This window comes from Acipenser ruthenus, chromosome 1 (genome assembly GCF_902713425.1).
Source record: "Acipenser ruthenus chromosome 1, fAciRut3.2 maternal haplotype, whole genome shotgun sequence".
Lineage (NCBI taxonomy): Eukaryota > Metazoa > Chordata > Actinopteri > Acipenseriformes > Acipenseridae > Acipenser > Acipenser ruthenus.
Genome location: NC_081189.1, coordinates 94478026 through 94622204, shown reverse-complemented (window position 1 = coordinate 94622204; position 144179 = coordinate 94478026). Strand labels below are relative to the sequence as shown.

The 144179-nt window shown below is 37.3% G+C and overlaps 5 protein-coding genes, 1 long non-coding RNA gene, 2 other non-coding genes and 1 pseudogene across 8 annotated transcripts in view; 3 read left to right on the top strand and 6 right to left on the bottom strand.

The window, feature by feature from the left end:
• LOC117420603 (TNFAIP3-interacting protein 3-like) overlaps positions 1-14547 on the bottom strand; it is a 21996-nt gene extending 7449 nt beyond the window's left edge. Inside the window, exons 1-8 of the mRNA XM_059032383.1 lie at positions 14460-14547; positions 12756-12847; positions 8221-8323; positions 6960-7055; positions 5233-5319; positions 4707-4772; positions 4402-4533; positions 3435-3563 (exon numbers count right to left, since the gene is read on the bottom strand). Of these exons, the coding sequence (XP_058888366.1) occupies positions 3435-3563; positions 4402-4533; positions 4707-4772; positions 5233-5319; positions 6960-7055; positions 8221-8323; positions 12756-12835 (693 nt within the window). The 5' untranslated portion in view covers positions 12836-12847; positions 14460-14547. The remainder of the gene's footprint in view (positions 1-3434; positions 3564-4401; positions 4534-4706; positions 4773-5232; positions 5320-6959; positions 7056-8220; positions 8324-12755; positions 12848-14459) is intronic.
• A 31058-nt stretch (positions 14548-45605) lies between these two features.
• On the bottom strand, positions 45606-59338 carry LOC117420427 (annexin A5-like; annotated as a pseudogene).
• Positions 59339-61098: 1760 nt separating this feature from the next.
• On the bottom strand, positions 61099-62657 carry LOC131697226 (small integral membrane protein 43-like). Its single transcript, XM_058985621.1, has one exon. The coding sequence runs from the start codon at positions 62178-62180 to the stop codon at positions 61965-61967; it is 216 nt and encodes a 71-aa protein (XP_058841604.1). The 5' UTR covers positions 62181-62657; the 3' UTR covers positions 61099-61964.
• A 4739-nt stretch (positions 62658-67396) lies between these two features.
• Positions 67397-83415, top strand: exosc9 (exosome component 9). Its single transcript, XM_034034549.3, has 12 exons — positions 67397-67639; positions 68235-68329; positions 68891-69010; positions 69900-70002; positions 72246-72383; positions 75615-75697; positions 75986-76118; positions 79857-79945; positions 80208-80354; positions 80862-81025; positions 81242-81320; positions 82843-83415. Exons 1-12 carry the CDS (start codon positions 67574-67576, stop codon positions 82901-82903), a joined length of 1278 nt encoding a protein of 425 aa, XP_033890440.3. The 5' UTR covers positions 67397-67573; the 3' UTR covers positions 82904-83415.
• Positions 83416-86514: 3099 nt separating this feature from the next.
• On the bottom strand, positions 86515-94045 carry LOC117420984 (cyclin-A2-like). Its single transcript, XM_034034809.3, has 8 exons — positions 93495-94045; positions 92241-92490; positions 91697-91809; positions 91164-91387; positions 90849-91053; positions 90037-90150; positions 89216-89349; positions 86515-87699 (listed from the first exon to the last, which is right to left on the bottom strand). Exons 1-8 carry the CDS (start codon positions 93696-93698, stop codon positions 87624-87626), a joined length of 1320 nt encoding a protein of 439 aa, XP_033890700.1. The 5' UTR covers positions 93699-94045; the 3' UTR covers positions 86515-87623.
• A 7853-nt stretch (positions 94046-101898) lies between these two features.
• LOC117973158 (uncharacterized) lies at positions 101899-105773 on the bottom strand. Its single transcript, XR_009306804.1, has 3 exons — positions 105557-105773; positions 102082-102190; positions 101899-101989 (listed from the first exon to the last, which is right to left on the bottom strand). It is a non-coding gene; the product is annotated as an uncharacterized LOC117973158 (long non-coding RNA).
• On the top strand, positions 103412-103482 carry trnag-gcc (transfer RNA glycine (anticodon GCC)). The gene has a single exon. It is a non-coding gene; the product is annotated as a tRNA-Gly (tRNA).
• On the top strand, positions 104770-104840 carry trnag-gcc (transfer RNA glycine (anticodon GCC)). The gene has a single exon. It is a non-coding gene; the product is annotated as a tRNA-Gly (tRNA).
• A 2071-nt stretch (positions 105774-107844) lies between the features above and the next one.
• On the bottom strand, positions 107845-135483 carry LOC117420887 (short transient receptor potential channel 3-like). The gene is made up of 13 exons (XM_034034613.3): positions 135194-135483; positions 130081-130849; positions 128236-128280; positions 122506-122691; positions 120307-120471; positions 119041-119257; positions 117174-117404; positions 116734-116998; positions 114400-114595; positions 112501-112710; positions 110124-110207; positions 109884-109959; positions 107845-109750 (listed from the first exon to the last, which is right to left on the bottom strand). The coding sequence occupies exons 1-13, from the start codon at positions 135346-135348 to the stop codon at positions 109608-109610; spliced, it is 2742 nt and encodes a 913-aa protein (XP_033890504.1). The 5' UTR covers positions 135349-135483; the 3' UTR covers positions 107845-109607.
• Between the last annotated feature and the right edge of the window lie 8696 nt (positions 135484-144179).

Here is a 144179-nt window from a genome sequence, read left to right as displayed (position 1 = left end):
TATTCCCCGATCATTAGCCCTCTTTTCTTTTGAAGAGATTGCACTGGAATGTGAGGATGTCAACATCTGTTTGCCTGCCAATCTCTCTGAGATCCTGTATCAACCCACATCTTAAAATATCATTTTGGATGGTAAATAGAATGGGAGTAACATTTTTTTTTTTTTGCATCGTTTTACAAGGTTATGGAAGAGAAATAGCAATTGAATAGAACAGTCGACACTATTCTGAGTGACAGTATTTTGCAGGCCCACAATGAACGAATCAGGGATGGGGCACCGCTTAATCCTCCAAATTGCCCAGCATTTATCTTAAAACTCCTTAGAGATCTCAGCAGTGGAGCAAACAGAATCCAGGCCAAGATTTAAAAATAACATCACTGATAAAGGCTTGTTAGTGGTAGACTTTTACAACACCTTTAAAACCTGGCACTGATTTTCTTTGCACCCAACTGCCCTGGACCTGCTTAATCCATCACTATAAATCTCTATCTTATAAAGATAAAGCAGCCTGCCCCTAGTCGCCGACTAACTTCTAGCCTACTTAACAATCACAACTGTGTATGATCTTTCAAAGCCCCTAGATAAGACCAGTTTTCAGTTTCTACAGTTTGAACAGCACATTTAAGTAAAAGAGCGCTTCCTGTTTACGTTTCAGAATTATATGTGGCTCTTTCTAACCCCCTTTATTTTTAGCTCAGCAGCCAATGCCTTTCACTTATTTTAACGTTGATTAAACATTCTCAAAAGAATGGACCATATTCTACATCATGGGAAGGTACATTTTTATGATTGGAAAGTAAATGACGATGGTGCCTGTTTTTTATACAGCGTTCTCATCTGTCCTTTTTTACTTCAGGCTGTTATTTCAGATTCGTTTTTAAAGCTGTTACGAATCTATTCTAACAGCACAGTATTTCCTCAGGAAGCATTTGTGGTTTACTAGCTTAAGTACATTGTTGTTGGGGAAAAAAATGTTTACTGCTTAATGTGGTTCTGCAGACTGGTTGTTTTATCCCCCCCCCTTTTCTTTTTTCATTTTTCAAGGAAAAACCTGAACCTACAGCAACCAACTATAACAGTGCAGCATCGATAACACAGATGGGTCCTTATTAGTGAAATCATGAAAGAGGAAGACAGAATATCTGCTGCAGATTAATGAAGCAGTCTTTCAAACTGCTTAAAGGTCAGAGGAAAATGAACATTCTAATGATGTCTAATGCCTGTATAATAAATGAGCTTTCCTAAAAAGTGTATTATCTTTTCCGTAATGACTAACAGCGGTCATATATACTTTGTAAACTACACTATGGGCCTCGTTTACGAAAGGGCACTACATGTAGCTGTAACGTGAACATTAAGTAGTGAGCCTAACGTGCACCATAAATCTAAATTTACTGTCCCATTTATTAACAGAGAACGCATTAATTTATGTGCACACTATTTGGTTAATTTACATACCATAGCATACACACTACATATATTGTGAGCGATAATTTAATGTGCACGATAATGTTAGAGACTTACCCGTAACCGCTGTGATATCAAAAGCCCCAGCAGTCCAGGCACATATTTTTGTTAGTGGCTTATTGTGAAAGGTGGAGGTGGCTTACATTGACCGAAAATGAGCGATCAACAAACACAGCACTCAGCAGGGGATAGGCAGAGGCAACGCAAACTAAAACTGCACGCAGAGGAGTTAGAAATTCGAGTGGAGGAGGTTGTTTTAAATTATAATACCTTGTTTGGTCCAGTGTTTTATTTAACCGCTCTATTATTTGTACCAATGTAATGAACTATAAAATAAAATCTAAAAATGATAACATTAATTCACGCTTAATATAACCTGTTATTTACAGGTAATTTTCACTGCTCTATATGAAAACTTTAATGCAAGTAATGCCTCCATGATGCCAGATAGATTTCAGCCCAATATAGGGAAATAGCGAGCCTATCAGTGGTTAAAGCCTGGTTTCCAAACAAACTAATTATCGCTCACTTTAAGGGGCACACTATGACTATCACCCTTTAGTAAATACTGTGTGAATAAAGCTCATCTCATTATTCAGAACGGGGTGTCCATTTCAATACATAATCATGCATTACATATTATTATTATTTATTTATTAGCAGACGCCCTTATCCAGGGCGACTTACAATTGTTACAAGATATCACATTATTTTTACATACCATTACCCATTTATACAGTTGGGTTTTTACGGGAGTAATCTAGGTAAAGTACCTTGCTCAAGGGTACAGCAGCAGTGTCCCTAACCACTCCTCCACACTTCTGCCATAATTTGCCCACTATTTTGCACGATAATTAATAAAATTGCAATAGTAAATATGTAAATCATGAACGTGTACACTAATTGCTATTAGGGTGCACCACAATGTTTAGTGCACTTTCATAAATGAGGCCCTATGATCTCTAATTCACAAGAGTAAAGCTTAAGTTGAAGCCAGTATTCTAGATTCATGGGCATTATACCACAAAGCCATTCTGCAACTCCCCACAAATGGATATACATTTAATGTGATATTCTGTAATGTGATACTTTGTACTGTGATATTTTGTAACAACTGTAAGTCACCCTGGATAAGTGCGTCTGCTAAGAAATAAATAATAGTAATAATATACATGTGCAATTCAAAAGGCTGGAGAAAAACACTTTCCGTACAACACTGTAAATTGCTATGGAGGAATATGTGACTGAGCAGGTCAGAGGAAATGAAGAAAATCTGCCTCATGATCTTCAAACCAGTCAGCAACATCTGTGATATTAGAACATTGTCTGGGGCGGTTCATCTCTGGCAAGGATAGTACTGGTGCACGGATGGACCTGGTCAGCCACAATTTCCTGGTACAGTTTTTTCTGTTACCCTGCCCTTCAGAGGAATGCTGGGACACTGCCCACTCCAGCAAAATGAATCCCAGAGAAGTACAGAACTTTCAGCTTCCTTGACAGTGGTACAGTGTAAGCTGTCTTGGGCAGCTGCCACACAAAAATACTTCCACTTGATGGCAAAAAGGGAATATCCTGACCATGGCTGACTGCCTTCCATTTTTTGTAATAATCTATTGTACCGTAATGCTCTGCAAGTATGACCACTTTTGTGCTTAGCTGACATGGATATTTAGCCTTTATGTTACAGACCTTTATGTTATAAGTTACAATTGTGCTCTACATAAAACAGGCATTTCCAAAAATGTTTCCACCCTCTGTACTCTATATATGTACATTTAATACAATACAGAATCCTGGAAGCAGATTATACATGCTGGTGGAACACTCCCAAAATATATGCAAACTCGCGGATAAGGCAATCCACCCAAGTCATATCTGTAGCGTGTATGGACAGATTGTCTCTTAATGGACATATTAAGGTTATGTGGGCCTTTTTATAATTAGTGAGACAAATGTATTTCCACTACCTTATTTAGTCGTCCAATTTCACATTCCTGGTGTTCCTTCTTTCTTGTTAGGGAGGCATTTTGTTCCTTTAGACCTCGGTTCTGTCTTTTAACTTCTTGTAAGGTGTTATAGATTCTTTCCTTTTCTTCCTGTTAATAGCAAGGCAAAACCAATTAACACCTAGCTTCTGTATTGCTGTAGTTTATGTCTCACCTGATATTGCTTATGATATTAAGACATAAAAAGGATACCGGTATATAACTTTGGACCAATAGATTATAGCCAATAATCTACCTTGGAAAGGCAGATGTAACAGCCTGGTGACACTTGATGGATTATTTCCTATAATCTTTTAATCTCTGTTATGTGCAGCTACTCTCTGTGTTATGTGCAGCTATGACCTAAACATCCCATTCACAACAACAAAGAAAAAAAAACAATTAACAATTGGGAATTGTTTTAATTCACATAACCAAACCAAATGCTGTAATTTACTGTAAATCAATCAAGAAGTGCTATGTGTATTTGCACATAGCTTTGTCTAACAATACTTCAGTTTGTTTTTTAATTAGTACATGTGGCGCCACCAATAAAAGACGATCCATAATTTAGAAAAATAGCTGAAATATTTAAAAAATGTAGTTATGGACAACCCATGGTAAAAACATCTGATTTATAGTTGTGTTCTTTAAAATGCTATCAGTATACACTAACTGCAAGTAGAAGGGGCTTTGTTGAGACATTAGTTTTGGTTTTCACAGCTACAGTACAGCAGATGACATTCATAAATGGCTGCTGCTACTGCAGCTGTAACTACAGAAGTAACAGGGGGAGAATATACAGTAGCAAACAATCACAAAGGAATTATATTTTAGTGTCAAAATTTAACATTGCACAGAAAACCCTAATGTGTGTTACAGTCATATTTGCCATTAACAACAATGGACTCTAAACTACACATAAAACATGACAAGAAAGAAACCAAACCTGCTTTTTTTCTATCATTTCTTTGGCGACGATGAGCTTCTTATCAAAATCTCTCTGCTTCTGGTCTCTTTCTGCTTCTAGGTCAGCAATATGTTTTTGACAATCAGTCAGTTTATGTTTTGTCTCTGAAATCTGAATATTAAAAGAAGATTCAAAACGTTATATACTTGTAGTGCACGTATGTCTATACATTTTGGCATTGGGGCAAAGCAATTTAAAGCTTTGCCCTACTGAAAATAGTTCCACTCCTTCTGGGCAAAAAATGTCCAGAACTAAAATATTGAATAAGATCAACAGTCATTTACCTTCTGTTCATATCGCTGCTTCATGATTTTAAAGTACTCATCCCATCTCTTATTTACTTCAAGTAGCTATCAAATGACAAAAAAAGTGACATGTTAATATAAAAACTGCTGGAATCCACCTAACTCATAATTATTATGTCAATGTCAAATTATTAAAGTTATTTCTGCTTTATTTATTTATTTAGTTATTTATTTATTTATTTATTTATATATTTATTTTTAAAGCATTTTAGGGTTTGTAGTCTTTTGCCAAAAATATACAGTTTCTTAAACAAGTCTTTTTTATATTTTGTGGTGAGTTCGGAGGGATATCACTGATGATGAGGATTAATGCCAAGTACTGTGCAATGCATTACACAGTAAATCAAGGGTACTAACTTCTTTATCTGATAACATGACAAAGTGACTTTAAAGGGGATTGACCACTGGCATCCATGCATTCTATAAAGCAAACTGCAGATACTGATTAGTTTATCTCTAATGTTCACAACCTCTGCTTCATACTAATCAAAGTTGCATTATTAACCTCTTGTCTTTGTTTTTTGAGAATCTTGACCCATTGTTTTAAATCCTCTGGGGAAGTCTGCATTTGGTTTCTGTTCAAGATCGTACCCTAGAAAGAAAAAGAGTGTTGAGTCTGTATGTAGTTATCATGCCCTATTTGCTCATTACATCAGCACCAATTAATAGTGAAAGGTGGATGGTGTTCACATAGCAATACATATTGGTAAACCTGCAAATGAAGTACAGTGAAGTACATGATCTATCTTGCTCCATATTCATCTTGGTGGTCTTAGTTGAGCTGTTACAACCAAACACTGCACCAAAAGTAACCACAAGATGGTGCTATTTACACAAACTTCCAGCAATACAAGAGTGTTTAAAGTGGCATAAACAAATCAAAGTGTTGAATCGTTAAGATTCAACACTTATCATTGTTTATCCCTTACATAAATGCTATGTAATGTGTATTATGTTTGTAAAAATAGTTGTGTGAGTTTGCCTAACATTGACTATAAAAATAAAAATTAAAAAAAACAGTTTGTCATTCATGTACAGTTTTAAACTGTTAATTGAGAAACCTACAACTATGACAGGACCCCTCCAAAAGAAGAGAACAAAATCTGGTATACCCCACTGAGAAATTATTCTCGATATTCAACACACGTCATGCTTGATGCAGTTGAGGGTGATTCATACCGTGTATACCAGTAATACAATGTGAGTTTAGTTTCAGTAGTGTCAGCACTGTTCCTCTTAAAGAGTATCACTTCATGATTCTCAGACACACGTTTCAATCAACATTTGAACTAATGCAATATTAAATAACATGATTAATTATTTAGTGTATTTATTTAGTCATTTACAAAGATGAAGCCTTATTTACAGTCCTGGATATGTAATACAAAGCAAGTTTTGTTTTATTGTAAATGCTAAGTTAAAAAAAAAAAAAAATGACCAGAGTACAATTTAAGTGTATTACATAATTCTAAAGATTTAATTCTGTTTATACAGTGTGATGTTTATTTCAGCAGTTCTTTATGTACAATGTACTGCAAACTAAATGTCTAATTGTGCATAGTTTTGCTAAACTGTATGGAGTCTTGTAACAATTGTAAGTCACCCTGGACAAGGGCGTCTGCTAAGAAATAAATAATAATAATAATAATATTCTAGTAAGAACGTGGGCTGATATTTTAAATGTAAATGTATCTAAAATGTATTAAATGAATGTTTTACAAAACACATTAACATACTACTGGGCAACAACCTATTCCTTTGTCAGTGTACAAAATGTCATGTATCATGTAAGTATTATATTGTTTTGTTAAGTAGTAAAGATCAATTAAGGTGACTATACTGTACATATATCAACTAGTTATGAAACTATTTTTTGAGAACTGGATCTTTTTGTACAAGGTTGTTACTAATTAAATAATAATAATGGTTACAAAATAACCTGCTTTATCATTTGCTTTCATATTTTAATGTATATGTTATTGACACTAATAATAATAATAATAATAATAATAATAATAATAATAATAATAATAATGGAGTCTTTTTTAAGTTTCTATTGAGTCTGTAAGAAAGGAGGCCACAGACATAAAAAAAAGGTTTCCAGTATCTAGTGGACAATTTGGTCCATCTACTGTATATCTTTCTCTACTGTATGTATGAACAGCCAATACCTATAAGAGTCCACAGTATAAGTAAGCATAAGTGAAGATTTAAAAAAAAAAAAAAAATTACCTCTCCCGTGTCAGTTTGCATCAAATCTGTCTGCTTTTCAGTCATTCTGCTTAACTCGCCTGTGTGTCCTTCTAAGTCCTTCGTTACATCAATATTCTTCAGGTGAAAAAAGGAGCAAAAGGCAGTCGTACAGTTTAAAGTGTAATGTGTGTTCAAACCTCTATGCTATAGTTCTTATAACATTACAGTATGTTATACAGAAGAGTATGGTAATCACTTGTTGGTATATCATTTCTTTCCATAAGAGGGGGCAGCCCAAAATGTCACAACTGCATTGTCTACAATTGACATGACTAAGCATCTGTTACCAAAATGAACCACAACCTGGAATTCACAAGTCACTTTTATTACTGGAAGACTAAACAAGGAAGTTGATTGTAAAACAAAAAAAAAAAAAAAAAAAAGTAACATGCATTCCCTGGCTGTGTTTACAGCATTGATTCAGGCCATGTACAGTATACTACATTAAACAGTAAACTAAGCAATATGCTTTTTCTGGAGACTTGTGATAACACGAGAAGGTGACTCTGAAGCTGAACTCTTTAAAAAATGTTGATAACATTTTCATTGCCCTTGTGCCTAAAACACATACCTCTACTTGGCTCTGACAAGCTTTATAGACCATCATAGATTTGGGAGATTACTTCTGCAGCTTGATGCAGTGGGTCCTGTTTTATAGCCGAGGTCCTCTCTCACATTTTGCACCAGGGGTTGATACAATTAAAGCTTAGGGTTTATCTGGTCTTTATGTCACATGTTTTAAACCAGCCTTGATTTAGGCATTAGAAAGAAAACTGATGTGCAGTTGGAGCTGTCAGCAACTACCTAATGTATTGGGGAATATTCAAAACTGTGTTTCTTGCCAGTTTACAGTACATCTGCTGCAGCCACAAAATTTGTAATTTTGTAATTTCATTTTCAAATATTGTATAGACATATGATATTTGAGCATGAAATTACAAAATTACAAGCCATATGATAATTAGGCAAATTGAATTACGTGGTAAAGAAACGATGTATTAACACAACATAGATAGAAATTATACTGGAGTATTTTATCATCATGGTTATGGGAAACGTTTTTTTATCCAGCTTTATTTCTGTATTACGGTAGAATTACTGTAATTGAAGTTGACTTGTTTGACTGCATAGTACATTCCCCAATTACAACAGTCAAGGAAGTGTTCTTACTGTAGCAGCTACACAACGATGGTGTTCATGTTTAGATATTTCCAGAAACAAAAAGCTATGCATTTCTTACCTGCAATGTTGGACGATGGCAAGCAGTTTCTGCATTTTGGAGGGAAGGATTTCTTTCAGCAATAAGTAATCTTATACCACTGTCGAGCTCCACGCTTTCACACCTACACCAATCAGATTTTTAAAAATGTATTTATTTATTTTATTAAATGTAAAAAACAAAAACAACACAGTACTTATGAAATAGTTTTCTTCCCTTAACAAGACAAGCAAATGTTTGAAAACTATAAGCAGTTGGTAGCTAATGATCACATCACTTCATCTGTTGCACATTTTAAATAAAAACAAGTCTGCCTAAAGAAATCATTTTAATTGTAAGGCAACAACTGCTGCGAATAAATTAATTTTCTAAGAGCGTAGGGTCCCAGTATCAATATCAAACAAAATGTAATTTGTGCCATGTTTTTATTTAAAAAATCAACCTGCTCATGTTATATAGCTAGTAACAAACACCCAGACACACCAATGAGTCCTTAAATTGATCTACAAGTTGTGAGTTACTTGTTTTAAAAGATCAATATACGTATTTTACTTGTAACATTTTGTTGTAAAGACCTTGGTAAATCTGGCTCAATCTAGGTGTGTAGCAGTTTACTGCTTTGCTTTAAGAAGATCTAAAACATATTTGATTTCTGTGTGCATTGTTGGTAAATTATAGGATATGGCAACACTTTCTTGGTTCTCAAAACTGCAGATTCAGCTTAATTGTTTGATTCATGTTATGATTCTTGCTGTGTTTAAATTACTAAAGTTAATTTATTTAATGTTACATTTTATTGCATGGCTTTTAAATACAGAGCCACATGAGTAATTGCACAAAGTATTTTATTTTATAATTACTGTTGTACTGTAGTCCCAGTCCTCTGCATAATTACTATGTAATGAAGTGTTATTTGTGATACGTAATGTAATGTGTAACCAAGCCTCACTGCTTGAAGCTGTCAAGGAATAATTAATCTATAGGAATCTAATAAAAGGAAACAAGTATGCAGCATATTTCTTTTTTACAACACTAAAGTTGACTGTTCCTAAAAATGATGCACAATTGAAACCGAGATTGCCTGGAAGTGTCTACCTGAATGACTTTTCACACCTACAGCATGCGTGTGAACATTTAGGAACTGCCTTTGAGCTGGAAAAATTGCTGTATCACTCTTTACAATACTGATTGTGTTCTTGGAATACTGTGCTATCTAAAGGATAAGGAGGCTTTGAGGTGTCTGTGGAAACGACTTCCTCTGCACACACCCACACTTACTGTAGATACCATTATCATTCACTTATAACTATACAAGACTAAAACTATAAAATATATGTAGAAATAATATTTCTACATTCTGAAAAGCATTGCATCTGCTAAAGTGAGCACATAGTCACTAATTATCCACACTGTCTTAGAATACACAGTGTTTGTTTCCAAGGTAGCTCAATAAAGAATTGTTTGCAGACTTTATGACTATTGGAATCATATGCTGTTGGTTAAGCATAACCAGATATCTCCTTTCAAGATTTAAAAATAAACTTTAGCCTTACATGTATTAGTTTGCCTTGAAGGAAGTCTTTCTTTTTTTAAGAATAAAAAGTTCTTTATAGTCCTATAAGAACATAAGAAAGTTTACAAACGAGAGGAGGCCATTCGGCCTGGTTGTTTGGTTGTTAGTAGCTTATTGATCCCAGAATCTCATCAAGCAGCTTCTTGAAGGATCCCAGGGTGTCAGCTTCAACAACATTACTGGGGAGTTGGTTCCAGACCCTCACAATTCTCTGTGTAAAAAAGTGCCTCCTATTTTCTGTTCTGAATGTCCCTTTATCTAATCTCCGTGTGTGACCCCTGCTTCTTGTTTCTTTTTTCAGGTCGAAAAAGTTCCCTGGGTCGACATTATCAATACCTTTTAGAATTGTAAATGCTAGAATCAGATCACAGCGTAGTCTTCTTTGTTCAAGACTGAACAGATTCAATTCTTTGAGCCTGTCTGATACGACATGCCTTTTAAATCTGGGATAATTCTGGTCGCTCTTCTTTGCACTCTTTCTAGAGCAGCAATATCCTTTTTGTAACGAGGTGACCAGAACTGAACACAATATTCTAGGTGAGGTCTTACTAATGCATTGTTTTAACATTACTTCCCAATCTAGTATGAGCACATGTATATATCTATCTCTACTTTTTGCATTAGTTTTCAACTGTCATCAAAAATAAAAATAATATTGATTAATATTACTTGAGTTTGGGAATGCTATGGTGTGTGACATATTACAGTGTATCCTGTGCTGTTCTTATTTTGATATAGTACTTCCTAATTAAAATATATTTCAAAGAAAGCACTGTCTCCCACTTACAAGGTAACACGATTTTCTATTTTAAGTTTGCGAACAAATATGCTATATTAACATATGAATGAATACATATGATAATAATCTTTAGTAAAATATTTGAGTGCTAATGTTACTGGGACACACTGTACTCAATGGAGTTGGGTAAACAGGTACTGTATGTATTGAACTGTATACCATGTTAACTTCCTTGTATATGTAAATGTTTGATGGTATTTAAACATACACAGTTATATACCTTAATGCAGACAGGACTGTTGTATCATACATGTTCTGCGTGGGCTGAGTCATTTAAGTGAATATGAGAAATCATGGGATTGCCAGTCTGACTAAATGTTGTCCTATTTAAAAATGATTTTCAGTCAATCGCACCGAAGCAGGAGGAATCTACCACAGGAGACACTCAAAATATAATTGGATTAAAATTACCGAAAAAAACCCTTAAACAATCGTAAATTTATGAATTGAGTAAATTCACACCTGCCGTAATTCATTTTTTGTACTAATTTAGTATCTTCAATAGTTCATAATTTTGTAATGTGTAAATCAGATAGCGAAATAAGGAGGGAACGAAATAAGCACAGATAGGTCTGTAATCCCTGGTAATTCTGTTTGTGTCCTTCATACGATTAGCTTTACTTCAATTGCATAATAACGGTCAAAGCTATGATTCGGATCTACCAATAATACATAAAGGGGGGGGGGGGGGGGGTCACAGTCTCTGTTTGAGAGTATGCAATGTAATCAGTAACTGTAAAATTATCAGACAAAAATTAAAAAGGGGGTCATTATATTACATGTTATATCACAGCTCAAAAACTGTGGCAGCCCCATCTCTTTACCATGTTATTAGTGAAAATAACAATACTTTATGATAATATAAAATAACAAATAGATCAAAACAAAAGCTTGCTTATTATGTAACTTGCTTATTATAATCACTATATATATATATATATATATATATATATATATATATATATAGTGAGAAAGCTAGGGGTAGAGTCGTTAATGGGAGGTATGTTAGGGCAAGTTTGCTGGTAAATTATGTCGTCACATTACCGGAAGTAAAGTGGCCGACCCGGGGGAAACTTCATTTCCCATAGCACCTCACGGCGGGAAATGATGTCACGGAATTAAAGATGAATCATCATAAAAAGGTACAGCCCACAACAGGTTGGTAAAGGAGTAAGGAGACAGCTTTGTGCTGGGGGAGAGTGAGTGGAAAGAAATGTAAGTGCCTGTTAATACCTGTTTGCCTGTGATTACCGACCTTGACTACTCGACTTGTTGCCTGAACCTGAACTTTGCTGAGAACCCGTAACGTGTACCAAACCCTGCCTGTGTTTTGACCGTTCTTTGGATTGTGGAAAATAAATATATCAGGTGCCACCCTGATTTATACCGTATTACTGTGTTGTGTAGAACTTTGTTTATGGATCTCTGCTACTGTTTATGTGAGCATGTTCGTACTTCCCTCAGGACCTGCCACATTATATATATACTATATATATATAACTATATATATAATTATATATATATAGTACATTAAATTAGCTACATCAAGAAATATAGAAAACATAAATGTGACCATTTTAAAAATGACAACAACAAAAAACATTACATCTGCTGCTGTTTTGGTGCTGATAAAAAAACAAAAACAAAAAAACACTATAAAAGTAATTTAGTTTTTCACCCATGTGGCTGCTTCTGAAAAGGCTCCTAAACGTTGTTGAAAGTGGTTACAGAAATGACCACAATGGGTGTGCAACTGTAATTTCCACTCTCTCTGCAACTGAGTTTGTAAATTGAAAATTCCAAGACCATAGAAATCAAGACTGCACCCCACCTAGTGGTCATTTTCCAAACCACTTCACATAAATTCAGCTTTTATATTACAAGAACCAGTGATTAAAATATTACGACGGGTCGTTGAGGCCATCGGAAAAAAATATTTAAAAAAAAAACTTAGTTATATCGAGATCACAAGATCCTTTATCTCGGGCTCTAGAGAAAACGGAATGGTAATATCGAGATCCTAAGATAAATTATGTTGTGATCTCGACATAGCAAATAATTATTTTCTTTTTTTCCGATGTCCTCAACGAGACATGGTAATACATAGCTTTCAGTGAGCATGGCAAATAAATAATGATAGAGAATGCAGATACTGTAATATTAAACAAGGAGCATATACAATACCTCTGATGTTCACAGAGTTCAGAGCTTTCCATTTGAAAATCCAGTCTTTTCTTCAGCTTTTTGTTTTTTGCCCTCAGCATCTTATATTGAAGCTGCTAAAATACATGTCAGTGTAAAAATTTACTGTGTACTGTTGTATAAACTTACAACTTAGACCTGTAATTTAAAATTAAAATAAACTTTGAAAAAAAATACAAATAAAATTTTAGTTTCCTAACTTTTTTCAATTATTTACATATACAGTAGCAGACCCTTGCTAATCCAAACCCAAGTAAATCAAATTGAACCATGTCATCATAATGAAATGTTTGCTGATAGCAGCTGTAGAAACCAAATTTAAAAAAAAACAATGATAAACGTATTAAGCATTTTCAACAGTCTTCAATTTTCTTGTTAGTAGGGTTATTACTGATTTAAAAAAAAAATAATAATACATAGACCCAAGAGCAGCCAGAGCATTTTCAGTATGGTACAGATTATAATCAGTATTCCAGAAAAAAAAAATGTTTGTTTCATTAGAGTCCCGTCCTAACTGTTTTGGATTAACCATAGTCTACTGTAATAAAATAACTCTAACCACAAGCTTACTGAATGGAAGTTTAATGTTAGATGGCAGTTATACAAAAATTCTATTTGAATATAAAATGAACTGAGTGGTAATACATGCACAACATCAAGCATTGCTATGTCATGGTTTTTGAAAAGAAAGGTAAATAAAGATTTATGTGTTGTCTGTGCATATTATTATTATTATTATTATTATTATTATTATTATTATTATTATTATTAGTGTCAATAACATATACATTAAAATATGAAAGCAAATGATAAAGCAGGTTATTTTGTAACCATTATTATTATTTAATTAGTAACAACCTTGTACAAAAAGATCCAGTTCTCAAAAAATAGTTTTATAACTAGTTGATATATGTACAGTATAGTCACCTTAATTGATCTTTACTACTTAACAAAACAATATAATACTTACATGATACTATTTGTACACTGACAAAGAAATAGGTTGTTGCCCAGTAGTATGTTAATGTGTTTTGTAAAACACAAATTTAATACATTTTAGATACATTTACATTTCAAATATCAGCCCACATTCTTACTAGAATATTGCTCCACTTCCCCACATAGAAGTGAACTCTCTGAACCTAAAAATGCTACTTTGTGATTCAAATGCTGTGCTACTGAAACAATAACAATATTCAAAATCTATCAAATGCATAGGCCCTGGGGATTACCATTTGGAGTACCTGCGTATCATCGTTTTGAGGAATACATTACAGAAAGTCTGTGGAAACAATGATTTAAACATTCATCACAAGCAAACCAATTATTATCTGCTGTTGTCGGAAGCCCCCAGAAAAGTGAGAGCTCCTTAGAAATGTCAACTTGTCAAAACACCACACTCCTGGTTACATTCAACTATAAACCAAAAATGCTGCATACAGTGTGTGCAGCTTCCAAGGTTCTCCCACCATTCACTTAAACGGCTGTTACAGTATTCGTTTTTTAATTTTCAAGTTTTATTTAATTACTGTGCATTAAATGATAAATAACCAAAGTGTTACAACTACATTGTCTGGCAGAACTGGATATCTTCCTGCATGACTTTCTTTTCTCATTCAAGCTGATTTTGCTTTTTATCTGTACATTTTCTGTATGAATTATCATAATGTAGGAATATATACTCACGTAGAGGCCATCTTTAAGTGGTACATGATTTAAGAAAGTCTTTCATTTTCTTACAGCAATCAATGATACATTTTAAACGGGACATTCATAAAACAGTCAAAACAGAACTAAAAGTTTGTTTCACTTTTGTTTTAGAGACACAAGGTGCAAGGGTTCACATTGTTTTAGATTATTCATTGACAGTTTACAGTGTGTACACATCTAAAGAGAATTTCTTTGAAATCATACAGAGCAGTGTTTAATTCTTTAATTAAATAATTTTTTTAAAGGAGAAAAAAATCATGTTAACGTTACCAAATGAAAAGCAAAACTGCTTAATAGAACTTGAAATATATAACTTGGTTGCTAGGTTCTAGTTTTCTAACATTAACAGGCATTTTACCTGTTTAAAAAAATGTTGATTAAAAACAGGAGCATTTAGAAAAAAAAAAACGGCCCATTGACTTTATCAAATCTTTAGTTCTCAAAATCAGATTAAAAAAATGTGAGGCCAAATATACATTGAAATCTTGCTTTAAGATCAGGTGCACACAAAAATAAATGTGAGTTACACTGTTCCCCTGCCCTGCAAACATCATTAAAAAGAGCTTAAGCTTATAGCACCTTTTGTATTTTAATTTTTATAACAGCTTGGAAGATATAATGTTGTTAACTGGATGATATGTGTACGATTTATTTGGACACATACTTAATAAATAAAATAAATAAATAAATAAAAGGAAAAAAAAGAAAATATTAGATTAGAACTCACCACTTCATGATCATAAGAAGTGTCCATTCTTCAAAGCTTTGAGAAGTAGGATGGAGCTATGTTATATTATGTACATGTAATACTATGACTAAGTTAAATGGTAATATCCTGCTTTGTGTAGAACTGTTCATTTTAATAAAGGTTAACCCACTCAAAGGGAAACCCCTTTTTTTAAGAAGTCAACTTTCTTTCAAGGGCTTTGGTTGATGTAGAAAGCCTACCCACACAAGGATTCCCTTGCAAATAGTGACTGTCATGGAACAAAATACACACACGCACACTATGAAAAAGCAGTCTACTTACAGTCAGTAAATGTTGTCATTTTTTGTAAGTGCTGTATATTGGCTTGCCTCTAAATGTTATAATCTTCATGGGTTTCATAATTTATTTTATTTTTTAACACATACCACATGGTATTTAATCTCAAAGGCTTTTACAAAAAATATCAATAAAACCAAGCCTTATAAGAATTAAATTTAAAGAAAGAAATACAGTACATTTTATACACTGATAATAAAGCAAAAGTGACATTTTGGAAATATAATATGGAAAAAAGAAAATATGCAAAAACATTACTCTGTTACATTGATGTCACACCTCCAAGGTTATAGTAGTATTAGGCAACTCATTTCACTTCATGTTGAACAGGTATAATTGAATATAGTCCTGGCCAGGCTGTGTGGTCCAGTGGTTAAAGAAAAGGGCTTGTAACCAGGAGGTCCCCGGTTCAAATCCCACCTCAACCACTGACTCATTGTGTGACCCTGAGCAAGTCACTTAACCTCCTTGTGCTCCGTCTTTCGGGTGAGACGCAATTGTAAGTGACTGTGCAGCTGATGCATAGTTCACACACCCTAGTCTCTGTAAGTCGCCTTGGATAAAGGCGTCTGATAAATAAACAAAATACTATAATAGTATAAAATTGCAAGGTTCCAGGATGAATGGAGTCAGACAAGGTAGGTATTTTTAAGGCTTGAGGCCGTATTTATTTAAACAACAAAATAAATATAAGCAAGGGAAAAGGGGAGCAAACACAAAATAAAGTGGTGATTCAAGCTTTCTTATTCTTTCTTTTCTTCTCTTTCACTTCCCACACTCTCACTCTATCCTGTCACTTCCACCTTCTGCGCCGAGAGGCAATGCGCCCCCTATATATGCCCTCGCTCGACCCCTGTCCCCCTCCAATCACTCGCATCCGTTCCTCCATACACCCCGCCTCCCACTTCTAGCATGCACTCACAGTCAGTCACCCCCAACCGCATTTCCTCTACCCCTCAACCAGTCACACACTCACACAAGTTAACCCGTGAGGAGCCCCACCCTCCCGGAGACCGTCACAACATCAACATGACTGGAATGAAGGCCTGGACTGGAAGGCCCAAAGTTGATGGTCCTTGTGTAATAGCATCATTGCTATACATATAATATGAACCTGCAAAGCCTCATTAGAATCAAAGTAATTTCTTTAAAAATACCATAACATATACACTGTGGGGTTACTTACAGTGCCTATAGAAAGTCTACACCCCCCTTGAACCTTTTTCACATTTTGTTGTGTCAGTGCCTGTTGTTGTGTCAGTTGTGTAGAGTTTCATGCATTTAAATGAGGATTTTTTCCACTTATCTGCACACCATAATCCACACTGTTAAGGGGAAAAAAGTTTTTATTGAGAAAAAAATTATATATTAAAAATATAAAACTGAAAGATCATAATTGGATAAGTCTCCACCCCCCTGAGTTAATACTTGGTGGAAGCACCTTTGGCAGCAATTACAGCTGTGAGTCTGTTGGGATAGGTCTCTACCAACTTTGCACACCTAGATTTGGCAATATTTGACCATTCTTCTTTACAAAACTGTTCAAGCTCTGTCAAGTTCCTTGGGGAGCGTTGATGGACAGCAATCTTCAAGTCATGCCACAAATCTTTGATTGGATTTAGGTCAGGGCTCTGACTGGGCCACTCAAGGACATTTACCTTTTTGTTCCTTAGCCACTCCACCATAGCTTTGGCTGTGTGCTTTGGGTCGTTATCATGCTGAAAGGTGAACTTCCGTCCCAGTTTCAGCTTTCTTGTAGAGGGCAGCAGGTTTTCCTCAAGGACTTCTCTGTACTTTGCTCCATTCATTTTCCCTTCTATCCTGACAAGTGCCCCAGTCCGTGCCGATGAGAAATCCCCATAAAATGATGCTGCCACCACCGTGCTTCACAGTAGGGATGGTGTTCTTTGGGTGATGCGCTGTGTTGGGTTTGCGCCAGACATAACTCTTTGCATTTAGGCCAAAAAGTTCCATTTACTTTTGTCAGACCACAAAATGTTTTGCCACATGACTACAGAATCTCAGTGTTTTTTTGCATACTTCAAACAGGTTTCAAGGTGGTCTTTCTTGAGTAATGGCTTCCTTCTTGCCACCCTACCATACAGGCCAGATTTGTGGAGTGCTTGGGAAATTGTTGTCACATGCACACTTTGACCAGTCTTGGCCATAAAAGCCTGTAGCTCTTGCAAAGTTGCCATTGGCCTCTTGGTAGCCTCTCTGATCAGTCTCCTTCTTGCTCAGTCATCCAGTTTGGAAGGACGGCCTGATCTAGGCAGGGTCTTGGTGGTGCCATAAACCTTCCACTTCTTAATAATCGTCTTGACCGTGCTCCAAGGGATATTCAAGGCCTTTGATATTTTTTTATACCCATCCCCTGATCTGTGCCTTTCAACAACTTTGTCCCTGAGTTCTTTTGAAAGCGCCTTGGTGCTCATGGTTGAGTCTTTGCTTTGAAATGCACTACCCAGCAGAGGGAACCTACAGAAACTGCCGAATTTATCCTGAAATCATGTGAATCACTACAATTTAACACAGGTGGATGCCACTTAACTTGGTGTGTGATTATGAAGGCGATTGGTTACACCTGAGCTAATTTAGGATTGCAAGTACAAGGGGGGTGGACACTTATGCAACCAATCTATTTCAGTTTTTATTTTTAATAAATTTTCTACAAATTTCTAGAATATTTTTTTCACTTGGAAGTTGTGGGGTAGGATGTGTAGATAAATGAAAAAAAAAAAATTTTTTAATGCATTTTAATTCCAGGCTATAAGGCAACAAAAGGTGAACATTTTGAAAGGGGGTGTAGACTTTCTATAGGCACTGTATATACATTTCCTTTACTTGCATATTTGAATTCAAATAAATGCTCTGTTTTGTCCTATTTAGTTAGTTCCTTTTTATTACAAGAACTTTATTAACAAAGATTCACCCTTGACAAGTTACCAAGTTTTAAAATTACTGTCACAGACGTTTACATGGCAAGGCTGTATTATTTTCGTATCCAAAAAAACAAGGCTGTATTATTTTTGTAACCAAAAAAATACATATGCCATCTCATTGCACTCACCCTGCCAAAGACTTTTATCTTTGAGTAATACTAAAAGAAACGTAATAAATTAAATCACAAACATTTTGACTAGGGCTTTTTCTTCAAAAGACTTCTAGTCGAAACGTTTGTCAATGAATTTATGAAGTTTCTTTTAGTATTTCTAATTTCAGCACTACTGTTTAATCATTATGGATAATTTATCTTTGAGTAGGACAATCAGTTATCAGGGACACAAATACCTTATCACCCCAATCAGTGTGATAAAACAAACACAAGACTTTATGAATTTTTTCAGTAAAGTTTCTCAAAAGTAATTCCGATTTCAAAAGTCAGGTAAACTGTTGTTAGAAAACATATACTGTTCTTGGATTAACTACCCCAAGTCTTGTAAATGCAATAAAGTTTCATTTTCACTAAATAAATATTCTAACAACAGTACTTAAGAAAATGTGACCACACAATGACTTTTGGGAATTTCTACTTTAAATTTGGACATGTAATAGTTGCCAAATACACAAATGGTGGAGAAATGAAGCAGTTAATTAAATGACAATATTTAGCTCCATATGTCACATGTAATGTAAATGTTAATCTCTTTCAACGTTCAGTGGAAAAGTAAATTGTCCTCATCCATTAACCTTTGGTAACTGAACGCTAACAACATGTCAATGCATTATATGTCTATTAGATTTAGTATGAAAGTGTGATTTCTGTGAATACATTGACATTTAAAAATAATAAACGAAGATAAATGTGCTTTCACTCTAAGTCACTATCAGAATACTTTTTTGACATTTACATTGACTGGAGTTGTGACATTTAGATCATTCTTAAACATTAGTCATTAAACACTGATTCTAGTGTTTGCTTTCATGGAATATTCAGTACAATAATCTGTTTAGACCTGTTTGGCATTTTAATTTGAATCATCTACATATATTAAACAGCAAATAAAGCCAATTTTACAATATCTAACTGAAATCAGTAGCAATCAACTGCACAGATATTAGTCACGTTCATGAATGCTAAACATACTAAAATGAAATAAACAGTACTAGTGCATGTTCGAAAACACTTTTAACACTTATAGGACACACAGAGGTATATCAAAGCTACTGCTCAAGTCTTTATGTAAAATACAGGTTACAAAAACAATTTGCAGGCGCCTAAGAGTATGAGTATGCTTTATACATATAATATATACATATATATATATATATATATATATATATATATATATATATATATATATATATATATATATATATATATCAAAACCCAATAAACAGAGTTGAAAAAAAAAGAGTATGAGTAAACTTTAGGGGCCCAGTAATCTCCACAGATCTAGAATTTAACAGGATGAAAAAATGTGGACATTACTAATTCTAGCCTAATGACAGTTTACTGTTGTAGTCTAGTGAAAAAGTTAATCAAAGCTGAGGATGGCTAATCATAACGTGCAGTATATGATCTCTTACAAACTGTCAGCATTCCTGCAGACAAGAAAAATTACCCAAATCCTCTCAATGGACGTTTGGTAATGCAAAGTTTTCAGTGTAAAGAAGCAATTAAGATCTTGCTTCTGTACATGACACTGGAGCAATACTCCAGATAGTGTGAATGTTCCACCCCAGTCTAACGTAAGCGATAGCACAATTGAAAAATCAGTTTCCATATCTGTTGAGCCTATAACATAGAGATTGGTCTAAACCATAGTGATTGACTCACACATGTATTCCCCAAACTGTCAGTAAATATTAAGGGGCTTTCATATATTCTCTCTTTAGCAAATGATCGTTATGCATCTTCAGAAGTGATAAGCACCCACAGGGGCAACAACCTGTAGATTACAATCTGTGTAGGACGACAAGTTTAAGCGTAGGTGGAAGGCACACCATATTGTCTGGCTTTTGATTTGGCTTTTCTGTAGTGCAGCACTGAGTGGTGTTCAAGCTTGAGTTTATTAAGAAAGCTGGGGAAGTACAAATTAATGCCCACAGTTATTTTTTTTGATTTTTGCTTATACATACTTTCAGTTTTTGTATGGTACAGTAGTTTAATCTATTTAGCAGACACTAGTGATTATTTTCTAAACTTGAGGATGTATTCACTTTTATGCTGCTTTGATTTTGTATTGTAACTTTTTTGTACTATATTTACTACGGGAATAAATGGCTTCATATTTTTTTCCACTGTATTTTACATTGTTTATAAAATTGATAGAATAAATCATACTTTGAATGCAGTGTCATTTACTATGCTTGTCTCAAAATATTGGTTATGAGAGAAACATACACTGTACACCATGGTAAAGGCAAAAAATTATACTTTTTACAAATAAACTATTTAATTATAACATTGAAAGTTGCTTAATGTATGAACATGAAAGACAGTGACTAGGACTTGAACATTTTTTAAAACTTTTACCCAAGCTTCTTAGGTAATGATTCAAACCAAAAATGCAGTTGCCCTCTATAACCTGTAATTTTAATTTACGTAGCTTGTACTGTATTTCAGTCGAATTCATGACCGAGTTCAATTTGTGTGCACATTCTTGTACTGTTTCACTCAATGCAGGGAATTCCTTTCAGCGTGACTCATATATTGTATGACGAACAGAAAGCTGATCCCAGGCTAACAGAGGAAATTACTTTTAGTGTACTAGGTTTCTGTATCCTATTCAAGAGCTTCAACAAACAATTCTCGTAAACGCTTTTCCTGTTATGTATGGACATTCGGAATTGATATGTTTAGTTAATATGTTTACCCACAAGAAGCCAATGATAACATACACAATTCTCAAAGCTTTTTCGCTCCAAATCCACATCATTCAAATATGATACATGATTGTTTATGACCTTTGCCTATTTATAAACACACTGAAGTAGTTATAAAGACCTTGGGAATCTTTTACAAACTGTTAATATGACATTGAGGAATATCATTACAAATATATTTCAGTTCTGTACAAAAAAAGGCACGTTCTTGAGAGTCATTCAGGAGAGAAATGTGAGTGTATGCAGTAACAAGAACTAGGTCTGTTCAATGACAATTTAATGTTGCTGTGTGAAGTCACTGGTGTGTTCAGCTGCATGACAAATACATATCTTTGTTTTATCAACTCATCAATTTTACGATACGTATTTCCAGAAAACCCCTTTTTCCAAAACATTTCAAAACTAATCAGTTTCGATAGGGGTGTCTTTAAATAGTAAGCAGTAAAATAATTAAACTACAAAATAAAACTCAATTACCCTCATACATAACATGGGAGTAACATTTTATCTCACATCTGCCGCCCATGTGAGAGAAAAGCAAAGAAAGTTCTACAAATGTCACAGCCAGTCCTGGTCTTCAGAGGTGAACTGAAGTGCTTCCTTTGTCTAAGGAAAACTAGTCACACCATTTCTTAATCACAGTGTGAAAAACGCAGGAGCATTTCCTAAGAGATGGTAAAATACGCAAGTGTTCTTGGGATTTGAGTAAAATGTGATGTGGTGATCTTCCTACTGATGGACTAAACCCTTAGATAATGCTTCCTGTTGGTTAGTCATCCAACAGCAGGTCTAAAAAAATGTGTTCCTTTTTTAGAGTTGTCCATGCAAGAAGTATTCCGGTAAACAACAGTACAGTAATTACAGACATCAGTGTGTATTAAAATGCAGGAAGCAGTTTTGCTTGTGTTGACTAAATGGCTCCCAACAAGCAAGCAAGTCAGTTCAGCTGATGTGCTGAACCTGAAAGTCTGGAGGACTGGTGGTGACAATAAATTAAGGCAGTTGGCATTTTTCATTAAGTAAATGGAAAACTATAAAGCGACATGTGATTCAATATGTTAACGTAACATTATTCAGCAGGTTTCGTTCGACTTTATGAAGCACAATTAGTTAATGATATAGGGCGATACAAAACATTTGGCCATAGCTGTACAACTGTGTACAATTAAATTAATTTGTTTATTAAGCAGACACCTTTATCCAAGGCAACTTACAGAGACTAGGGTGTGTGAACTATGCATCAGCTGCAGAGTCGCTTACAACAACGTCTCACCCGAAAAGACAGAGCACAAGGAGGTTAAGTGACTTGCTCAGGGTCACACAGTGAGTGAGCTGGGATTTGAACCAGGGACCTCCTGGTTACAAGCCCTTTTCTTTAACCACTGGACCACACAGCCTCCTATCTGTATGAGTCATAACATTTCTGATTTTGTTAGAAGTTCCCCAACCCACATTTTGAACACCAAGACCAATATGTAAACACATGTGTTTGTATTGTAATCCTGTGGAATTTAATACTGAAAATGTATGACATTTTCTTTTGTTTCCCACCCATTAAATAATACTGAAACCTAATCATTGATCAATGTTATGCTGTTAGACAGCTGTGAAAGGGTAGCATCACGGCCCAGGCTAGTTATCCTCAGGAAACAAACTCAGAAACAGGAGTTTGCCAGCAGAAGCGCAAGAGCGCACATTTATTAACAAACAACACGGTTTAAACAAACATGCAACCACTATCTGAGGACTTTCGCTGTGCACACACCCTGCTTCTCCCAGCCTTTTATCAGCCTTTTACCTCCCTACTACCTCCAGCTAACAAAGGCTTTCTCTTGCTTTTTTACCATGTGGCTGAGACTTGATAGATGATCATCATTCATTCAAGACCCAGCCACATTCCTCACATGTATTTGGCAGGGATGGAATTAACCCCTGCCCAACAAAACAACCCAACCCCCCCCCCCCCCACACACACACACACTATTTACCTGTGCAGACTTCCACCCTGCCCCACAGCTTATCCACAAGACAGGTTTTCCTCCAGAGAAATACATTCAAACTACAGGCATATAATATATACCCACATAAATGGTTGTTTATTATGGTTGTTTATTTGTGATCTATTTTGTTTTTCACGTGGAGTTATGAAGCACACAGGCAGTTTCTTTCCTATTTCCACATGCCAGTGAATGTACTGTATGTTCAAAATGAGCAGTGACTCTAGGGGATTCCCAGGCTATATATGATCAGTCTGATCAGTGTTATTGACAAGCTTATGGTGTGGTTTTTTATTCTGTTTGTTCCTGTTCCTGTTACATATAAAACTGACATTTTTTTAAGCCCACAAAACACTGAAATGGCAACACAGATGTTAGGGAGTTGTTAAGCCAGGGTCTATTGGCTATAAAACTTAAAAATCATCCAAGCATTGATGCTAAGTTTATATTTATATTGAAAGTTGGCCCAACCAGCTTCTTGTCAAGAGTGGCCTAGTAATATAGTACTACAGTGGGTGTGTTTGAGAAGTAACCAGGAAGTAACAGTTATCAAGACCAGCTCAACATGGAGACTATCATTATCAGTTTCTTTTGAGCAACTCTACATTTATGTTCAAAGGTTTTTCATCACCCAATAGAACAGTGGTACTCAACTCTGGCCTTCGAGATCCATTCCAGTCCTCGCCTTTATTCCAATGAGGTCCTAAATTAATTAATTGCCTCTTAGCAGCTTCAATTAACTTCATTAGAACCTGATTGGAGTAAAAACCTAGACTGGATTAGATCTTGAGGGCCAGAGTTGAGTAACACTGCTATAGAATGAACTAATTTTGCTTTATAAAGTTGAATGACACCTGCTGAATAATGTTACGTTAACATATTGAATGACATAACGCTTTGTAGTTTTCCATATACTTAACGAAAAACTGACAATATTTGAAAAATGTGACATTTCGAAATCTAACATGAAATACTGTACTACTATAATGGCTTTCAGTAGACTTTTGCGATACCATTTTGTAGTTTCTTTGATTACATGGTGTAAAATAAAAGATCAAAATTATGTTAATATAGTTTTTTTTATTATTATGTCTTAATCCTAAAATTCTAGGTGATGCAAAACTTTTGGCCATAGCTGTATATTAAGATTAAATCAAGTGGATCCAGAAAAAAACAAACATGGCAAAGTTTACAACAAAAAGAGGTAGCTTGTTCTGACTGTAGCTTGGACTTTGAAGTTATTTTCAAGTGGGTGTGATATTACAGTAATAAACTGTGTGCTATATTAAAATAGCTATTCCTCATAAAAATGTACAGCTGCTTGTGTTTGTTTTATTTCCATTTTTTGGTAAAGCCTGTTTGTTTGTTTTGTGTTAATAAAATGCATCTCTAATTCTCTGCAGGTCCATTTCTTTTTTTGAGCAGGCCAGCTTGGTCTTGTTTATAACATACTGTATAAATGTTTTGGGATTATTTGGGAAAATCTGCTGTGAAAAGCTTAAAATGTGTAACTTTCCCTGAGGTGGATACAGGTTTTTTAAGCTACAATAGGCATTTTCTTAAAACAAGATTTGCAACAAGTTTAAGTGATCTCAGGAAGTACATTTTTGTCTCAATAAGGTGAGGAATGATTTGTTCCATGTGCTGGAAATGCAGTACAGCCAGATACCACTAGGTGGAGCAGGATTTCCAAATGCCAGCCTGCTGTTTATGAGTGCATGTATGACTGTAGCTAATGTCCCCTCCTTCCCGTGTGGACTTGATATAATGCACCTGTTTTGTTTGTTTGATTGAAATATTCTCGTGAGAATGCAGGTAGCTTAATTGTTGTCAATATATAAGGGAGGGGACGAGCGAACCTGAGAGCTGGGGCCGAGGGATAACAAAGTGAGAGAACGAGTTGCGGGCGTCGTGGCTAGTTCGCAAAAGCTGTTGCGGGGGAGGGGATTTCGGCACAGACTGTCGTGCTGGTTGTTTCAGGAAAGTGACGACCGGTGACGGAGGCGTGCTTTGGAAACAAATCTCGGAAGTGATTGCACGATACGTACAGAGTTCAGTAAGCCCGTCTCTCAAAACTGTCGCATTTCTCTCTCCCTCCTCTTTGTGTTATTGTCTGGTGACTGACTTGTGAATACTTTTTAGGTAATTTCTTAAACTCACTACTATTAATTTGGTATTGTATACTGCCCCTAGTAAACGATATACAAAAGCAGTTCGGTGTGTTGTGCATGCACTGGTTTAGGGATACTACATTTTATATTATGACACTAACTTCAGCTTTTTCTTAATCCTACTTTTAACCTTGTATTAAATATGGACCCTGGTAGTAACTCGGTCTGTTGTGCATGTATGATTTTTACACATAGTAGTTTTGAAATACTCACTCACTATTTAAATAGTGTTATTTTATAATTTAATGTAGGATGTGTGTTGATATACAGTATGTTAAAGGTGAACTATGTGTAATTTTTTTTTTTTTTTAAATAGTTTTACTATTTCAGTGAGATTAGGCTTCACTGTGTATCTTGGCTGAAAGCCCAGCAATATGGGATACACTGACAACTTTTAACCCTTTTTTCATGGCAGAAAGGGGCTGTTAGAATAAGATAATTTACTAAAATTAGGTACTTTAGCAGTGTTACATTTCTATCTAACCAAGAGCACACTATACACAATTATATGTACTATAAGACTTGAATCATATTGGAGAGAGACTGCAGAGGAATAGAAAAGGCAGATGCAGGAGCTTGTGGAAATGCAGAAGGATGCACTTGAGGTTGCAAAACAAAGAAACTAACTACTAAATTCATTCACAGATGTATTCAAAGAATTGTTGAAGTAAATAGTTACTTTGGAAAGGTTTTTTTCTGTATAAAAATGTTATTGTTTATATGTCCATGTTCAAAAGAATTGTTCTATTTTTGGACTTTTTTATTATTTTTTTGCTGTACAACAATACCTACATCTAATAGAAACCTCAAATGCAAATGTAAACTGCTCTGTAGCCACCTGTAAATAAAACACGCAATCGCAGTACTGAGGAACAATGCTCTCAATGTATCAATACAAGACTCTTGCATGTTTGAATTCACTGCCAGTAAAGCCATGGTGTTTCCTGTCTGCAAGGGCAATAGAGGCATTATTAAACAGCAGATTTTCTGCACAATCTTCCATAAATCCATCCAAAAACAACACTAGTGTTGTGTGTTCTGCCATCTGTAAAGTACTCTCTTCATAATGCACGGTTTAGTAAGAGCTGATTTGTATAGGTAGTGCCACGGCAGAGTGCTCTGCCTATTGAACGCAGCCCTGTTCTTTCATGCCATGTTACTGAAAAACATCACCAACTCGGGCAACTCGTTCAAATTAGGTTGTAAAGCACCATTCACTTATGTATAAAACGGGTGTAAAATCTGACAGAAAAGGCTGTAGGAAATAGTTTTTTTTTTTTTTCTAAATAAGACTCACTCCCCATCTAAGAAAAAATGTAAGCAGTTTCAGAAAACATTTAAAAATAAAAAAAAATAAAAAAAATTTTTTAACACTGACACTAATGAATTGAGGCTAATGCCACATGTTTCGCAATACTCTCTTAGGAAAAACAGTTAAAGGTTTGGGGCAATGTGATTTTACATACTTTTATTAACTAGGTCACGAAATAAGGTCACGCACAGCTATGTGTTCATCATAATGGTCATTTTCTATATGAAGCCTGCATTCCCCAAGATGATAAATGTGAAATTCTTGGAGCAATACGTTAATGTAAGAATGACACCTTTTAATGACTTTTTACACCTTTGGTGACATCATAATACTTTCCCTCCCAGATGCAGAGATATTCTGTCATGCATTCATCTCCTCTTGACTACAGAAACTCTCGCTACGGTGGTCTTCCGTCATGCGCCATAAACCGATTGCAACTGGTTCAAAATGCCGCTGCTAGGATCCTTACCAGATGTAAAAAAAAAAAAACATGATCACATTATCGCCTGTCTTGCCCAGCTGCACTGGCTACTTGTAAAGTTCAGGATTACTTTCAAAATTCTCCTGCTTGCCTACATGCTCTTCATCATACAGGTCCAGAGTATCTCTCCAATCTGCTGACCCGCTATGTCCCTGCACACAAGCTGAGGTCCTCTGACTCAGGCTTGTTTGTTATACCCAAGCAAAAGCGCACCACACAGAGCACTCTCTTAGCTTCCTGGCCCCGACACTCTGGAACTCGCAGCTTTAGTGCATGTGGCTCCCACACTCGCTCACTTCAAATCCACTCTCAAGACCCACTTGTTCTCTCTTGCTTCAATGCTCTTTAAGCCTGATATCTGTTACTAGCGGTCTAAATTGCTATTTCAGGGTTTTCACTCCATCTTATTCGTATGATACACGCCACAATGTTTTGAATTCTCCTTTTATTTAATGTATTTGCATTGTTTTTTACTGTTTGTAATGTACTATTCCCTTTATTTCACTATTTAATATATTCTGTATTGTTCCTCACTATCTTGTAAAGCGCTTTGATGGTGGTCCACTATGAAAGGTGCTATATAAAATAAAGATTGATTTGTCATTTGCATTGCTCCGAACTTCTATATTATTTCAAAGACATTTGTCTATGCAGTATAAATGATCAATGGGGCAAGATGCTCTTTACTTTATTGATTAATTCTTTTTAAAAACTGTATATGCGGTGACAGCTAGAGGAAGAAATTGAGCTGTAAATCTCCCTCCTGACCAGAAAGGGTGCTGTGTAAGGTTGGTATGCTTTCCCATGTGATGCTCACTGGACGGTAGGTGGGACCCGGAAGGCGGCGATTATGGAGGAAGCAAGTGCTCTAAACCAGGGGTAGGCAACCCTGGTCCTGGAGTGCCACAATCCTGCAGGTTTTGTAGGTATCTCTTAATCATCAATTGCTAAATACCTGGAACACATGGTAATTCTGACCACTTAAGCCAATCATTGAATCAATTAGGGCTTGGGTAAAACAAAAACCAGAAGTGTCTGTGCCTACCGCTGCTCTAAACAACTCCATTGTGATCAGCTGAAGAGCCTGCAGTGATTGGATGCGCCGGGCTGGTCACAGGGAGGAGTTTGGTAGTATGAAGGGTACGCAGTTGTGTGAGTTTGGCCCCTTTTGCTGAAACGTGTTCCTGAATCTGGAGCCTCTTTCTGTTTTGGGGCTGCCTCTCTCTTCACGACAGGATGGACCGGAACAGGAGGCTGGCGGTCCGCAGCCGCCCTTGCATAGGCTGCTGAGCAGAGCAATGGGGAAAACCGCCGGGTCACAGCGGCTGTGAAGAGGGCCAACCCTAGCACCACCGCTGGTCCTGGCTCCCCTCCTGCAATCGCCTCCCGAGGGTCCGCTGCCGCCGTCGCCTCCTGAGGGACCACTGCCGCCCTGTCGTGCATCGCCTGGGGATGCCAAGTCCACTCCGCTCAGGGATACTACACCTGCATCGCCCGGGGCTGCCTGCTGCTCCGCATCGCCCGGGCTGCCTGCTGCTCCGCACTGGTTACAGGGTATGAGGGAGAAGTGGAGCTCCCGCTGCCGCCTCCATGGCCAGGGGCTCCCCTCCCGAGTTCGCCTCCTGAGGGTCCACTGCTGCTGCAGTCTCCTCCCGAGGGTCCGCTGCTGCTGCCGTCGCCTGGGGTCGTCGAGGGTCCTGCTTCGCCTGGGGTCGCTACCGGTCTTGCTATGCAGCAGGAAATACTGTGGCTGGAGCCACATGAAGGGGAGCTGCCGGCCATAAAGAAAGGGGGGCGGTCAGGAGACTAGCTCCCCCAGCCGCATTCTCGCGGCAGGAAACACTGTGGCCAGAGCCCCACGAAGAAGGGGGGGGTGGAGGACATTCCACCATGGCCACCCCCAGAAACACCTTGCTTCCCCCTCTTCCGGGACTTTGAGACTGAGGGGGGAGGTGGCCATTGGGGCCAAGTGTTTATTGCACAAGGGGCGGGATATGTAACGGGGCGAGGTGCCCTGTACATTGATTTGTTTATTTTATTTTAGAACGGGGTCCCCCTCCGCCCCTGTATTATTTATTATTATTATTATTATTGTTTATTTATTATATTTATGATGGCGAGGCGCTGTGTGATGTGTATTCGGATTTATTTATTGTAAGTATGATGGCGAAACGCTGTGCGGCTTTGTTTATTTTTAAAATGTGTTCGGGTGAGATTGGTGCACGTCCTCTGCCAGGAATAATTAATAAACTCATGCAGAAGGTGGCCATCTCCCGAATTAAGTGATTAATTTTGTTGCTACTCAGGAGATGGTCACCTGAATATAAAAGCCTGCAGCTCTCGGCACTAGAGGTTGGTGTACGAGAGGAGCGTAGAGAGTGAGAGCAAGAGCTAAAACTTAAAAGAATAGACATAGGAACAGTGAAGGCAATCTGCCCAGCCTGACCTGTGTTGCATTTATTTTGTGTTTTCGTGATCTGTTTTATTTTGCTCTGTGAGCACAGTGTGTTTTGTTTAAACCTTTTATTTTTGTTGCTTAATAAATAAACAGCAAACGCCGCCTTGAACTGCAGTACTTGCCTGGTGTCAGTATTTTTCCCTTCCTGCTTCTGCCTGACTTCACCGCCCAGTCATTCCTGTCATACACCTGGATTACAATTGTCTGTGTTCTTTTAATCACCTGTACACTATTAATCACTTTGCCACAGGGACCACAAAAGTAGTCCCATTTATAACTTAACTACACACTAAGTTAAGCTGAATAAATTGATTTAATTGAAACATGCAGAATTAAATATTTATTTTGTGTTGAATTGAAAAGATCCACCAGGAGGTGGAGAAGACGGTACAGAATTTTTTGGTTTCTGTGAGTGCAAGACGCTGTTTCAGCAGACTGGGAGTAAATAATAATAATGATGTCTCAGATTTCAGTAAGTTTTCAAGGTCTGTCGGAGGGGTGGATAATGTGCAGAAATGTGTTTTTTCTGTAGCGTTTACAAACCACAAATATATTATTTGAAGTGACAGTCTGGGTGAGTATATTGACAGATTCCCCAGTTTTGTTTTCATTTAGACAGCGGTTTATTCCAGCTTGGAGACTAATGTAGCTTGAAATGTTATATTTTTTTCTCCATGGGCATCTTTACATTTCCATAGAAATCCCTTGGTAAATTTCCATTGGGGTATGTAAACTTTTGACTACAACTGTGTGTCAAATGCCCAAAGTAGGGGTGATCTTGTTTTATGATTTCAGGAGACCAGTATGCTCTATAGAGTCCTAAGGCACAGAAAATTGGATGTTTGAGGCAGTGCTGACAGATTGTCTGTCTAGTGTGGCTTTTACACTGTAAGGAGGCGGAGCGGTCCAGTGGTTAAAGAAAAGGGCTTGTAACCAGGAAGTCACAAAGTTACAATGAACAGCATGTTTATGCAGGACATTAAAATGACAATATCTCAAAGGTTCAGGGTGTTTGTAATTTCCGTGTGTCACGCCTACCAAGTATTGTAAAAACTCTTCTGTTGGTGTACTGCCATTTCATCTTCAGAGGGTGCAAGATTCCTTGATGTCTTTCAATGGCTATGCACATCATTGTGAGAATTTCAGTCACTATAGCAGATGAATGGACAAATGGTACAATCTTGCAAGCAAATGCCCCTTTATTATTTATTTCTTAGCAGACGCCCTTATCCAGGGCGACTTGCAATTGTTACAAGATATCACATTATTTTTACATAGAATTACCCATTTATACAGTTGGGTTTTTACAGGAGCAATCTAGGTAAAGTACCGTGCTCAAGGGTACAGCAGCAGTGTCCCCCATCTGGGATTGAACCCACAACCCTCCGGTCAAGAGTCCAGAGCCCTAACCGCTGCTCCACACTGCTGCCCTGGTTTAAAGAAAAACCAGTGTTGGTGCATATCATACTGCAATAAATAACATTGTACATGCACGTGGAACAAACACTATACCTGTAGGCATTCTGGAAGAATTAATCTAACTGCATCCAAACTCTGGAGGAACATATTCACTGGATGGCACACAGAATATAACTAATGCAATATACAATTGTTTTTTGCACATATCAATACTGTTCATGTAATTTATATTCATTTCTCTTATTTATCAAGACTGAATATATAAATCCGTGCAATGAAACAATTTCCTAATTTCCCCAAGTAAATATTGGGGGGCAGAAGTAAATACAGCTCACTTGCTTATATTCTCAGTGCAAACAACTACCTGGGTGAAAAATGTAGGTGAAGTAAACCTGTATCCATACTACAGCATGTCAAACAGACAGCATCAAAAGTTTGGGGGTTCAAAATTTTGTAAATGATAATGATTTCTGAAATTTGTTTATTTTGGAAATCATGTTAATATCTTAAGCTGTGCTTTTTGTGACTTGTTTGCATGGGAATTTTAAAAGAAAATCAGTGAATTAATTTGCACTTGGAAAAGGAGGGTTTTAATATATATAAACTCACCTTGAAACCGTATTTAAGTTATTTTGGTGTGGGGCAGCTGTTGTAGCAGCAAATGTAATTTTAGAGCTTCAGTGCAAGCCTGAGATTTGACAGACCCCGGCGCATCGTTTAAGACCCCGGCTGACAAATTTGTATACAGCCTGAGATCACAGAATGTTGGGAAAATGGCAAACGGATGGACCAAGATAGAGGAGGATGCACTACGCTGCGATATCCAAAACACAGGGCAATGGTTTAAGTGTGTAATTCATAGCTGGTGTTCTTTACTAATGTTATCATACTGAAGTTTCTGTCTACTTGGTATAACTTTTCATTTTAAATTGAAACAGTAAACTTGAAACAGCAAAATGACATTTTGTGCAAATAACTAGATATCAATAAAAACTAAATACATTACCAATAACTTTTTACATAATTATTATACCAAATTAATTAATCGCACTATTTCTGCGTGTTTAAATACATTGCCTTTGCATCTCTAGTTTATCAATGTTACAGAAATCACTCGGTCACTTTTTAAAACTAATAAACTATTACCATAACGAACATTATCGTATTCATCATAGTAAAGTTAAGTTCTTACCTGTAAACAGGAACACGTTTAAAGTCTGCAACTCGTTGGCTGGAGTTTGGTGTTATTTACATTACCGTCGATACACTGCAGTTTGAGGTTCAACTACATCTTGAACCGTTGGAGCCTCCTCAGAATATTCCTCTCGGAGAGGCTGTCAGGCAACAGATCATTGACATGGATTTTGCCTAAACGTATTTGTAATGTTGACTCCCCCCCCCCCCCCCCCCCCCCACACTATGTACACTTTCACCATATAAAATGTTCTTGTAATACTGTAAGTGTTCGTGGCTACTTCTAAACATGTTGAGCTAGTTTATCGTGAAGGCGAGCAAAGAGTACCAGAGAAAATGCATGATTAGAGGAATTCACCTAACAATTAAACAAATTGTGTATTGGGTTAGGGAGTTCTATCAATTTTTAATCTTAATAAATATATAATGAAGTGTTACATACATGGTATACATGTATAATAACTAACAACTGCAAACACAAATGACACTTCAAACTTATTTATTTATAGCATACAATCGTACATAAATACATACAAAAGTAGATGTCAACATAAGAAAATAAATTCCAATCAAGCCGGCTTACCCCTTCCAAAAAAAAAAAAAGTATTTATTTAAGCAAAAAAAAAAAAAATGCAAAATGCACATTTAAGAGTTGTATATAGTAAACTGTTGCAAAATATTCCCCTGAATGAGAGTAAATGACTAGTTTTTTTTTATTTATTTAAATCCAGGCTTTCCGATTTTTTTTTTTTTTTTTTTTTTTTTTTACACACACGCCAGATAATCGTAAATCAGCATTTAATATGTGAAGTGTTCTAAATAAATGTAAATTCACAAAATGTGCAATTTTAAATGAATTTTACAAATTTTACACAAAGTAGATATTCACATAATTTTGTTTCCATTTGGCTGCTGCTTGCTGCAAGAGCAGTAGTTTCTATAACAGTAAATTATGCTTCCATTCATTTCTTCATCTTGTTAGCATGCATTAATTAACGAGTTCCCCTTATCTAGTCATTGACCTAGGAAGTGATGTACTTGACCTGCGACAATTAAGCTTTTTAATGAGAAATTCGTGCATTAACGACCTCATCGTCTCAATTTCAAAGCATTTACTGGACTGATTTTATGAACAAATTCTGCTTGAAAATCACTTGCTTCTAAAGCTGTCGTTACTGTAGTTTTCTTATTTACATGTTTTTGATAACAAGGGTGGGTTTGTACAGCAAGCTTTTAATTTGCCTGCTGTTATGTGATCATCCACACTTTTTCCCCAAATGTGCATTAAGGTGTATCAGTCATATTTAAATCATCCCCTGAGGGACCTAAGTGTTAGCTTTTTTGCATACTTTTTTCAAAACTGCAAAATTGTACGTTGCATAAAAGACAAAACTTGTGTACAGGACCGTCAGGATATTCGTGCCGTGTCAGTAGTTGCATACAGTTGAAAAGTCACTACTGACATCCTTTTCTCTTTCAGCACAAAAAGCAAATACTGTCAGCAACATTATTTAAGTTTCAGTGAAAAGTCTTACGTTCTTATCTCTAACAATGAAACAGCAAATGAATCAGCCTCCTACAGCTACAACATTGACGTCTAGCTTAATGTCATATTTTTCAGCAAAAAACTTCCAGATTCTGGCGTCCCAGCATCACCCCCCTCCGTCCCCCACTCAACTCAGCCCAGCTTACTTACCTGTCCCCAGCCAGAATCTTTCCGTCTCAACCACAGCCAGTTGCTGCTCCTTTCTGCTGCTTCAGATAAGTTCTTCACTGTGCGACGCAACTCTTGGCCACTGAATCCGACGTCTCTGAGAAACCCGGTTGTAGAGTGTGCCACAAATCCTCGACAACCCACTTCCACTGGGTAAACCCGAACTCTCCATCCTCGCTGTTCCGCTTCAGTGGCTAGTTGAGCATACCGCAGTTTCTTCCTCTCATACGCCTCATCTACAGCATCCTCCCATGGCACTGTTAACTCTACCAGGTGAACAAGGCGTGCTGATCCAGACCACAAGACAATATCTGGTCGAAGGTTAGTGGTGGCAATCTCAGGTGGAAAAATAAGCCGTTGACCAACATCTGCCAGCATTTTCCAGTCTCTAGCAGCTTCCAGTTGTCCTGGGCGAGAATTGGGAATTGGCAAACATATACACTGAGCTGTACTGAGGCCTTGTCCAAAGTCAGTTTAAGTCTCGTGCCTATATGATGTATTGGAGGTATACCTTTCTTGTATAAGTGTTTTTGAAACAAAACCATTTGTCGGCTTAATTTTTTCATTACATTTTAGAAAGGGCAAGAAGTTTTATTTTTAGTTTTTGAAGAGCTGTTGAACCTAAGAGAATATTTAACCTAATTAATGTCTTTTTGGCCTCATTCACTAAAGGATCTTATGCTTCAAGGCGCGCCTTCTCCTAGGATAAGGTGCATGCTATTGAACACCTTATTCATCAACCTAGATAAGGTGCACCTTAAAGCATAAGACGCACATTAAGACACACGCCTTACAAATAGTGTTGGGTTAATTAGCATCTGCTGAACATTAAAATTAATATTCAGCAGATAATTAATACTAATGTATTAAAATTAGGGCTGTCAAGCAATTAAAACAATGTACTGCAATTAACGGTTACAAATTTTAATCTTGGTTTTAATCGCATATTTAATTTATACAATTGCTGCATCCATCTTATTTGAATTTGTTTTTATTACTGATGCTGTTATTATTTTAAAGATTTCTTATTACCTAAAAGCAGAGAGTGCGAGCAGAGCAGGGGGTGGAGCGCACCAGTCTTATATGGAGCAGGGGAGTTGCTGGAGCGGAGCGGACATTTTTGGTCAGCTCTTTCACAGCACTGAAGAACTGAGCAAGGTTTGATTTCTTAAATACATTCTTAAATACAAAGCTTTTTTTTCTTTTATATTCAATGGGATTGGCGTTGAACTTTACAATTCATTATGGAGGAAAAAATAGACAGTCTCCTGCTTTTGTGCCATATAAGAATGTGGGAAATGTCATCAGTGTGTCCATCTGTCTGTGGTTATATTACATAGCCTGTATTCTTATACAGTTCTACATTTATGCCCCAATATAGCGCTGTGAACACGGTTTATTTTCTGCACTCTTAAGGATAGTTCATACACTACATGGTGGTCCATTAGCCCTAGGGTCTCCAAAGCTGGGATAAAATTCCAGGCCCGGGTTTTCGGGATTTAAAATTCACCAAACTCGGGGTCCCCAGGGCTTGATGTAAAATAGGCACACAGGGAAAAGTCTGCAGTGCACTGGCTTCATACAGTCTCTCACTCATAAGAACGTTTATAAACGAGAGGAGGCCATTCAGCCCAGCTTTTCCCGACGGCGCTTCTCTCTTCCTCCCACACCAGGCTGCTTGCACACTGAAACAGCTGCCGCTTGTTGCGTGATGTGCTTGCAGCACGGTGCGTGTGTCACCGTCCCTTGCAGGTGCACGCCTTGTCCTGTCACACTTATTTTAAAAACATAAAACCTATTCGATCACTGAACTCCTGTTAGGTGCTTTTCTGTTTGTTTTGTGGTCTCTTTTGCACAAAGTTGGTGGCTCTCGCTAATTTTCTTTACTCACTGACCCAAGGGATGGTGATTTCTATTAGGCGGTACCACACTACCCCCACTAGCCTGGCCTCTGGGAGGGCTCTTTGGAGTCTGTGGAGGGCTTTCAGGCTCTCCATTCTCTCTGTGACACCCCTGGTGGGTCAAACAAAGCCGGAAGGTTCAGATCAGTGTCAAATGGGTCTGGATCAAGTACTGGTGGTGGAATCTCGACTGGGCTCCATGCCTCGGCTTCTCTGAACACCCAGGTGTTGGCTCGCTCTTAAGCTTGGCCAAGGGCCTCTCGAGCTATCCGGTATGCTTGTTCCATTTGCTCCCGTAGCTGTGTAACACCCGGGTTCGGTCATGGAAGGCTCGTCATCTGTTGGGCGGTCTGCCACCAAATCAATGGGTTCTGTGATTTCACGTCCTAGGCACATCATGTTAGGTGTCATGCCCGTAGAGCTGTGCTGTGTGGCACGATAGACCATTAAGGCAAAAGGAATCGTGATAACCCAGTCCGAGTGGCAGCGTTCAGCTGTAGTGGCCAAGATATTCTGCAGGGTGGCGTTAAATCTTGCCACTTGGCCGTCGGATTGCGGTCGATAGGGTGTAGTCCGTGTTTAATATGTATTGTGTTTTGTGTGGACGGACGAAAGCCGTCCGTCATTGTTTACTATTTGAGACCGGTGAAAAAGCCGGTCTCAAATTGAAACTGGTGTGGATGTGGTTGAATCCCCATCCCTGTAAAGGCTCGTGGAAATGTGGCTGGAGCCATAATAGGGTCATTGTTTAATGGGTAATTAAGGCTAGAGCCACAGATATAAAAGACCCACTCCAAGCTCATTATTTGAGGGGTGTTAGAGTGGAGAACGAGTGAGGAGTTGGAGGTAAAATAATTCAAAGTAAACAATTGCTGTACGTGCGGGCTCAAAACTAGCACAATACTTGTTTAGTTCCATTTGTTTGTTTGGCCAATGTGCCCTTTATGTTTTGTGTTTGTTTAAATCTTTGTTTTATTTTTTAATAAGTGCTGAACGCTGTAGCATTTCAGTTTTTGCCCCTCCCTTCCTTGGTTTGACTCTGTTCCGGGGCTGTGACATCACCACACCTGCGCACTGCAACCACTCTGTCACACTGCTGCAAAATTGAACAACATCAACCTTAATGCATTTCAAATTATACTGTACATTTTCTTATCAGTTTACTTTAAAAAGATATCCTTTACTGATTTTTCATTGCCGTTTTAAAAAGAAAGTATTCTCTCTTACAAATAACTTACAATTTTCAAAATAAAACAAAGCATTCATTGAGTAACGGTGTGTTTGACTCTGGGACTCAGAGGGAAAGTGCGCATTCATGCGCTGCAGGAACAGCGTGCTGTAACAGAGAGAACGGAGGCAACAGTCTGGTTTTCTGGACGTGCTTTATTGTGACACACATGAACAACAGTACCCACAGGTGGTGTGGACAGTATGGATATTGTGCTTGAACTCGGAGACACTCCTGTGTTTCCTTGAACGACTGGGACATCAGCTGCAGGGGTCCTTCCCCACAGCCTGGATACAATTCTTTATCAACAGAGCCCGTCTTCTGGGAGGGCCCATTCCATACTTGCTTGTTCTTACCTGTGTTGCAGAGACACTCCAGCAGAGGGTGTCTTCTTTGTTCTTACCTGTGTTGCAGCAAGACTCCAGCAGAGGGAGTCTGCGCTATCCTTACCTGTGTTGCAGAGAGACTCCAGCAGAGGGAGTCTGTTCCACATTTACCAGTGTTGCAGAAATACTCCAGCAGGGGGAATCCACTTCTGACTTGGAATACAAAGCTACCCCGGCAGGGAAAGCCTACATTGAACCTACCAGCGTACATGACCACTCCAGCGGAGGGAGGTTGCCTGTACGTAACTGTGGACTGACCCACCCGGGTCGAAGGATCCTTCCTGACACCAGGCTCCTCAGCTAGAGTTTCCTGCTAAGCTTATCCCAGAGGACTCAATTCCACGGGTAAAGGACTTGCACAGGCCTCGGCCTGCAGAACTCTGTATTCTGAAATAGTTGGAGAGGGGTGAAGAAGTGAGCCAGTTAGTGACCCGTACAGGGCAATAATCTATACAAAGAAAGTGTTGACTTGTGTAAATATTGTAAATAAAAGTTACTTGCCTGAACGTTCTTCGTGTCTGTGCCAGTCGGTGGAAGCAGTAATAGAGTATCACACAGGGGTACTCTACCGGTTTGTTACACTTGGTGTCAGAGTGGGATTCTGACGACCGGAAAAAACACTCCAGACGGGCCCACGAATAGTAACAAAATGGATAACACCGAGGCACTGATGCGAGCACTACTGCATGCTACGGCAGTACAACAGGATAACAATACAAAGATGCAAGGATTACAACAGGCAGCTATCCAAGCCCAGCAGGAAACCAAAAGGCTGCACGCACAACAGCTGGAGGTGATCCGGCAGGAAATAGCCGTGCTAAAAGGGCGCTTGGATCAGTCATCAACAATGCCTTTTTTGTCTTCCATCCGACCCTCCCATGTCTTGCAGAAGATGACGCGGGAGGATGATGTGGAGGCTTTTTTGTTGGCGTTTGAACGCACCGCCACCCGGGAGGGATTGCCATCCGGGAAATGGGCTGGAATTCCCAGAAGGCATACCATGATCTGGGCCCTCAGGAAGCTGAGAGTTACCCACACTTAAAGGCCGAGATCCTGGCGCAGGAAGGGGTGACCTCAGCTGTACGGGCACAGAAGTATCATGCTTGGGGTTATGCACCCGGGGTTCCACCCCGGTCACAGATGTACGATCTGATCCATTTAGCCACTAGGAGGTAAATAATACCGACAAAGTTATAGAGATTCTTGTTATGGATCGGTATCTGCGGTCATTACCGGCCCCACTAAGGAAGTGGGTCGGACAAGGAGACCCCAGTACCATAAATGAATTCGTGGAGCGGCAGTTGGCCGCGGAGGAACTCTCTCGTCAGCCCCAGATCCCGGCGGTGAGGAGCCCGAGACCACCAGCATGGAAACTACGATCGGGTAAGTGACCGGCGATGCCGGAGAGGGGTGAAGAGCAGCCAGAGGTCGTGAAGGGACTGGGGACAAATGAGGGGTTGAGGCCCGAGGCCCTGGGGTATGAAAATTATAAATGTTTTAAGTGTAATCAGTTTGGCCACATTGCTAAGTATTGTAAAAACAAGGAAAGAATGGAGTGCAATGTGGTAAAGCCTAGTATTGCAGAAAGCCAATTTTGTGGAAACATCATTGTTCCACGTCATCCGGCTGGGGCATACCCTTATTTAGTTTGGGTCATGGTTAATGGGGGGAAAAAGGCGGAGGCTCTTGCCGATTTACTTTAGGCGCAATTACTTTAGTCACGCCTGATTTGTTGGCAGACCGCGAATTGGATTATGACTTTAAAACAGGGATTACTTGTATTCATGGGGATATTAAACACTACCCAACTGCCGTAGTCTCCATTGAAGTAGGGTCCCAGGTCATAGACTTACGGGTTGGAGTAGTTCCCCACCTTCCCCACCAAGTAATTCTTGGCAGAAATATACCAGGATTCGACACCCTGGTGAAATTCAATAGGCAATTGGCTAAGCCCAAGGTCACTATTGAGGACGGAAGTACGCCTCCAGAGAGTCCCCATGATATTTTCCCGTTTACAGACCCAGACCTGTTTGTTGAGAATTATTGTGTGAAAGTGAAAAAGTCCCGCCGACAGCGGCGACAAGAACGTGATACGAAAACACAAAGTTTAATGGGGTTCTTGACAAAACGTAATAGCAAGGGTGTGTACACTCAGTGCAGCGAGACAGACATTTTAGCAGAGACAGGAGAAGTGGTGATGGGAAATTCCAGGGAGGGGCCCTGGGAAGAGTGTCTTCAACTTCCCAGTGAAGACTTTGCTAGGGAACAGGAACAGGACCCCACACTGGTGAATATTCGGGAGAAGGTAGTATCTGTAAACAGTACTAGAGTAGAAAACACTGTGATTAACCCACTTGAGCACTTTATCATAAAAAATGATCTACTGTATCGCTGCACCCAACTTAATCAAGAGCCCATAGAGCAGTTGCTGGTCCCACCTGCTTTTCAAACCCAGGTGTTGTATTTGGCGCATTCACATTTGTTTGGGGGACCTTGCAACGGATATTAAGAAGGTTCTATTGGTTGGGTGTTAGAAAGGCAGTGGACCGATGTTGTAGGTCATGTCCAGAGTGTCAGTTGGCCAGCCCTAATCCAGGTTTACGAGCACCTTTGCAGCCTCTGCCTATTATCGAGGTTCCGTTTGAAAGGATAGCGATGGATATTAGTGGGGCCTTTAAATAAGTCAGCTCGGGGGCATGAATACATCTTAGTCATATTAGACTATGCAACTAGATATCCTGAAGCCGTACCTTTACGGAATACGGCATCTAAAACAATTACAAAATAATTAATACACTTGTTCTCTTGAGTAGGTATCCCGAAGGAAGTTTTGACGGACCAAGGCACCCCTTTTATGAGTCAGCTGATGAAGGATTTTTGTACTACCTTGAAGGTTACCCCCATTAGAACGTCTGTGTACCATCCTCAAACGGATGGGCTCGTGGAGAGGTTTAATAAGACGCTGAAATTGATGTTAAAGAAAGTAGCTTCCAAAGACGGGAGGGACTGGGACCTCCTGTTACCCTATTTAATGTTTGCGGTTCGAGAGGTACCGCAGTCCTCGACCGGGTTTTCACCCTTTGAATTACTGTATGGGAGACAGCCGAGGGGAATCCTGGATATAGTGAAGGAAACATGGGAAGCTCAAAGGTTCTCCGGACGTAATGTGGTCGATTTTATATTTTACAGGTTCGTGATCGAATTGCAAAAATAACCCCCATAGTAAAATCCCATATGGAGGAAGCACAGGCACGCCAAGCAGGTCAGTATAACAGAAAGGTGGTGCACCGTAAGTTTAGCCCTGGGGACCGGGTTATGGTGTTGGTGCCAACCCCAGAAAGTAAATTGTTTACTAAATGGCAGGGCCCATATGAGATAATAGCTCCAGTGGGAGAAGTTAAGTATAAAATAAAACAGACGGATAAACGAAAGAAAGAACAAGTATACCATATTAATCTCCTCAAACCGTGGGTAGAACGGGAGGAGCTGGTATCATTAGTGGCCTTGGGGAAAGAAGGGGGAAATAGACTGGAAGGGAGGTCAGTTAACATAGGACCCTTACTTACGCCCCAACAAGTTCAGGAAGTACAGCGATGTGTAAAGGCTAACCAAGATGTGTTCTCCCCCGTACCAGGAAGAACGACGGTTCTCCAACATGAGGTCCACACACCTCCTGGGGTGTGTGTCCGGGGTAGGTCCTATAGGATCCCGGAGGCCCAACGGGACGAAGTTGTTCGCGAGGTCGAAGCGATGAGACGGATGGACATGATCGAGGAGTTAGAGATAAAGTAATACAAATGCATAGATTAGGGAAAGGGTACAAAATAATATCCAAGTGTTTGGATATCCCAGTGAGCACAGTTGGATCAATAATCAGGAAGTGGAAGCTGCATCACACCACCCAGGCACTGCCAAGAAAAGGCCGTCCCTCAAAACTCAGCGCTCAAACAAGGAGACTTGTGAGAAGCCACAGAGAGGCCAACAATCACTTTGAAGGAGCTACAGAGTTCAGTGGCTGGGAGTGGAGTAATGAAGCTTGGGAGGAAATTCACCTTTCAGCAGGACAATGATCCCAAGCACAAGGTCAAAGCAACATTGGAGTGGCTCAAGAACAAAAAGGTGAATGTCTTACAGTGGCCCAGTCAAAGTCCTGATCTCAATCCCATTGAGTATCTGTGGCACTATTTGAAAATTGAGGTCCACAAGCGTCGTCCAACCAACCTGAACAACCTGGAGCAAATCTGCCAAGAAGAATGGGCCAAAATCACTCCGACACGGTGTGCAAAGCTGGTACATACTTACCCCAAAAGACTTAAAGCTGTTATTGCAGTGAAAGGTGGCTCTACCAAATATTAATGTGTGGGGGTTGAATACTTTTTTTCTTAAAAATATTTCCCAACATAAAACCAATGTCACCTTATAATAATTGATTTAGAGTTTCAGTGTTTTAAAATAAAATATCAAACAGAACGAAATTTCAATGTACCATTTGTAATTCAGTAATATGAGAGAATTGGTCAGGGGTCTGAATACTTTTGCAAGGCACTGTGTGTGTGTGTGTGTGTGTGTGTGTGTATATATATATATATATGTATGTATATATATATAATATATATATATATATAAATATAAATTATTATTGGTCATACTTAGCGTGATTCATGGGCTTGCAGCGATCCTGAATTTCTAAGTGAAGAGTGTACTCTGTCAAAACTGACTGGTCACATGTAGCCTACGTTTGTGATGCCGATACTCAATTTGACAGGAGATATGTCATGTTTAATAAACTTCCTATTCAGAAGTTCTTCACTTTTAGTACTTTAATCCATATTGTAGTTGTATGGACTAACTTTCTATGCAAACACAGACTGCAGGGAATGAATTACGGTATGATAAGAGGATCAAGACACAAGTGCGATTAACAAGCATTAAAAATCTCCAAAGAAATTAACGTATTAATCACAGAAGTTAACTGTGATTAATTGACAGTTCTAATTTTATAAAATGTATTAATTATGTGGAAAGATAGCACTAATGAGGGAAATGGTATGCACATGGTATTCACCTTAAATCGCGTGCTTAATAGCACTGATGGACAGCAGGTGTTATAAGCTGAGATCCTTAAAGCTTTTTTTTCTCATCATGAAGACACTCCTTGCTAACAGAGGAATGCTGCATTTTCAAAAGGAGAGGGGGGAAAAGAAAGTAGCATAGCCCTAAGCAATGGGATGGAGGCTATCTTCTCCTCTGTATGCCATCATTACAAGGCACGCCTTATCAGACCAGGCACGCGCGTTGGTGTGCTAATTAATTCTATAGTCCATGCCTGAAGGGTAGGGTTCATACACTTTTTCAACATCAAAATTCCATACTTTTTCCAGACTTCCATTTGTTTTTCCCAGACTTGTGTTTTAATTAGTTTCTACTAGTTTTTCGGTTGTTGTTGTTATTATTATTTATTTATTTCTTAGCAGATGCCCTTATCCAGGGCGACTTACAATTGTTACAAGATATCACATTATTTTTACATAGAATTACCCATTTATACAGTTGGGTTTTTACTGGAGCAATCTAGGTAAAGTACCGTGCTCAAGGTTACAGCAACAGTGTCCAGTTATCCACATAGGCGGGCAGCTGCAGAGCAATATAGCTTTTTGATCCAGAGCAGAAGTTGCACCTGGTTTTCTAAAAGTATTTGTCAGAATCTGGAGGTGCATATCTAGCAAGAGACAAGGCAGGTATGCAAAAGAGAAGCAAGATACAATCTAAGAAATGTCCAATATTTGAGAACTACGTTGCATTATTTACAAAGAGAATATAAAAAGTTGTATACTGCAAGTATACTTGTGCCAAAATAGGGCAGCATAATGGTACCAACAGTATACTAAAACCAGACAATTTTGGCACAAGTGTATGTGCAGCGTATCCCTTTTTTGTAAAGGATGATCCAGCCCATCTACGACTAGCTGTAGTGCTGGGCAGTGTCACCACAACTTGAGTTGTCAAGGGTGTTTACACAGGGCAATCCTTGCGGGATTTGGTTGCAAGCAATATAGTTGCTACTATTAAATTGCCTAGACAGTTGCCGCTAGAGCTGCTGACTTGCTTTCGAAATTAATTATTATTAATAAAAAATAATATATTTGTAAACATATACCAGTGCTTCAATGTGCATAAAAAAGCAGCCTCAAGTCTTAATTAAAACATAAATAAAATAAAATCAATAAAAAAAGCATAAAAACTTCAACCCTCAATAAATAAAAAAGCAACGTCAATACAACTAGTGCCGTTATTAGTCTGGGAGATGGAGGCACATTTACTAAAAATTGCCTGTCATGTCTCAGCATTCAGTTCAGCAAGTCATCAGGTGCTGTGATTCTTTTTTTACAACTTACAAAAGATTATGAAATTAAGGGTTGCAACAACAACAACAAAAAAATCATGTAAATATTAAAGAAAAAAAATGAAAAAAAGCCCTTCTCTTATTTAACCAATTATACTGTATTTTTGTTAGCTGTGTCAAATCTGGAACAGACTTAAGCAGGTGTAGAGATAAGAGACTAAAAATAAATCGCAGGGTTTAAGCACAGTGAAAATGTATACATGTGTCTAAGAAATGAACAAGCTTCATGAATATGGCCTGCAGTTTCTTGAATACCTCATGACAACAATCAGGATGGTTTGGTTATTTGATCCAGGAGGGAAGTAAGATGCAGTTCTTTATTATGGGGCCTTGCTACATACAGACTTGTATCACTTCCATTGCCTTGGGGGCTCAGGCTCATGACACACCTGGCTTAGTTTGTCTATTGTAGCCCTCTCCCTCTCCCTCTCATGGACTTTAGATCTGCCAGTTTCAATATTTTCCTCTGTGTTTACCTCATTCTTTTTACTGGAGTAATATTTTGACTATAATGACCTATGGCCAGGGGATTTCATTGCTTCTTCTGTTTCCTCTGTGGCTAGTATTAGGAACTGTTTTTTTGGCTATACAAGGCTCTAAATGTTAAGATTAACATTTCTTTCGAATAATGCAAGATCTGTAAGGGTTGTGAATTTTAGTAAAATATCAAGTGGTCATTTTTGTCATCATTGACTATCAAATTTAATCATGAAAAGGGATTATATGTGTCTCAGTAGGTGAGTAAGGTGCAACAGATTGTTTTACATTATTTAAACCTTGCCTCATGTTAACCATGACATTTTACCTCTATCACTGAGTAAAGAGAGGTTGCAGACAATCTTCGGAAATGATCCCGGATATCCAGCATGTCTACTTCACTTCACTACCACTAACATGTTCCTTATCAAAGTGTTGTCATCTGTGCCACCTCCTTAAAATACAAAATACACATCAGTTCAATACAAAAAGACAATATAGGAATGGTAGTATTGCGCATGAACTGATCTAGACAAATACACGGCAATGTTGGGCAAGCTGAAACTGCTGCTGCACTAAACTGTAGTGCAGAGATGATGCAAACATAAAAAGTTGAGTCAACTGATTAAACAATGCATTTTTTATATTAAAACAAGAAAATAATTATAATAACCACTTGACATTATAGCTGATTAGATGCTCCAGAAAAAGTGTAATTTTATACACTTAGAAGCCAGTTTAAAATAACAACTCCCAATTAGAGATTCCACAAATATGTGTAAACATATACACTGCCTGCAGGCGATTATAATCTACTGTTTATACTAACTATTCACTGATTGTGCAAATTCACTAGTAACCAGCTACAGCAATGAAAAAGTCAAACTAAAATTGAGAAACCGAGTAATTAAAATAGTGCTCCCATTCAGAAAGTAATATAGGACAATACTAACTTAAGACAAGGGTCAAAGCATAAACTAAACTAAAACGTGTTCAAGTTTAAACCCGACAACTCTCCTATTCCTTCTGACTTGAAACCCTTAGTTCCCAGTATATAGAGCATATGACATTGCCTTAAGCACAGTATAAATGCAAGCCAAAAGAACCTTAACAGCCAAAAACAGATTTTGTGTTCCCTGACGTTTCTCTTTCAATGCTTTCTTCAATTTCATACCCAGATATTTCCATGTACTCATCAAAAACTGTAAAAGGATTGAAGACAGATGTATTAATAAACACATGCTTTCATTCTCTTACCAAAATGTTCTATATTTGTTTCTAAAAGTATGTTTGAAATTTAGAAAGGAGACCTTAAATGAGACCTCTGCTTCTTCATTGTTATTATACTAATGTAGATACCTGGGCATACAGCAGTGGGTTCTACAACTCCACAATGCTCCACAGATTCCATAGATTGGAGGACTGTAACATGCTTGCAAGATTTAAAATGAGATTACAATTAAATTGTACAAATTGTGGCGAAATGTAAAAAAATGCCTAAACAGACAAAAACCCCAGAAGAATATGCCCCGGACGATAAGGACTTCGTTTTGGAAGACAGCAAAGGAAAGAAGGTACAGTTGCAGTGTGCAGGTATTGTCAAGTTACTATACATATTGTGACAGGAGAAAAAAAAACACACCCAAGAATTTTGGAAAGTAACCAAAAACAATTTCATACAGTATTCAAAAAGCGAAAGCCCTGAAAAAAAACATTTACATAAAACTCCAATAGTAAAAATAATCACAGAAAAAATGTATCTTAAAAAATAAATAAATAAAAAAACAGAAAACACAAACCCCTCCGAGAAGTAAAAAGTTATTTATTGTTTCCTTTATGAACATTTTCTGGTCTATTTTCCTAAAGCTTTTCTCGGCAGAAGGGTACCCGATGAATCATTACAAGTTCAAAGTAAATATAGTTTTTAAATGTTGTTTTAAAGAAAATGATGAAAAAATGATTTTCTAATACTGATAGGAACCCTCTCGATGAAGGCTCTACCATGTTGGCCTTGACTTTCTTTAACATCATCACTAGTCGTGGTCAACTCCCACACAGTAGAGCCTTCATCAACGGGCTCTATCACTTAAATAAATGGTGTAACTCACCTCTTAGGTGTGCAGCATTTCTGTTCCCTAGGATAGTGATGAATTTCTCCTCATCCGTGCCCCATTTCTGTTCCCCAGCAGCAAAGATGTCCTGGTGCACAGATATATAGAAGGTTTGCTGGCAAACCTCGTAAAAAAAAATAAATAAATAAAAATAAATCCACCCTTTGTCAGGGTCATGACTTGTGAACTAGAGAGAAGTTAGACTTTGTAAAAAAAACAAAAAAAAAAAACAACTATAAAAAGTACAACTGATCAGAGTAATGTATTAAACCAAGAGTGAGGATTTTAAAAAGGTGGTGTGCAGTTTACGCGGGCATCTGAATTCTGCATACATATTAATCTTCACTTAAAACACAAAACTCACATTTCATCTAATTTGACTGGAACACGTGCTACATTAGTCACAAATCTATAGGCCTTTAACCTACATCTGTACCTGAAGATGGAACCACATGGAAATAAATGGGTTTAGGGATTGTAATGCTGTGAGCATTTAAGTAGCACTTTTGACAGAATTCCTTAATGATCCCCATTATGAGGGAGTCATATTTCAGATTAGGATCCTAACATATACAAAACAGATGATGAATCCTCTGTTCACATCTGAATACACATTCCTAAAGACAGAGGCTGCATACAACTGTAACTACTGACAGGAAATATAATTTCCACCTACAACCACTAGATGGCAGTGTGCTACCGACAAAAAGCAGCATGCATGGATGTGGACACATTTTCTTTCAATTAAAAAGTACCAGACCCTTCTGGCAAGTATTTTCTGTAGCTAGAAAAGCAGAACACCCAAACAAATGGAAAAGTTAGATTAAATACAGTTGGATTCATTCCAAAAGTGGTGAGTAATATTGCTGGTAATTTCAAAGTTCAGTAAAATTAAGTAGTGAGTTTTTGTATATGTATGATAAAATACTGTAGTATCACTGTCGGGATACGATACAATTCTGATTTTTAACACAATAAAGCTCGATTTCTACACCCCAAATGGAATTAAACCAGAAAATATATTTTTTATTTTAAGTATTGAATGGAGGCAGTGTGGTCCAGTGGTTAAAGAAACAGCCTTATAACCAGGAGGTCCCCGGTTCAAATCCCACCTCAGCCACTGACTCATTGTGTGACCCTGAGCAAGTCACTTAACCTCCTTGTGCTCCGTCTTTCGGGTGAGACGTAGTTGTAAGTGACTCTGCAGCTGATGCATAGTTCACACACCCTAGTCTCTGTAAGTCGCCTTGGATAAAGGCGTCTGCTAAATAAACTATTATTATTATTATTATTAAGTACAGTCCCCCCCCCCCCCCCCCCCCCTCCATTTTACTATCTGACTGCTACATTTAAAAAAAAAAAAAAAAAATGTAATGGGGAATTGGTGAAGGGTCTTTATACAGTAACAATATGTACAATTTACACTCACACCACGGAGTAACTTTAAATGAACCGAATTGAGGAATAATCAAAATACCAAGGGAGCATTGCACATTAAAATGTAGAGTTTCTGATGTTGTTTAAAGCATGCATCACATGAAATTACCCTTAATGTCCCAAAGCCAGCGGAAAGTTGTAAAACTGAAATCCGGTATAGTTTGACATTGCTTACCTGGGCATTCTATTGAATGCAATCTTCATCGACGCCTTTCTGTCTGCTTGCCTACAAGAAAGCAAAGGAGACACAGAGTATGGGCAAGTCCAGTTGTGTGGAAGCTCATTTATCAACATCAGATAAAAGAAGGGACTTTAGATGCAAATGGCTGAAACAGCTCAAAAAAGTGTCACCTGCAGCAGGACCACCAACATTCTCTGAAAATGCCCACCGATGTCCCCAATAACCGCTTCTTCCAGATCAGCATCGTACTCTGAAACACAGATATGCAATAACTCGAGGGCATTTTAAGGTGACATTTATTAGCTGTATTAACAGTATTACATGCAAATATTTAAAATACAACACGACAGATAAACTACTGCATCCTGTTACCCGTGCTGTAGGTAATATAGCCCTATTGTGAGGTCTTTGAGCTATACAGTCAAAAAGACGTTAGCCAGACAAAAAATGAGGTAAACATAGCTAGCGATAAGATGCAAGAAAATTGTTTTCAACCCTTGGTTAGCAAATAAAATCCACAGATCAAACTTTGAAGGAATTTAGCAACTTGAGTGTATTGTTCCGGCTATTTTAGCAACTATTAAAACACAGTACATGTGATAACAGTAACATGTATTGAAAAGTGTCCAATATTCTGTTAATCCAAAGTCATTGTCACATTAGATCACAGTTTTATGGTTACAGATATTGTACAGAAATTACAACATTGATTCAGCACCATACACAGTCACTTCAATGTTTGCAGGACAAACAAACAAAGCATGCATACTTGTACACAAGTACTAAAGCAAGCCAATGCAGTTCAATCATTGGGAAAGAAAGACTGAGCTACAGTATTTATTACCTTGGAAGGAAAATACAGCAGCAGATGAGACGTCTGTTCATTTTACACTTGACAGTAAATGAAGTATTTTGTTATCAAAGCTTGATTTAAGTACTGAAGATGTTGACTGACTGAATGTACCACATATGCTATAGAATTCAAATAAAGATAAAACAGACACATGGTAAATTATAGATTCTCATATGATTTTGTATTAACATGATGGAATTTGTGGGCATTTTTGTCTTTTACAGACTAGAAGTTGTCTGCCATTTCTTTTTAAAAACACATTTCCTTCACATTCAATAGAAACAAAGAGGATGAGGTGCTGTGCGTTGGTACTGCAGAACCCACCAGCATGAGTCTGGTTTTGCATATAATTATATAGTGTATGGTTAAAAAAAAAAAAAAAGTGCATACTAAATGTCCCAGGCTGGCTATTAAACACTCAAGATTGTTACAAAACCAGATTCCAATTATCAAGATACAACATGGCCACTGTGTTTAGATTGTCTTAACCCCAAATAAATCTCCTACCTTGTTTGTAAGTCGCGATAATTTCTTTGACCTGGCTGGCAGTCCTGTAGGCCAGGATTTCTATCAACACATTTTCATCAGTTCCAGCCCTCTGCAGATAACAAAACAGCAGCAATAACACTGAGAAAATACTAAGTACATATACAAGGCATATTGCCCCAAGTAATGTTATATACAAAAATAAACAGATATTTAGTGTTATACAAATCAACTCAGTTACATGTGGATGCCACTCTGAATATGAATTCCACTTAACTGGATTCCACTTGACAGAACACTGCCAATGCATGCACAAACAAGTATTGCATGCTGCAGGAGGCACCACTGAAGGTGTCTTATGTGCAGGCGAGCGTTTTGGACCAGATGTATAGCTGAGGCAATGTGGCCAAGGAGTGTTTGGAAGGCTTAGGACAATTGTTTTGTGCCTTACTTGAAGTGGCTTGCCAAGGAGCTTAGATCTGATATTCAATCTGAAGTTAGTCAGACTTTTCAAGGCTTATCATGAGACCCAGGTGTTGGAATAGGGCTATCGTTGTGACCCTGTGTTCTGCCGTCTATCTCAAATATAATAAGTTTCTTTTGATGCTCAGTATATATACACCTTATGAGTTCAGCACCATGTAGAACCCGAATTCCCTTGACAATAATCGACAGTCACACACTGTGTCAAATAGAAAAGATTTTATTTAAGAATAAAAAGGGTGCAAAACTAATCTAATATTACAGAAAGGAAAGGCAATTGGTTAGAGGTATTCATGAATAGTATACAGTTCATTGATTCCTTAGTCAAACGATTACAATGACCACAACATCATTAGCATACATGGCTAATATACTAATATTAATTATGATTGATCACACAAAGTGCCTACTTTGCATTAGTGTTTTCAATACTCATTTCTTGTTGTAAATTAATCATATTGCATATCAAAATGCACGAGAATTAATCCAACTTCCCATTCAGAACGGAATCCAACATTCCAATCACTAACTTATCAAATTTGTTTTACTGTGTTAATTTAGTTTAGACTTGATCTACCAAACTGACAATATGTTATCAATCGCAACTGATTCTATATTCAGATTAACTCAGAAATGGGGCAATGATCAAATTCTCTGCATTTATTAGGCAACTCCTTTGAGTTGCACATTTAAACAAACAAAATGCATTTCTTGCACACTCTAAAACAGGAAGTTTTCTATTCCAAGAACAATTTAACCACTAACTTGACAGCATTTGCTACAGTTACAGTGCCTTGCGAAAGTATTCGGCCCCCTTGAACTTTGCGACCTTTTGCCACATTTCAGGCTTCAAACATAAAGATATGAAACTGTAATTTTTTGTGAAGAATCAACAACAAGTGGGACACAATCATGAAGTGGAATGAAATTTATTGGATATTTCAAACTTTTTTAACAAATAAAAACTGAAAAATTGGGCGTGCAAAATTATTCAGCCCCCTTAAGTTAATACTTTGTAGCGCCACCTTTTGCTGCGATTACAGCTGTAAGTCGCTTGGGGTATGTCTCTATCAGTTTTGCACATCGAGAGACTGAAATTTTTGCCCATTCCTCCTTGCAAAACAGCTCGAGCTCAGTGAGGTTGGATGGAGAGCATTTGTGAACAGCAGTTTTCAGTTCTTTCCACAGATTCTCGATTGGATTCAGGTCTGGACTTTGACTTGGCCATTCTAACACCTGGATATGTTTATTTGTGAACCATTCCATTGTAGATTTTGCTTTATGTTTTGGATCATTGTCTTGTTGGAAGACAAATCTCCGTCCCAGTCTCAGGTCTTTTGCAGACTCCATCAGGTTTTCTTCCAGAATGGTCCTGTATTTGGCTCCATCCATCTTCCCATCAATTTTAACCATCTTCCCTGTCCCTGCTGAAGAAAAGCAGGCCCAAACCATGATGCTGCCACCACCATGTTTGACAGTGGGGATGGTGTGTTCAGGGTGATGAGCTGTGTTGCTTTTACGCCAAACATAACGTTTTGCATTGTTGCCAAAAAGTTCGATTTTGGTTTCATCTGACCAGAGCACCTTCTTCCACATGTTTGGTGTGTCTCCCAGGTGGCTTGTGGCAAACTGTAAACGACACTTTTTATGGATATCTTTAAGAAATGGCTTTCTTCTTGCCACTCTTCCATAAAGGCCAGATTTGTGCAGTATACGACTGATTGTTGTCCTATGGACAGAGTCTCCCACCTCAGCTGTAGATCTCTGCAGTTCATCCAGAGTGATCATGGGCCTCTTGGCTGCATCTCTGATCAGTCTTCTCCTTGTATGAGCTGAAAGTTTAGAGGGACGGCCAGGTCTTGGTAGATTTGCAGTGGTCTGATACTCCTTCCATTTCAATATTATCGCTTGCACAGTGCTCCTTGGGATGTTTAAAGCTTGGGAAATCTTTTTGTATCCAAATCCGGCTTTAAACTTCTCCACAACAGTATCTCGGACCTGCCTGGTGTGTTCCTTGTTCTTCATGATGCTCTCTGCGCTTTAAACGGACCTCTGAGACTATCACAGTGCAGGTGCATTTATACGGAGACTTGATTACACACAGGTGGATTCTATTTATCATCATTAGTCATTTAGGTCAACATTGGATCATTCAGAGATCCTCACTGAACTTCTGGAGAGATTTTGCTGCACTGAAAGTAAAGGGGCTGAATAATTTTGCACGCCCAATTTTTCAGTTTTTTATTTGTTAAAAAAGTTTGAAATATCCAATAAATTTCGTTCCACTTCATGATTGTGTCCCACTTGTTGTTGATTCTTCACAAAAAATTACAGTTTCATATCTTTATGTTTGAAGCCTGAAATGTGGCAAAAGGTCGCAAAGTTCAAGGGGGCCGAATACTTTCGCAAGGCACTGTATTTATCGAGTCATAAAATGTTTTATATTTGATTTGTTGAATACTTATCGATTTTCAAAAAAGGAGTCAATCTCCTTAGCAGCTTCTCCCCTCTATCTGGGTTTGATGTTCCACAGAAGGAAAAGACAGTACTTTGCTTGTTGTAGGCATTGTATTGCATCAGCTCACAGCAAGATAATAGTTATTTTCAAGGGAGGCAGCTGTTGATTTTCAGTAATCTTGCAAAATTATCTTTGGCTTGTCAGAAGATTTCCAACTGGAATGGGTTCCATTGATCAGACCTACTCGCAGTTCAAAGAATGCGTTGCACTTGAAGTTATGTCGTTTGTAACAATATTCAGTTCTTTGGTAAGGCTAAGGGACCTTCCAGATGCACAGCTGCTGGCTAGTTGCTTCAGTTGGTCTCGTGGTTGATTTCCAGCAGTGAAATAAAACAAAGACCTGTTTCCCGATCAATTCGCAGGGCCCTCTTCAGAGCTGATTTCAGCCTTCACACACCTCTCTCATTTTCTGAACTCTTTTAGAACATTTCTTTTTCAGTCACTTCGATTTCCGACCACTTTCAGCACATAACTTTGTCAGCTTCCCCCACTTCAGACCTTGTTCCAGTCTTTTTTAATCAAACCCAGACGCGTGGATCATTGAATTAATGGCGTGGTGTTTAACATCACACAACATGCCTAAACACTGGTTAATTTGTCTCTGGCCACTCCTTGGTCTTGCCCACAGGTCGTGATTGACAGTTCACTCGAATTTCCTTTGTGTTGTCCTGTGTGAGAATAATTCCAAGGGCTCTTTTCAATTAACTTTTTAGCTTGGGAAAACAAGATATAACTGGGGCTAATTTGCCCTTTTTTGGTGTCACTGAACTGCTCCCATACAAGTTTCCTTCCACTTGTGCTGTCCTCCTTGAGCAAAGTTAATGGATAATAAAAACTACTTAACCAGCCCTTTCACTGCAGCGCAAAGGGCTTCTGCATCTTCCCTGGCATTAAACTGTGCCCCTTGCAGCCTAATCCAAAAATCACATATTTTATCTTTTTATTCAGTTTAACCCTAACTATGCAGAGAATAAACTTGCAGTAAGCGCAGGTATGACATGAAGGTGTACTATATGACAAACGCTGCATCTGCTTATGCAGTATTGAAGGTAATGCAGAATGGCTAGCTTTAAAAAGCTTCAAGGTGGTTCCAAAAGCCCTCCACAGCAAATACCAGAGACTAGAAATTTTCTGAAATGCAAGTCGAACTTATAAAGAGAGTCTCAGTTCAAAAAAATAAATAAATTGAGAAATAAGCTTTCCACAGTAATTTTGGGACAGAAATACTGGATCACAGCTAACTCTTTCAATTCTGTGTATCACTAGCATCATATCTGATCTCACCACAAGTATTAATCATGATTCTTAAGCAAGAAAGTTTGTAATCAGGGGGAAGGTTTAGGTCGGCCAGGGTGTCCTCGGATCACCACACACCAGCAACCCCTGTAGTATGGCCGGGCGCCTGCAGTGGTGGGTCTGCAGTGTGAAAAAAAGCGGTCGGCTGATGGCACACGCTTCAGTGGACAACGTGTGTTCGTCTTCGCCCTCTCGAATCGGCGCGGGGGTGGTAGTGGTGAGCTGAGCCTATAAATAATTGGATATTCTAAAAAATGATTAAAAAAAAAAAAAAAGATTAAAAAAAAGGGACTGCTAAATATAAAAAGAAATACAGAAAGTCAAAAAAGGAAAAGCCAATACTTTCGCAGCTTGATTAAATTTGATTCACAGGTGATGCGGTGATTTTCCAGCCTGCACCTACTGTGTATTAATGCCCGCTATAGCTGGAAGCTGATTGGCTGATGATACTGAATCGTTTTCTAATTAGTTTTATGCCATACCCCTTAATCTACAAAAGTTCACATTCTCGAATACAAGCCTCCACTTTGTAAATGATCTGCTTTTCACCTCGCACATCTGTTTCTTCCAGGCTTGTAACACTTTCCAGCAGTACCCCTCTTTGGCCTCCTTCTTAGCTTTCATTTCATGTTATGGTACCTGGGACACGCATCATGAATATTTCAGAATCAATCTAACCTTACCTGCTGTACACAGAGAAACTCCTGTCATTCTACAGTGCAGTTACTATAGCAACTAAGTGGACTAGACAAGCACCTGCTCAGGGGGTTCAGTCTGTGTGGGCTGGAGCTCCTGTCTTGACAGGCACCTGTGGCTCTAGCCGCAGTCCCAGCAATTAGAGGCAGAACAGAGAATAATGAGAATAATGCATGGGGTAGAATGTAATGCCCAACCAAGGGGTTGGATGCTACATTACATTCTCATTTGTCACAGACACTACCCCATGCAGTATTTTTTATACTCTCTGGTGAGCATCTTTTCCTGCAAGAGATCTGCCTGAGAGAGACAGGCGTGGCGCGGCAAGGCTGGGCATTTTCACCATGCGATATCACACACTAATATTGACATACACTATATACGGAAATGCATACACTGTATACTAAGATGCATATGCACTCTAAACTGAGACACATACACTATACACTGAAATGCATACACTGAGATGCATATGCACTCTAAACTGAGACACATACACTATATACGGAAATGCATACACTGAGATGCATATGCACTCTATACTGAGACGCATACACTCTATACTGAAATGCATACATGTCACAAGCATATTACTACATTGAGTTTATATACATAGATGTATACTTTATATAGGCAAACATAAATATGTCCAGTTGTACATCTACAAAATTAAGTTGACCTTTATTTACAGTATGTGCATGCTGGACACCTAAAATACTGATTATCATAATATTTAGAATACAGTACCTGCATTTTCAAAATACTCGAGCATTTACTGAGAAAATAAAAGTTCACCTCAACTTATTTTGCACAAATGTGATGTTTCCCAGTTTTCTTTTGAATGAATAGTACAGCTGTGTGAAGAATTCGCAGTCAGCCAGGTCATGTTGTAAAGGACCCTTTGTGTGCTTCTAAACCTTAACTAATGTTCTTGATCACTTTCCAATTTGTCAAAGACATTGTTAGCACAAGGCTGAGGAATTTATACTGAATGAAAAGACTCTTCTGCTTCAAAGAGGTCATATCTGCCCCTGCTGGTTCTCTTCTTGCAACACCACTTTCCTTTGATACTCCACTCCAAAGTTATTATTTTAGTGTTTTTAATGAATACAAAGTACTTAAATTACTTGTAAGCATTTCTGTTTTTGCTCTAGACAATTGGAAACCTGCAGAATAACATTCACAAAGACCAGTATTAGACATTTTTAAGAAACCACTTTGGACTAAATATGGTTCTCAAACATGTCTAATATCTAAGTACACCTCGTGCACCAGAGTGTAACCATTAACCTGTCCCCTTTGCAACATTCTCCCCTAGAGGATATAACAAATACCACATTTGTTCTTTGCGCACAGGGTAGTGGTTTGTAAAATGATGGGTGTACAACCTGTCATTAGATATTTTTTCCACCAAATAACTCTATATTTTAGAATGTTGATACCGATGGGGGTCAGAGAATCACAGTTATATGTACATAGCAGTGATATTATGACTCTGTCAATAAAAGGCTGGGTATTATATAAACCCCCACACTGGCCAAATTTGCAGCTGGTACAGAGAGACAAGTAAATATACAGTCACAGACAAAAGTATTTGGGCAGTTAAAAAAAATGAGAAAAACTATGAAGAAAGTAATTTCTATCATTTCTAATTGTTGTTAATCTATTGAAAGATGTAAATTAAAGTAGAGATTCAGCGTTATAATAAAACAACAAATTTATTACATAACATGCAAAAACGAACTTCATACTTTGACAAAAGTATTTGGGCAATCAACATATTTTGTATGACACCCATTGCTAATTATTGACAGTTATCATGATTGAAAACCAACACCTGATGATAATTACAGAATAAATAAATACATATTAATCAGGTGCTGAAAAATAAATTGAAAATTTGCAATTCAAAAAAGCAACAAAAATGGTTAAAACTAAAGAGTACAGCAACTGCGTGGGCTATTATTGACAAACACAGGAGAACTGGAACAACTGCAACTAGTTCCAGGTGTGGAATACCAAGAAAGATTTCTGCAAACTCTGGAAGAAGAATCGTTCAAGCAGCTCGGATTGCTGCAAAATATTTGACACAAGAATTGAGAGAAGATGGTCAAGAAATTAACAATAGAACAATTCACTGATACCTTAACAAGATGAATGTCCATGGGCAAAAACCAAGATACAAACCTTTGTTAAAAACAATACACAAAAGGAAGCGATTGGATTTCCATTGAATACTTGAAGAGCCTGATGATTTCTTCTACCAAATTCTATGGTCAGACGAAACTTTTTTCACCAAGAAAGCAACAATATGTTTGGAGGAAGAGAGGAGAAGAATTTAAAGAAAAGTTCATCATTCCCAGTGTTAAACATGGTGGAGGTTGTGTGATGGTATGGGCTTGTTTTTCTTCATCAGGCACAGACGACCTTTGTATTGTAGAAGGATCAATGAATGCTGCAAAATATCAATACATCTCATTTGTTACCCAGTGCTAGATGGCTTACTGGACAAAAGTTTGATTTCCAGCAGGATAATGATCCTAAGCATTCTGCAAAGTCTACAAAGACATTTCTGAAAAAAGGAAGATTACAGTTATGGATTGACCATCTGTCCCCAGACTTGAATCCCATTGAGATGTTGTGGATTGACTTGAAGGCTCCTGTTGCAAAAGGAAACCAAAGTCGACTGCAGAACTCAAAGCTGCATGTGTTGAAGAATGGGCAAAAATATCTCCGGAAAGATGCCAGGAGCTGGTTTCAAAATACAAAAAAAGACTACAAGCTGTAAATGAAGCAAAGGGTGGGCACACAAAATACTAATGTAAGGGTGCCCAAATACTTGTGTCAAAGTATTAGTTTGTTGTTTTATTATAAAGCCAAATATCTACTTTAATTGACATCTTTCTAATAGAACAGTTAGAAACTATAGAAATCACTTTCTTTGTGGTTTTTTAACTGCCCAAATACTTTTGTGACTGTATATCTTACTAACATTTAGATTGCAGTTTGGAGCACATACGGTATGTGGAAAGCAGTGTTGAATATGGATAAAATTGTTCTGTATAGTCAGCATGCATATAACATACCTTATATAGAGAATTAGACACAAACAGTAGAACAAGAAGCTTTATTGAGGAACTCTGTGTGGGAGAGAATGAATCTAAGGTTGGTGATATGGACATAAGTTTGGTGGGGGGACAATCTGGGGAGCTAGGGTTAGCCGAGTGTTCCTTCAGCTCCACTCTGAGGGGTGGGATATGTAAATGGGAGAAAATGAATCTAAACTGTGAATCTACCTCCCGACAAGGATGGGCACTAAGGAAGGCTGGTGGTACACCTTCACAGGGATGGACCGACTCCATGGTGGGACGGAACCGGAAGTCGGCTATCTTGGTGAAAGACTGCTGAATAGCTCTATTGTGATCAGCTGAGTTGCGCGCGGCGATTGAATAGAGCGTGGCACCGTACTGATCACAGGGATGAGTTCAGCAGTACAAAGGGGACGCAGTGATGTGAGTATGGCCCCTTACACTGATACAGTAAGACACCGGAGCGTTGTTGTTGTGTTTTGGCAGACGGACACCTCAGGAGCTGAAGCTTTGGAGCCAGCACTACCACCTGGAGCACCTGCACTGCCACACCCCCTCAACCTGAGACAGCACTACCACCCGGAGCACCTGCACTGCCACACACCCTCAACCTGAGACAGCACTACCACCCGGAGCACCTGCACTGCCACACCCCCTCAACCTGTGACAGCACTACCACTCGGAGCACCTGTACTGCCACATCACCTCAACCTGAGACAGCACCATGGAGCACCTGCACTGCCACATCACCTCAACCTGAGACAGCACTACCACCCGGAGCACCTGCACTGCCACATCACCTCAACCTGAGACAGCACTACCACCCAGAGCACCTGCACTGCCACACCCCCTCAACCTGAGACAGCACCATGGAGCACCTGCACTGCCACATCACCTCAACCTGAGACAGCACCATGGAGCACCTGCACTGCCACATCACCTCAACCTGAGACAGCACTACCACCCGGAGCACACTGATACAGTAAGACACCGGAGCGTTGTTGTTGTGTTTTGGCAGACGGACACCTCAGGAGCTGAAGCTTTGGAGCCAGCACTACCACCTGGAGCACCTGCACTGCCACACCCCCTCAACCTGAGACAGCACTACCACCCGGAGCACCTGCACTGCCACACACCCTCAACCTGAGACAGCACTACCACCCGGAGCACCTGCACTGCCACACCCCCTCAACCTGTGACAGCACTACCACCCGGAGCACCTGTACTGCCACATCACCTCAACCTGAGACAGCACCATGGAGCACCTGCACTGCCACATCACCTCAACCTGAGACAGCACTACCACCCGGAGCACCTGCACTGCCACATCACCTCAACCTGAGACAGCACTACCACCCAGAGCACCTGCACTGCCACACCCCCTCAACCTGAGACAGCACCATGGAGCACCTGCACTGCCACATCACCTCAACCTGAGACAGCACTACCACCCGGAGCACCTGCACTGCCACATCACCTCAACCTGAGACAGCACTACCACCCAGAGCACCTGCACTGCCACACACCCTCAACCTGAGACAGCACCATGGAGCACCTGCACTGCCACATCCCCACAATCTGAGACAGCACCATGGAGCATGGGCACTGCCACATCCCCACAATCTGAGACAGCACCATGGAGCATGGGCACTGCCACATCCCCACAATCTGAGACAGCACCATGTAGCATGGGCACTTGCACCCTGGGACTGAACTGTATTTATTGTGAATTGTTTATTATTTTGGGAACCTTTTGTTAGGGACTGGAAGCCCACTGTTAATCCCCAATACCATTGCTGGTAGAGGGGATTGTTTTGTTTAAATTAAACATACTGATTGTACATATACCACTCACATCCTGACACACTCTCAAAAAAATAATCTAACTAAAATATCTGGAGGCCTGGGTTCAAATCCAGCAAGGAGTAGATCAGTGGGTTAAGTCCCCTGCCTGATTCAATGTCCTTTACTGTAGGTAAAAACAACTTGAAACAATATGAAAAAAACAGAGAATCAATACAGCCCCTTTCCATAGCACAAATAAAATTAATAACAATATGACAGCTATAATAGCATATCAATCATCTATCATGTCAATTTCCTGTCACATCAGTCAATCATTGAAATAATGTATTTACTCACGTACAATTTGATGACACCTTCTGTTTGATTCCAGAACATCCAGTAGACAAACCCTTTATACAGCTATGGCTATCTTTGTCATGCTTGTTTTTTCTGGATCAATTTTATTTAGTCTTAATGTACAGCTATGGCCAAAAGTTTTGCATCCCTATAATTTTAGGATTGAGACATAATTAAAAAAAAAACACCTATATGAACATAATTTAGATCTCTTATTTAACATCATGTAATCAAAGAAACTACAAAATATTGCAAAAGTCTACTGGAAGCCATAATAGTAGTACAGTATTTCATATTAGATTTTGAGATGTCACACTTTTCAATTACTGTTAAGTATAAAACTACAAAGTGGCATGTAATTTAATATTATTTATTTATTTCTTAGCAGACACCCTTATCCAGGGTGACTTACAATTGTTACAAGATATCACATTATTTTTACATAAAATTACATTATTTTTTTACACATTTTTTTACATACAATTACCCATTTATCAATTGGGTTTTTACTGGAGCAATCTAGGTAAAGTACCTTGCTCAATATGTTAACGTAACATTATTCAGCAGGCTTCATTTGACTTTATGAAGCAAAATTTGTTAATTCTAAAGGGTAATGCAAAACCTTTGGCCATAGCTGTACACTAGAGAACCCAAGGAATCAGTATGAGCATACAACTGCTGTGGTGTCGGAAATGAAAAGGAACACAGTATACAGTTACGTATCATCATAGTGCAGAAATGATTGGGGAACGTAGCATTCAAGGCAAATGGAGGTAATATTGATCGTTTTTGAAAATTATGCAGATGGCAGGTTGTTAAATGGGTGATCTTGACAAGCCTACATGCAATTTCAAGCGGGAGAAATTGAACTTCCCATCATCCTTGAACAATCTGCGAAATCAGATCGTTCAGATTGTTGCATTATATTGATAGAAAGACCAACATAATTCGCTAGTGTTAATGTAGTTCTTCCATTATATCCTTCCTGCTTTGAATCTGTGTTGTTTGTGTAATATAAACACAACCTTAGATAACACAACTCACTGAAAATGTGCAAATAAACACTAGGGGTTAATTAGATATATAAATTGCCTTGATGTGGCAGGATTTTGTTTGGATTAAAAATAGACAAATATGGCTGGTTTCACAGACCCCGATTATCACTAATTTTTGGACTGGTTATTTTAGGTAAAGTAGTCCAAGACTAGTGCTAATCAGGGTTTGTGAAACTGGCCGATAAAGTTCACCCCTTTAAAGAGATGTGCAGAAAATCATGACTTATGAGTTATCACTATGCACTACATAGAAACCCCTTTTAAAAATCTTACATTTTAACCTATATTTTTATATACTACCTACCAAAAATCAGTCCCCCTAATTTATTATCTCAGAATCCAGGTAATACAAAATTGTATGACAATTACAGTATTTACTGTAACCTTTACTTATGTGTAATATTAAAGATCCTTTACAGCAGTATTAAAAACAGCATTTCTCACAAAATATACCCATAGGATGTATTACAGTTTTATACTTGTCCTATGAGATCAAACAGTAACTTTCTTTTCACTTTTTAATGTTTAACATGCTGCTCACTGTATACAACACTTTATTGCAGTTCACAACAAATTACTGATATACATTTAGAATTTACTATAGAATATGGCATTTAATGTCAATATGTTTTATAAGAGGAACTAAAGTAGGGACAATAGAATTATAGTAAAATATATAGCCAGCAGCAGCTAATAGCATCACATGATAACCAAATTGCCAGTTTCTAAAGGGATTTGAAAGGGTTTGCCCAGAATATACATGCACTAGTTGAATAAGTCTGATGTCATCTAGCAAAGCAAAGCTGAAATAATTTTAGTCAAAATGATTAGGCACAGCTGATAGACTGAAGCAGAAGAAAATTAGTTCATGTTTCAGGATTTATTCAAGATTTGTGACTATATTTACCAATAACTGTTTTTCAAAATGCAACAAGTCTTTATTTCTCCTTTAATGCAAAATGCTGAAACAAGTTACAGTAATTTCTACAGTAATTACAGTTTCTATAGAACAGCAGGGTGTGGACCACAATCCAGTTAACTGTAACACAATACACCTTCCTCGAGACGTGTCTTTCATCAAACCCAGGTAGCGAGGATACTGAAGCTCAGCTGGAACATTCAGCTCACAACATTCACTCCAAAAGAGTGGCTTCTCGGCTGCAAAGCGACAGCTGCCACTGAGTTTCTAAGCTGCTTTATCACCAGGATGAGCAGCAGCACAAGCAGCAGCAGCAGGGCAATGAAAATTGTCATGTAGATGAGGATGTTCAAATCCCAGTCCACCTTTATGGGCAACGATGTTGAAGCCACAATGAATCTCTGTGGAGAAGGCATGGCGACAGAGCTGGGCTTCACCCGAGGAAAAGTTCTGAGAGTTGTCAAAGGATATCCTGATCATAACCCACCATTCGTTTTAAAAGACCCCAAACCTGTCTTGCCTTAAGTGCTTTGCTGGCTTTATTCCTCTCACAAACAGACTAACATCCAAAAGTTACACTACAGTAATATCCCTTTATCCTGGTTAGCTTGCATCCCAAGTTTTGTTTTTCGAAAGGTACAGTCTCTTGGTAACTGTTTCCTAGTCCTCACCCACATTGTTCTGTCGGGAACCTTCCTAACAGTGAGAAATATATCCCATCTATCACATCATACATACACACACCCCTCTCTGTCCGATTGGTTACCAGGCACATCCTATTTGCCGGAATGTACAAAAAGCCCAATTTTTTATATATTTTTAATAAGCTGCAGGGGCTGTTTTTATGAGTTATTCAGGGATGAATTATCAATGTACCACTTAATTCTTTGACACAGACAGAGCCCTTGTTGTTAGGAAAAACATTTCTAATCATTTTGCGCTGTCAATGCATGAATAAAGTTGCTGTGGTTGATTACAGAGGCTGCATGCTTTCTTGAATCGTCTTTGTGATTATGTATGAAAAATGTATAAAGCTGTTACTGTGGCTCATGGCAACATGTTAAAATTGCATCTGTTCTCTGTGTGCATGGCTGATGCCAGAAATCACAGGAGTAAGAAATAAGAGCTTAATTCAGCATGTTAAACTGTAAGGAGGTGTTATCTAATTTAGAACCCCAATATTGTATAATGGTACATACTTCTAGTGGGGCATTGGAAATGAATGACAGAATTGACATCAATATATTAAGTGTTAAGTGGGTGAACATTTCTGACTGTGTTGCAGCCGCCCTGAGTAGCATGGTTTAAACCAACCACCAGAGGAAGCTATACAGGATACAAAATCTACATTTATTTTTCTACTGTAGTTCAGACTGCTACTCAACACATAAATCATTTTAGTGAGTTAGCCGAGCCCCAGACGTTAGTGATGAAAGCTCCGGTACACCTGCTTCTATAATGTAATCACTATTTCGATCCCTCACTGTGGGGCCCTGCTGACCATTACTCCTTGCTACATGTCTTTGCCTCCGAGGCTCTGCTTGACTTCTCATTAAATGATCTGTCAAACAGTTTGAATGTGAGTTTTAAGCAGTTAGGAAGGAAAGCTACTGCATGGATGACCCCCCCCCCCCCCCCCCCCCAGACCAATACACACATCCACAAATTGAATGAGATGGTGAAAGCCACATTTCTTCATCTCTGTAGAGTTTAACTTTCTAGCTGTTAATTATTTTGAGCTTTGGGCCTCCCATTAAGCCGACGTGCAGCCTGCTGAGAGCTGTCTTCACCTAATTAACAATACATATGCTACATAAAACAAAAACAAATCCACAATCTTTTTTACATAGAAAATCTTTGCCTCACTCTAAGTATTTTCAACGTGACTAGAATAGGTCTCTGTATTTCAGCTGAACCCCATTATAAAATACCAACCTACTCATTCCTGCTGAAATGTTGCATAGTGTAGTGACGGGTGGGAAATGAAGCAGACTCACAGATATTGCAGGTTCTCTAATTCAGTGGTTTATTGCAGGCAGGGATTCTATACTCATGAAGTAAAGCCTGCTGTTTTCAAGCGAGTAGCACAGCAACAGCTGAGCAACGCAGTGGCACAGACTGTAGAAACAAAAGTAAAGCACACTGTCAGCCATGTTCCACGCCAACTAAACTGCAGTCTAATCACAGAGTATCCACTAGCTCTCTAATCCTGATCTCGAGGAGAACTGATGCTTGATACCTGACGACTGACTTGAGGACTGATGCTTGATACCTGACGACTGACTCGAGGGGGACTGATGCCTGACGACTGACTCGAGGAGGACTGATGCCTGACGACTGACTCGAGGAGGACTGATGCTTGATACCTGACGACTGACTCGAGGAGGACTGATGCCTGATGACTGACTCAAGGAGGACTGATGCTTGATACCTGACGACTGTCTCGAGGAGGACTGATGCCTGGCGACTGACTTGAGGAGGACTGATGCTTGATACCTGACGACTGACTCGAGGAGGACTGATGCCTGACGACTGACTCGAGGAGGACTGATGCCTGACGACTGACTCGAGGAGGACTGATGCCTGACGACTGACTCAAGGAGGACTGATGCTTGATACCTGACGACTGTCTCGAGGAGGACTGATGCCTGGCGACTGACTTGAGGAGGACTGATGCTTGATACCTGACGACTGACTCGAGGAGGACTGATGCTGGATACCTGATGACTGACTCGAGGAAGACTGATGCCTGACGACTGACTCGTGGAGGACTGATGCCTGACGACTGACTCGAGGAGGACTGATGCTTGATACCTGACGACTGACTCGAGGAGGACTGATGCCTGACGACTGACTCGAGGACTGATGCCTGACGACTGACTCAAGGAGGGCTGATGCTTGATACCTGACGACTGACTCGAGGAGGACTGATGCCTGATAATTGACTCGAGGAGGACTAATGCCTGACGACTGTCTCGAGGAGAACTGATGCCTGACGACTGACTCGAGGAGAACTGATGCTTGATACCTGATGACTGACTCAAGGAGGACTGATGCTTGATACCCGACGACTGACTCGAGGAGGACTGATGCCTGACGACTGACTCGAGGAGGACTGATGCCTGACGACTGACTCGAGGAGGACTGATGCTTGATACCTGACGACTGACTCGAGGAGGACTGATGCCTGACGACTGACTCAAGGAGGACTGACGCTTGATACCTGACGACTGTCTCGAGGAGGACTGATGCCTGGCGACTGACTTGAGGAGGACTGATGCTTGATACCTGACGACTGACTCAAGGAGGACTGATGCCTGACGACTGACTCGAGGAGGACTGATGCCTGACGACTGACTCGAGGAGGACTGATGCCTGACGACTGACTCAAGGAGGACTGATGCTTGATACCTGACGACTGTCTCGAGGAGGACTGATGCCTGGCGACTGACTTGAGGAGGACTGATGCTTGATACCTGACGACTGACTCGAGGAGGACTGATGCTGGATACCTGATGACTGACTCGAGGAAGACTGATGCCTGACGACTGACTCGTGGAGGACTGATGCCTGACGACTGACTCGAGGAGGACTGATGCTTGATACCTGACGACTGACTCGAGGAGGACTGATGCCTGACGACTGACTCGAGGACTGATGCCTGACGACTGACTCAAGGAGGGCTGATGCTTGATACCTGACGACTGACTCGAGGAGGACTGATGCCTGATAATTGACTCGAGGAGGACTAATGCCTGACGACTGTCTCGAGGAGAACTGATGCCTGACGACTGACTCGAGGAGAACTGATGCTTGATACCTGATGACTGACTCGAGGAGGACTGATGCTTGATACCCGACGACTGACTCGAGGAGGACTGATGCCTGACAACTGACTCGAGGAGGACTGATGCCTGACGACTGACTCGAGGAGGGCTGATGCCTGACGACTGACTCGAGGAGGGCTGATGCCTGACGACTGACTCGAGGAGGACTGATACATGAGGATGTCCTAAAATGGACACCGTATCCCGGGTCGTTACAATAGTTACAAAAGCTTTTTTTTAAAGGCTTTGTAAGCACAAAGTGGTGGAAGATTCTACAGATTTCTTTTAATTGCCCCTTTGTTCTCGGGCTGCACATTGCACTACATATTTTGTAATAAGGTGTGGAGAAATTTGCTAGTTTGAAAATGAATGTATTAATTAATATTTTATGTTTTCATACATTATAGGGTGAATTATGTATGAATTATTAATCTGTTCAATAAGTAAGAGGCCATTTTCATTCAAGGCTTGTTTGTTATTGATCTCTCTTTTAATGAGAACACTGAATCCCTTGAAATCGTGCAGTAAAATAAACCATCCAAAATGCTTCAGTAACATTCAGTAACATTATACACTCACAATCATGGCTTCTCTTGATTTGTCACTGGACTGCACTTTGCTTATGATTTGAAAATATGATGTAAGATTTTACAAGGACATAAATAAACCAATAACTCAATGAAAAAATACTGACAGCCAGACTGAACAGCTGACACCCAGGAGACAGATATACAGTAAATGTTCTTGTCACATTTTATTTCCCTGATGCAATATTATATCTAGAAACCAATTTTAAATTTGTAGAATAATAAAAAAATATCTGAAAAATTACTAGGTAGACAATGCTTTCTTAATATATTTTGGCAGGTCTTTGCAAACGATGAAACTTAGTTTGAATAAATCTTGCTGTCTGTCCTTGTGAAATTTAGTTTTCATATATTTACATTAAAAAATGCTAATTAATAAAACACCTGGAACTACCTTGCAGTGTTGTATTTTACTGTATTCCGATTCTTAACCAAAAACACAAACAAGAATGATAAAATGCTCTTATTCCCAGTGTGATACTGTGGAAGCGGAGGGAAATTTGTCATAAGATTCAGCCTGTTGCTCTGAAGCACTTTTCTTTTAATTTGAGGAATTTAAAGTCAACGATCATGTATATCAGTATATTCAGGCTTCAGACGTTGTTTATGCATGCAACGAGAGAACTATTTGCCACACGCAGTAAAAAGAAACAAAAAGCAATGTATGTGTATTAATAGTAAAAATGGGTTGGGGGAGTAGTAAATATGACATGTTGTATATCTAGCCCTTCTTGATGTGAGACATGGTTTGTTTATCTGACTGGGAACTGAATTGACTGCATCCTATCCATCAATGCAGCTAAAAAAAAAAGATGTACCTTGGGTTCCCTTTATTATGCATAATATTTACAATATTTAGCATGAAGTCATTGATTTTCTTTTTAATCTAAAATATGCTGTACAGTTAAAAATTAAAGTATTACAGATATGAAAAGAATGCAACAAAACCATTCTGCGCAGAAACCCGCTAGAACATTAACTAGTCTGGTTCATACTTCTGTCACAGATTAATGCATACGCAAGACACAGACAGCTAAACTGTGCAGCTTCACTCCAACCACACAACAAATGTTGACATTTTTTTAAAATATTATCCGGACCTATGCAGTTTCATGTCGCAGACGCATCAGAAAAGGCTGTACGATTTTCCAAAACAACACTCACGTCGCAAGCGTGTGGATGACGTAATTTCGACCTGTGTCGCACAATGTCTGAGACACTCTCGACTCCGACCAGAAATTAGTAAAAAAAATGATGTCGGAGTCTCAAGTCTGAAAACAACCTTAACTGTCGCTGGTCGATGTCATCATCCTACAGCGCCTTGCCATGCTGTGAGTGGAAAAGTTCATTTAGATGTATTTTTAGCTGCAAAAAGAAAGAAAAAAAATATTAAAAATGAGGGAAACGCCGCTGTCAAACTGCGAGAGGCAGTTCTTGGTACAAGCTATAGCAGAGAAAAAGGTAGGTCCATTTAATATGAATGCAGTGCGATAATCTCAAACACGCATGTGTATGTACATGTTGCAAACAACTTTAACTGCACACACACACATATATATATATATATATATATATATATATAAAATGCAGAATCACAAGACAAGCAGAATACATCTTAAAGAAATAGTGTACATTTCGGTTTTGCTTTGTTCACGGTGTACCTACCTTCGTTCTAACTTAGCCATGCTCACGCCTGTTAAAATTAATATACTGTCCTCAGTAAATTATATGGGAGAAACTATTTATAAATGAATTTAATATTTTGTAATCACATGTTTAGTTAATTGGACAGAACATAAACTGTAGAACACACCGTGGCAAAGTAGCGCCTCTGCGTGTGTTTATGCTGTGGTTTATGTGAATTCTGATTTTTAAAAATAATTTATTTTAGTGTTTTCCAAATATGTAGTTTTATGTAGGTTTGTACAGTCTTATTGTGCACCAAAGATAATTTGACAACACTGTTCTCTTATGTCACGCAGTTTTTATGATGTCAAACATTTCTAACTTAATAACTGTGGATATCGGAGCATGCTGATTTGTTTGTATTTCACAGCGCCTTGACGGAAGACAGACCTATGACTACAGGAATATCAAGATTACATTTGGTACAGATTATGGTTGCTGTATTGTTGATCTTGGGAAAACAAGGTAGCAACAAATCACTTTTACAGTAGTTTAAGCTTTCATCATTTTTCTAGTAAATTGCAAAAAAAAAAAAAAGATATGTTAGAATCTTATACAGATGGAAAAGGACATTGTATGGTGTTTTTGAAATGCTACTGGTATGTTATCCATCTGGTTAATTATTTCTGTATAACTGTTCACATTTTTTTTTTTTTTAAATAATACCAAGTGCCAGGGTGCTAAAATAATGTAGGAGAAAAGTGTACAAAAGAGTGAGGATAGAGGGAAAAGAACAGGCAATTATTTAAATTGAGTGCAGTAGTTTACAAGCTCCACTTTAGGTATGCAGTTGCAGTCATATGAAAGTTACTTTGCAACACTAAACACCTCTTCACAGAATATTTGTTTATTAATGTTGATGTTCCTCAATTGTACTTCCATCTTAAACTGTATGGGCTCTGTGATGTTGATGGGTTAATTGTTCAATCTGGATTTCCTTGCACCACAGACAGCATCTAGTTGAATATATTTTGTACTGTATTAGCACATTCATTTGATTACTTTTTTTCTTTTTTTCTGAATAAGGGTGTTGGCACAAATTTCATGTGAACTCGTAGCCCCTAAAATGAATCGGCCTACAGAAGGAATTCTCTTTTTTAACCTAGAACTTTCACAGATGGCTTCACCAGCATTTGAACCTGGCAGGTACAGTCAACTATTTTCTTTTTGTATTTTAACCATCAAAAGCACAGCATATCTAAATAATGCTGATTTCTAACTGTTAATGCAGTTAGTTTTTGTTTTTTTCTCCAAAAGGGCATCTCTCATTGTCAGACAGTTACCCTTATGTTTTTACACATGTCTTGAGAACCTCTTATCCGTGATGAAGCTTGCTAAGGGACATTCTTCATCACAGGTTATTGATGGTCCGGGGTTATGTGGATGTCATACTTACATTTTTACAGAGGTGTAGAGAACCGAGTGTCCAGTTGGGACAAAACTTGCTTAGGACATTCTTTTGCACAAGTTGTTGAGAGTATCATACGCTGGTGGTATATAGAGGGATTTGTCTGTTTACACTAGTAGCTGTCATTTTGAATGTACAGCTGTGGCTTGCCTCTGGCAGTCTTGTAAAATCTTATTAAATTGTGGAAACAGTTTGATTTCCACCACTGTTATATAGTCCTAATTTCATATGTTAGCTACAACCAATTTACATTTTGCTAAGAATAGCGGAAATGTGATTTAATAACATTTTTTGTCTCGCACTATAAAATGAATATTCGTACACTGTAAATAAACAGTATCTTAGAGCAGGGGTGTCCAATCACGGTCCTCGAGGGCCATTCCACTCCACGTTTAATACTTTAAAATTATATAATGAACTACTTCAAGGTCTGGATGGAGGTTTAATTTAGAACAGGACTGAGAGCCAACTTTGGCCACCCCTGTCATGGATACACTGGTCTTCTTTAGATATCATGCATTCTATATGTTCTATGAGGGTCATTTCGTAATTTTTTTTCCTATTATTATTATTATTATTATTATTGCATGTATTGTTAACTTTGAGATGATGCATTTTGTTTTTCAGGCAGTCAGAGTTGGTAGTAAAGTTAAATCGACTAGTGGAAAGATGTCTACGAAATTCAAAGTGCATAGACACTGAGTCGCTGTGTGTTGTTTCTGGTGAAAAGGTGAGGGAGCACCAAAAGAAAAACACTGTTTTTCTTCCTATGAATTTACTATGTCCTCGTTGGGTCTAGTTCATCGCTGGTCCATTCAAGTAATTGTGTTCTACTGTGGAGTACAGTTATCTTTAAACGGTTATTAGTACGCTATGCACCAGAGTTTTCGAATTTCCCTCAGTGTTTGTTTCAAAGCCACCGCCAGTGTGCAAGGCACATCAGACACATACAGTAATGCAAGTGTAAACAGCATCACCACTTCCAGTCCCAGCCATGTCGTTAAGTATTAAATTCAACCAATAAAAAGGTCCTATTAATCCTGTAATAGAACTGCAACTCCAGGACCGGAGTTGCCAATCTCTGACTAAATGCATCCAGAAAACTGGGAATTTCCAGTAGTTTAGTTGACAGTTAAGCCTCATAATCAGCAATGAGCAAGTCACAAAGCTATGGTGTCCATTCTCATTTTTTTCACCTCCTCAGTCCTTTGATCTTCATTGATTAGATATTCTCAAGTCAATGGAGATGAGTGTACACATGCAAATAATGCATCATTTTTCACAATTAATTTTGCATTGATGAATTGTGATCCTTCACATGATACATTATATTGTTATACAAGACCAAACACCACAAAGCTATTTCAGATAGTTTCTGAATGATTATTAATGTACTGATGTCTATCGCAGACATATTGTGATTAGTATCGTTTACAGCAGGGCTTCCCAACCCAGGTCCTGAGGACCCCGTGTGTGTTCTGGTTTTCATTCCAACTGAGCTCTCAGTTACTTAACGGAACCCTTAAATTAACTAATAATCTGCTTAATTAGACTTTTTTTAAATTGTTCTCAGCTCCTAAAACGTTGCAAGTTCACGTTCATTATAAAATGTTCTCGCTAACTGAAATCTGCAACTGCCAATTGTAAACAAAACATGCCCTGTTAATGACACTGTGGACTTTAAAACGTTACTTTACCTGTGTGGTTGAATTGTTCACTTGTTCAGCATGACTGCTGACTAATGGAAATTTGAAAAATGAACAGTTCCCTTGCTCTAGAACCTATTTCTGAACTGTAGCTTCTAAAAGATAGCATTTCAGTCTTAGTGCAGGAAATGCTTTGCTTTCTGACATTGATATATTACAAATTGTAGCTTGCTGTAAAGAAAAGGCAGGACATTTTGGCCCTGTCCACACTACATAACCGATCTCGAGAACCGTACTCGAAACCGCTCTAATTATTCCAGCTCAAAGCGTCCACACTGAAGTACCGTTTCATGTTTATTCGGGCTTAATGCATCCACACACAATTAGAATAGTTCAGTTGCAATTCCTAGCACCGCAACGAACCATGGAAATTAATACGATAGTATCCCACCATGCACTATATTTTATTTTAAAATAATGTGTTATGCCCCATATTAACAGAGGTCCATATTGCATAAATGAAATATAACAAGTATTGCGTAAAAAGTAAATCAGAACACGCACACACACACACACACACACAAGTAGGGCTTGAAGTTTTCAGGTTTTATTTTTAATCAGATGAAGTCCCTTTAAACAAATTGAGCTGATTCTGTTTTATAATTAAACTCAGAAAAAGCTGTTAATTACAAAACAATCTTTGTTTTTACCTTCATATCTTGCCTGAGCCTAATTCTGGTCCTTTTAATTTTATTTCAAACAGAGCTGACAAATTATGTAATTTGTTCATCCCCGATCCTACTTTTAACTCGCATTTCATTTTTGCAGTCGCCTAATTTAACGTTGTGTTTTTGTTATTTTCCCCACTAGTTTAAGAGAGCTGTCCGGACAGATTTTTTTTAAGCATAAAAATGAATATCTAGTGCAGAGTGTACACTTCTAGCAAGTCCTTCAGGCGCCTGTTATGAGTATTTAGCTAAACATATCACAAAACATTTTGGGATATTGGAGGATACACAAAAAATGTAGTTTGGTATTACAGCGTCCACACTTCTGATGCACTACCTGATGCGATCTAATTAGAACCGGACTCGAGACTACCTCCTGAGGTGGTCTCGAGTCCGGTTCTCGAGTACAGTATTAAATGCTGCCTAGTGTGGACGCAAACCGTATTTAGCACTTTTAAGCCGGCTTAAATGCAACTAATATGGTTTAAAGGCATATTGTGGACAGGGCCTTTGAGACCTGTACCTTTTTCTTTAAGAGTTATTGGTGAAATTTGTGTGTAGTGGATGTGTTGTATGGATTATTTATTTATTTATTTTAGGTGTGGCAAATTCGTGTTGACTTGCATTTGTTAAACCATGATGGCAACATCATGGATGCTGCAAGTATAGCTGCAATAACTGCACTGTGCCACTTCAGACGTCCAGATGTGTCTATCCAAGGGGAAGATGTCACTGTGGTATGTGTGTCTGAGTTTATTACTTCATTAAATTATTCACTTTTTTACACAGAGAGTTATAAATGCATGGAATAGCCTACCAGGTGAAGCAGTAGGATCTAAAACACTGGGAGCATAAAAAAAGACTAGATTCTGTGCTCTTAAATTAGTTCCCTCCCAAGAAATTTGAATTTTGGAGATTACCTTTTTACAAAATTCATCAAACACTTTAAAAAAGGTGTGCTGTATTAGACGTAGTCTTGTAAACAGAAGAATGTTGCGAACGTGATGCACCAGATGCCAAAATGAAGATGTTCTCTTATGAGATAAACTCTGACAAGTGACATTTTTGGCCCAATTCTGTTTTCTCTTTATATGCTGGCCTTGGGACATGAAGTTCGTTTTGACTGTTGCGCTGATGATACGAAGCTTTACCTGTCCCTCAAGCAGGGTGATGGGTCAGCGGCTAATATTTTGAATACCTGTCTTGCTGACATCAGAAATTGGATGTTTAAAAACGTCCTAATGCTAAGTTCAGACAAAACAGAATTGATGATATTGGGACCTCAGAAACAATACAAGAATATACCCTTGTCTGATTTTGTACTTGGCGGTCTTTGTACAGATTTTAGAGCAGAAATAAAAAAATTAAAAACTAAGGTGTCATTTTTGACCCAGACCTCTCATTTGAGGCACAGATTAAAAAAAATGACAACAGTTTATTTTTTTCATTTAAGAAACATTGCCAGATTGAGAGGTATCTTTTTCAGACAGGATGCTGAGTGATTGATGCATGCTTTTATGTTGTCAATTTGATATTTCGTCTGCAGCTTGTACAGAATGCTGCTGCAAGAGTTTTAACTGGGACTAAGAGACAAGGTCAGATCACTCCTGTGCTGGCATCTCTACACTGGCTTCCTGTCCGATTTAGGATAGATTTTAAGGTGTTGTTATTAACCTATAAGGGTAACGGACCACGCTTGCGTTAAAGTGAGTGAGCAAGCGAGCATAGGTGGGCCGAATGGTCTTTTCTCATTCTAGAATTTATTGTGTTCTAAATGGCCTTGCTCCACCTTACCTTAAAAATCTTTTAACACCCTATGTCCCCCAATCGGTCACTCCGATCTGAGGATGCCAGGTTACTTTCTATACCCATTATTCAGAAAAAAACTCAGGTTGTAGATGCTTCTGCTATATTGTGCCAAAATTATGGAATGACCTGACCAGTATTGTAAGGGAAGCTCCCTCGGTTGATGTTTTTAAATCTCGATTAAAAACACATTTTTATAGTCTGGCGTATCATTATCTAAAATGATATTCGCTCGTCTCCTATATGGCATATTTTACTGTTTTTACTATTTAGCATTATTTGACTGTTTTATTTATTTAAAATACTTGTAACTATTTTATGGGTATTGTTATTACAATTGCTGTTATTACTGAAATTAAGTTACAAGCAGTTCCTCATTTGACTTGTGTCTCAGTACATTTTTGGATTAAAGTATTTAAAACAATGTGATTTTGTTTAAAAAAAAAATACATGCATAGAAAAATGAAGCAGCAACAGTGAGTTCCATGAATTGAAATAAAAACGTGTGTGGTGGTAAAAAAAGAGGGGGAACAGTAAGTATAATGAACTATTTGAAGAATGCAGACCCAAGATTTCTCAAATTAACTCTTGGCGTCTAAAGCTAAAATTAATAACGGCTGCAACAATTGATCAACAAGCTATATTAGAGCTCTGTAGGCCTGGTGATGGCAACAATTTAACTCAACAGGGCCCCAGGCCAAGCTGAGACATTCTTAGAAAAATCCATGGAGATATGGGGACAGCTGTAAATCTAAAGGGTCGAAACCTTTAAATTGTAACAAAGCATCTGGCAGTATGCTGTATTAGTTCCCTATGTTTTTTTAATAGCTATTGATAATGCATATTAATTGTTTCTACTTTCTGTTAACAATTTACGACTGCAATTAGTATTGGTAAATGCATCCCCATTGTCACACAGTGGGTCAACAGAAAGGTTTTTTATAGAATGTTTCCCCTAGTATTTTTCCACTTCAGTTGTAAATACAATGCATGTAGCAACAGAAGAGTATAAACTGTGTTTTGTCTTTACACAGCAGTGAGTTTTCATTTTTTTATCATTCATGTAATAATGAAAAGAAAAGCTTCAATTACAATTTATTTCATTTTTTTTTTTTTTTTTTTTTTTTTTTAAAGATGATCCCTAAGGGACTAACTGTAAAAGACACATTCAGTTTTAAAGTCTCAGATTTTTATCAGTAATTCCAAAATGTAATACTTTTCATATCTGATCAATTCCAGTCATAAAAAAGCTATCGGTTCACATGCAAAATGAAAATGATTACAACATTAGGAAACGTTCAGTTCACTATATGTGGTTTCCTCAAAACTTAAAGCTTGTCCTTGAAGTCAATATTGAAACTGGCAGTAGGTTTTTGAAATTCTTTATAGACTGTCAAGCATATAGTACATGTTTGTTTTGACTTTACATTACAATGATACATAATTTGTGACTTATAACTCGGTACATCAGCTTTCTTTTCGTGTTCACAATGTGAACCATAATATCAGTACTCACTAAATAGGAGCATGACTTGAGTTGCACACGGGAAACCTATTTTCCACACAGTATATGGGCCGATCAAAGACAGATATACAGGTTGGTCTTTGACCTCACATTTCAGTTTATATGAGTGGACCATGTTTTGATGGATTAATAAACTTTGATATTAATGAAACTGTTCTAGGTTGTTATTGGCTTAGAGGGTTCTAGTATGCCAGTCCATATGTTTTGATTAATCATTTTCTAGTGTTTGTTATTAATTATAGCTATTCATTATTAATAAGGAAATGTCAGTTTTTAGGAAGTTACAACAGTGGTAGAGAATGAAGTCTGTAATTTATTTTATAAACTGCCAATAGGCATAATGTAGTCTGATTTAAATTAATGCCTCCAGGAGCATTTTAATGTGTTATGCATTGTTTTATGAATATCTCAAAGGCCCTTGTAACACTGTATTTGAAAGTGGTTGAATGAGTCTAAAAAATATTGTAGACGGTATTAACCCAATTGAGTGTGCATGTCTGTTATTAATTGTTTTCTTCAGAGGCTACATTAAGTAATTACTACTAATTAACAGACTATGTATGTCATTTAATAGAAACAATAGATAAACCTTCCATTACATTTTCTCTGATTAATGGCCATTTCGCTCTGTTAACAGTATACCCCAGAAGAGCGGGATCCAGTCCCATTAAGCATTCATCACATGCCCATCTGTGTCAGTTTCTCTTTCTTTCAGCAAGGGTAAGTGTTTGCTATTGATACACACCATGATATGGATGCAATGGAACTGCAACCAAAAATTAAAATACAATAAAAAGATCCTTTTTAAGGCATTTGCAATTAACTACTGTAGTGACTGGATTCCAGTCCACTTAAAGCTTATTACTGAATCTAAATTATGAAAAACGGCGAGCAGCGCCATTAAAAATGTGCATTGTTTATTGTCCCGATCAACACACACCTTTAGATAGACTTAAGTGAAATTTATTGAAAGCTCACGATCATTCATTAAAATTTCTTTTTCTGAAGGACATATTTGTTAGTGGATCCGAGTGAGCGTGAGGAGAGGGTGATGGACGGGCTGTTGGTGATTGCAATGAACAAGCACAGGGAGATTTGCACCATTCAGTCCAGTGGAGGGATAATGCTGCTGAAAGACCAAGTAAGAGCTTCACAATTGGCACTTCTATGCTAGATACAGTATGTTTTTAGTGAAAAGTAAAGTAAAGTTGGGGGTGGGGGAGCACTTAGTTGGGGGTATTTAGATCCCGTTGTTGTACTTCATCAAGTACTAAGGTATATCCTCAAAGCAGACTAAACCTAGGTTTACAATGCACTGTTCTTCAGAGCTGTTAATTGCAGCTGTACAGTGGTCCAACTGATTTGTGTATACTACGGGTACAACAATTAATCGATGCATTGATTATTGATCATTTGTCCCTAAATTTTACTGAGCTTCGATTACATTTTGGTGAATTGATGCATCAAATTAGTACCCAGTTTTAAGTCTCCTGTTGCCGGTTTGCATTAACACTAGAATTGCCATGCGGGTCAGTTTGACCCATTTTGGATTTAAAATGTTAATTACTCTTCCGTTGTAAATCGTATGTGCATGTCCGTTTTTGACTTTTCCTAAATATGAGTTTGATAGCCAGAATCGCAAAAATGATAACGTTATTATTATTATTTATTTCTTAGCAGATGCCCTTATCCAGGGCGACTTACAATCGTAAGCAAATACATTTCAAGTGTTACAATACAAGTAATACAATAAGAGCAAGAAATACAATAACTTTTGTTCAAGCAAAGTACAAGTGTGACAAACCACAATTCAATAATACAGCAGATAATAGTGATAGTTACATCAGGATATGATTAAATAGTGACAGTTACATCAGGATATGATTAAATACAAAGTACTACAGGTTAAACACTTGGCAGATTACAGTATTCTGAAGTACAGGATTAAATGCAGGAAAATAGGGGGCAGATAAGAGCAAAATAAAGCACATTTACATGAAGGGTTATAAACCATTCTACCTAGAACTGCCACATGGGTCAATGTGACCCATGCATTACAATTTTTTCTTTTTTCTTTAATATAACGTAACATATTCTATTTTTATTTTTTTTTTGTAAATGCAGCAAATGAGACACACACCCTCCTCCTAGCATGTGTGTTGTTTTTATTTTTTTATTTTATTTGTTTTATTTCAAGCCTTAATTTGTTTGTAGACTGAGTACCAGACAGAGATTGCTATGATTGTGGATTTGTCAAGATGCAAACTCAGTGAAAGCCTAGTTGCTTATTTTTCAATGTATCTGGGAGACAACAATCCTTTGTTTTGTTGCACAAATGCAACTGGGAATATATCAGAAGGAAATATTTAATCTTGAAAGTAGTCATTTTGATTGGAATGCAGCAAGCTGCACTCAGCAAACTGAAATGACTGGTAGTATAATAACTTATGTGCCTAATATGAAACATATTTTATATATTCTTTTTTTATATTACTATTAGAAAAAATATATGTTGGTTTTACAGGTTTGTATGTACCAGTTTACACGTGTTTACACAATAGTGTTCAATGGAACTGCATCTGTGTTTACAACACATTTCCTGGATGCAGGCAGTGAGTAGTAGAACCGGAAGTAGTGTTATATTTTCTTTTTATGTAGTATTAGAAACAATGATTTGTGGTTTTATAGTTTTGTGTGTACATGTACCCGTTTACACCTGTACACAGGTATATGTACATACCTGTTTCTTTAGAAATGTATATTTTATTATATTTTTTCACTGTAGTCGTGCTGTATATGCGCTCATTTTAAAAATAAACCCTTTGTTTAATTTTCTATTGAATGCTGTGTTTCTGAGATGCGAATGTTAGATATGATGTTCCTGAATAAAACTTTTCAGTTGTATCCGATAGTATGTCTTTAATTTTCATGACAAAGCAGTTTAAAAATATGTGTCAAAGTGACCCACATGGCCGTTCTAGGTAGTTCGAAAATCTGGCGGTTCTAGTGTTAAAACCTTGAGTGTGAGTGCACTGCTTCTAGTGCTAGTACGGTAGATTAGCGCGTTGCTAGGATACACACTTCAAGCTTACATTACGCGTTGGATAAGACAAATCAGAAGTAGGCCAAGTATTCAAGGCTTTTTTATTTATAAATTAAGGCAACACACTTTTTTTTTTTTTTTAAATCTATTAAATCTACCAATTACCTTTTGTTTCAAAGTATGCTGTGTTTGGATTAGTCCTGCGCGGGTCCGATTTTTACGACCTGCTTCCGACCCGGACCCCGCTACTACAGGACCCGACCCGAAACCGCAACCCACTGCAACACCGTCTTCTTACCCGAACCCGCAAGTGTTTGTCCTTTACTTTCTGCCTGCATCAGCTGACTCTCACATTCACACACAGATATCGCTACCATTCTCCACGGATTGAGATTACACAAGGCTATACAGCATGGTAGCTTTCTCTAGTGGTCTGCATATATAATATATATATATATATATAATGTATATTTATATTTAAATTTAGTCGTTGCCAATTAGTTTTTATTATTTTCTCCCCAATTTGAAATGCCCAATTATTTGCTGTGCTGACTCGGGAGGGGCGAAGATGAACACACGCGTCCTCCAAAGCGTGTGCCGTCAGGCGCCCGCTTCTTTACACTCTGCAGACTCACCGTGCAACCGCCTCAGAGCTACAGCATCGGAGGACAACGCAGCTCTGGGCAGTTTGCAGGCAAGCCCGCAGGCGCCCGGCCAGACTACAGACTACTGGTGCGCGGTGAGCCGAGGACACCCTGGCCGACCTGACCCTCCCTCCCCCCGGACGACGCTCGGCCATTTGAGCGCAGCCCCCTGGGAGCTCCCGTCCACGGTCGGCTGTGGAATAGCCTGGACTCGAACCGACGATGTCCAGGCTATAGAGCGCAAGTCTGTATATATTTTAACATTGTAACATATTAATTATCACTACTTACTTTACCATAAAATACCTGTCTATTCCTTTCGTGCCACCAGTTGAAAGGGGGCTACACCTGTGCTTTCACAGAGATAATGTACCAGTTTTGTGGCTGTCATTCTCAAAAACATAATGACTGGTTTTACAAGCAACGGATCCGGTCATTATTTTCATTTGCTATGATTCCAAAAGAATTCTACACTTGTGATTTACCTCTCGCACTATTATCTACTACATGATATAAGCGCTATCTTTTGTTTCACCTCGTCCACAGGCATTTTTAATATCACCAAGCAGACGTGATAAAAAGATCTTGCGACGTATCAAACAAGCGAGAACAACACTGTTTAGTCAGCTGACTTCTCCCTATCACCTCCTGCTTTAGTGCAGGAAATACTGGTACATTTACCTTCTAATACATTTTTTGGGAAAGGGTTACAGACGAGTACGTTGAAAGGACAGAAAACATGTGAATAATGTGATATCTTGTAACAATTGTAAGTTGCCCTGGATAAGGGTGTCTGCTAAGAAATAAATAATAATAATAACCATAGTAATATATTATTTTTTATTATTATTACAATGTTAATCTGATGAGGACGCACGCATATTCTTTTCATTTGTTAAACGTAAATCCTTTGTATTTCTTTTTTTTATAATCAGAAGTGTTCTAATTTCGTCGTGCCTTTTTGTTTAACTATTATGCACAACAACTGTTTTAAAAAAAACAAAAAAAAAAAACAAACCTAACGTTTATTTTGAAAAATAAAACATCAATGCATCGATCGTTGATAAATGTCTATACGATAATTGAATACGAAATTAGGGTGCTGATTGCACCTCAAATGTATACCCAGAAAATCAACTCAAAACACCTGTTTTTGTTTTAAACACATTATTTGCTACATCGTGTTTTGCAGGTTCTGAGGTGTAGCAAGATTGCCAGTGTGAAAGTTACAGAGATTTCAGAGCTGATCCAGAAAGCTCTGGAAAATGACAAGAAAGTCAGGTAAGAACTTGGTGTTGATCAGAAAGGAACTCGTTTTGAAAAAATAAAATGTAATCTGCTTTTAGTAATTCATATAAATGTAGTCCTATTGTATATAATGTACAATAGCCTTGCAGTAGTCTATAGTATGTTTTGTTGGATTTCCTCTGACAGAAGTCTGAAAAAGGAATTCAGATTAAAACAGCTTGTTGGAAACCCTCGGTAGCTTTAGTGATTTTCCCACCTGCACTTTTAGTAAACATGTACAACAAAAACTTTACAGGAAAGAAGGAGGGAAGTTTGGTTTTGCAGAGTCCATGCCAAACCAGCGGATCACAGCCTATAAAATGGAAGTGGCACCAGTTGATACAGATGACATTGGAAAGAAAGCAGAAGATCTTATCTCCAACACTGAACCACCATCAGAAATGTATCCTTTGGTTTTCATCGTATAGAAAGTTGGTTCAATGAGCAAACACTTACATAACTTGTGTAAAAATTGACTAGAGCAACAAGGGCAGGATGAACAGCAGCTTTATATTATTTCGTAAGGCATTGTCAGCAAAAGCAACAATAAAGTATGTAGATTCTTCTGACCTGTACAAACCACACAAGTCTTCTGGTTTTTAGAGCCCCATATTTAAACTAAATTCCATAGCTGCATCGACAACTTAACTAGGAATCTGGATTTCAGATTTATTTTAGAGGTTACATTTAGAGTAATTAGGTTTTTTGTAGTTGGCAATGCTGTTGCGACACCGTATAACCTGATAAACTACAGCAACAGAACATATAAACTCAGTACACTATCAAATATCTAATTATCTGAACGTAATTGTGTGTCAATTGTAAATAAAAAAAATATATATATATTATGATATCCTAAATTCTGAATAGGAGTTATCGACTGTTGGCAACTTTTCCTTTACAAAGACAGCATCCCCTCACCAGTGGTGCGCGCTCCAGGAACAGGCCAGATAGGGGAGGGGCTGCAGAATTCCTGGGGGTTAGATGAGAATGAAGATGGTGAAGAAGCTGAAGACCAAACCATGGAAGAAGAGCTCCAAACAATGGACGTGAAGGTCAAAAGTGTCAACAAAGGCATGTATCTGCAGTTTGTTAAATATTTGTTTCTCTCTTAAGAAATGCAGAAGCTAACGCATGAAATCTGTATTTTATTTGGTCCTCCCCATCAGAATTGCTTGAATACATGTCTTACTTGGGCTGGGTGCAAACAAATACTGCCAATACCGAGTGACTAAGCATTGGTAATGTTTAATTGTTTATCTTGTGGTGTTTTTTTTTTTTGTCTCATAGAAGACCCAATCGTCCTCTCTGACAGTGAAGAGGAAGATGTTGTCGTACTAGAACCAAAGATAATGAAAAAAGAAGTAAAGTAAGTACAGTGACTACAGGAGAACTTTCCACATCACCTTTTATTACCCATTCAGGTATAGTAAAGAGAAATATATCGGGGCTGCAACGATTAAATCGGAAATCAATTTTCCGATCGATTCCATTCCTCATTATATACATTGATTATAAATATTGGATAATCGATTCAATAATTACATTTTTGTAATGCGCATAGTTAACATTATTTAAATTTATCAAAAAAACTGCATCAAACACCCTGCCTTGCTAGTTACAGTATTTCTGCCAGACAAGCTGTGGGCGTGCTCCTCTTCTCCTGCTCATGTTAACTAGCATCTCATTTGTTCGTCCCATCCTACCAGCGAATCAGTTTTGAAAATGCTTTGCAAGTACGGCCCTGCGTATTCTATGTAAACAAACAAAAAAAGAAAGCGCATCGCCTTGAATCTAGAGCAGGAAGACAGGCTTGTACTCCCAGCAAACGGCCTGTAAATACATTGTGCACATTGAAGAAAACTGAATATATATAGTTTGTGCTTCTTTGGAGTTTCAAAATGAACGGTTATATTATTCATATTTAAAAATATTCAATAACGTTAAATTAATAAATAAATGATCAGTGATGTTAAACGCAATTTTGGAGTAACAATCAGCTTGACCTATGTAGCGGGCGTGCATGTTGTGGTAAGTCAATTTGTATTACTATTATGTTTTAGGCAGGGATTTCTGCATTGTGTTTCACAGATAGTTAAGGTTAGGTGGCACAGTATTAACAAGATACAATGCGTGATGCTGCAGCTGTCACTGAATAAAAAAAATAAGTTTCATCAACTCCTGTCTAGTTTTATATAGATTACATTCCACAGTACTGTAATCTGTTTGGAATAAATATTTTAGTAACACCCTGTAGTATGTTAAACTTGCGACTGTTGTTTTTTTTTTTTTCTCCTGACGCTACCAAGGCGTAATTACGCCTCACATTCAATTGTTGTGCGCAAGCTTTTACTTAAACTGCAATGATATTAAAATAATCACGTCCGGGGGAGGAATGGAACGAAAAAGTATGTGGGCGAAATCGATATTTATTAGAACGATTATATTATGTGTGCCCAATTAATCGATTGCTATTTTGAGATTTAAGTGACAGCCCTACCACATATGTATGTCAACATTAGCATAAGTCACATCAGTGGTTAGGTATCCAAATACCTTGGCATACCATTGTTAATAATACTTTTTCATTTTTCAAAACTTCAAAATACATATGAAACAAATTGTGCTAATATTGATACACAATTTATAGACAAGCCTTAAACACAGATCAGATTTATGAATATATATTATAATTAAGGTTTTGTAAATATGGGTTACCATGATGCATAAAAACAAACACTGGTTTCAAAACATAATGCATAAGTGCTGCATTGCATCAGAAGGATACAATATGTTGTTATTGTATAAAGCGATTCAAAGCTACAATATTTCTGTTTTGAATGTGTATTGTTCACAACAGTGAGTTATTGGTAGTTTTTGTTTTGTTTTAGAGTGCAAGCCAGCAGCACAGCAGCTTCAAAGAAAAAGAAAAAGAAGAAACCAGCACATTAAGCAACTATCCTCAATACTTCCAGGCTGTACTATCTTAAAATGCAGTGCACTGATTTGTATGCACCAACTCGCTTTCTGTTCCTGCAGCCCTTCCTTCAATAGCAGACTTCCTTTGTACCATGCTTTAGATGATGGGTCATCTTTGAACAGTGAGTCACAGTGACAGAGGAACAAAACAATACTCTATTAAGCAGTGCATGTATTGTACTTTACTAGTTACAGCTAACAAAATAAATACACACGTTGGCGGACACAAAAATAGAAACGCCTACCAGAACACTGTCAATACAGAAAGTCTACACAGGAGTCAACACAATCATAACATCGGAGACCATTTGAGGTCTTGGCACCTGACATGTTAAGCACCTACTCCCCGCCCTTGATCATCTAAAATTAAATTGCAGCTTTAATGTAGAAAATTAGATAAAATGTGCTGTATGAAGTATTGTTCATTTTCATATCGGTGTGTAGAACGTGTGTTTATATTAAAAAATAAATAAATTCCAAACCCATGTATGTCTTCAATGTTTTGGAAGAAACTTGTACACATAAGTGATGTGATAACCAAGGATAGGATGGTCTGTGCAAACAGATATGGAGGAAAAAGGCAATGTACAATGAGGTCAGGAAAACTTCAAATCATGTCTGCTCATAAGCACCTGTAAATAGAGGCAGAACATGCAATCCCAAATTAACTACCACTTGGCAGAAACGGATTAGCACAGATGAATGTAAGATTTGAATAGATTAATGGATAAAATATCCATAAAAGAGAGTGGACTGAAATGTATGTGCAGTAAACCTTTTTGGTTTGCATTTAAATTAACCTTACTACATTAAAAAAAACATACTACAGTACTGTACTTTTGCTGGAGAGCGTTTTGAGGCTTTGATAAATTAAGTCGATACAATCTTGGAACAATAAACCTGTGAAAGCAGGTGGATTTTCATTAAATGTATTTAAATGAATAACTGGATGGATTCAGCTATGGGAACTGGGCATGAGCAGAATGGCCTGGTACATATTTCACACTATGTCCATCCAATTAAACTTACATTTTTCACACATCTATCCAGCTTTGAATTTGCTAGTGTTAGCCAGCAGGGGAAGCAAATCACGTAGTCCAAGATTTGAATGCACAACTGACTAGAACAATCGTAACTTACCACTGTTGCTGCAGTATCATTAGAAAACGTGTAACTAAAGCTAATATAAAGGCTGGTGAAAAGGTCATTGTTTATCACTGCAGTTGACAACATAGTTTCAAATATCAACTATTGGTGGATAACATGGTAACTGCTGAACACAATTTCAGGGGAAATGGTCTGCAATAAATGGACGATCATGCAATGATAATATAAACCAAAAATATGTCAATGTGTGATTTATTTAGTATCCAGTTTCAACACATTTTCATTTAAATAGGAGTTTACAGTGCAGTATTTAGCAGCACATGCAGGATCAATGCAGTTGGGACTACACACCAGCAGGGGGCATATTTTACCACCAGGTATCTGATAGGGCTCAACATGTTATACGGGGTGGGTTACCGTTCCTATGTAAATGCAGATGACCAAACCACTGTTTAATTAACCTTGAAAAGCGAGAAAGAAATTGCCCATCTGTAATTAAGTCATACCTACCTGGAACGGGTCAAACTTTGTATTTATTAATAATCGACCAGAAAGGCAAAATTGTAAAACTGCCCCTTCTGTTTAGAGGTTTCAGCTCAAGTACCCTTTTACAATATTTACTCTCCTGAATGGTAACCCGCTCCCCCATTTAAGAACATAAGAAGAAAAAAATTATATCACAACAGTGACAAACTTGGTTCAGAACAGAATACCAAACAGTATATTGTATAAATTCTATTATGTCTCGATGCCCAGAATCAAGACGGTATTTGAGAATCTCTTCAGAAACACATGCAGACCAATTCGCTTTCTTTTCAGGGAAAGTTATTAGCTAATCCAAAATAGTCGGCGCTGTAAATGTTTATCAGGTTACGATTTACTTCCTATCTCATCATAATTAATGTGCCATTTAAACATTTTAACAAAATAATAATAATAAAAAAACATTAACCGAGTGAGGATAAAACTATAATAACTAACAAAGCCAACATTAAAGGGCCCCTTTATTGTCGCTTTGCACTTTCGGTAGACTTGTTTTCTTTCTTGGTTTTTCTTCTGCAAGTAAGAAATGTATCGATTTTTAAATCGAAACTATGCACAGGATAATCTAGATGTCTATTAAACACCAAAAACAAATTCAACCAGCCGCGCCTAATCAGTCGAGGCTACTTCCCATAAGAGGAATTGACCTAGGCGAGTGAGGAGGGTGTGGTTTCAAAAGAGGGGACTATTGTGATTGGATATATTTTGGATTTTTTTAAAAACTTCTCAGCTTGTTTAAAGCCCTCATCACGTCCCTAAATCCTTTCCTGTTATGGGAACTGGTCAACCCTAATATAATGGCCGCGGAAAACTGCTCAATCGAAATCACCCATCCGTAGAGGTGGATGGTATAGTTTTGAAACTACTCAAGACTGAGCTAACTGCTAAACAAACGAATTTATGCAGTGCTTTAGAGAAAAACTCAATTCAAAATCATGTTTTTACTTTCATTTTTTGCATTTGATGCATCCTGCGTAACCCCTATGACGTTTTGAAGTACCTCCTGGGGAACTTTGGGATAGATTCAGTAAGCTTTTACACCATTGGTGTACTATTCAGCTTGGTTTAATGCTTACTCTTTTACAATTAGGCTATATAAATGAAACCCTACATGTACACTGTCACAATTCAATACCTGTGTAGGACCAGGAAGTGGTACATTGTCAGAATGTGGTACGAATGCCTGTTTAATACGAGAAAATGGCACGCCGTCAATGCTGTTATTGACTACTGCACAAATCACTAACAAGACAAACTAGTTCACCCTCAAAATGGTATGTTTACAATGTTGCTTATCAGTTAGTCACATAAATATGGGGTCTAACCCAGTATTATGGTTAATATTTTAATTCCCCAAAAATTACACCCTAAAAGGGTGTTTAAATGATATGCAATCCCATTATTTATTTTAACGATGCTTCTAAAAGGTGGACAAAGCTCATTAAACTGCCAAGTCTCCAATTGTTTGTGGCTAGCACAGCCACCATGCCAACTAGACTCTCAGCTTACCATAGCACAGGGAAGCCGCTTGCTAGGATTAATTAACTGGGGACAAGTTGAGACGCTTGGGTCCGAGGTTTATTAAACAATCAAGCCATAGGAAGCCCTTTTGGAGGTTGTTCAGAGGATCATTATTTGAATAATTTATCTATCAATAAAATATCTAAATTACCAAGCCCATTCATAAGACATTCTAACTATGTAAAATAAAACAAAATTAGAGGAAAATGCATATACCTTGCCTAGAAATTAAGAATTGACCCAATCCATTCAAGAATTGTTCAGGATAAAAGTTTTCAGAATGGGTTGGCCCATTTATGGTTAAGCTTGATTGTTGATGGAATTTACTGGAGGTTATCATCGTTCGAGTTCATAAAAGTAAAGAATAAAACACCATTATAAAAACAAAGAAAAGAAAATAATTGAGCGGACTCTTTCTAGAACTGATCATATTGTAATTTGCATGCATCATTATACCGTATATATATAAAATCAATTACACATCCATTATCCAAAACATTTCAGGTCATTGTGATTATAAACAAATACCGTGGATATTTGCAAGATGAGAAAATGGTTTTCTGTTCTGCAGTCATCGGAGGTAAGTTAATCAATATACAGTAGTTGGGTTTTTTCCAAAAGGGGACAATCCAATAGTAAAACTTTAACAAAACTCTTATTTAAAACTTTTATTTTGCAGTTTAAAACCTAATGTTTGAATTGGATTAACTAGAATACACATTCTTAACATTATTAAATGCTTACAAGAGGAGAGAGAATTTGTATGGAAGCTAATTGGCACCAAAGAAATATGTATTGCATTATTACAAGGGAATATTGCATTATTTTGCAGCATAGGTTTTGGTAATTCACACCACTCTTGTTTGTTCCCATTCAGTCTCTTCATTTTGCTTTAAAAAGGGTTGCACTTTATGATAAAACTAGTACAAAAGTACAGATTGAGTGTCTTACCTATACAATAAATAGGTTGTACTAGTTTCATTAAATACAGTATGCTTCTACTTGGTCTCTAGGTCATAAAATCGGCTTAATTAAAATGTGCATTAAGTTTCTGCAGTAGCAATATTATGCATTACATTGTTCAAACTAAAACAAGTTACATAACTCAACGCGTGTCATCCCCCCCCCCCTCACATACTGACACCATTGCAAGTGCATTCTCACACATTAACAGAACTAATGGAGATCCTTCACCGCTTCACTGTCCAGCTGCACTTCACTTCTGTTACACCAACATCCATCGCTGCTGAAAACCATCTTGACAATGCAATTGCAAAATAACCCAATATTAATCTTGTAATGAGATGAATACATGTCTTTTTGGGATGTTAATGAGCTTCTGTAGAATTGCACGTTTTAAAGTGGTCTTAGAAACAAGTCACTCCTATTCATCTTAGTAAATCACAATACAATTACCAGTAAGCAATATGGTCTTCAGGTTGTGACATTGGTATAAAAAAATATAAAAAAAGAAATTAAAATAAAACTGCAGAACAGAAGTCCTAAATATGTCTGCATGGAATTACAATAAAATAAATGGCAAGTCTTCAATCAGGGTCAATTTCTCTGGTGGCTCAATAAGAGACACTCCATGGTACCTGGGGGTAATAAAAAAAAAAAAAAAAAAAAAAAAAAAAAAATTAATGTTTAACAAGCCTGACGACATCAGTATTTTTCACTGGAGCTTTCAAAATTACACAAAAATTTAAATACCTGGTATGACTGTATAAACTGAATTACAGAAACTGACAAATGCAATATATGGTCACACTTTATAAACTGATTTACAGCAAGTAACCATAATACATATTGTCACACTGTATATACTGAACTATGGTAAATGACTAAAGCAATATACAAATCATAGCATAAAAAACTGACAGTTTTGAATTAAACAAGTTTACGGTCTGACAGTACATCAAATGACGGCAATCTGTTTACTATAAACTTTACAATATAATACCATAAAAATTAAGATCGATATTTTCAGGCGACAACTCTTATAATTGAGATGCACTGCACAAGTTAGCAATTCCAATGCTCTTCACTGAACAGCAGCACTACAAGCACTGAACTCTGCAGAGAAGGGAGATACAGACAGGGAAAGGGGGTAGCCCACTCTGGGCCCGGACTCCCAGAACAGGGGTTACCACACACCATGGAGGAACACACAAAGGGTGAGGGGACACAACGGACATGCACATTTACAAATAATCATGCAACCACACACCACATTAACACACAACACAAATAACTGTTTAAAGTACAACTATTTACACTCCACCACACAATGGATTCTGGGATTCCAGTTAGGTCATATCTCTGGTATTAAACACTAATGTTAAAGGAAATTGGTCAGAGCTGTAAATCTGTCTTTAGGTTTAATGGAATTTAAATCAATTACAGTAATAGCTGTAGTTGAATAGTTTTTTTGTTTTACCTTCGGTATTTATTGTAGCTACTTTTACTGTACTGTATTTGACGTTAATTCAGATATTTGCAATATTAAAGAAAAAATGTACATAAAGCTTTTTTGGTTATTTACCCTTTACTGACAGTTTGTAAAGTTATGGTTGTAAACAGCCATATTTACAGTGATTTAAATTAGTTAAATACATATATTTTATCTTAATTGTTATGGTTATTTAACCTTCAACTTTAGACATTTTGTAAAAGTGTTTTATGGTCATATCATATTTAAAGTTGTTTAACATGAAGTTAAAAAAAATAGTTATTTAAACTGTCACATTTACAGACACTTTACAGTGTAGACATATCTGCAACTTGTAGCTAGCAACCACAATTACCTTTAGGTGAAAGCATGCAGAGACACAAGAAACAGGTCAGGGACGAGTGAAATCGAAGACCACAAGTGGTCCTAAATATTGCATCTTCTTGCTGTTATAAAGTCTCCCCTTCAACTTTGGCACTCATGGGGAGTGCAGGGATGTCATGACTTTTAGGGTATAGAACACCATGTAGTTTAACAGCATGCAAGGGGGTTGTGAGGTATGGATGCCAAAACTGTAGGTGCCAAAATTAGCCATGTGCACATTACACATTAGAAACCCCCCCCCCCCCCCCGATTAAAAAAAAAAAAAAGCCACGCCTTACTTTGCACCCTTGTATTTCTCCTGTACAGATTGCTGTCCATGGTGTGGTGCACAGAGGTAGGTTTGATACAAGTCCATTATGCAAGGCTCAAGGGTTTCCAGAGTGTAGCCAGTCAATTCAACCAAGGACTCTGGCTGCAAGGAGGAGTAGGGGTGGGGGAAGAGACCAATTACCAAGAATGGATACACATCTACAAAACATGGCACACAGATTGGTCTCAAAACAGATTAAATTAAAAACCATGCATGGCAGTGCAAACATTAAATCAACTTCAGCAACAAAGTTATTGATTTGTTGTATCCACACAACTAACTTTTACTTTTCATTTATGAAAGCAGAACTTTACAAAGCCGTTTTGGAAAAAGTGTGGGTCAGCAGATTAGCGTTCGAGTCGCATGCAGTTCAGCTAGGCAGCTTTGGGTTTCAACCAAAAAGTCAATTACGATTTGTAAAAACACAAAATCTACAAAAAAGGACTGTACATGGATGCTTCATAACCTAAATTCAACTAGCGATTGAGCCAAGGTCCTCAGCAGATCAATGACAATACCTTCGTCATTAAGGCAACTAAGCAGGTAAACCAAGACAAGTCAGCAGGCACCAGCTCACAGTACTCTGCATTATGCATTTGAATCATTAGAAAATTAGTCCAATTAACCAAGGCCATTAAACCACACCATCAAAGCCAGCTCAATAATATTGCAGGTTAAATCACTTACAAACCACGTGTGTTACCCTTTCCTATAAAACAGGTATTTTTTTTTAGATGGAGATTCTTTCGATAGAGATATAAATAGATAGAGATATAGATACACACTTACCCAAGTAGCTCCTGTAATTGTAAAATTTGCTAAAACAAATGCTGCAGCTGCAGTGATAGATGGCAGGTACTTCAGGAAAGGGTCAGAGTCTACCATGCTTAATTCTCCTAGGAACTGGAATGAAAACAAATAGCACACATGCTCTCAAAAAAGCCATTTGACTCATGGTAACAAGTGTGTCTGCATAGCGTAATATCAGGCTATATTAAACCATGTTTAATACCTTCCTATCTTTAATTCTTCCAATGACATGCAATGCAGTCGGCAGACCCATTTCTCAAAAACAAGCGTGGTAGCTTTGAGTTTGCTTTGTTTAAGCTCAAAAATCAGCCATAAGTAGAACTAACCTGGCTGTTTCAGTTCCCCTTAATGTTTGGGGAGAAATGTCATTACAGCCACTCCGCAGTGGCTAGCCACAATATAGTTGCAATTTCCTTAAAATACTGAACAGTACAGTGAAAAATTATTGAAGCAGAATGTAAGAGCTATTGTTGAAAGCATGCCTTAACTGCAACTAGGAAGTATCCATGCCTTGTACAGCTTCAGACATTTGTACCAAACGTAAATCCAAACAAATGCATGCGTTTACTACATTGAGAGTTCAATGTACTAAACTCAATATTTGGATTAGTAAATCTGGTGCTGTACCTTAATGCTATTTAGCATGCTCCTGGCACAAATATGTTGACCTCAGAAATGGTACACAGCTATGAAAGGGGAAATCACTAGTGTCAAAATATGCAAGTAGAGATACCCATATGGTGGCATGTCCATCAAACCTGACAACCAAAAGAGATTAGAAGATGTCTTACCATTGACAAGCTTTCCACTTTACTGTTCGCTTGCTGATGCAGAAAGTATTGCGTAAGAAACTGGTTTATCGTTGGCGCAGCAAGATCAAAAGAAAGGACTTTCAAAATAAGATGCTCCATCCTTAGAACCTGCTTCTTGGTATAAGTGTCATCTGTAATGTAGACAAACTCTGCCACTTCTGGTGGGTAGATCTCTTCAAATTTTCTGAATTCAGAAGAAAACAACAACTCAGAAAAGGTTGCTTTGAAGGCCCAAATATACAAGATGTCAGCATTTATTTAACCACATTTCATAATACTGCTCTAAATACTTACGATGCTAGAAGCATAGCAGCTGTACCGACAAGCTGCAGTTTCCCTCGAAGGACAGACATGGATGACAGGAATCTGTCAATGTAGTTAACAGCCAGGTAGAGAGTCTCATTTTGTAGCTTGTATTCCTCCCCAACTTCTACCAACCAGTCCACAAGAATGGCTCGCATGCTATTAGTTATGTCTGGCTGTTTCTTCATATAACCTGCCTTTGGCCTGGACTTCACCTATTTGAGGGACAGAAAAAGGATTTGTGTTTCACCATGTCAAATGCCTTTTACAAAATTAAAAGGCATAGTTTACTTCTTGGATTCTATTCTGTATGCCAAATCAAATTGCACCGTGATCCAAATTTAGTCTGTCAATTCTGTACCCATGCTATACTAGAATCTGGATGATGTTAAAGGAGAAACCTGCCACTGACAGACTGGTGTCAAGTAGACCACCAACTTACACCCACTACCAGGGTCACGGTTTCATAATAACAGTAATTCTTGCAAGAATCTTAATCATTTAAAAAAAAGGGATATACATACCTCCATTTCTCGTAAATATTTGTGGATGTCCAATGCATAATCTGGGACTTTGTTTACAATGGATTTCTTTTCTTCTGCTTCATTAACAGACATGTCCAGAACCATGGGAGAGTCTGAAAAGATTTGACAAGGTGAGTATTCAAGTATGCACATAATTCTAAAGCTATAGTTAAGGCAGAATTATATTTAAAAGCACAAGGGGTTCCTGAATACAGTTCCATGTTTTTTTAATTTGGGGCAATTAACTGAAGTGTGGCCTCAAAACCACTGGTGGCTACTTACAGCACCAAGATCATGGCGCCGCTTCAGGAGTGATTAAATAAACAAATAATCTCTCATGGAACCAAAGAAATCAGGGTGGGCGAATGTTCCAAATTGACCCCAGATAATACTGTTGTGCTTTTTATGCAACGAATGACCGGCACACTGCTAATCCAAATATACGGTCATACACACCATGTTTGCTGGAGGTAGCCATCCTGTGCCAGTGTGATCAGAAAGTTGAAAACAGAAAAGCTGGTCATGGGATTCAAGATCTACCTACCATAGCTGACATCCATAGAACATTCAATCGTAGAAAGTGGCTGCCGGGTCACAAGGGATGTCACGGATGGGTTAAGTGTAAGAGGTTCATCTGACTCGGGTTTCACTGGCAAGACATTTTGTCTCTTACTGCAGGCACCATCAGGCTCATCCACATGGATTGTAAAAGCAGGCTGTTTTGCTCCCACTTTGTCAGCAGGCACCTGGCTAAAGTTCTCATCATTGCAGGAGGCAGCCTGTGCTAAAGCAACCTACAGAGAAAAAAAAAGGATATAGATAGAGATAGGATATAGATACACACACTAGTAATTTAATGTCAAAAGATTGTTATGTACATTGTGAAGTGCTACACAGGATAACTAAATATTTAAGCAGATATCAGATTGATGTTCTCGAACAGCTATGGATTACTACAAAATTACCGACCTAGAGAAACAAATAGGTAAATGTATAGATTTATAGGTCATAGTGCACGTTATAGAAGCTCATTGCTGAACACCAAAGCAGTGTAACGAAGTGAGCTTGCAGGGCTGGTGGGTCATGTAAAAATGGCGGTATATGACGATTCGGGCTAGTTAATAAACTTTAATTCCAGATGGACAAGCAAAGCCACACAATTGAATTTTGTCTTCTATAAATTTAACCGAGAACAAAACCATTAAATAATCACTTATGCTGGGAGAATTCAATGTCCAGTAGTTGTGAGCATTTGTTTTATAGGAAAGGTTTTACTAAGACCAAGGCAACATATAAAACCAATCAATTAAATTATGGGATTAAAATAAGGTTTACGTTTACAAAGGCAAATGTTTAGACGTAAATGTATTAATGTAAAAATGTAATGCTGTGACCCTTATGTGCAGCAGCTGATTTAGAAAATGGCGGACTGTTGTCTCATTAGTCTTCCCCCTACAGACATTTCAGTTTTAATGTAACTAACATCTTTCAAGCGCGCAGGACAAAGGGTCTAACCATATTGCATTTACAAAATCAAACTAGATGCTTTCATATTAGGTAGATTTAAAAAAAAAAAAATGTAAGCCTTAAACTTTGATTGGTTTACATTTTCATAAACGAGTCTGGGGACGGCCTGCTTTATTAAGTAATATTTACAATCGATGACAGGCCACCACGGCGGAATATACCTTTAGTAAATGGACATTGTCTGCACAGGAATATTAGTTAAATACATCACTGGTTTATATATAAAAACACATTTTTAAAGGATACTATTTAGAATAATAAAATTGCCTACCTGTTTTGTGGCGCGTAGTGACTGGACTCTGCTGCTGCGCTGGTTATTCTGCAAAACTCCCAAAACGGTCCTGTTTGAGGTTTTGGGATTCATATTTTCTTGGTTTTCTAAAAGTTGTTTTTCAGCTTCTCTTCGTCTTGAAAGCGAATTTTCCTGGTTCTGGATACTATCCCCCGTCACAGTCCTCTGACTGGTGCCAAACATTTTCAAAATACAATCCGAAAACTAATAAGATAAAACCCTAAATAAACAACACGTCTAAAAACAAAGCAGGAGACAGTTAAAAGTATGCAGGCAATAACATCAAGGGTAACACTGTGCAACAAGTTGTTTACAAAACCAAAAATTAAAAGAAATCTAAATTAAAAATGCGAAGCCTAGCTAGAAAGCATAAACTAAAACAGCAAACAGCGTGATTTAGTGTGTTTCCTTTAATTCTCCATGCTGATTTTATTTCCCATTTTGGACAACTTTAAGTTATCTCTCTCTTTTTCTGCCTGATTCTCAAGCAATCCTTCTCCCCCAATTCCTGCAGTTACCAAAACTGCTGATTTCTCTATTCAAGTAGCCCGCGACTATTGAAATTGTCCAATCACAGATAAAGTGATTACGTCAAAGGAACTACGGTGGCCGAGTCCAAATTTTAGTACCGCCCCTTATGTCCAAGGATTTAGCAAATCGTAAAAGACAGTGAAATCTTATACGTATACTATAAAACGTTTGTTCAAAATGTGTTGTATTACAATGTTTATAAGTGACAAAGATTTCCAAGGTTAGAAAAATGTGTACTTCCTGAAATAATAATATGTCGTTCAGGTACAGTGAATACAATAAGACCAAACAAATAGACCAAAAAAACACGTTATAAAAAATTGAAAGGCCCATTGACATCACTTTATTCATAATATCTAGTCAGCAGAAGCTGCTATTCGAATTCGATTATATTAATTAAAGGGACCCAGATAAACGCAGGTCAGTGGCATTTTATAGAAGACATATATTTGCACAAGAACAACGCGCATTTTGTGGCCAATACACAAATTGCTTAAATGTTAAACAGTTCAAATGTAGTCACCATTTTAATTACAAATATGACCTAAGCTATGGTTAAAATCAAGTTGTATTATAAGTTAATTTAAACAAACAGGATGCTGCATAAAAACTGAGTGCCAAATTGACTGAAGAGTAACAATGGGTTGGACTGTAAGAGGCAAGCTGACTAGGGTGTTTCATGTATGCTTAGACAGATGGCAAAATGCAGAAACGTAGCTTCTCCAACACTCCTCCCCCACGCCCCTTTGATAAATGGTTGGTTGGGGGGTTACTTACAGTGAACCTGGATGTGTGGCTCTGCTGTTGATGCTGGGGTCTAGCTCATCCCTCAATTCAGCTATGAGCTCAAAGATGACCTGCAGAGTGAGATGATAACGCTTTAGCACCACATCCTCCAGCATCCCAAACAAAGTGACCCTGGGATTGAATATGTGGGGTCTTCTTCGTCTTGCCTTCTTTTCTGAACATGTTCCTGCCTCTCCTCAACAAGAGCCAAGTGTCTCCGCATGAGGAAGTGTACAACAGCAGCCACCCTGAAGCCAATGACATGTCTCTGAAGGTGTGTGCTTTTATACACCACTCATTCAAAATGTACATATATTCAATAAATAGTTATTTCTGTAAAATGTTATTGCAGGCATTGCACTCCTTGACAGAACATTGTATTATTCCATTGAGCACACCTGGTCCTACATTACTCACATGTCACAGTGGCAGAAATAACGTGCTGTGTCTAATACCAGGTTTATTGTCATTATTCATTAATGGCCAATACAGCAGAGCCACACATCCAGGTTCACTGTAAGTAACCCCCCAACCAACCATTTATCAAAGGGGCGTGGGGGAGGAGTGTTGGAGAAGCTACATTTCTGCATTTTGCTATCTGTCTAAGCATACATGAAACACCCTAGTCAGCTTGTCTCTTACAGTCCAACCCATTGTTACTCTTCAGTCAATTTGGCACTCAGTTTTTATGCAGCATCCTGTTTGTTTAAATTAACTTATAATACAACTTGATTTTAACCATAGCTTAGGTCATATTTGTAATTAAAATGGTGACTACATTTGAACTGTTTAACATTTAAGCGATTTGTGTATTGGCCACAAAATGCGCGTTGTTCTTGTGCAAATAGATGTCTTCTATAAAATGCCACTGACCTGCGTTTATCTGGGTCCCTTTAATTAATATAATCGAATTTGAATAGCAGCTTCTGCTGACTAGATATAATGAATAAAGTGATGTCAATGGGCCTTTCAATTTTTTATAACGTGTTTTTTTGGTCTATTTGTTTGGTCTTATTGTATTCACTGTACCTGAACGACATCTTATTATTTCAGGAAGTACACATTTTTCTAACCTTGGAAATCTTTGTCAAAAGCACACACCTTCAGAGACTGTTACTTACAGTGAACCTGGATGTGTGGCTCTGCTGTATTGGCCATTAATGAATAATGACAATAAACCTGGTATTAGACACAGCACGTTATTTCTGCCACTGTGACATGTGAGTAATGTAGGACCAGGTGTGCTCAATGGAATAATACAATGTTCTGTCAAGGAGTGCAATGCCTGCAATAACATTTTACAGAAATAACTATTTATTGAATATATGTACATTTTGAATGAGTGGTGGAGCTTTCTTTCAGCATCAGATGTTGATGCTGGGGTCTAGCTCATCCCTCAATTCAGCTATGAGCTCAAAGATGACCTGCAGAGTGAGACGATAACGCTTTAGCACCACATCCTCCAGCATCCCAAACAAAGTGACTCTGGGATTGAATATGTGGGGTCTTCTTCGTCTTGCCTTCTTTTCCGAACATGTTCCTGACTCTCCTCAACAAGAGCCAAGTGTCTCCGCATGAGGAAGTGTACAACAGCAGCCACCCTGAAGCCAATGACATGTCTCTGAAGGTGTGTGCTTTTATACAGCTCTTAGTTACTCGCCTCTACAATGTTTTGCACCTTATAAGAAGAGGTGTAAAGTTTTTGGACGGTCAGCAATTGCCTAAGTGCAAGGCAAAATCCTTACATCACATTATAATGTTTGCACCGCTTAGTAGCCAGATCCCGCCTAATTCCATTGTCTTTTCTTTATTTGAAAGCATTTTAATATAATGTTAATGGAATAATGATGGAAAAGTGCAAATTTGATAGCGAGTGCAGAACGCCAGGTGAACACTATTCTTTACATAGGCTGCATTTAGTGGCCGGTAAAATGTGACTTTTACGGCTGCGAAACACGATTTATGGCAGCATTATGGGGGTTTTTGCACCCACAAATCACATGGCGTGTATCCTTACATCACCCCCCTTCATTTTGAATTGTAGTTATACAGAGCTACTAATGTTACCTTTATAGAGGTGTTCAGTTCAAATAAAGCATTACCAATACTTATTTGGAAATTGTAAGTGCTGCACATTTAAATGAATTTCATATGATCTATTATACACTGCTGGTGTTTTTATTGGGGCCAATTAGAAATGTTACTGATCTCCTACTGTAGACCTGCAATTGAATCACCTCATTGCAGTTTAGTTGTCATGGCAATTTTGATCAGGGACATTTATGATCTGCCACATTTAATATAATAAACACATCTGGTAAAGACAGAAAAAGAAACTTCACAAAACAATGCATCAGACAGAAACTGCAGGTTCATAAATTATTTGAATGATCTCTTCTGAAAATGGCATTGAGGTAGAACAAGGTAGTTCACAAACTGCAGCATGTCAATTACTATCTGTGTCTCCTAATTAAACAATAACAGGAGAAATTATTACAAAGAAAAAAATGCTCATGTTACAGAACTAGAAAGAACAACTAAAGTGACCATATTTTGTAAATCAAATCTGGGGACACATACTAAAAATTGTACTCATCAGCATTCCTGTTGCTGGCAGCACTAGGGAAGTTCGCTGGATTAGCTATGGCAACTGCAATAGTGCTGTACCATCTAGATCAGGGGTCTCCAACCCTTGTCCTGGAGAGCTACAAGGTCTTCTGGTTTTCATTTTAACCAAGCTCTCAGTTAGTTAATTGCAACAATTATTGGCTTAATTAATCAATTTTAACAGATGTTCTAGATATTTAGCAACTGATGATGTAAAGACACCTAGAAAACCTGTAGGATTGGGGCTCTCTAGTGTTATAGCTAATAATAATAACAATAATAGAAACGGTCTGGTTATTTCTCGCTAACACATTTATGCATCCAACATATTAACCAACATGACAAATTAAAAGTAAGGGTATTTGGGGACCAGTTTTGTGACATTGTGAAACTATGATGGGCTACTGTTTTCTTTTTTCTGTTGGCTAGTGGAAAATGCGTTTAACAGCCAAATTGGGGTAAAACGTTAAGAAAAAATGAAAAGTGTTGTCAGTTAGAATACAATAATATGATTCTACTGCTGCTGGTGGCTTAAGGCGGTCCCAAATCCTCTACCTTTTTTTCTGACTCCTCATTTTTTTTTGGCCACCAGAAAAAAACAGCCCTACTAAGGACACTGTTACATCACTGCATTGCTGTGCTCATTTACTGGAGTTTAATAGTTTTTTTTTTTACTGAATGTTAACTGTTGAATTGAATCCTGCAAAAACACAATTAAGCATATTTTTACTCCAGTTTTTAATTAACTCCTATTTTTGAAAGAACAATTCCATATTAATGTTACAAAACATATGGGGACATTTTTTGCTAGGCATTTGTCCCAGTGCAGTATTGTATTTTGTTGTAAAGGTAAATAAAAACTTTACAAAACATAGATTCGTGTTGGAGGATAGGGACCCTTATGTTAACATTTTGTTTCTGGATTTAAAAAACACAAATCTAGCCGTAATGACAGTTTTAATTTCATGAACATTCTGCATGGACATTCAGCGTCTTTGAAAATATAGAATATTTAAATTCTAGTTTTAAATTTTTGCTCCGACTAGCATTTGAAGCTGTCCCTCAACCTTCATTTTCAGCTGGCCCCATCTGTTGTGTGTCAACAAGGTTCTGACTATACCAGTGCAAATGAAGGCATGCTTCTGATCTCCTTCCAGTTGACTACACCCACTCACGGGAATAGTAGGACCTTTTGTCACCTAACAGAAATGGACTCTTAGCTTTAACCTGTAAACTTGACAGACCCATAATTCACCTGCTTTGTAGTACTGAGCCAGTCAGTTAGTTCTGAAAAAAAATGCTGAGAATGAATTGCATGTCAACAGCATTGACAAATTAAGATTGACGGGCTTGTTGGCATAAGGAAATCATCCTCTTAACATTTTTAAAAATGAACTTGTCTTATATATTATTAACTGTCTATTATATTTAAATTGAAGGCAACCCATCACAAGCAATTATAGGTATTAAAATGTAGATCGTATTTTTAGGTTTGTTACTTCTTCATAAAAATAAAAAAAACATGTTGTAAAGATCTTAAAATGACTCATATAATAATTTCAATTATATTTAAGTTCTAAAATGACAGTGTAAATATATATGTGTTCTAAAACAGTAGGTTTTTACAATCGACAGGAAGATGCAATTTGTCATTGTTATGTTTAACTGTAGATACAGTACATTTTAGGACCACTTGTATTGATTTTCATGCAATGAACAGATAACACTATATAAACAGACATGCACATTAGACTCACCCAGGCATGAATATGTACTGCCATTTTTAATGAAACACCTGCCATCTGAACATTCAAAACATGGCAGGATTATCCCTAATCAACATACTCTACAAATGTGTTTGTTTGGGTCAAGAAGTACAGAACTTTACACTTTTCCTCGTATCTAACAAATAAGCAAGTTAATATATTAATACCTAACGGGCTTCAGTTGCGCTTTCAAATTAACCGAAGCTGCAATCTTCATTAGGGTAATGATTTTAGTTTGTTGTGGAAACTGGTAGTTCCCCTGGCGACTTGTGTTGAAGGAAGTCACGCCAGACAGTGCCCTCAGGCTTTAGTAGAACAATAACAACTGCAGTCACACGGAGAATCATATCACTTGCCCTATACAGCAAATGCTATTGAAAAAAGTTGTCCTTTCAAGGAGAAAGTACAAGCATGCAATTTGGCTATGAGCCAGTCTGTTGGAAACCTTAATCATGAGACTAAGCAATTAGCGCACATATTTTCTATTAAATAGGTTGTGATTTGTTCTGTTAAACTGGTATATAATCTTGACAACTGGAGTTCAAGGACATGTCTGAGACCCTAATACATATTAGTACTGTCTGAACTATAGCTCAAGTTCCTCTCTAGAACACACTTTCAAACCTCCTCTAATTTGCCATTCAGTTATGTATAACTAAGACAGGCACCCACAATACACAATACATATTAGTTTAGAACATTGGCAACAGTATATTTCTTTTTACTATTGTTTAGAAACCCATATAGCCAGATTAATGACATAGAACACTGGCATATAGAAGTGTTTTGACATAAATTGGACAAGATAATGATATGTAGTGACAAATGCTGGTTTCAGACACAAACTTGCTTTGTGACTACTTTTTTTTTTCTTTGCCTTTCAAATACCTGCTTTACAGTCCAGTAGTGTGGGAGTGAGAAGATCTCGTCGATTACTGTTTCTACCTGAACTCATACATCAAATTTGGCATGCACCAGTTTCCTAGTTTGTCCACTTGGTCTGAATTGCAATGCTTTGAAGCAGGTTGGGTGATGGATGAATGGTGCAGTGATGTTTAGTGCAGTGTGCAAATAGTATTAAATGACCTTTCTCCCAGCAGAAAAGTACAGTTGTCTTGCAGCAGCTGTCCAAACCCAGATTTCTCCTATTATAAAGTAGCAGTTCATTTGGCAGATAAATGTCTGTCATAGAAGCTGGCAGTATCTTGATCAACCAGAAATGTCTTTAAATCATTTTCAGATACAACCTGTTTTATTTTGGAAGCAATCTGTCTGGCAAATTATTGCACTGACAAAAGTTTAATAGGTTTTAAAAAAGAAATATGCAAAGTCATATCATTAACATTTTATTTTGCTCTTAATTGTATTATTACTTGTACTGTGATTCTTGAAATGTATTTTTGTTTACAACTGTAAGTCGCCCTGGATAAGGGCGTCTGCTAAGAAATAAATAATAATAATAATAATAATAATAATAATAATAATAATAATAATAATAATAATAATAATAAAGTGCCTACATAATATTTCCAGCTTGTTGTATGAAGTTATTTACTGTTGTCACCTTTGTCATACATTTGGGTTTAATCTTTTTAGTAAGACAATTATGTAGACAAGTGATATTTGCATTATGAAACAAAAAGCCAGTGAAAATAACATTTTATAGAAAGACTATTCAAAGTAACACGTTACATTAATATTTAATTCTTTATAAAACATATAGAATTGAAACAAAATATTATTTTCTTCAAACACTGACTACTAAGAATTTTCATAAAATATTTTTCAATATACATATATACTAAATGTTTCTTTTAGAAAGTATAATAAAACATTTGCACATTTTACATAAAGATTAGAATAATCCCCTAGAATGTTCCCCTGAATTTGAACCTGTCAATGTAGAGATCTGTAATCATACCTACACGAGAAGGCAATTCTAAAGAAACATATAAATACACATTCATTCTAAATTAAATATCACATATGAGAAACCCAAATCCTGTACAGACATCATCCTGCAAAGAACATGCAGCACAATTCTAATGTTAAAAACTGGCACTCCTCTAGGAGGTGATCTGTGTCTTCCAAAATACTGCGGTACTCTGGAATCAAGAAGTCCACATTACCCTCATGAACTTGCAACTCCTGGGGGATAAAATAGAGGAAATGCATTAAAAGAATGTAAATAATGATTTCTGTTCAATAAGCACTTTTAATACATCGGTTTACTGTGTCCATGATACAGGAGCGGGGACAAAAAGATAGGTAGGAACTAATAATCATGTCTTTTGTGTTCTAAGGTTAGAAAAAACAACATTTATAAAACTTCAGGGAAGTTTCTATGTTAACTGTGTAGGTATTCACACATGTTGTGATATGGATACAAGGTCCATAATGTACTATGTACGACAATCTTGCCTTAGGGGTGGACTGCCTCTTTGTTCTACAGATTTAACAAGAATATTTATTCAGAGAGAGAGAGCGAGAGAGCGAGAGAGAGAGAGAGAGAGAGAGAGAGAGAGAGAGAGAGAGAGAGAGAGAGAGACACTAACCTTGTCAACATTCACTGCATTCAACTCAATGACCCTGACCCTTAAGATACTTCAGCAGGCATGAGCAAGAACCAGCCTCTGCGTCGGGTAATACTGTAAATGTAAAATGGTCTCAAATCCACAACCCACACCCCTTACCAATTAACTGGACCTTTTTAGCCAAAATCAACTGGCATTCTAGTTTGGGGTGGATTAGCTTCAAGGTGTGGTTTAGATTATTTGATAACATCTGCAAGCAGAAGAACAGAGGATCAGGATTTGAAAGTACTGTACTTACAGCAACACAATCCCAGATGAAACAGGAAAGAGAAAGGCTCTTACCATAGGATAGGATAAGCTTGATTTTTCTTTTGGTTGCTTCTTTTGATAGGACATCTTTTAGAATGGATATTGTAGAAATGCTGTCAATTTAAATATACCTTCTCCTTTGCTAAAATCAGAAGAGAGAGATGGAATAAATAATTGTTTTACTGAACCAGAAAATCTGAAATGGTAGTATTATTGGAATTATTATTTATTTCTAAGCAGACGCCCTTACATTCAAACAAAAACACATTTCAAGAATCACAGTACAAGTATTAATACAATTAAGAGCAAGATAAAATACAATGACTTTGGTTCAAGCAAGTACAAGTGTGACAAAATACAATTCAATAATACAGCAGATAACAGTGTCAGTGATAGTTACATCAGGATATGATTAAATATTTAATTTTTCTTCTGTGCATTTCAACATGGTAAACCAGTCGGATAGTATTTAATTTTTGCAATAAACAAAGATAATACATTCATTTTATTTTGGTTAAATCACAAATAATGACCAAAACAAAAACAAAAACAAAAAAAATGCAATACTTGCACTGTTTAATGTTTGATATGTCATTATTCAAAGTTGGCATAAGAAAGACATTACACAGTCAGCAAGTCAAATGGTATGCAAAATAAACGTATTCCAAATTACATTATAATTAAAAATAAGTATGTATGGATATGGCACATAAAACATAAATGACATTCCCAACGTCTAGATTAATTACATGGATTAAAAGGCAGAGAGATGCAATCCACTGCAGTGTAGCAAATACAACCGATCTGCATATATTCCCTTATTTATTAATTAATTATTTTAGCAATAACGCTCAACATAATCAGTGAACTAAACCTAGGTTAACCTCTTTCAAGCCGTCAGAATCCTTGTTTAAGACTTTAAATTATTTTAATCTATGAAAACATTGAAACTAACTCTTATAAAGCCTCGCTGGGCATTGTAAATGATTTATTTAGTACCTGGGATATTAGGACTAAGAACGGGAGTACGATCTAGAATGCAGCTTTCAGTAGGCTGTCAGTGTCATACAAAAAACAAAACAGTGAAATTGTAATACCACCTAACCATAATCTCGCAACTCGTCTGTCAGTCACGTACATTTTAAATGTCTGGATGCAGGACAAGTTACGGCGCGCATAACCGCAACCCAAAAACATACCGACGACTGTGGGGCGGACAGACAAAATATGATGCAGGACCCCAACTGTACGTGTGTGCCGTTCTCTGATTCTTTTCCTAGTTTAATAGTTTTTTAATATTGAGGTTGATGATGAATCAAATGTATGTTACAAAACGTAATCTGTAAATAACCATATATGTAAAGCATTGGTGGTTCAGTGGTAGAATTCTCGCCTGCCACGCGGGAGGCCCGGGTTCGATTCCCGGCCAATGCAAGCGATACTTTTTTTTTTTTTTTTTTAATTTGTTTTAATGAACATTGTTAAGTGACCGAGTTCCGATCGTAATTTAGTCCAGTCAGTGGTTCTCAAACAGTAACACCATGCTCCAAATGATAACCTGGATACTTAAATAAATTACTGTATTTTGCTAGATGTATGTTAACTTATTGTTCTCACAACAGGTCAAACATAACTCAAATCATATAAATTAATACAACACCTAAAATAAAGTACATTACTAACGTATTGGAGTTGAATAAGTACAAAAAATGACTTTCACTTTCCGATCACAATCTGCACAATACCCAGCTAAATAAAAATATAACGATCTGCATCATAACATTATGTAAAGAAAATATTAAAAAATACCCCAGATTGACAGGTTGTGAAGACCTTACTTTACCTCGTAAAGCAACTATAAACTATCAACTAACAAAGGTGACACGCAGTAAACATTTTTTTCGGACTATTTCAGACAGAAACAGTACAAACTGACACCTCGTTTTAAAACAAAATCCTGTATGCATATGGCGCATAAAACATTAACAACGTTCCCAATGTCTGGATTAATTACATGGATTAAAGGCTGAGAGATGTGATCCACTGCAGTGTAGCAAATACGACCAGAGATGCATATATTCCCTTAGATTGGTAGCGACACAGATCTATTCTTTAGCATAATTGGCTAAGACTTCTGAATTCTTCAGCTTGTTATTTGGTCCTTCTGACACCTGGAGGCGCTGTGTATCCTAATTTTAGTACACAATTACTGAGAAATGCATCGTTTAGTTTACAAGTCACGTGACAATGGGCACTTTTCCACATATATTTAAGACTTTACATTATTGTAATCTATGAAAACACTGAAAATAACTGTTATGAAGCCTCGCTGGGCATTGTAAATTATTTATTTAGCACCTGGGATATTAGGACTAAAAACGGGAGTACGATCTAGAATGCAGCTTTCAATAGGCTGTCAGTGTCATACAAAAAACAAAACAGTGAAATTGTAATACCACCTAACCCTAATCTCGCAACTCGTCTGTCAGTCCCCTACATTTTAAATGTCTGGCTGCAGGACAAGTTACGGCGCGCATAACCGCAACCCAAAAACATACCGACGACTGTGGGGCGGACAGACAAAAGAAGATGCAGGACCCCAACTGTACGTGTGTGCCGTTCTCTGGTTCTTTTCCTAGTTTAAGTTTTTGAATATTGAGGCTGATGATGAATCAAATGTATGTTACAAAACATAATCTGTAAATAATCACTATATGTAAAGCATTGGTGGTTCAGTGGTAGAATTCTCGCCTGCCACGCGGGAGGCCCGGGTTCGATTCCCGGCCAATGCAAGCGATACTTTTTTTTTTTTTTTTTTTTTTTTAAATACATTTTTACTTGTTTTAATGAACATTGTTAAGCGACGGAGTTCCGATCGTAATTTAGTCCAGTCAGTGGTTCTCAAACAATAACACCATGCTCCAATGATAAACTGGATACTTAAATTACGTATGTTGCTGGATGTATGTTGTTCTCACGGGTCAAACATAACTCAATCAATCATATAAATTGATATAAAAACTAATGCAATACCTAAGCGAAAGCACATTACTAACGTATTGGAGTTAAATAAATACAAAACTATGTAAAACTATATTAAAAATACCCCAGATTGACAGGTTGTGAAGACCTTACTTTACCTCGTAAAGCAACTATAAACTATCAACTAACAAAGGTGACACGCAGTAAGCATTGTGTGTGACTATTTGTGTGATCTCGTTTTAAAACGAAATCCCTGCCACTGTCGTTTCATCGCAATAAACTGTGGTAAAAGACATTTTCATAAAGTACTACTTACGTTTACTGATGAGGTTTAAAAAAAAAAAAAAAAAAAAAAGCTGTACACACAATTTAAATTATACAAATGTACTTAAAATTGAAGAAGGGGTGGGGTGGAGTATAATTAACAAACAAAAAAAAGGCAGCGTTTTTGTTTATTACATTCCACGTAACAGAAAATAGGATCACAACATAAAACAAAACGTTGATTGTAATACATAGCATTTACCTTGTAAGTTGGGTGTTTACAGCGTGAAGCATTTTCGATTGACGTTGCTGCATTTGTATCCAAAGATCGCTTCTGAAATCGCTTCTCGAGATCCTTAATTTGGCCCCTTAAAATGTGTGCTGCGTATGCATCCTAATCAGGAATGTTTCCATCGTGTTGCAAACACGTTTTAAACACGGGGTCAACAGCAGGTTGGATGTTGATCCTGTTTTTATTTACAGACATGGACGTTTGCCGTCGAATTAATGTGGTGCAATTCGTTCCAATACTTTCTAGCCGCCTTTTCTTTGATCAACCAATGAGCGCTTACACAACCTGAACCATGCTGAAATTTGTGACGCACGCAAAAATTAAACCTTATTAAAATGTAGCTCGAACAAACAACATGCAATGACGTTATACTGCTGGTCAATGTAAGAATGATTAGAATGCAATCAGCATGCATTGTGCCCAATGGAAACGATAGCTGTGCTGAGATAAAGGCTGATTTGAGAATTGCTGCAGGAAACGCCGGTTTAGTCATTACGTATAAAGTTAATGTTGTTGATTATCTTTGCAGTCGTTTTTTTTACATTAATTGCACCTGTTTGTTTTAGTGCAGACTTAAATATTCATATAATTCCAGGCCCACCAGAGGGCGGGGAGGACGGGGAAATTTCCACGGGGGCCCAACGCCCCGAAGGGGGGCCCTGATGAAGGTGGAACTTTTTTTTTAAATATATATAAAATATTTTAAAACAACTTGCCCTGCACAAGACCCTTTGCGTTCCCACCACCACATTAAAAAGAAAAACTCCCGTACTGCACACCGAGCCGATGTGCTTCAGTCGTGTAATGATTGTGTCATACCTCCCCTTAACCCCCTTATTGTGTGCACACTTCAGTATGATTGTAGTCCCATGCTGGCATTGGTACACAGAAAACCCTTTAAACCCCAAGGTCATTGGAAAAGATGGTTGGTTGGAAACCATTGCGCTAGTTTATTTTTTTTTCCACTATTAAATTATACATTATATTAAAGTATTAGGAGAACCTTGTTTGCATAATTTAGTTTACCAAGTAATTTGTAGACAGTAGAAATGAACTGGACCAAATATGTTTTTTTTTCTTTGCAGTAATGTTTCTTACCTTTATGCTGATCCACAAAAGTTAGAAATGGTTTTAGCAACATATTCAAGTTGTAGTACAATGTGCCACATTGTGTTTAGCAGCTGCAGGTGAGCTGTAAAACCATTTGAATACTTTGTTAATTTTGTTTGCAATTACCTAAATAGAAAGAAAGGAGTAGGTAGGCGGGAATCTAAATTATTTGCAAGTGATTCATAAAATATAAAGATGTTGCTGAGGCCTTTTAGCAACAAAAAAATGTAATACCTGCTTTCAAAACATTCGTTTTGTAGATGGTGCCTGTTATTTTGCTAATACATGTTTTCCAGATCATTATGCTTATTATTTATATATATACAAATATTTGTTAAGTATTTATGGATTTTAAAACAATATGTTGATGTTTTGATTTTGTTATAAGTAGGGCACAGCTTGCTGCTGCATTGCTTTAGATAAGTTATGAACGAGGAGAGGCCATTTGGAGCCCCACTGTTCTTCTGTTTCTTCATGTAATGACTACACAACAGTAATGGTTTCTAGAACTTCAACCAGATCTCTCTTAAAGGATCCCAGAGCATCAGTAGCAACATGGCTTGGCAACCCATTCCATACATCCACTCTGTGTGAAAAAGGGCTGTGTATTTTGACTGTATAGTTTGAATCTGTCCTCACTCCAGTAGTCCTCTGGCCCTGGTCTCTGTGTTAACTTTGAAATAACCGTATCATGTATGTGTACATATTTCTATGTATCATAAAAACTGCTTATTCAATATTGGGATGGAGCTTGGTATTAACATTATCTATCATAAGTTATTGAGAGTACTAGACTGGGAATATATGGAGGTGTCTGTCCAGATATAATGTACATGTCCGTATGTCACACTAGTATACCTGGATGGACTGCTTTTCAAATTATGATTAACCACTTCATTGCTAATTCTTATTCTATATTATTCTGTACATACTGTTGATAAATGTCATGGTCATCAACCTTTTCATCAGACTGATAGCTCTAACTCTGAATTTACAGGCGTGGTGCGGGATGGGAGTTACTGGCATAAGTTTGGTAAAAAAAATAAATAAATACATTTTAAAAAAAGATATGTGTTCAAAATGGCACTTGCTAATGTTTTATGGATCCAGTCTAGAGAAGAACAAAAGCACAACGTTTCAGCTTTATAGACCACATTATCTCTTATAAATGACATAAATCATGTACAGCATGTGCTATACACTGCTAAACAATGCATGCCTCCATAGAAGTTACAACACAAGGAAATCCCTCTGAAAGTGATTCACTTCATTATGCATTTTCATTTCCAGCGCGACTGCAAGTCTCATTCACTGTGTACAATACACTTTATAGGCTTGACTAAAATGTATCTGGAACATTAATACAAAAGGACCAAGGAAAACCCTAGACAATATTATTAACATTATAGGATTGTTTAAATACAATAGTTAACAATATACATAATCTGTCATCTTACATTTTAAAGTCATACAGCAATATGTTTTGCTTATTAACATACAAAGATAATTACCTCTAAGCAAACTTATTCTCCAGAATTAAAATATAAAAGTTCTAATACAAAATTGGATTTATATTGCGTACTACTGTGTTGCATTTTAAGCCCCATGTCAACACTGGACAAAAGAAATCATCACCCTGCATAGATTTATAGAATAGAAAAATCTAAGTGAATTAAATCATTACAATTGAGTATTTAATAAGCATCAGAACTGTTAACAATATTAACTAGGCACAATTATACAATATCAGAACACTTAGATTGGTGTAAAATTAGTCTTGTGGATGTTCCTGTTATTGGAACCATTTGGCACATTCTCAGCTTTGTCACCGGTGGGATTCAAATTTTAGCTGGGATTAAAATATGAAGTAGAGAGCGCTCTTAAAATTAGATGTTAAAATATTTGGTCTATGTCATACTGTAGAATATATATATATATATATATATATATATATATATATATATATATATATATATATATATATGTATATACATACAACTTATATAGTGAAATAACTATACTGGTAATTGTTTTTTTTTTACTCATTACTGAAAGTTAAACTGATTGTGTTTGTTTTCTTGCAGAAACATAAAATGAGTGCCCATAAAATACGCTGTATAAAACCTTTGAGCTTGGCCCACGAATATAAAAAAAGGGACCTCTAACATATTTGTTTTTTCTATAATTTACCTTTACGTAAAAGTGAATTAACCTGTAGTTTTTTTACATTTTAAAACATTCAGCTGTTCAAAATGTGTAAAATTCCTTCTTGTGATAAGAAAGCTACATGTAAGGAAGTTGATATGTTTTTTTCTAGTTGAAATGTACATACAGTAACATAAAATATAACATCTGACTGTTTTGAATGTCGATATAAAAATGTGTACTACAATATATTTACAGAATGTAAATGTGAAGCCAGTTTTGCTTTAGTCACAAGTATTATTGCAGTAATCTGTGCTTTCATTACACCACGTTTACATGTACTGTATGCACAAAATCTATCTTTGTGTATCCAACTGTGACACCTCAGTTTAGCACAGTCTGTGGCAAGCATCGATGTCCCTCCAGTTTTCCCATAAGAGGCCCTCCTCTTGGTTGCCTTTTTGTGCAAATTAGGTGAGATATATAGAATTTGTGCATTACACAGTTATGTGCTGCATACATATTAATATTAATACAAATAAAAAGAATTGAAATAAACAAAACAAAACAGAAAGACTTAATCAATATACAAAATAACCAACACATGCCAGGCACAGAAGGCTAGCTTCTACTTTTATAAGCATTAATCATAATTTAGCTGACTTTTGGCGTAAAATATTAAACTTGTAATTAATAATTGCGTTTTAAAGAAAAAAGGTTTTGTCCATAATGCAGATATTTATAAAAAAAATGTTTGCAGTTCTAATCATTCACATCTTGTCATGCTAATGTTAAGCTTATCACTAAGCTTTTGTATCAGAACACAAAGCTCCTCAGTCGTTTGAGACTTGTCTTCCAGAAGTTCATAGCGGAGACTGGAGATGTCCTGTTTGATTTCTTTCAGTTCACCTACAATAAAGAGAATCACATCAGTAACACAAAGCATGTGGTTAGAGAGCAGGAGGAAAAACAGCTTTGGAAAGTTGCAGAAAAACAGAACTTCATACAACTTCAAAAGGGTTTTGGATAAAGCAGGTCTTACCCTCATTGACTTCGTCATTCTCTTTGTCAACTTGTGCTTTTAACACAAAACGTTTTATAAGACGTTTTATTATTTGCTGTAAAAAAGAGAATCATTTCATTTTTATGGTTTTACATAAGGCTTAATTTAAACTTTTATGCATTTATTAAAAAAAGAAAAACATGCTTGCTTTTATTACAACATATCAGTAAACCAGTAGTTCAAATAAAATTAAAACACACAATAAATACATTAACTTGCCTGATACCGTGTTGGTTGGTTGAGTATAGAGCTGAAACTGTGCGTTTCTGAGATTTTCAGGTTCGACTGAGTGAACAGGTTCAACTAACAATACAAAAACATTTAATTAACAGTATTTCACATCAACATTGTAACATCTACATGTACAGACGTGCTCAAATTTGTTGGTACCCTTACAGCTCATTGAAATAATGCTTCATTCCTCCTGAAAAGTGATGAAATTAAAAGCTATTTTATCATGTATACTTGCATGCCTTTGGTATGTCATAGAATAAAGCAAAGAAGCTGTGAAAAGAGATGAATTATTGCTTATTCTACAAAATATATTCTAAAATGGCCTGGACACATTTGTTGGTACCCCTTAGAAAAGATAATAAATAATTGGATTATAGTGATATTTCAAACTAATTAGTTTCTTTAATTAGTATCACACATGTCTCCAATCTTGTAATCAGTCATTCAGCCTATTTAAATGGAGAAAAGTAGTCACTGTGCTGTTTGGTATCATTGTGTGCACCACACTGAACATGGACCAGAGAAAGCAAAGGAGAGAGTTGTCTGAGGAGATCAGAAAGAAAATAATAGACAAGCATTGTAAAGGTAAAGGCTACAAGACCATCTCCAAGCAGCTTGATGTTCCTGTGACAACAGTTGCAAATATTATTAAGAAGTTTAAGGTCCATGGAACTGTAGCCAACCTCCCTGGGCGCGGCCGCAAGAGGAAAATCGACCCCAGAGTGAACAGAAGGATAGTGCGAATGGTAGAAAAAGAACCAAGGATAACTGCCAAAGAGATACAAGCTGAACTCCAAGGTGAAGGTACGTCAGTTTCTGATCGCACCATCCGTCGCTTTTTGAGCGAAAGTGGGCTCCATGGAAGAAGACCCAGGAGGACTCCACTTTTGAAAGAAAAACATAAAAAAGCCAGACTGGAATTTGCTAAAATGCATATTGACAAGCCACAATCCATCTGGGAGAATGTCCTTTGGACAGATGAGTCAAACTAGAGCTTTTTGGCAAGTCACATCAGCTCTATGTTCACAGACGAAAAAATGAAGCTTTCAAAGAAAAGAACACCATACCTACAGTGAAACATGGAGGAGGCTCGGTTATGTTTTGGGGCTGCTTTGCTGCGCCTGGCACAGGGTGCCTTGAATCTGTCCAGGGCACAATGAAATCTCAAGACTATCGAGGCATTCTGGAGCGAAACATACTGCCCAGTGTCAGAAAGCTCTGTCTCAGTCGCAGGTCATGGGTCCTCCAACAGGATAATGACCCAAAACACACAGCTAAAAGCACCCAAGAATGGATAAGAACAAAACATTGGACTATTCTGAAGTGGCCTTCTATGAGTCCTGATCTGAATCCTATCGAACATCTATGGAAAGAGCTGAAACTTGCAGTCTAGAGAAGGCACCCATCAAACCTGAGACAGCTTGAGCAGTTTGCTCAGGAAGAGTGGGCCAAACTACCTGTTAACAGGTGCAGAAGTCTTATTGAGAGCTACAGAAAACGTTTCATTGCAGTGATTGCCTCTAAAGGTTGTGCAACAAAATATTAGGTTAGCGGTCCATTCATTTTTGTCCATGCCATTTTCATTTGTTTTCTTATTTACAATATTATGTTGAATAAAAAATCAAAAGCAAAGTCTGATTTCTATTAAATATGGAATAAACAATGGTGGATGCCAATTACTTTTGTCAGTTTCAAGTTATTTCAGAGAAAATTGTGCATTCTTCATTTTTTGTGGAGGGGTACCAACAAATTTGAGCACGTCTGTAACATTTCATTGATATGGACATACTGTTCAATAACCCTATTGTGAGTTGCAGTTGCATTTATTACTGTGGGATGAGTCAATCTGCTCTGTTGGCAAACAGGCTAATGAACATTAATAAACACTAGGGCTGCTTTTGCTGTGATACAGTGTATCCAACCATATGGCAAAACCTACACATACAATACATTCACCACTAGGATTTTTATACTCTGTATTGTCTTTCCTAACATAGCAATAATAATAGTAATAATATTACTTGGTGTATAATGTACATTGTATACTGTGAGGCATTGATAGAAGGTTGTGTGTGATTGTGAGGTTGGACTCATTTTAGGAACATTTTTGGCATGGTTGTGCCTGAAACTATGGGCTCTATTCACAGTTTTAACTCATGTTCTTTGATGGTTTTATTAAGAACAATAAATAATAGTTTCATAAATATCAAATGTTCTTTTATTTATTTATAAAAACAGACTTTGAAAGAATATTCTTTAAACAACTCATGAGCTAAGGGTTTGTGAATAGAACCCTCTGGCAAACTCTGAGGTTATAGTCTCTCTAAAAATATTCAGCATTCATTTACATATTTCTACATACCCTGGACTTGGAGTTGTCCGTTCCCAGTTCTACATCCTTCTTAAGTCTTCTCCTTCTGCATCTGAAAAGGTTCACCACTCTCATGATGCAGTAAAAGAAGGATTTGGGGCTGGGCACAATACTGTATGGAGGGGGTAATGTTTTTCCATCATCAAAGTACGACAGCCAGAGTTTTGAACGAGCAAATTTCCATTCCACGTCTGCATCATCCTTTAATAATAGTGTTAGATTTTTAAATTGCATGACTCAAACAATTTAAATCTTATTTACAAAGCCCTCAGGCTTTACTATATACCTGGGTCCTATGGAGTTCTGCTATTGCAAGATTTACCAGCAGAGGGCTCCAATACCACTGAAGAAACAACAGTAGAGCTTATAGAACACTCATTCTTTATACAACAAATGACAGGAACTGGGACTTGAGCAATGCAAAACCTAGCTGTTTTCTATTAATTGTCCTATTGGAAAGGGCATTTTGTAAAAGGATAGTTCTGTTTCATAAAGATAACTTCCCTGATGCACAATAAATCCGAACAGTAGTACATGTTGTTCTTTTGATGTGTGCCATAAATGTAATGTGTCATTATAATGCATGGTACAGTGGGCGAGTGCACCCATTGTCAGAAGTTGTTTTATTAAAAGGTATAAAATGATGTGTAGAAAAAGGTGTTGCGAAAAGTAGTATTTTGTAGCATATGGCACCCTACGGCTTAAGAACACAACCTAGAATGTGTAGTTAAACAATTGAAGCATTTGGACAAAGAAGCATACATTTGCATTCCAAACCTTTTAGAGACATACATTTGTTTTCAAATTGTAAGTCATATGTACCCTTTTGTAGCTGAAGTAGTGGCAGATAGCCACCAGATTGTGTGAAGCCAAAAAGGAGTGTTCTTAGAACCAGATTTACAGCTTAACACAGTCTTTGCTACAATAGCACTGTGATAGGGGGTGTAGGTTATCCGCTGACAGTCAGGGAGAGACACAGAGGTGACGTTGACAACGCCGCTCAGGCGCACAGGATATATTTAAAGAAACAAACAAATGGAAAAATAATGTGATGCTACCAGCAATGGTAGCACACGGAGGACATACAAAGTGTACAAAAAGGCAAAATAAAACACTGAAAACAAAACTACAAACAAAAGATGCTGCGAGTATGATGAGCCCTACTCTGCTATAAAGGAGGTCCCTATGACACACCTTGCTATACTTGTGGGATTTATAATCCCTAAACGAATCCCTGTTTCCTATAACAATTAAAACCCTGACCCCGGTTCCACATACGCTGGTGTGCAGTTTTTGGCTTCTTTTTCACAAAGCTCCAATCCTGGTAAAGACACACGGTGATCAGAGGATTTCGGCTTTTACGATTCGTTGTCCATTTGCGTGGACCATCTTTGTCCTGTGGCTTTTCAGCAGTCCCGAGGTGTGTAAGATTGACCCTTTTATTGTGAGACGCTCTGCCGGGACACGCCCTACTGCTATTTAGGGATAAGCAGCTGGCCAATCACCACCTGCTTTTCCCTGCAACCTAACACAGCAGATAGAATGTCCCAGACAGCTCTATAATAATTACACAACATTTACAAAAAAACTAAAACAAAAAACAAACACAAAACCCCCTGAACGAAAACAAAACACATTTTCTCACGTGCAGGGCCACAGCCCTGACACAAGAACATATATGGGTTTTAAAAAAAGTGCCACATACAACAGAGGAACAGACAGGTCGCCTTCATGTACAGTATACCCCTCATTAATAGCTTGAACTAAATGTCTTTATCATGTTTCATTACACTGGATAAGCAATGTAAAACAGTGTGACACCCAGACGTATACAATCCTCCACTATATCTCCACCATTAAACAACAGTCCATTACACACAGATGCCATACCTCAATTTCTTGGTATGAACTGTTGATCATAGCAATCAGCATGTTGAGAAGCACCACCACCATTGTCACATTGTATATTCCATATAATACGTAGCCAATGTTTTCAATGAATTTGTGGTCATATTTGAGCACGACTGAAGATACTTCAGACAGACCAAATATAGACCAAAACAAAGTTTTAAAACTTTCTTCAACTCTAATGCAAGGAAGAAAGAGAGAGAAAGGTAAAATGAAAGAAAGAAGGTTAAATTCAAATATCATATCTGCAAGAGATATGGGGATCAATACAATGAAGGCAAGATATAAATCTAACTCAAGTATAATACAGAGAGTAGGTGTTATTACTGTATACTGAGATGTAGGCAGTGTTCAGGTGAGTCCAAGCAGTGGACAAGTAATGTTCATGTGCTTCACTGAATATTAATGCAACCTATACCGTCTAATAGCAATGTTTTAACTTGTGAGCTATTTAAAGAATGTTTTTTCAAAGTCTGTTTTTATGAATAAAACATACTGTACAATTTGATATTCATGAAACTGTTCTAGACTATATTGCTGGCTTCATGAATATCAAACCTTATTCATGCGTATTAACTGAAAAGTAGCATAATAAGGTCAAGAAAATGTAATGTGAGGTGAAAATGAAGAGAGACACAGTTTGCTTCCCCCTGTATGTGTCGATCTCTTAAGGTCTGTTATTTATAGATCTGTAACAAAGTTACACTACTTTCTGCCCGTTGGGTAATTCTCTCTCAAGTCAGTCACAAATGAAAAGATTCTCAATCTGTTGGTGCTGTCTGACATGCATCATGGACCTCCATAGTGACTGCATCTCTGTCAGCACCCGGGGGGGGGGGGGGGGGGGGGTTAATGATTATTGGAAGGGCTTGGTGGTTGATTTACTTGTGCACCAACCACAGATAGCCTGAGGGTGCCCCTCTAAGCAGCACTATGGTTGGTTGAAGAGCAGCTTGTGGAAGCTTACTCTATAAGCTGTCATGCTGTGCCAACTCAGTGGGATAGACAAGCTGTTGCTATTCAACACAAAATCCCTCATAATAAAAACATCTGATAATATTAGAAGCACGGGTACCCAAAAACCTTCCTGCCAAAACCAAAAAACCCTAAACCTGTCCTAGAGCACGTGATCAGGCAAACTAGACCCACACATTTTTCCACGTTAACCCTGCAAAGGCCAATGTAGTGCTCCCTGTGGACCCCCCACTAAGATCGCTGCCTTGGTGAGAGCAGAATTTTAACCTTGCTTTCATAACAGACCCTGCACTCCCAATGGTAATGCTTTTACTAGGCCAACCTCTGGGAACCCACATACAGATTTAAATTACTATGTGTTTATTTGATGCCATTTTATAAAATTTGAATGCTAGGCTACTAGAAATTACCTGAAAGGATAAACAGGTATTTTTTTTCACAACACTTATTTTCTAACTTTGCCTACCTTTAGAAAATGCAACTATTGCCATGCACCTGCTTCTCTGTTTAAAAGTCCTTATAAAGTTACTTTGCTTCTAATAGGATACGAAAACATCTGCATTTCAGACAACTGTTTATTGCACTACATTTGTAAAACTGCCACCTATAACTGACAGAATTTAACAGTATGGCGAGCCTTTATGGTTTAAAAGAAGTTGCAATACTAGGGAAAAGTGCATTTATTTCTGTATCATGATTGGAGCCGGTAACCTTCCCCTGGGTTCATTCCACTGATACAGTTGTCAGTCTAACAGTAAAACAAGGAATTTTGCAACATACTGTATATAGTATCTACAAATGACAGTTACATAAGTACCTTGATGTGTTCGTTGCTCCACCATTCAATTTGCAGTTAGTGGTTGCAATATTGAGCCTTTGAGCTATTAAGCACCCTGTTTGTCCCTGCCGGAGATATCCAAGGTTCTAACTACCTTTTTCAAATTTAAAACTAAATAATAACAGTTTTGTCTGTCAGAACAATTTTTATTTTTTATGTAAAGTATCCTGCTTTTTTTTTCCCCAATTTAGAATGTTTAATTACATTTCCTCAGAACTGAGGGTCAGCGGGCGTCCCCCAATCCCATAACCAAGCCAATTACCTATTTACACCCAGGAGCTCTGGAGGATACAGGTGAGCCCTGCTTGTGTTCGCCTGAGCTCAGTGCTGTAGCGTCACTTCGGGGAGTCAATGGGGGGGACCCATTCGGCTAATAAGTATTCATTGTACAGTGCCTTACATATTTGTGAATGAAAAGAGCTACAGACATGTACATTTTATTGTACTGGTAATGAACAGTGAGTGGACCTGTGTGGAATTATAGCAAGGAACATTGTACTCACGTGGTAAAAGCTGGGTTCACTTTAGCACCAAGGTAGTATGAATAGAGAATAAACATCCCAATCATAAAGGCTAGGAATACCATGATAAACAAGACCATAAACTTAAAAATGTCCTTGACTGTCCTGCCAAGGGAGATCTGCAGTGGGCCAAAGCTCTCATTTGCTGGCAGAATATAAGCAATCCTGGAGAAACTGAGAACCACAGCAATTGCATATAGACCTTCAGATATGAGTTGTGGATCTGAGGGGAGCCATTTGTCTCTTGCTGAAAGATTCAAAACAAAATATAGATTTAAAAAAAAAAAAAATCTGTGTAATGTGTATACGTGACTTGAATATCTGAACCACAAATATTTCACGTGTTTCTTTCTCCTTACTATTATATCACTTTACATTTTTTTATCTGAATCTACAGTATTAGTTTCTCACAATAGTCTTACCGTAGGTAAAGTATGCAATATCTGGTGGAAGTGTTACTGTAGATAGGTCACTGAAATGGTGTTCATCTACAAATTGTTGAGCTTTCGTGGCCTGAAGGAAGGCAAAGAATCTTGCTGTGAATGCAGCGATAAATATAGAGAGCATTCCAAAATCCAGAACGTTCCACAACTGCAAAATATATTCTCTCGGGCCTTCCATCCACAGATCCTTACATTCTGACCACATCATACCTGAAGAATACAAACCACAAAAACAATTGCTTCAAGTGACGCTCTAGATCGGTGGTTCTAATTTTGTTGTTTTAGTTGGGACTCCTTTTGAAGTGACTTTGGTCTAGTGCTCCCCCTTTATTAAAAAAAAAAGGTTTTAACTAAAACATTACAGAAGCATATGAATCTAGAAAAGTAAAATGACTTTGGAGGCCACAAATTAGTCATTAATGCACACAGAACACCTACTTGATTAGGCTACACGTACGCAGGCAGACTGTGTCATCATTTTGTTGAAATAACTTCATTACAGTTGATGTGCGGCGGTCTGAAGAATTATCTATTTTTTGGAAAAGCATGTGTCTCTCAAAGTCATGACTGCCTTAATGTTGTTGGCAGTCTTATCTCAATATAAGCTCAGAACAGCATGGACTCACAACTGAATTACTTTCACCTCAAAAGAGGGCAATCCTTCCCTTTGTTAGAGAACATAAGTCACCAATGCATCTCATCACTTTTCACAAGCAGAACATTCTCCCCGTTAAAAATAGCCCTTCTTTTTACTTGAAACTTGAAATCATTGCATACAGTATGCGAACCCGCTGTGAACTTCCCACTAACATCCAAGGACAGTTGAAGATGTGTGTAATAATTGTCCTACTGTATGTGGTGTATGGAACTCATGCTTCGACCTAAAAAAGGTTTATATATATATATATATATATATATATATATATATTAATTTAGAGTGCCCGATTATTTTACTCCCCAGTTTAGAATGTCCAATTATTTTTCCTGTCACTGTAGCAATTCCCCACACAGCTCAGAAGTGAGCTGTGACTCACCCTGCACTCCACATGGCTGTGCTTATACAAGGTGAGTCACTCAGGGAACCCCCCAAAAGGTAAATATTTTAAGAATTTTAACCCTGTAATGCCTATTTGTTGTAGCACATAAGATACAAAATGTTGCCATCCTCTGTAGAATAAAGTGTTCACAACCAGCCTTAAAAGCCAACGCTTTCACATGTAATACATTATATGTTTCTCTAGAAACATGTAAAAAGCTCACAATTGGACATAATTATTAACAATTGTTCACAATTGGTTAATAAATATCAGAAAAAAAACACAGATTTAAAAATTGGGGAAGAAAATTATTTTCTGAGTTGCTGGCTCTCTTTTCACAGGCCAGGTCTGATGAGTAAAACTCAACTATATACAAGACAGATTATTCTTTGGTTATCAGTCTTCTCAGTCTGTGCAAATTTAATGAGGGTTACAGTAAAGGAGAAATTACATAACTATTTAACAAGGTGGTTATTGGGTCTGAGCAGCCACTCAAGCTTTATGTCAAGTGGGAGGCTTTTATAAGGGAGCTTGGCTTATGTACACCATTAAACCTGGATTTGAAAGTAACAATGAATTAGGTTTGACCTCATCACTATGTCATCTATAGGGTTGGCAATCAAACTCATTTGAGTCAAATCTAGGTTTGCCATGTGTCATGACCATCCATCATTGCAAATTAAGTCTAAAAAGCTTTCAGCATGTTGGACACTGAAAAGTGGGAGGCAGTGACCCTATTCTGGTTATAGGGTCTTTACTAGATGGTCTTGAACTTTATATAATTTGAAATAAAGATCACAATTACATACCTAGAACCCAGACCATGATGAGCATCTCTGTCCAGCTAAACCTTGTGGTTTTCACTCGGAATATCTGTGCAGGATAATCTGTGACTGTGACGTTTGGTAATGTTGTTATGCCTTCAAATCTGTCAGAAGCATTAAACACCAGCAAGCCCAGGAATATAATGAAGGACGCAGCATGTGCCACAAACTTCATAAAGGGACTTCGGAGGATTTTCCCAAGCTACGCAGAAAAAACAAAACAAAAGAGATGTTAGATTAACCCTTTACATATGTTCTGTACCACAGAAATAACAACAAAATGCCAAGAGGTCAGTTTTAAGAATGATAGGCCATTATTACAGAACTATTAAAAATAAATTTGCTTAAAGCTGGCAAATAAGAAAAAATATGTCCCATTTGTTAAAATAAGGAATGTTTTATATTTTATTTCTCATGAGCAGTATACTCAAGGCCCTGTTTTGTAGGGTAGCATCACAGTCAAGGCTGGTCAGCGACAGGAAAGCAGACACAGAGGCAAAACACTGCCGTTTTATTAACTTAAATATACAATATAAATGAACAAACAAACTATAAATCAGAAGACTAACACCCAAGCAGCAGTATCACAGTGTTGGGTAGGGAGCACAACCTGATGCTCCCATTCTGTTCCCTAAACTAACCTACAAACCAAGCTTCTTTTGCACAGATGGCCATCCCCAAATTGGGAATCAATTAAACAATTTGGAAATGGCCACATTCCACACTTATTTCTGCTAAACCTAAATCTTACAAGAGAACTATTTACATGCAGGGGCATCCGCCCTGCCACACCTACATTCCCAGGTTTTACACAAGCTACAGGTAGCTGTTTAGATTTTAACCCACAATGTGGCGCTCAAACATGTTGTTCATGTAAAAATTGTAATCAGTTTTAGTGCAATAGAAGGATTAATGTACTGTAGTACTGATACAGGTTAATGTCACCAGCTTCATAACGACACTTACAGTTGTTAGCGTTCACAGCAAATAGAAGTCAATATTTACCTAGAAAACTGGTAAATGAAATATTACACTAAAATTCCAGGGAAATTTTTATATAACTAAAATTAAGGGCCTTGTATAAAATATATGGAATTTAATCAAGCTTTGTAGCTCCTATTTAACATTATTGTTATTGTTATTGTTAACATTTATTGTTTTGGCAAACAGTACAGCAGGAGAAACGTCTTGCAACAAACGTTACATTAACTTGCAATGGATGTGTTTTTGTAATGTAAAGTAGATCCTTACCCTGCTACATGGAGCAAACCAGTAGCCAGCAGCAAGGAATGGAAGGCCTAAGGCAACAACAAGTACCACGAGGCATTTGATGGCGGTGGCCTGCTCCCTGAGTCCTGAGATGTTTTCATACCAGATTGTCAGCAACTGCTGTTGACAGTTTGGGTGGGCAACAAACTACAGAAACAAACAAAGATGCATTAGTTCAACATTTGCGAAAATTACACACAATTTCTATACTCTGAGCAACAGTCCTGGCCATTATGACATCAGATTTTTTTTTTTTCCATTTGCATTTTTAATAGGGTTGCTTGAGAATGTGGAATTGAAATAATCATATTAACAGCTCTGATATAAACTTAACAAATGCATTGTGTCCTTGTTCCCTGTGACATTAAGCAGGTCTGAAAAGCAGTGGGTCCTTGGTTGAGCAATGGAATTAGTCTAGCAAATCAAACCGAAACCATGACAAACAAAAAATACTTAATGAAAGGAAAATGAAAACTGATATGTGAAACTATGTTATGATAACTGGGTTATGTTTGGGGAGACAGAGCAATTTTTATCATGAACAAAACAGATCGAGACCACATGAATATGCTATATTTAGCTCCTTACTTTGTAACCTAATTAATTAAGATCCATCGAGACCAAGATTTGATTTCCGGTGGCGCCCTACATAATTAAGCTAATTAAACCTATGAAGACTTAGGATAAATTAACATTAATCAGCATTAATATGGACCTATTTGGAAGAAACATGTCAGTATGCTGATAAATAACTAAACAGATTATTAGCTCACGTATTACTTCATCCAAGCTACTGAACTGTACAAGGGTTACATATTTACTGCATTATCCTTCCCTAGGAATATAAGGTTTCAGCTTGGTGCTCTTCCATGGCCTTCCATACAGAAGTACCATTTTCTGTCGTAGAATTGTAAGTGAAAATTGATTTCATAGTGCTCTCTGCAAGCTAATTCATGCTAATAAGCCAACTGGTCCTTCTTTATATGCCAAGCCTCAAATGCTGTAATGGGACGATGCTTCTCCCTAAGGATGGCGTGTTGTGACTAAAGCCATAATTAATTAGTAAATTAGAAGAAGAAATCAATTTCTGACATTCGAAATGTTCTCTTTGCATTAATGACTGCAGCGTTTTGAATGACAGTCATCACTAACTATTGTGCTACATGTATATGCTCAGTCTGTTAATCAAACCAGGCTCTGTCAATCACTGCTCAGACTTCCTTCATTGAAACTGGGGAATTTAGAATTTTGCATTTAAACAGTGCTCTAAAGGTCTTTTGTTGCAAAATTGCTGGTCTTAGGAGGTGATGGTTAGATGACAACACATCAATTACAATATCATCATTGTTTTCATTAATTTGCATATTATTTTGAATGAATAAGTAAACAAATAAACAAACAAATAAATAAACAAATAAATCAATAAACAAAACTTGGATACAATGGGTTGATATATGATATACTTTTATAAAATGCTAAAGGATTATGTTTTTTGTTTTGGGGTTTTAAGACAGAATATCAATAATCCGCCAAAAAGACTAGTTTTAAAGGGTTAATGAATGCACTGTTTAGTACATCCAGCCCCTGAACAATAAAATGCTTAAGACGTATCTATTACGCCAAATGCCAGATGCCAGTCCTGTCTGAACTCAATTATACAGCATTGCGTACATGGAGAAGAGGGGTTGAGTGACATGCTTAAGGTCACACATTGATGCAGTGGCTGGTAAAACATTTGCAGCCATATCCTTTGCAAATTGCATTAACCATTAGAAAACATTGCCTCAGGAAGCAATCAGAAGCTGATTCTGGGCTATTAAGAAAACTTGATGGTTAGTACGCAGAATTATGAAGGCATTGGTTGAAACCTTTGTCTAATTGAAAACGCATTACTCTAGTCTATTTGTACACCAGAAACTTAGAAAGCAAGGACATTTAAAACTGTTATTTAATATACCCCAGTGATGGAAATAAGACTAGTATTGCATAGCAGTTTTATCCAGGTTTTATTAGCTTCATTAGCCACAGTGTATAGGTAACAGGCTCAGGTGTGTCTTATTAAACTCATAGGAAAACCAGGAATGGATCGAAACTGCTATGCAATGCGAGTCTTATTTCCATCTCTGTAGTCAGTTCACAGGGGTAACGGCTTTATCATTTATCATAGGAATGTAAAATTACCTTCTTGACTTCGTACTTGATGGCCAGTTTGACCCGACTAAGGGAAGCCCTGTGGTGTTGCCCTTGGACTTGTTCAGCGTCCACATCTCCGTTCAGTATGGCTTCAACTTCTTCAGTATCTCGGCACAAATCAAGAACACCCACTACAAAGTCCTTACATTGCATAGATAGCTTGCGATAGTCATTCTAAATGAAAGGGAAAAGCATTGGTAAAAACTGATGACAGGCAATTTTCTAAGGCACACTCCTTGGAACTGCTTACAAGGCAGTAACAAGAAAAGATTAATTGGCAGTGTGCATATCTATTCAAGGTCTATTTAGATGGTAATGGTTTTTTAGCTATTACAGTGGTTGTGCGGGTCAATGGCTGTATTTGAAGAAGTGCTTGTCTATAAAGCCACCTAAATTATTTTGACAAACAAATGCTTGGAATGAATAATGTTTGCTATCTGAAAGTGTCAGATAAACCAGTAGCTATACTGCCAATTTAGTGCTTTGGGAGACTGTAGCTTTATACTTTGGTTGACTTTTCCCAGTTACCTTTCTTCTTATTTGGGAATTATATATATTTTTTTGCATCGAATATTATAGCTTACTTAATAACATTCCCTCTTTCTCTTTTATAAGGAACAACCCTGGATACTGTACATGTAAACACAATATAGTTACAAGTCACTCTGACACTGCTTTTGTGGAACAAAAATAACATCTTGCAATGCAAAGCAAAGAAACTTGGCAAGTGGAGGCAATACTAAACTAACCAGATTGTTTCACCACCATGGGCTATAGGATGCTGAACCCTTAATAAGGACACCACTGTAATACATCAGCCCAAATTAGATTAGTATCTTTAGGCCTATTGCATATAAAGGGGGATTAGAAAGTAAGTTTACCACACGGGGGTGTTGATGTAGTAAACTTACTTTCTAATCACCCTGTATATTGTTTGTACAGCCTTTTAATGGCCTGTTGATTGATTCATCAAGTGGATTGGCAATAATCTTCAGTAAGATACAAAAATAAATAAATAAATAAATAAAGACTACGAGCCCATGTGTTTTGACACTTTTTGTTGCATATTTTAAAACTAGTTTATTTTTAGTTTTACTCAATATCTAACAGAAGTTAATTAACTGAAATCCTAAAAAATTATAATAAAAAACAGCTGTAAGACTTAAAAAAAAAAATTCTGTACCGCTATATTAAAAGAAGGTTGTTTTTTGCTTTTTTTTTAACTTCAATTGATTGTTATTATTTCAGAGATAAAATCCAAGGCTGTAGGAAAACAAATAGTGATTACATTATTTCATGTTACAGGAATACTCTTGCCTTCAGGTTACAAAGGTTCCCTCAATTCTGCAGAAATGGCTGTGGCTTTGGGCATTACAGCATATTACACTCTCAGTGACTTATATAACCCCAAGGCAATAGTTTGTGCCAATTACTCTCTAAAGCAGGCAGCTTATATATATATATATATATATATATATATATATATATATATATAAATATATATATATATATATATATATATATATATATATATATATATATATATATACACACACAGTACCAGAATCTCTTGCAGTAGCCCTTGCTTTTTCAATCAACAGTAGTATTATGTTGTCATTCTAGCTAGCCTAACCCCAGAACACATTTGTAACCCTTCACTGCTAAAATGTTTGTGTGATTAACAGCCAAAATTATACACAGTACATGCTTTTTCTTTTCTTGACAGGGTTACTTAACCCAGAGAGCAGAGCAACCTTAAAACAGAGCTGTACAAACACAAGATAATCTCAGAGTTAGAAAATGTTGGGATTATCGGAGTCAGTTATATTGAATAGCAAGGTAGTCTGTTCTACTTATACTCTCGGGGGGTACTGTCCTATTTCAGAGCGCCCGTGTATTGTACCCTTCACATTCTTTCACTCTTTTTACATTAAATCAAAGAGGACTAAAGCTATAATGTAACAGTTCCTTTGTTTCTCAACTCATGGGGACACAACACATAATGACCCATCACCACTGCAAAGTTCCTTCACACTGGCTCTACTTTGCATCAGTTCCTTGTTTGTTCAGATGATTTAGCAGCAGTAATTCAGCTCCATTCGGTTGCACATACATTCATATTTATACGGTATTGCTTCCAGTAAAAACTAGCAGTAAAGGAGGACTGAAGAGCAACAGGCAACCTTCAATCCTGCTGTAAAGCCCATTGTTTCTTGTTCACCCAAAGTGGGATTCAAGCCACACTCGAATGGCTCATCATGCATTTCAAACTTCAGTGCTTTTACTAGGTGAGTCACTGGGAACTTTCATTATCTGAGTGTGGTTGGGTATTTCAAGGTAAGCGCATCAGTCAAGAAGGTGTTCCAGTGTTTGGTTAAGAAAAACAGAAATGTTGCTAAACTGTTAATCTAATTGTTCTGGTTTATTACCTTCTCACTACATATTTATCAACAAAACCATAAAAATAATTGTTTTAAAAAAATATTCAGTCATATTGAATTTCAGTCATTTCTAAATTTCTAAATTTATTTCTCAAACATGTTTTTTCTTTGCCAATTTTCATCCAAGGTCAACAACCTCCATCAAAACACTGCCCTGATTAAAAAGCTTTAATGCTGATACACACTGATGATGCAGCACAACTCTGTAATATAATTATATTGAAAACATTGGTACGTGGAGTATTACAGAAATTGTGCTCTTTACCGTACTTTTTGTTATCTCATGTAATCGATCAATATTAGTAGGTAAAGTAGGTAGGTAAAATAAATGGCAATCTACAAAAAAGATGGAAGGAGTAGCTAAAAGATTGAAGAGTTGTACTATTACAGACCCAAAGAATGACACAATGGACAAATAAAGGCTGCTATGTTTGGTAAGGGTACAGAGATCTGATGAAGTCAGCTTCCAAAGCTGTGTGATAAAAATGATTTTCAATTCATTTGTTTAAAAGATTTTAATTTTAATGGATAATTGTTTTATTTTAATTGAAGCGCTATTTTTGCGGAATCATTTGGAAACTAGATAAAAACATACTTGTATTACAGTAGTCTCTCTAAGAGAACACTCCTCAAGAAGTAAGCAGTGTTCTCTTAGCTGAAGTGTTCTCTAAGACAGAGTTGACCACAGACACAATATGCCAAGGCCAATCACAATATAAATCAATAAATACAAAAGTATTTATTACTTATGTCATGACGCACTTGCCTCAACATTTGAAATTAACAGAATAAGAGAAAAGCAATAGGCAAGCATATGTTAATAAACCATAAAAATAAACTAACTACAAACTAATATTAATAAACGAAATTAACAAAGCACCTCTACATACGGTAACAATGCAGCAGCGGCTCTAACAGTAATTATGAATACGAGAATTCATTTTAACACAATAGTTATTTGCACAGCACTGCCCTACACATGTTAAAAAATGCAGCAGCAGAAGCTCTAGGTTACTCTCACGATGACACATCCATTTTGAAAAGATTGAATAAACCATTTGAATTTGTGTTTGATGATAAAGAGTTATCATGTTACAAAACGGTACTGTATCAATTTTGAATCGCTTAACAACGAATCGCTATCGGTGCCAGAAAAGTGTTCTTTTAGGAACACTTCCTGTTCCTGTTCCTTTCGGCTGAGCATTTACAATGGGAAAATTCCATTTCACTGCACGGTTGTTCCCTAAGCCGAAGTGTTCTCTTAGGAGGTGTTCCTATATGCGGAGACTACTATATTATTTAACAATTTGGTCATGTTATTATGGTAAATAAGCTTTTCATTCCATATCTTTATTACAAAAATCTGACTAGAATACCTCAACTAACCCAAAAGGTCATGTATGGCTGAATTACATGTCAACCAATATATATATATATATATATATATATATATATATATATATATATATATATATATATATATATATATATATTGTTTGACTGAATACCTGTCAAGAGGAAAGACACCAGCATGTTGAGTTTGTCATTTATTTTTTTAACTCCAGTCGTTTGGCAAACTCCATAAATGGCAATCACAGACCAGATCTTTAAATGACAGACCCACAGCAGGCCGTTCTAATGTGGCTACCCCAGTGGTGGTGGAAACTGAATGGTATGGAAAAGGGATAGGACGCTGCTACAGTGCACACATCTGCAGGTCCTTCATGGATCCCTTACAGTTAAGAGCCCTTATACCCATGGGTGTGACTTGTTTTTACAATACATGATAAAGTCACCACATTGCAACAGGAGTAGTGCAATCTGTAAATCAATTCTTTCCAGGCATGCTTTTTTTGTATAACATAAAAAAGAAACATCAAACAGTTCCAATGTTTACACTGAGACATATTGGTCACTCAAGTCACAGTAGTACAAACGAATCAGTGTTCTGTAATACAATACTCACTTTTTACTGTTCTGCAGATATGTCCGTGATGCACTTTGAATAACTAACAACAAAAGCACACGTGCTAATAAGGCTTCTTATAGTCTTGTCTCTTGCCAAAAGGCAGACATTTGGAAGAAAAAAAACTACAATATGCATGTTGTAAATAGTGTGTTACTGTATTAATGAAGTACAGGCTACCTGTGCATTAGGATAATTAGATCTCTGTCTGCAATGCATCATTTGGGTCTAAACCAGACAAAACAGGAGCCATATGGAGTTCTATAAAATATAAAATGAATTTTCCAGCTTCACTGCCTTGACCTGGGCAGAGGCCAGCCCGGGTCACTAATCTATCCAGGACAATCAGAATGTTTAACTCAGGGTCACTCAACTATTCTCCTCAATGGCACTCTCTTACTGCCTTCATTGGATGCCAATTACTGTAATAACCTCAAAATCTGAAAATGCACTTCTATCATTAGAAATACACAGAACAGTGGCTCCCAAGTGGCTCATCCAGTAAAGGCGCTCCATGTGGAGTGCAGGATGTGCCCTATAGCCTGGAGATCGCAGGGAGGGTTTAGGTCAGCAGGGCAATCCATGGTTCACCACACATCAGCGACCCCTGTGGCTGATAGGGCGCCTGCGGGTCTGCAGTGGAGCCATTCAGATCTGTGTTGTCCTCTGGCACTATAAGTCTGGTGGCTTCGCTGTGGATCCACAGTGTGAAAAATGACGGCTTGGCAGGAACACGTTTCGGAGGACGCGTGTTTCAGCCTCCGTTTCCAGAGTCGCCGGGGTTTGCAGCGGTGAACCGGGATAAAAATAATAATTGGGCATTCCAAATTGGGGAGAAAACCAGGGTAAAAACCATTGGCGACGACTACATTTAGGACTATAAAAAATAATTAAAAAAAGAGATACACAGAACAAAAATCAATGGATAAAATTAAACACATATTAAATATGCAGGTGGCTGAGACATAAGCGACAAGAACACGTAACATGAATGCATCAAATGATGGTATCAAAGAGGTTACAAGTACCAAGTCGAAAAAATACAAATAAATGCCAATGTAATTAAAAGGTAAACTGTATAATCCCAATCCCTCCTATCATCCTTTACAATCAGAATGCCTGAGACTCAAAAGGCTTGTTTGTGGCATTCTCATTTGAAGACACCAGGAAGGAACAAGGCTGAAAATCTGCTGGAAGGAGCCTAACCCACAATGCGTAATTAATTTAGTTATTTTCACGTGGCTCCAGTGACCTTCAAACTAACGAATGTCTTACAGAATTTAATTAATTGATGTATTTAAAAATATTTACCAGGGAGAAGCAATTGAGCTGCACCGTCTCTTTTTTTTTGTTGTCCTGGTGGCGACAGCAGCACATATAGTTTGCAAATACATTACATGACATAAAACAATAAGTTATTAAAAACATGTTAAAAAATAAAACAAACCATAATTATATGATATATCACAATGTACTGTATAACTGTATAACCAGATTGAAATACTTTAACTTTAAAATGAATAATAATAATAATAATAATAATAATAATAATAATAATAATAATAATAATAATAATAATAATAATAATCTGTGCTGGTATCCATAATAAATTACAATGGAAATGCAATCAGCCATACTATTAAACAATATATATATACAGTCGCAGACAAAAGTATTTGGGCAGTTAAAAAATGAGAAATACCATGAAGAAAGTGATTTCTATAATTTCTAATTATTCTACTGAAAGATATCAATTAAAGTAGAGATTCAGATTTAATAATAAAACAACAAATTATTACATAATATGCATAAAATAAAAAAAATAACATGCAAAAACGAATTCCATACTTTGAGGTATTTGGGCACCCTTACATTAGTATTTTGTGTGCCCACCCTTTGCTTCCTTTACAGCTTGCAGTTTTTTTTGTATTTTGAAACCAGTGCCTGGCATCTTTCCAGAGATATTTTTGCCCATTCTTCAACACATACAGCTTTGAGTTCTGCAATCGACTTTGGTTTTCTTTTTGCAACCTTTAAGTCAATCCCCAACATCTCGATGGGATTCAAGTCTGGGGACTGAGATGGTCAATCCATAACTGTAATCTTCCTTTTTTCAGAAATTCCTTTGTGAACTTCGCAGAATGCTTATGGTCATTATCCTACAAACTTCCGTCCAATAAGCCTTCTAGCACTGGGTAACAATTGAGAGTGCAAACTTCCTTGATATTTTGCAGCATTCATTGATCCTTCTACAATACAATGGTCACCAGTGCCTGAGGAAGAAAAACAAGCTCATACCATCACACAAGCTCCACCATGTTTAACACTGGCCATGATTAACTTTTCTTTAAATTCTCCTCTCTTCCTCCAAACATATAGTTGCTTTCTTGGTGAAAAACAGTTATATTTTGGATTTGTCTGACCATAAAATTTGGTTGAAGAAATCATCAGGCTCTTCAAGTATTCAACGGAAACTCCAATCGCTTTCTTTTGTGTATTGTTTTTAACAAAGGTTTGCATCTTGGTTTTCACCCATGGACATTCATCTTGTTAAGATATCGTTTAATTGTTTGCTCGTGAATTTCTTGATCCTCTTCTCTCAATTCTTGTGTCAAATCTTTTGCAGTAATCCGAGGATTTTGCCAGGATTTTCTGCTATTTTTCTAGTAGTTTCTCCTTTTTTGTTTAGTTGTATCACTGCCATTTTGAGATCATTGCTGTACTCTTTAGTTGTAACCATTTTTGTTGCTTTTTTTAATCACAAATTTCCATTGTATTTTTCAGCGCTTGATGATTATGTATTTATTTATTCTATAATTATCATCAGGTGTTGGTTTTCAATCATGATAATTGTCAATAATTAGCAATGAATGGGTTTCGTACGAAATATGTTGATTGCCCAAATACTTTTGTCAAAGTATGAAATTAGTTTTTGCATGTTATTTTTCATTTTATGCATGTTATGTAATAATTTGTTGTTTAATTATAAAGCTGAATCTCTAATTTCTACCTTTTAATAGAACAATTAGAAATTATAGAAATCACTTTCTTTGTGGTTTTTCTCATTTTTTTAACTGCCCAAATACTTTTGTTTGTGACTGTTGTTTTATTTTGATATATAAATATAATTGTGAAAAAAATACATTAACACCTTACCTTAAATTCTTTTTCAATGTTGGCTAACTTGGCCAGCTCATTGCTAAGTTCTAAAGCTGTGAAGACTGGGTCTTCGCTAGACAAAGACAGATAAGCAGGACTTGCTAATCCTCTGTAGGCATTTATTCTTGAGCGGGAATGACTAAAAGCGTCAATCCTCTGCTTTTCCATGCAGTCATTGCACTTGCAGAAATAGTCATGGGGTTTCTCGATGCGAGCGCCTTTCATGAGCAGCATGTGCACGACCTCGTACTTCTGGCAGTGGGCGGCTAGAATGATGGGGGTGATGTCAGGAGAGAACCTTGTGCCGTCTTCATCGTAGGAATAAAAGTCATCATCCTGCAGCTCACAGGGGCTGAGAGTCAAGCGTTTACTTGTAACAAAAGCCGGGTGGTTCAAAATCGCTTCCACAATCCGTACATAACCCTTGCTGATAGCAAGCATCAGAGCGTCACCGATGCGGGCCAGATTGTCCCTTTTCAGGAGCAGCTCCGTCACTTCCAGATGTTCATTTCCCACTGCGAGCTGCAGGCTGCTTTGGCCCATGTAGTCGACGCAGTTGACATTTAAAGTCCTGGATTCCTCAAGCATCTTGCGCACAACAGGAATGTTTCCATACTCTGCGGCATCCAAAAACCTCTCCTCTTCTGTCGTCAGGCTGGTGCTTCTGTTGTTAAACATGAACGCTGGGCCTCGGATAGCTTGTCGTCTTCCCTTCTCTCTCATCATCGTGAGTCTCTTTTCTTTGGGATTATTATCACCCCCTTCCCTGGAACGTGAGGACAAGAGAAGATTAGTGGAATGAGATGTCATAATAAAAAAGTAATTGTAAAAACAAATATAGAAAAGGTTCACATGCATTCATTAAGTAAAAAAAATATGTTGTCTTGTATTCATTTTCATTCTCAACACATGTATTTATTGAGGAAAACCTAGAATTTTGTAATGTTTTTTTACCAATGGTCTTTAGTTTTTTTTTCATAGTCTATGTACCATTTCTTATCTCTGTAGCACCAGACATGAGATACAGCTGAGCTGTCCCATAGCTCGCAGACAGTTCAAACTGTGCTACCCTGTGCTCTACCACTGAGTTCAATCAGCTTTGTATCTACTCAGTTTCATAAGTTGCAGGACCCAAACATGTAAGCTTTCATTTTTTTGGCAGATAGCAGCTGTGAATCTAAAAGATGACATCAAGACTTCTCAGCAGATTTCTGTTCTAATCAGCTTGTCGAATAATTTTAAAACAATGAGGCATTTTAAGACAACAGGCCTTTAAAAAAGGACCAATTGAAGAAACTAAAGTCAACTACTGAAATGCTGATCCTATGTATGGTTATGTTTGTCGCTCATAAATGGAAATGCATTACAAACCCAACGATGTAGTTGGGTTGATCCAAAATATTTAAAGAAATGAAATACATTCCCATTGTAAATCATAGTTCAGTATAACCAAGTGGGTTGTCAGTCCTCTTAGCTTTGATATGACTGTTTTTCATCATTAAGCTTGCAAAAGCAAACATTACTAAAGCAATTAAGTTGGAATACCATTTAAGAGGGCTAGCAACAGTTGGTGGGGCAGGGGGCTAATACACTAGCCTTTCATGTCTGAACACTTTACAGCAGGGGTTTTCAACCAGGGGTACATAGGGCCATAGGGCAGGGGTGTCCAATTCGGGTCCTGGAGGGCCAATGTCCCGCCTGGTTTTTGTTCCAACTGTGTCCTAAATTACTTAATTGGACCAATTATTACTAATTAAGTAATTTAGGGCACAGTTGGAACAAAAAACAGGAGGGACACCCCTGTCATAGGGGGTACACAGGACCACTCAGAAATGCAAACATAAAAATGAAAGTAAAAGAAGATCACAAAACCACTACTTGTAACAACAGTTCACTCTAGGTACATTAGCCCTAGTAAAGGCTTACTGTGGAATGTAATGGCACAAAAAAGCACAGCATAGTGACAGCATAAACACAAGAATGCATGTCACATATAGATATTATAGGGAAGGGAAAGTAGGGTGAAGATGATAAAATATGAAAAACCATGGCAAAGCACAGTAAAGGCACAGTCAAATCAAGGGATAAGCATGTAACTTCACTGTTACAGTATAACATTAATAATGGTAAACTTTTAAGGCATAACAAATTACTTTTCCCCACACAGGGAAAGAATGATTGAAACATTCTGTCTGAACAAGCAGATGTGACGCCTGAAAAAAATGATGAAGTACATTTGTCACTCAGTAATATAAAAATCAGTTTTCATAGAGGCATTTTTCTTTTCCAGCTGTGGCTCTTTATATTTGCTGTTAAAATGTACACTACACAACCGAAACCAAAATGCAGATTAATAATCTATTTTTAGCACCCTATCCATACAAATGTAAATAATGTTTTTAGGACTGTTTTAAGGACTTTCTTAAATAGTGTTTATAAACACTCTCTTAAATAGTGCTTTGTATACTGAATATTACCATCTAACCCTCTCTCCAACAGCCGAGAAAATCTTTATAAAAAATAAAATAAAAAAACAATCCTGAACACAACATTCCTTAAAACGGTGAATAGGGCCCTTAAACTTATCCAAAAACAGCTGTGGAAAAAAGTATACTTCAGACCTCATCATCACTCTTTGTAGGCTAAACTCTATGTAATGGTAATGTGTTTTTAGCACACACATATTGTTTGAATTATTTGTTTCATTTTTTTAAATTGTTTTTTTAAACATTTCATTATTATTTTTACATTTATAACATAATACTTTTTAAGTTCAAGCAAATACTAGTTAAGATCATCACAAAGCTTGTAGTTACTGATGGTAAATTAGTATTAAATAATTACAATAGCAATAAAGCCATGGTGTCGCTTTCAGGTGTGTTCGGGGAGAAAAAGTAAAAAGTGTATATTGTTTGATTTTTTACAACTAGGATTCTTTTTTTTATTGTTTTCTCCCCAATTTAGTAATGTCCAATTATTATTTTTTTTAGGCTCAGCCCACCGCTACCACCCCTGCGCTGATTTGGGAGGGGCACACGCTGTCCTCCGAAGCGTGTGCCGTCAGCCGACCGCTTTATTACACACTGAAGACTCACCATGCAGCCACCCAGAGCTACAGCGTCGGAGGACAACGCAGCCCTGGGCAGCTTACAGGCAAGCCCGCAGACGCCTGGCCAGACTACAGGGGTCGCTGGTGCGCCATGAGCCGAGGACACCCTGGCCGACCTATAGTTCTTGTTCTGGTTACAAGCCCTTTTTTTAACCACTGGACCACACAGCCTCCTTGTGTAGTGTGTGTGGATGTGTTGTTTATTTGTTTATATTCTCCAACTAACAGCGACTGACTCATCTTGGTTTATTATTTAAAGGTCAAAGACTTTTTTCTTCAAGACTGATATAAGATAAATAAAAGATTACCACCAAGTATTGGGAGGCTGTTTGCAAAGTATGTTTCTTTTTTTCTGTGAGGAATAACACAAATGTAAATGCTGTTTGTTTTTAACAGCTAAATACTTTCTCTCTGAATTGGACCCTATAGATGGTCCCAGTTCTTGTTGAAGAGTAGTTTATGTTCGATGAACATTGCTTTCAGGGGAGTATGAGGAGTATAACCAATGGCAGAATTGTGTAAGTGGATTAGTTTTAGGGCAGGCATGAAAACTGTCCATGAGCACTGGGACTGGGAATTAGAGATCTTCCTCCCAGTCTATAGCTATAAATAAGTCATACTAACCTATTTCACATGCCAGCAACATGATTTACAAAAAAACAAAATTTAAAAAGTGCTGGTTTAATTCCAAAATATATCTGAATTAGTGTTCTATAAGGCTTTGGTTTTGTGGAAAAACCTCCAACATAGGACAACCCTCCTGGCACGCTGCAAAACTCCAATACACAATAAAATAAAATCTTATGTACGGGTATTATCTGGCTCTGCAACTTGGTCTCTTAGGCAGAACATAATTGTAAAAAGCATTAAACAATTTGTAGCATTGTTTTGCTAATAACCCAACCATACCACTACTTGTTTTTCATTTTATTTTTAATAAGAGTCTGTTTCAATTATCTAATCAGAGGTCACATTAAATACCGCCTATCCTTTAATTCTCCCTGTTCTTTTATTCTGTAAACCATCTTGCTCGTATTTGTGATAATTAATAAATAATAAATACAATAAAGGTACATTGTAAAGCTGTGATAAAGCTGGTTTACAAGTACGGTGTATTAAGGACACGAAAGGGTATTAAGATACGTAGTCGTTGATTAGTTTCAAATATCATAAAAAAAATAATAATAAAAAAATCTACTACATTAGGTCTTCACGTTTTTATTCAACTCGCCGGTGTCGCGTTTTAAGGTCAGTCCACAGGAAACATTGCCCCAGCATAACGAAGATAACATTTTGTAAATGGTCAGTTTGACAGGGTTTATTATTTCAACGGCTGCATAAACTAGACTTGCAAGGATAGCTGCTTTCTCTTCAAGACCTTGGCTTGTAATAAAGTAACCACTTGGTGGCGCTTATTTACTAAGAGATTGTGAGCAATAATCATTGAACAAGCGCTGTTTTTTTTTTTTTTTTTTTTTTTTTTTTACAAACTATATTAATGTAACGAACAGATTACACCATTATAAGAGGAATATATATATATATATATATATATATATATATATATATATATATATATATATATATATATTTACAACATTTTATTATCATTTATAAAGTAATACAACGTTTATATATATATATATATATATATATATATATATATATATATATATATATATATATATATATATATATATATATATATATATATAAACGTTGTATTACTTTATAAATGATAATAAAATGTTGTAAATGTTATATAGCCTACATTTGATAATACCGATTTTAAAATTAATCCGAGTTCTGTAATTGAGAATGTGTTGTTTGGGGGGAGACAGGCTGGCGTTCTAATATTAATACATCAACTTTTGAACGGCTTCTTTCAAACATGTTTCCTGTTTCTTCTACCACACGTTCATATCTTTTAGATGTACTGAACATGTACGGATCAATACACAAGCAGTAGAAATAGCAGGGACAATATAGCAGCTTACTTACAGCGTGTGATGGTAGTAGCCAGATGAATCCCTAACGGTTTTCACTGATCTCAAATGATGTGAATCCAAACCCCCGTTCTCCTCTTTCCAATCCTGATCATTGTCCTCCTCAGAGAAAGACACTCTCTTCTGATACTTCCTGCCTTTTGTTGACATCCAGGCAGCTGCGATCACTTTCTCAATATATAGAGGTCTAAATTATATACGCTTTACTGAGCACAGAGATCTTGTTGAATTTGTTCTCCGCGCTGGTGATGGTTTTAGTTGCTGCTCACACAGCTCAGTAGTTTGATTATGTGAAGCTGCAGGGGATATGATGACCAACCCCGACTCGTAAAGTGTAGGACATCATCATCATCATCATCAGAGCCAGCGAGCCAACTACCAGAGGATCAATCTCTCAGCAAATCAGATAGAAATGGTTTACATTGCTCATGTACATGAAAAGGATTGGTGGACATTTATCACGAAGTTGTTTTTTTTTCTTTTAAAAATAATTTTGCCATTTGATTAGTTTATCTAATACATCTTGTTCACCATACTGACTCATTGTGTATCATGTTTCATAACAGAAAAGGATTTTTAACAAAGTTACCAAAACCTTAACACACAGTACTGACATAAAAAATGGGATGAAAACATTCTACAAAACAATATCCACTCACGTTAATTTGGTATTTTTAATATTAACAAATACTGTATATGCAGTTGTACAAGTGAAATTTAACAGAGTGAAATGTAAACTATAAATGATCTTTTTTTATATAAACAACCCTTTTTTAGATTGTGTACTTACACTTACAATTTAAGGAACACTTAAGAAGGTTTTGTGCCATATGCACACTGATATAGCACAGTGTATTTAGAGTGTTTAGATAAACATTTCTTCATATGTTATTTTAGAAGAAGACTCATTTACAATCTACCAAATAATTAACAGGTTTTTTTTTGGACAGGGATACCAAATGAAGTCACAGCAAAATCAATCACTGTCAGAATGAAAAATCAATCCAAAATCCAAAAGGAAGGGCACATGAAAGGCATGCTAAATAGTTGCATGCAGATCATTGGGCTAATGCTAATGCTAATGCTAATGCTACTGCTCAAACATTTATCATTGTTTAAAAATGAGAGATAATTTCAATAAATTATAGTCCATTATAAAAGATAAGAATGAGAAAAGATACACCCCAGAATTGTGTAGAAGCAGTGAACGATTCTTATACAGATACACTGAATTATAATCTTTTTTGGACTAATGTGGGAATTATCTTATCATATTGAATTTTTCTTAAACAATAAAACCATAAATAATTGAACAATAACATTGGTTCATTGTTATGTTGACTTTCAGGTAGACAGTAGAATAAAAGAAACCAAGCACACACATACACACACTGTTACCTCTAATCAGCTTCCAGCAACGTGCTTGCCTAAATTGATCTGTAGGAAAGGGAGTGGACAAGCAAAAATGACAAGAGTTACAAAGAGGTTACAATGAGGGGTCCATATGTTATGGAAATTAAATATTGACATGTGACCTTAGCAAAACTGAAAGCATGTAGACATCGAATCGTATATGATCCTCAATGCGAGAGCCGAGTTCAAATCAGCATGAAGTTTTAAAATCTACTCTCATGTAATGGAAATCAGACAACATGCCAGCACCCAAGAGATCAACTACAAACCACAAAGACATTTGCTTTTTGATAGTATCTAATATTTTGTATTGTGAGCAATACATAAATAAAAAACAACATTCCAAATAAGAGCCCCTATATATAAAGCTGTAGTATGCTTACCAAAATAATTAATGCTAATTAAAGCATGACCTTTTAAGTGTCCTTTATATAAGGCTGCAATAAACAGATTCCTTAATAACTCCGAAATGGCAGATTCCCTGCAGCAATACAAAATTAACAAGCATGTTTCATGAATCATAAAATGTAATATTTGAAAATCCAATGAGTCACCATCCAGCATGTCATCTTATTACAAACTTTTTAAAACAAATAAGTACAGACTATACATACGTACACACTTACTTATTGTAGAACCATGACCTTTCATTCTGGTTTTGGAGTTGCATTTGTAAAATTTCCCAAGCAGATTTGTATTATTTTACTTGGGGTGGGGTTGTAATTACACTATTTACAGCTGTTGTTTAGAAATTATGATTTTCCAAACTTTATTATTTATATTAGTGTCAAAAAGGCAAAAAAGATTATGTTTAGTAATCATTTTTAAAGATGCTCAAACATTTTAATATTTCAATCCTCAATCGCACCACATTTTAGCCTCCACTGTACTTCTGCTAAACTGCACATAAAACTTTATTGTAAGATTTATAATCTGAGCCTGCATCTGCAAGAATTACAAGTAATAACAGGCACTGGCTATACAAACTGTTCTGGAATCATGTGACGGTGACTCCTTATCATATACATTAATGGTAGCATATAAAACAACGTCTGTTGTGGACAGCTATCACCAGGTTAGACTACTATGGGGATCAGAATTGTCTGTCATTTCAAATTGAGGATTAACCCCTTACAAACAAGGTTACCAGTATTCTTATTCTATTGTCTTAAAGACCAGTGGAGGTCTTAACTATGGCTTCATCAGGCTACTGGTAAGGTCTTTATCACATTATTCTTTACTTATGATCTGGGTATTTCATGTTTTTAAAGGATATCATAGACTGTGTCAGGTTTTTAAACATGTAAATCATAAAAGGAGGTGACACATTTAATCCTAACAAAGCCCAAATATACCACTGTATATGTCAGAAACACCCACTATCATGTCACAAAGTTACAGGCCATGAAATGATTTTCATTTAACTGTCATTTCTTTCTACACATTGGGAAACCCGGGAGTCTGAAGAGAATTATAACTGGCATGAAAGAAAAAGTGCTGCCATGTTAACTTGGAAATGTAGGTACGTTTCTACTAAATGTGTGTCTGACTTCATCTGGCATTAGTTTAGCCGTTAATCCAACATGAAAGATTTTTTGTAGTCTCTTACTTATCTAGTGGGGTAAAAATAGCTTTCACGTTTCCGGTAATATTTGTATAGGACATATTGTTCCATTATGTTATTTTAAAAATAGATATCAAAAGAGAAAAGTTTGTTTAACTTGTGAATGTAAAACAAGCCACAAGTCCAATTTATACTAGGTTATCAGTACTTATTTTAACAGCAAATCTGTTGCACACATGTTTATTTTACAAGGTAAGAAACCATAGAAAACCTCTGTAAACAGGGCAGCAGTGTGGAGTAGTGATTAGGGCTCTGGGCTCTGGACTCTTAACCAGAGGGTTGTGGGTTCAGTCCCAGGTGGGGGACATTGCTCCTGTACCCTTGAGCAAGGTACTTTACCTAGATTGCTCCAGTAAAAACCCAACTGTATAAATGGGTAATTGTATGTAAAAATAATGTGATATCTTGTAACAAATGTAAGTCGCCCTGGGTAAGGGTGTCTGCTAAGAAATAAATAATAATAAATAAGAATTAAGATTTATTTCAAACTTGGTATGAGACTTTGAGACAAAACTGGTTTTACTGGCTTGCAAAGGAAGGACAGACATGATTCACTGCTTAGTCTGTAAGTCGCTTTGGATAAAAGTGTCTGCTAAATGACAAAATAATAATAATAATAATAATAATAATAATAATAATAATAATAATAATTTAGAAACAAGGTAGATCTTGTTATTTGTTAGTTCAATTGTCAATTGCTGTAAACATAAACAGAGTGGTACCCATAATTTTGATCAATTCCTCATTAGAATATCTTAAAGGGATTGTAACTAACATAGTTATTCCATACATCTTAACTATGTTGCAACATTTATCTTCAGAAAATGGTTATGTGGGACACAGTCAATAATTATTTATCTTTAAACAAGAAAGATTAATGTTCTAAACAATTAAGGTTTAAAGAGCTAAACATTCTCATAATCACAACCAAGCATAAAAGCTGTGTGTTGTTCTGGAGTGATATTTACTGAAGGAATGCAGTCTAAAACGTAATTGAAAATGAAAACAAAATCTCATTTCAGTAGTGGCAGGCAGTTATTCCTTTCTTTGTATAGCCTTAAGGGTGTAGTGCCCTGTGGCAGAGCAGGTCTCTGCCCTTAGAAATACTGGCAGGGAAGGAGTTAAATTCTCCTCCCTGCCCAGATTGATTGCTTCAGGTGGGAGCAATCAGTCAATTAATTATTCAATTATGGACTTAGCCACCTGGCATAAAAGGAGGCCTCAGCCTCCCAGTTAGGAGGAGAGGCAAGAGTGTTTTTGTGTGTGCTGTTTTTGAATCCAGTGAAGGCAACGCCCAGCCTGGAAACCTTTATTTTTGTTAGTTTTGCTTTCTGCTTTGTGTTTATTTTATGTTTAAAACCTTTTTGTTTGGCCCTTGTGCCGGTTTATTTTGTATTTCTTTTATTAAAAACTTTATTTTTGAACTTTATACTGTCTCCGAGTCTCAAACCTCTGCCAATCCTGTCACATTTGGTGCTCAGAAGTGGGATAGCGCCACCTTGAGACTCAGACAGTATAAAGTTCAAAAATAAAGTTTTTAATAAACAAAAATACAAAATAAACCGGCACAAGGGCCAAACAAAAAGGTTTTAAACATAAAATAAACACAAAGCAACACTTACAAAAATAAGATTCCAGGCTGGGCGTTGCCTTCACTGGATTCAAAAACAGAAAAACAGCACACACAAAACCACTCTTGCTTCAGCTTCTAAAACTCTCCTCCTAACTGGGAGGCTGAGGCCTCCTTTTATGCCAGGTGGCTAAGTCCATAATTGAATAATTAATTGACTGATTGCTCCCACCTGAAGCAATCAATCTGGGCAGGGAGGAGAATTTAACTCCTTCCCTGCCAGTATTTCTAAGGGCAGAGCCCTGCTCTGCCACATGCCCCATATAGAAAAAATAAAATAAAATAAACAGTTTCAATATACAGTATATTTATTTATTAAAATCATTCTAAGCTCACGATGTTAGGTCTGTAGGTGTTTCTACCTTTAGTAATTATAAACAAACTGTAAAGCCAGTTTCTAATCAGGTAGGACTATGGTGTATCCACAGAAGAATACAGTAGAGAAACAATGCAGGAAAGCCAGCGATCATATCTGACTACAGCTCATTTGTCTTTCAGGTGTCTGTTGTATTCATCTCTGCTGCTCTGCTACTCTCTGTCAGCATGACATGTGACACAACATGGGATAGAATATTAAAGGCAATGTGCCATTGATGTGTGTGACTCATTTCCTGTAGTCCAGAATGCTTTGTGTGGCAACACGCACAAGTCATTATTGCAAAAATGTCAGGGGATAATCTCATGTAGCAGGACAGTGTGTACTAAATCAAAAATAAACTTTAACATTGTAAACTATAATGCTTATCCTTTGTGTAACCTGCACATTATTGATTTGTTGAGACTTTTATGGGGTGGGGACAAGGGTGTGCATACAGCCTGTTTACTTCTAGTTTAACAATCTGCAAATCATTGCAAATTCAAATCTGTTAACAAAAATTAAATAATCCATCTTCAAACTTCATTTATCTGGCACTTTGTTTCAGTGAAAAATATATTTATTTATTTATTTATTTATTTATTTAATACAATAATTAATGCCATAATTAATACAAAGTATATCATCTATAGCAGTGCCATAAACTTGAATTGAATTGCTGCCGTGTCTCTATCCAGGAACCTCTGCATTCTGTTGGTACAGAGTACAACACCTGAAGATGGATAGTATGAGGATTTTAGTAAATTGGTCCTAAATTATATCTCCATAGTATACAGAGAAAAAAAAGTCTTGTTCCATTCAGAGCATAACATGAACAAGAGTGTAAGAAAATCTTCTAAAATGAAAGAAGAGTGGAAATACAAGGGTCTACCCAAAGGGTTTGATTGCCAATTTGTTTCTATGTAAGTCCATCTCCCAAAGACCATTAAAATGCCTGTGTGACTCATCTAGAAAATGATGGAGCATTAAAAGCCTGGTACTTCAAAGGATTCGTGCTACAGTCAGATGGGCACTGATGAAATGGTGCAGATGGCAGAGTGCATTTACTTTAAAGGTGTGCACATGAAAAAATCACTGTGCATTTTTTTTTGTTTCGTTTCGGTTGTTTACACTTTGGAAGAAATGAATGCATTTCTTGAGCTACTGGAGATACAGAAGTGGTATCTGAAATTAAAGCTAATCAAACATCTACTCTATTTCCAACTAGTTAGTAATGGAGACCATGCACTTAAAGAAACATTTCAACCTCTGTAACTGCCTGGAACAGCAAGCCAGACCCTGATTAGTGCTGGGTTGGGATGCTCTAGTTACCAAGTTTGCTCCCAGCTTCCAAATGAGATTTTTCTTCAATTAAACAGCTTCCTTTCCACTTGTTGTAAACAGATTTAATAGGACTAAATGTTTCAGTTCATTTTGATGAATGACTTCATTAAAGCTTATTTTTTGAAAAAACATATTTTCAGGGGGGCTTGCACTTTCAAAGCGTGCTTATTGCATCCAATGCGAAAGCTCCTCTTCTGCTGAAGGCAATAAACCATCCCTACAACAATTAGGGAAGGAGTGAAACGCTACTTATATTCATAAGGCTGGACTTTGTTTAAGGCTGGACGTTGTGATGTAGATCACTGTTGTCTTTTGTATGTCATAATATGTTTTAAGGCTGATCTGCTGAATTCAGCAGTTTAAGATGTGGCAACATAACTATTGATTATACAGGGCACACAGTTAAGGTAAGAAAAAAAGATAAAAGTTTATTTTTATATGCGTTATCAAGGTTACACAAAATTGGTTTTGCTGTCACCAGCTTATGGAAAGCAACTGACCACTGTGAGCACTTTACAATTTCAAATGTACGCTGGACAAAAATGACAACTAATATGTAATATCACATTCCACCCTTAGTGAATCACTAATACGCTCACTGGTACAGTCTTGATTGTTTTGCACTATCATAGACATGAAGGTCTACCGGAAGTACAGTTCTGTGCCAGTATGCTCTCAGGGTATTCAATTTGTAAATAAGTAGCTAAGACCTATAGTTACTTAAATGACACCAATTAACAGCCATGAGCAGAGAGATTGTATGTCCTACTGAGTTGAAGAGAAAATGAAGGAATTTTGAATGCTTCTTTGATTTCCAAGGCTTAAACAGCTGTGTTTGTTGCTCATCTAATGAAAGGTCATGTTCAGAATGTATTTGTAATTTATATTTCATATGAGAATATTAGAATGACAAAATCACATAATATTCCAAGAATGTGACAGCAGTTGAATCAGCTCATTTTACAAAAAAATTAAGTAATAAACATTTTTGGAAATATTTGATTGCTATATTTTAATGTTGCATAATAAAGTACAGCAAATGCATAGACAACTGCATGCATCTGTTTTTGAAGTAACTATTATTGTTCTCTTACTTATTTATGAACATACCTTTAAAATACGCAATTCAGTAATCGTTTATATAAAAATGTTATATTTTGTAAACTCATGCATTTCAAAATGAAAGATATTGCCACCGCTGCAGATGGAAGGATCACCGACGGTACAATGGCACAAATCCAGCACATTTTTTCTTTTGGCTGAAGGGTTTAGATAAGATCAAATTTAATGTTAAAATCTGACAGAGAAGTGTCTCCTTAATCATTACGAAAATAATGATGATACAAGTTAACTTAATAATGGACAATCAACACTTTTAAAATGTAATTGCCATTCAAGTTCACAAGCATGTTTTCAATGTGATCGCACATTATTTAGTATGAATACAGTATTTATTTACTCATTAAAAGGTATGTGAAAATGAAACTAGTAAATCAATCCACTATATCCTATCGCCACACTACTTAAAAGAATTAGACAATCAACACATGATTGCACGTAGATATGTTTTTATTTAGTAACAGGCAGAACATCTTATATTGTGAAATCAAAATACTTTATGTGCAAGGGATTGTGCCAGATACTGTAGGCCCAGTCGAGGATTGGAAATCTTCCATGAACTGCCATAATAGGTAAATTCGGGAAACAAATCACATTAAAAAAAAAAAGTTATTTTGCACTGGGCCTGAGGCATCATATGTCATTGCAGGTTCAACCTGTGACAGACTATACATTTAAGAGGCATTAGACCAGAATAATACATTCAGAATGTGAACCCCCAACTTGTCCCGTCTTTTATTGATCCTTCCCGAAAGGAGGGTGGTGTATACTGTTATAGATACAATTACAATACACTTGTAAACTGTTCTGCTAGACCAGGCGTCTTCAACCATGGTCCTGGAGAGACCCTAGCCAGCAGGTTTTATAGGTGTCTTTACATCTGGCTATCGATCTGGAACACCTGTTAATCTTGACTAATTAAGCCAATAATTGGTTCAATTAAGTAATTTAGAGATTGGTTGAAACGAAAACCAGCAGCCACAGTAGCTCACCAGGACCAGGGTTGGAGACCCCTGTGCTAGTAGACTATGCTGAAGCGCAGGAGACGGTGACATATTCCCCTTCTGATAAATAGAAAGTAATCTGTCTCTTTAGCAATTAGTTTTTGCTGTAGATGAAAAATCCCCTAGGAACAGCAACTCATATAGATTAACACTTTACTATCTATTTTTTTTTTTTTTCTTTAAAAATGTAGTAGTCGGCCCGGCCAGTCTACAGGGGTCGCTGGTGCGCGGTGAACTGAGGACACCCTGGCCGACCTAATTCCTTAGACATAGATGAACCTTTAATATATGTGTACGCTAAAGAGTATGTAATGATATGGACATTTATTCACCACGTGTAAGGTTCATCAAACACAACTGGCAGCTCTGAATGCAGAGCCTGAAGTGAGATATGAAAGGTGCAACGTATTAACTGTTCCTTATCTCCCCTCTTCTCTTTAGCATACACACAAGAATTAGCTACAACGCTGTTCAGGCATAATTCCTGATTAT

What these genes read in the sequence shown, in the direction of transcription:
- LOC131697226 (XM_058985621.1), bottom strand. Translation starts at nt 62,180, where the DNA reads ATGCCTTCTCCACAGAGATTCATTGTGGCTTCAACATCGTTGCCCATA.
- exosc9 (XM_034034549.3), top strand. Translation starts at nt 67,574, where the DNA reads ATGAGGGAAACGCCGCTGTCAAACTGCGAGAGGCAGTTCTTGGTACAA. An exon ending in AAGCTATAGCAGAGAAAAAG is followed by an intron (nt 67,640 to 68,234) that starts GTAGGTCCATTT and finishes TGTATTTCACAG; the next exon opens with CGCCTTGACGGAAGACAGAC. An exon ending in ACTGAACCACCATCAGAAAT is followed by an intron (nt 80,355 to 80,861) that starts GTATCCTTTGGT and finishes TTACAAAGACAG; the next exon opens with CATCCCCTCACCAGTGGTGC.
- LOC117420984 (XM_034034809.3), bottom strand. Translation starts at nt 93,698, where the DNA reads ATGTTTGGCACCAGTCAGAGGACTGTGACGGGGGATAGTATCCAGAAC. An exon ending in CACTACGCGCCACAAAACAG is followed by an intron (nt 92,491 to 93,494) that starts GTAGGCAATTTT and finishes TTTTCTCTGTAG; the next exon opens with GTTGCTTTAGCACAGGCTGC. An exon ending in TTCTATGGATGTCAGCTATG is followed by an intron (nt 91,810 to 92,240) that starts GTAGGTAGATCT and finishes AAATCTTTTCAG; the next exon opens with ACTCTCCCATGGTTCTGGAC.
- LOC117420887 (XM_034034613.3), bottom strand. Translation starts at nt 135,348, where the DNA reads ATGTCAACAAAAGGCAGGAAGTATCAGAAGAGAGTGTCTTTCTCTGAG. An exon ending in GGTTTGCTCCATGTAGCAGG is followed by an intron (nt 119,258 to 120,306) that starts GTAAGGATCTAC and finishes TTTTCTGCGTAG; the next exon opens with CTTGGGAAAATCCTCCGAAG. An exon ending in CATCATGGTCTGGGTTCTAG is followed by an intron (nt 117,405 to 119,040) that starts GTATGTAATTGT and finishes TGTATTCTTCAG; the next exon opens with GTATGATGTGGTCAGAATGT.